Raw genomic sequence first — 142,151 nt, forward strand, 5'->3', positions numbered from 1 at the left:
ACACTCGTAGAGAGTACATGGTGCGTCGGGTGTATATTTATTCAGATTTGAAACCTCATTTAAGAGTGTCTCAAATCGATTAGCAAATAACTTGCATTGAAACTAATTATACCATATCGAGTTTCTTTGCTATTGATAACATGTTGCAGGTCAATTTTTAAGAAGGGGAGCAAATCTTGCTGCCTTGTATTTTTTTTGGGAGTTTCGGAATTATATTTGAAAGAACTTGAAAAGACTCCATTACTAAACAACACTCATAACGCCAAACCGAGGACGGTTTGCAGTCAAGAAGGGGAGAATGATGAGAATGTCACTAACATGGAGACGACCATATTAGTGCCTTTTTGCTCAAAGATGAATCAACTTTATATCGAGATTAAATTCGATACATTTGAACAATTAATGCTGCACTATGATTTCTGTGTATTCTCATTTTCAAAATTACTCGACTGAATAAAGCCGTGTGTGGAAGTTACATGGAAAACATGAAGGATCAAAGAAATTGATTGGGGACCAAGCCCAAGTCTTTCCAATGTTCTCCACCAGGCCACCACGTCACTTTGGTGCAACGAAAGAAAGAGTTCAAATCCAACACGTTTTGGATGTTGGATTCGGACTGCAGGATAGAATCAAGTTGTAACGGGTGCCACAACTTCATACGGACTCCGATTGTTGCATTCTTTGACTTCACAGAAAGGTTATAAAGTCTAATTTCAACGGATCCGGACTTATGTCCATATCTTCTCTGAGGTGGCCGCAATTGTTGATTTACTACAGAGATCTTTTCTGTCCACGGTGATGCATCACCTAATTTTGGCCCGATGGGCTATGTATCAATTGGGGCCCAATAGGGGCGCATCCTGATACCACTTGATAGGAGGTTGAGTCCCGATTTTCCGAGAGGTACGGTAAACTTGATTGGGGGAGAACTCGACGTTGATGATCCAAGGCTCCGAACAAACAGAACCCCGCAATCACTACACCACTGCTCCGTTGGTTATCACCCGTGTCACACGAATGATCTCGCCACAAAAGCTTATCCCTGCAAGCGCAATCAAGAACACAAGCAAGAATAGAAGATGCAATCAAACAGACTTGATTACAAGATGGGGTCTCACAAACCGATGAATGGCGACACTGTTTGATGACAGAATGAATCTAAGCAAAACCCCCAAACCCTAAGGTGGCGATGGCTACTGAATAAAAGGGAGTTAAGGGCATGCAAGTCCACTGAACGCAACCCTAACGGGCTTCAACACGGTACACGGGCCAATGGCCCAAAAGACGGTGACACAGCACCCTATCAGATTCTGAACGCCCACTTGTGTCGATGATTCCCGTCGACTTAGAAGGAATTTTGAGGTGGGACCGATGCCATTAGAAGCTCTATAAAATTCTGGTTCCAACCATATATAGAACGTCCAAATCCGACTCCGTATGTAGTCAGAGCGTCAGTTTTGGTGAAGTAAGATTCTGGAATCCGAAGTGGACTCGAATTTGATATTGTTTAGGACTCTAACTTGGGTTGGACGTTCCTTGCTGGTCCTCTCCCCCTCCGTGCCTATCTTTGAGTACTCCATCATCATCTCCATGATTTTTAATTATAATAATATTTTTAGGTAGCAATCTATTCTCAAAATAAGTAAACAAATAACATAGAAACAAGCTCACCTTGTCTTTAGCACGAATGGTTGTACATAAGCATATCACATACTCATCATCCATGTCTCTCCCCAAATATATTCTTATTATATTTGTATCAAGTGGTATCAGTTATCAGGTTGCCCGTGAGGTATTATCGTGTGACCTTTAGATTGATTTTTGTTCCTCGTCCTAAAGTCCATAAAAAATCCCTAAAAAGATTTGTTTCCCAATCCTACAACCATCGATTAGCCTTTGCACTTTCGTTTTCAGAGTCTGCATCGCTAAATTTGTGCCCTAGTTATAGTTCTTTTTGCTGGTTTGGGTCAAGTTTTTGGTTTAGTTTACGTTTTGCATGGAAGTATCTTGTCCGTTTCAATCTCGTCGTCGCGTCCAGATTAGATTTGTTTCTGTCCAGTTCGGTATTTTGATCATAACTCTGTCATACATACTCGGATTTGAGTCTTCTTATACTCTATGGAAAGCTTGAGAAAATATCTATAACTTTGTCAATAGTGAGATTGTCCAGCAAAATCGATATCAGGGAGTAATATGCATAGGAACAGAATCTATTTGTGACCCAGAAATTGTTGAGCAATCTGTATTTCGGGGCCCATATCTCTAGCTTTCTTATTTCAAAATAGGTGTTACATATACTGAAATTGAAGAGAAAAAGTTGATCTACAACTTTGGTATTATGTGTTTTTACATTTGAGGCTGTTAAGAAGGTCAGATAGTCCGTTGAACTTGAACCTGAAAATATGTGTTATACAGACGAGGATTTGGTGACTGTCTTCAATTGTATCTTGTTCTTGCGGCACTTTTGAGAAAACAAAGATATTAAAAAAAGGCAAGTGCAGAAAAAAGAGCCGCACAAAAAAAGAAGAAAAAAAATAAAAAATGCTTGCATCCTTTGTGTCCCTTGTTATTCAGTGTATGACCTGCTAGCTTAAACTATTCTAGAAATACGTTTAGGCCAGCAACTTTGATAAGTACTTGGGGCACTTATTCATTTTTGCTATCTGTTATCGAATTGTTCCACCTCACCACTATATTTGGCCTACAAAAGCTCCACATATATAATCTTCTCTCGACTAGAACAGGTACTCCTTTGCAATCACACCCACGCTCTACGTGTTATCACTCCTGCCACCGTTTACCACTTGTAGTGCTGGTAAGAACCTTGTAAGAGTGGGGTAAGACGCTTCATACTATATGATTTCACATCCACTCGCTTGAGTAGTCATAGGGGTCATATCATTGTTGTCTTCTTATATTTTCATTAAAATGATAGGAACATCCAGTCTGGAGCTCCGCGACATGATGAGAGCTCTGTGTGATGCATTCAACATGGGCACCGAAAAATTGAAGAGCGTTTCAGGACTTATTGAACGGGTAGACACGATAGCGACTCATCTACCACAGCCTACAACTTCTTCCGTAGATTATATACAGGATGTTGAGAGCGAGGATGCGAGAGACAACCCGTTGGAGAATAAAGAACTTGTAAGCAAAGGTAATGATATTGGTGCTACAACTCGAGGTGAGCATAATTTTAATGCGCTAGATTTTCCCACAATTCATGCTACTGTAGAGCAATCTATAGTGAAACATTTTCTTAATTTGTCTTTGCCATAAGATGGTTGTCTTGATATTCCTTGTGATAAAGAAAAGTTGTGTGATGATGCTTATGTTGTTTCGGTGCCACATCTTATAACACGGATTGATATTGTTGTTTCTAAAATAACCACATGTGCTGAAAATAATATTTTTATTCCTATAACTAGTGCGCATGATGAGCTTAAATTGTTATCTTCCTTAAATACTTTGGGTTATATTGAATTTGATATGTTGTGTAATCTGAATTGTTTGGAGGATACACTTTTTGCATGTTTTAAATTGACACGTTTGCATAATCATACATATCATTTTATTGGAAGGTATAATTATAATGGACAATATATGGTACATCGAGTTTATATTTGTTCAGATCTAAAAGCATCTTTTGTTGAACACCAACATGGTCATATAGAGAGCTATAGTAACACTAATCCTATAATATCAAGTTCCTCTAGTTTGGTTTTTAAGAAACAGGTTCACTTCCAAGAAGGAGAGCATTGTTGGCTATTAAATAGGACCTCTTCAACACCTGCACTCAAACCGAGGATAGTTTGCTTTCAAGAAGGGGAGAATGATGAGGACATGACTCGTATGGATACAAACATAATAAGAATATATTTGGGGAGAGACATGGATGATGAGTATGTGATATGCTTATGTACAACCAATCGTGCTAAAGACAAGGTGAGCTTGTTCCTATGTTATTTGTTTACTTATTTTGAGAATAGATTGCTACCTAAAAATATTATTATAATTAGGAATCATGGAGATGATAATGGAGTACTCAAAGATAGGCACGGAGGGGGAGAGGACCAGCAAGGAACGTCCAACCCAAGTTAGAGTCCTAAACAATATCAAATTCGAGTCCACTTCGGATTCCAGAATCTTACTTCACCAAAACTGACGCTCTGGCCACATACGGAGTTGGATTTGGACGTTCTATATATGGTTGGAACCAGAATTTTATAGAGCTTCTAATGGCATCAGTCCTACCTCAAAATTCCTTCTAAGTCGATAGGAATCGTTGACACAAGTGAGCGTCCAGAATCTGATAGGGTGCTGTGTCACCGTCTTTTGGGCCGTTGGCCCGTGTACCGTGTTGAAGCCCGTTAGGGTTGCGTTCAGGGGACTTGCACGCCCCTAACTCCCTTTTATTCAGTAGCCATCGCCACCTTAGGGTTTGGAGGTTTTGCTTAGATTCATTCTGTCATCAAACAATGTCGCCGTTCATCGGTTTGTGAGACCCCATCTCGTAATCAAGTCTGTTTGATTGCATCTCCTGTTCTTGCTTGTGTTCTTGATTGCGCTTGCAGGGATAAGCCTTCGTGGCGAGATCATTCGTGTGACACGGGTGATAACCAACGGAGCAGTGGTGCAGTGATTGCGGGGTTCTGTTCGTTCGGAGCCTTGGATCATCAACGTCGAGTTCTCCCCCAATCAAGTTTACCGTACCTCTCGGAAGATCGGGACTCAACTTCTTATCACATCCTAGGGTTTAGTGACGACCTCCGCCATATCCTGCTCATTCTCTACCCTCTCATATACCTCCATAGCTACCATAAAAAGATTAGATTTTGTTTAGATCAATTTTAACTCTCGCTACTTGCTGGTAAGCGCGCGTGCTGGATCAATCGCTCATCTTCCTATCTTCGGAACCCCACCTTATTGGAGATTGAGTTTGAAACCTTCATTTACATATGGTAATTCAGTACTTGTTCTACTTGTTCTTACTAGTTTTACGATTGCTTGTAGGACGAGTGCCCTAGTGGCCGGGGTATCGCGCTTCATGAGATCGCGGCAGCCATTGGAGATGGTGTATCGGTTCCTAAGGCGTAGCATCCTTGGAAGGCTGTAGCCGGGCCGTGAACATCGTCTCCTCCATCAATCAAGTTATCACACACCTATCATCAAAAGATCAGGAACAAACCCTAGCGGGTTCACATCAGAGTAAGTCCGGTACACTCTGAACTGTACATATTTGGGCTAGACCAGATTTCGGCCAAGATCAGCCCAAAAACTTGGGACTCGGAGGACCATTTCGGCAGCAGCCGCATCCATGCCAGCCATCAAACCAAATCATTCGTGCACGAACTAGAGGCCTCCTATCCCCTTTCAGCCCTTCTCCTCTTCCTCTGTTCTTCCTCCTCTCGTGCTGCCAATGACTCCCCACACCGCTACTGCCTCCTGCGCTGCCGAGGGGTCGGGTCTGGAGGAGCGGGCGGGAGGTGGAGGGAGCGGCCGTCAATAAGGGTGGTCGAGGTCGGTGGGCTAGGGTTTCTGGGTTTCCAGGGGTGGGGCTCCAATGGCCAGCGGCCATAGAAGAGGAGGAGGTCGGCGGCGGTGGCAGCCTGGTGGTGGTGGTGGTTTGGCCGGTGGCGGAGGCGTGCCCCGCGCCGTTGACTGGCCGGGGCTGGATATCCTGTGGCCGGTGGCCGGCGGTGGGGCGACAATGGCCACTAGGTTAGGAAGGGTGGGGAAGGCGGGTGGCAGCAGTTCGTGGGCGATCGGCGTGGCAGCCGCTGGCCGGGGTGGCGGCGGATGTGGAGCTCGTTGGAGAAGACGACGGGGAGAGGAAGATGGGCCGAATGGGCCCAATTTATCTACGCTATCTGGCTTGTAGAATCCACATAGGAGCCTCCGTAAGAACCTTCCAAGAAAAACTGTCCGCCAAACTATTACCGCTCGCTCCTCCTCCTCTAGCTTCTCGTACCTTCCAGAATATTCCATTCCTCCCCTCCCGCATGAATACTGGTAACACAGCAACACCCATGTCTCCCACCAAAACACCAACCCGTCGACAAGGACCCGACTAGTCCAACTATCACCTTCAGGCCTCTGCTGGATGGAGCGCCTCGCGGCCGTGGAGGTTGTCGGTGTTTTACCGCCACGCCCACCGAGGGATACCCCCGAGGTGGTGAGTTTGTAGGTAGGGTGTCGCCAAGATCAGGAACTTGAAGGTGCAAGGAACACAAGGTTTAGACAGGTTCGGGCCACCTAGAGCGTAATACCCTACGTCCTGTGTGGTTTGTATTGTCTTTGATGGTGATTATCCCTGAGGAGGTCCCTGTCCACCCTTATATAGTCTGGAGGGACAGGTTTACATAGAAGTCCTAGTCAGGTACAAGCCCAGGAGTCCTACCCGAGTACTTCTCGGGTAGTTTCCTACCATATCCGACTAGTTTCGCTACTGTATGAGTAGTCCTACTGCACTATTAGTAGTTACAACAGATGTAGGGTATGGACCATATCCCATCCCGTATCCTAAGAGAAGTACACCACATGGATTGCCCCGTGTGTCCAGGTCTGACAAGCTCCCGAGCTCTTCGTAGCTGAGTACTGCAGGCGTCGGAGTACTTCTGAAGGCGTCTTCGAGTTCTCCCAAATTTCGTTTGGAAGGTGTCCTCCGAGTACTTCCCTAGCTGCGTCGAGGCTGTGAGGTGCTCATGTCCCGAGTAATTGTCCAATCTTCTTTTATATGGGGTGCGATTAAACTCGCACTCCATATGGAGTAGCCCCCGAGCCTTAGGTTAACTCGTAAAATCAGGTTGAGGGTCAATTTAATCTTGAGTCTTCTGTTCTTATATTCCAGCATATTTAAAAAATAAATCGCTGATGACACGCGTCCTGCAACCCTCGAGCCTTGAATATAAATCCCTGAGGTTTGGAATTAAGGATCCAAAGAATAGTGGCATGCAATATCTACTGCCAGCCGAGCAGCCGCGGCGCCGACGCTGAAGCCCTGGCAGATGCTGCCGGCGTCTCAGGTTCCACCGTTCCCCACGAAGACATTCGAGCTGATGGAGGACCCGGAGACCGACGGTGTGGTCTCATGGGGCCCGCACGCCTTCACCACATCCCAAGCTCCCAGCTGCGAATATGTTGAAGTTGGCGCGCTTGAAGCGGCGCGGGAGGAGCTCTGGGGGGACGCGGATTTCCTACGCCATGGTGTAGCTACCCACCTTTATCCAACGGCGGTGGATGCAAGTAGTTCATTATTTTTGGATCTACCAATATTTAGTGCATGGTTCCATTTTGTAAAGCCTAATTAATGTTTCAGATTACACTATTTAGATTATTTGCCTACTTTTCGGATTTCTTTTTTAACAGGATCAATTGGAGCCTTACTTGGGAGATGCTGATTGTTGAATGTTACTGTACCTTTTCATGGTCTACTTTGTCAACTAGAAATTTTATGTCACCGTACTTTTCTTTTTGAAAAAGCAGTCCATATCTGATTTATATGGAGAACTAAGTTTACTTTGTAGCCATATAGAATGTCCATAATAATGCTTGTACATGATTGGAATGTATTGAGAACTAAGTTTGTTCAAGTACAATGAGAATTAATCTAAATACAGCATTCCTGAAGAATGTTTCGAAAGATGCAATTTTTGTGATGTTATTTTAAGTACACTTGCTATGTCTTTAGCAATATAATGAGTTTTGGCATGAATATATCTATCTATCTCATTATGTGGTTGCTGAGGTAGATGAGGAAGCTCCCTCCATGAAGATAAAGAGGCTGGATGAGGCTGGTATGCGACCATGCTGATGATACTCAAATGGCCTGTAGACATGAACATTCAAGTGTGCGACCAATTGAGCAAAAAACATGCTGCAGCCAGATTAAGGTGTCGTCAGGTGTTGGGTCTGTTCAGTCGCTCTAGGTCCTTGCTGTCCATGGGTTATGTGAAGAAGTCATTTAGGCTATATTGTAAGATTATTACCTCTTTTATCTGTTTGCCAAATGACGTTTACCCAAGGTGCTGGGGTTGGCTAGCCGGGATTGTTTGTGCTTCCATTTTCACCTAGTAAAAGCTTGTGGAGGGAACAAAAGAGTCTATGTTGTCCTAGTTACGGTTGAGATCGTACACATTCATAGTATCATGTCAAAACACATTCATATTATTCTGGTAATCCTCCAGCTAATCAATCGAAGAGGTACCATCCATTAGTAGAAAGAGATAAATTCTAATATATCACCGGAAACTTTTCATCCTCTAACGTTGTTAGGATAATCAATATTCATATTTGTCATCCTACCAGAGACCAACCAACCAATGCACCAAATTAATATGGGACCTGATTGGATGGTGGTGACTAATTAGTCACGCGTTTTAGTCTCTAGGGAGCCAAACATAGGGACTAAAAGAGGACTTTAGTCCTTTAGTTCCAAGGGGGTGACTAAAGGGGACTAAAGTGGCACTTTTCCACTTCGTGCTCCTCTCCAACCCTATCCGAGATTGCTAATTCTGTGCACTAAATAGAGGCAACATGGTTTTGTTTAATGATTTTTAGTCCCTCTATTCAAACACGATAGGGAGTAAATTTTAGTTCAAGGATTAAAGGATCCAAACACACCTTAAATACCCCGTGTGTTTACTCATGCAGCATGGAAGGTTTAATGATGCTAGGTAGTCACTTTTTTAATGTATGTTTATGCAACCAGTGGATTGTGCTCCAAAGGCGAACTTAATTCAAAGATTTGCGCTGGAAGTTCTCATTGCAATTTGACTTGAGATTTCCAGCGAGGGCCCTTGAAATATTTCCCATTTGTCGCAACGAGTAAAAGATGAGGACCTGAAGTCCTGAACTCGAGCGCAATGCAGCAGGAGCCCAACCATATAGATTGAATGCAATAAATTTCATCCTGGGCCCACCCGGGCTTAATGAGAACCTTCCCGTCAGCTGTCCGCATTCCGCTCCTACTTCCGCAGGACAGGGGGCCGGAGCCAACGCCAGGTGTCCTCGCGTTAACGCCGTCACCTCATCCACGAATGGACGGCCGCGCGCAGAGCAGTAACGGGCAGCATCCCCGCCACCAGGCCAACTAATAACGGCTCCGTTTCATCCGTCGATGCGGAACTGGACGATGTTTTTGATAGAGTGGGGTAGGTACACCATGGCGTAGCAAGAATTGCCTGTGCGGCACGTATAAAAAACAGTTATCTTCTTAAACTACATAGAAACAATGGGTGTAACTCAAATTTTCTCCAAAATTTGAATACAAACTCCACTTCAAATCCTTAATCAAACTTGTAACTGATACATAGAATTCAATTCTTGTATAACACTTCTAGACAAAAGATAAAAGATTTCAATGATCTAAGGCTCTGAATATCGGGTGATTTCACTTAATTTAGTGAAAAAGTTCAGAGTTTCAGAGATCATGCATTCAGTTAAATCCTTCAAACTTTAATTTGAGCTCAAACTTAAATATTCAGACCAACTCTTCTCTGGTCCACAATTGACCCATTTGACTCGCCAAAGATCCTACTTTGATCTTGGGGTGCTATTGTCCAAAGTTTGTTCACAAATTTCTTTGGATTTTGAACTCAAAGTAGCCCTTTTTCACTAACCTCCAGGACTCATGCAGATTTTAATCCAATTGAAATTCAATATCTGACCAACTTCGACCAGCTGTTTGACCTCCCAAAACTTCAATTTTTTTATCTGCACCAGTTCCATGTCAAATCTCATTAGCTCGCTAGTGTTGTTGTTCCCAAACCATGGCTTCCGTTTTCCTTGCAAGTGACATCACAACTGATGAATACGTCCACCTCAGTAAACTAGCCTCGTTTGTTTTGCGAGGAAAACTGGTAACGTTGCCCTTCCTTTAGATGCCGGTGTTCGTAGGATCCCAAATGCAACATGGCACCTGGGCAAATTGAACCTCGAAACCTTACTCTTGGGCTCGAGAAAATGTTTTGTGCAGCTGCATAACCTTTTGCGGTTGGGGTCACACACAAACACATCGCAGCGGTCGATCTCGACTCGATCGAGCGTCTAGCAGACGTGGAGAGCACGCCAGCTCCTATCCCCATCGGATTCCTATATCTGCCGGTGGATGAAGGTGCCAGTGCCATCGAATAATAGAGGAGGCAACTGGACCGAGACCTCTCTCGGCATAGCGCTATCGCGAGACCCTCACACCTTATCCCATCTTCTTCCTCCCCCGTGGAAATGAAAGTAGGAACGCGAAAATCGTGTATCGACACTAATATCATATTTACAGGATATTTCGAATCAAAACTAGAAAAAAATAGAAACATTCAGCAAAATCCAGGTCGGTAGGAATCGTTGGAAGGATTTCCCGACCGAATCCACAAATCCCGTTTATAATTAGAATATTTCTTTTTTTTTCCTCGGAAAATTCTTATTTTTAAGTAACGCTTGCAAAGGGTTACAGCAGCACCAGCGCATAATTTGGCGACGAGCGGTGGATGCGGAGGCTGTTTATATAAAGCGCACGTGCCTCGTTCCACCTACAAGTGCCGATGTGGGACTAAACAAGTAAAAGGCTGCGGGAGAGCGGCGGACATACATGTAAGTGACATAGCACCTAGGGTGTTGAATAACTATTTAACACGCAGGGTGTTGAACAACTATTCAACGCGGCCGCCTATTATGCTGGTCCGACCAAACCACGTGCCATCCATCCTGCAACCGGAAAATACGAGTTCTTTGACATGGAATTGATTACTTGAACCAGAAAATCACATGTGACCGGAAATATCATGGTTGGTAGCTTGACGCATGTTTGTGCGTGTACTATATATCGCATGACGGCGTGATAACACCGGCAGGCTTGTGCCCAACCACGCACGTTGGAGGCTTGGAGCCTTTGGAGCTATGGTGCATACTATTGATTCTTACAAACACCGGCGCATACATTACTATGTAGGTAAAAAAAGGATATTTTACTTCCTAAGCTGACTGGACGGTGATAAGGCGAACTAACATGGCGTGCCACGTCGGCGAATGGACGGAGTTGGACTGATTTAGATACTTGAGGGACTGAATTGGATATTTTCGTAGTTGAGGGATGCAATTAAACCAAACATGATAGTTTAGGAACGAATTCGGCTATTTTACTTTTGGCAACAAGTTCAAAGATATCAACCGGCTCCTGCTAGTTTTTTCAAGAACAGTCCCTTTCGTCGAAAAAGTTTTTCCAATCTTCTTCATGTGCAACTCTTTGTGCTTCTTGTGAGGCAAGCTCTCCTCCTTGGAGGCAATCATACAATAGCTGTTCCCGTTCTTCCTCCTTTTTTTTTGAGAAGGTTCTTCCTCCTATCAAGAAAGTGCAAACAACATATAAAAAGATGCACAGATTTGATGTCACCACATTCCGCTTGTGCATCATATCGGTCAGCTTTGGATGAGACATAATCCGTGAAGCCTGTCAACGGTCGTGCTCTATCTTGAGACCGGCAGGCGCGTCACCCAATGGCAGAGCTCGCCAAGGTCTCTAGGATTCAAATAGTTTCTGTTAACGGAACTTGACGTGTTCCTGCTCTGCGATTCTCCAGACGCACGAACTCTGCACACCTACCACGGGCTCGAGTGCTGGAGCGCGTCGCGCTCGCTGCGCCGTCCGCTCCGCCCAGGCGATACCGCGCCTGCACCTGCATTAGCTTAGAAAGTCAGTTAGACATCCACTCCATTATACATGTTTAAATACATTTGAAATTAATATAATGATCCTTGTTGGCTCTCTTTTCTGTTTTATGCACTGCTGGAAAACATCCAACGCGTTAGTATTGGACGTATTTTTCATTCCGTACTAACATGCGAAATTAGTACCGGGCAGAAATTTTCTATCCTCGAAGACCATTTAGTACGGTTCAATAAGACCAATCAGTACTAAATATCGTATTAAATGCCGTATTTTAGCACCGGGTGTGGTGTTTTTGCCCGGTACTAAAATGGCGCGGCTATTTAGTACCGGGCCATGACACCGGCCGGTACTAAATGTCACCATCTAGTACCGGGTAGTGTCTTGGTCCGGTACTAAATGGTTCTCGGTTACTTCAAAAGAAAAGCATCTTCTATCCGATCACATGTGATGCGTACGTAGGATGGTACGGAAGGTTCACACGAGCCTTGAGGTCGTGAATTTGAATCTCACAGACTGCGCACGCGTGAAATTCGTGTGACTTGTGATGCACGTGTGCGGGCCTCCCAGGGGTTCATCAATTTTTTTTCTTTATTTTTTGAGCGCAAAGCTATTTAGTACCGGTCCGTGTTACCATCCGGTACTAAATAAGCTATTTAATACTGGGTATTTTAGCCGGTACTAAATGACATCTCGTTTAGTACCGAGCAATTGGTACCGGCTCCCGGTACTAAATAAGAGTTCCCAACCGGTATATATACTCAATCCTCTAGTTGTGATGGTATCGGCTTGCACGCCCTGATCCTGTAGTGCCGCGCCCTCTCTTTCCTCTGCCTCCCTCGGTGCATGGATCTCAATCCCCCTCTTCGACTTCCAATTCGACCACTCCATTCACGACACCGTCCTCCGTCGCCACCGATGATGACACCACCACCAACCGCCGGCGCCTCTGTTGGCCACCAGGCCCTCAACGCACCGCCTGCTCTCACCCCTGCAGCACTCCAGACGGTCAACATCAACTCACATATCCACGTCGACCTTGACATGGTCGAGCCCTACTACCCCCAATGGTGCTGCTACATCGACGTCACCATCGGGAAGTTCGGCCCCGATCGCTGCGCCGTCCGCTCCGGTCACGTGACACTGCGCCTGCACCCGCGATAGCTTAGTTAGAAAGTTAGTTAGAGATTCACTCCATTGTACATGTATAAATACATTTGAGATGAATAAAATGATCCCCACATTGGCTCTCTATTCCGTTTCAGTTTCCTACTACTGTTTTCACTTTTGTAGATAGCTTGTGGAGCCATCTGTATTAAAGGTGTGTTTGGTTTAGCTGTGAGCTGTGAAAAAAATTGTTGTGAACTGTCTGCTATGTAAAAATCTGCTGTGAGCTGACAGCTGTGAAAAAGCTGAAAGTCGTTTGATTCACCCTGCTGTGAAAAAGCTGCTGTAATACCCTTGAAACCCTAATAGACTATATTTGAAGTTCAAATAAAATAACTAAAACATGAGACATACTTCTATGCTACTTTGACTAACCAAACCATCAGCTATCATCTCACGAATAGTGTTCATAGCAACCTCGTTATGTCCCTCTACCTCATCACCTTCTTGTGCTGCTGCTGTTGTTGCATCATGTGCCGCTCGAGGCATGTACTCCTCATTTGCATCACATCTATCAAACTTTTTATCACTCAATTGGCTATCAGAAATGAAATTGTGCAATGCAATACAAGCCATGATGAATTTTGCTTGTTTTCGAGTTGAGAAACTTGGCATAGCTTTTAATATACACCATTTTTGCTTTAGGACCCCAAATGATCGCTCAATAACATTACGAAGGGACGAGTGCAAGTAGTTGAATATCTCGTACTTTCCTTACTGTGGACGACCACGACGATGATGAAATTCCGGTAGATGGTATGTGCTCCCCTTGAAAGGAGCAAGATATCCAGTTTTGTTGAGATAGCCAGAGTCCATAAGATAATACTTATATGTGAAAAAATATAATTAGTATTAATGTAGAAAGTGTTATCTATAGAAAAAAATTGTCTCATATTTGTACCTTTTGGTAGGACAGGAAAGGAATCAAAAATTGACAATGCATGATTAAGGATTCTTGTGTCATATGCTGAACCCGGCCATCCGGCAACCGCAAATATGAATCTCATATCAAAGTCACATATTGCAAGTATGTTTCGTGATGTATATCCATATCAGCATGTGTGGTTAACCACCTCATCAGTGGGAACTACGATCTTGACATGAGAACCATCTATAGCACCAATAGCACCTTTGAAATGAGCCCAAAAATGATCTTCTCTAACCTTTTCATGTTCAGTGCTAAATGTTGGGTCCTTAGGTTTCATGTTTTCTTTCCCCAACTTGCACAAATATTTCAGAACCTCATTGAACTTCATATGAACTGTCCATGGTGATCGTACAAACCTGTTCTCAGCTTGTGAAAATGATTGGGGACCTCCAACAATCCATAGAAATATTGCTAATGACTCTATTGATGTAACATTGTGAGTGGATTTCAGATCATATGAAGAGACCAATAAATCATGAAGTGCCATAAAAACATCAGGGCTCATCCAAAATATCTTATAAAAATATCTTGGACGATTGAAGCACCTCATAACCTATTGATATCCAGTTTCTGGTGCATCTTTATCTCTGTATTTACCTTTCTGCAAATATCGCTCATGGTACAGACTGCCCAAATTTTCAAGAACTGCAGCATGATGTGATAGTTCAGATAGTTGAGATAGAAATAGTAGAGACTGCTGCCTTTTTTTCTAAATCTTCCATGCTTGCATCCATCTAAGCAGAAAGTGAAAAATACATAAGAGACATATATATTATTACACATCACATTGATGGTTCAAAGAAAATAATGGTTCAAGGCAAATAGTGGTACAGAACCTGATGGTTCAAATCAACTAATGGTTCAAAGCAAAGAATAGCTCACAACATAATTATTAAAAGAAAATAATAGTTCAGATGCCTTCATGCAGCCTTCTTCATCTCCTTCTCGTGCTCTCTCTCAATAAAATCATATCTGCCTTCATTACTTGAAAAGGATCTGCCTAAATTCTAGCTTCATGATCAACAAGGCAGCTGTGTGCATTATAGAAGTTTTTTTCTTGCACACCACACTCCTTGATCAACTTCATAGCATCTGCAATAGTAGGGACAGGGCTGGATGGAGGAGGAGGTGATGATGCTTCAACACTTGAGGTGATCTTGTCAGCTACACCATCAATTTTCAGTCACGTGTTCTTATACATTCTAAAAAATGAACTTTTCTCCTCCTTCTCTTCAGCTGCTCCGCACGTTTGTTTGCGCTTCTTTCCGGATGGTTTTAGTTTCTTCAAAGAAGACAGCTTGATTGCAGAACTATCATTATTTTTTGTGCAACTTCTAACACATCGTCACTTGAGGAATGTCAGACCCGGGGCTACCGGGCTGGGCATGTAGCGTAGTCTACGGAGGTTTAAGAGATTAAGTTCGTCTTATCTCTTATTCATTTTGTTTATCTTTTATTTATCTCGTTTAAATAGGAGATAGAGCTAACCAACGTGGAGAGGATCTATCCGAGACATGTTCTGGTAGGATCCCTCGGCAAAGGTTGGTTAGCATCTTTGTAACCCTGGCCTCTCGGATATATAAGGGAGGTCAGGGACCCCCTCGAAACAGGAGATCATTAGGTCATTCTATACAGAAGGCAATACGAGCCATACAGGACGTAGGGTGTTACGCTCCGTGCGGCCCGAACCTGTCTAAGTCTTGTGTTCCTTGCACCTTCGAGTTCCTGATCTCGGCGTCCCCTCACCCAAAACTTACCACCTTGGGTATATCCCACGGTGGGCAGCCGGTTAAACACCGACAGCTGGCGCGCCAGGTAGGGGAGCGCGTCGAAGATCCACCGGCGAGCTCGATGGCTTCGTTCAGATTCGTCAGGTCGGTTCCCTCTCAGGGCACGACGTTTGTTTTTGGTTCATGGGTCTGCATCGCAGATGGTGCGGGCAGTTTCCGGCGATTCCTCGTCGACATGAAGCCAAAGACCTCCGCTACGGATTTCCGCAGCGACCTCGACAAGTTTGTCGACGACCTCGACAACTTGCCGCTCCACGCTCCCGCAGCACAGGTCAAGGTGGAGTCCGCTTCAGCCTCGACTTCTTCTGGTGTTGCGGCAACTCTCCCTGGTTTGGACTTGTTCCAACCTAGGGATTTGCTTAGCCGATCTCAGCTCGGTTTGTGCGAATCAGCCACTGGTCTTCAGGAGGCCGACGCCTTTGGGTCCCTCTCCATGTTTGAGAAGGACCTAGACTTGTTACTCCAGATCAGAAAACTTGAAGCCACCGCGTGTCGGGGGGCTTCGGGTTGTTCCGGTACCGGTGATCTGGTGGTCACCTCCTTGCCGGGGGGGCACGTGGTGCACTGGAGGGGCGTAACGCTCCCCAAACCACTCGAGGCAGAGGGTCGACTCGTGGCTCACCTCGAGCCCTTGCCTTTTCAGGAAGGCAGGCCGTTGGCCACCGCGGCGGAGGGGATGACTGAACTAGTCGACGAAGGTTCTCATGAGCTTTCCTCCTGCCAGGTGCTGATGGCCGAAGAAGGCGAGGACGGTGGGGATTTTCTCATCGACAATTTTGAAGCGATCTCCGAGGATGAGATCACGGCCAATGTTGGTGACGAGAACGACGCCGATCGTGAAGCGCGGAGGGCCAGAAACAGGGCCCGCACAATCCGGCGGAGGAGGGCCAACGAGCGTAGGCAATCTATGCATCGCGAGCTTGATCCTGAGTTCGCCGCCGTCAGCGAACGGGGGTTTCGGACTCCGGTGGCCAACATCGCCAGGGTTACGGCCATCCTCGAGCGCAGCCATGACCCGGAGGTACGTCAAGCACTCTTGTACGCGCAGAGGGCTTGGATCCAGTTGGATCAACACAACCCGGCGCCTACCATCAGGGAGGAGCGCGTGGGCTAGAGTCGAAGTTAGACCCACAGCCGAACGGCTGGCGGCCGTCTTCGACGTCAACCAAGCAACGACAACGCTTGCGGGAGCCAGACCCTTGGCGGGAGGCAGCAGCCACCGCAAGGGGGTCAGCCACGACAAGCCCATCATCGACTCCCTCCGGAGGATCTGCGCCAACACATCAATGAAGGCCGCGATGCGCGCACCGTGATTTCTTCCAGGCGCAAGACCCGTGAAGAAGTCGAGAATGAAGGTACTGACTGTAGCGATCGATTTCCTGCTTTTTCTGCTCGTTTCAGCAGCTACAAGTACCCGGAGGGCTTCAAGCCGATCGGCATCACCAAGTACGACGGCAAGCAGGCTCCCCAGCAGTGGCTTCGTTGCTACTCCACGGCCATTGACGTTGCGGGGGGCTCAAATATCACCAAAGTTGTCTACTTTCCGATGGCTTTGGACCCTGCGCCGCTCACTTGGCTGGAGAGCCTCGGCAGCAACACAATCGACTCCTGGGAACGACTTAAGAAGGTCTTCATCGATAATTTCCAGGGAGCAATTACCCGTGCAGGTACTCGACACGATCTTGCCCAGTGCAAGCAGGAACGTAACGAGCTTCTACGGTCCTACACGCGTCGCTTCTTCGACGTCTGCGCCACCATCGCGAACATCTCGGAGGAGGACATCATCGACTGCTTTTACAACGGCACCACCGACCCGAGCATATACAGAGTTTTCGGGCGTAACAGGCTGAAGACCGTTGCGGGCCTTCATGATATGATGCACGATTGGTCCGAGCAGGAGGAGAAGATGCGGGAGCGGTTCCCGCGGTGCCATGACAGCAATCTGCGGCGCCCAAACGACAACCGCAGCGACAAAGGCCAGCGGGACTTTTCCGGGCCACCCCGGAAACGAAAGCCAGATGATGTCATCGCGGCTATCGATTGTCCTTCGCGGGGTAAGAAGTCGACGACGCAGGAGGAATTCGAGAAACTCCTGCAGAAGAAGTGCCCATGGCATCCGGGCGCCAGCCATGCCGCCATTGACTGCTACCACCTTCGGAGGACGTTCAGCAACACCGGTGGTGGAAAGAAGAATAAGAAGCCTGCTGACAAAGAACCCGAGGATGACGATCACGGTGACCAGGGGCGTAATCCGAAGTTTCAGGATGCCTCGAAGGTCGTCAACGTTATCTTCGGCGGTGATGAGGATTTCGGTTCCAGGAGGGACCAGAAGCTGCTTCTTCGGGAGATCTTGTCCGTCGAGCCGGCGGTACCACGGCCGCTCCGTTGGTCGGAGGTCCCCATCTCGTTCTCTCGCGACGATCAGTGGACGAGCTTCTCGGAGCCCGGTAAGTTCCCATTGGTCCTGGATCCTGTGGTGGCAGAGGTCAAGCTTACCAAGGTCCTCATCGATGGCGGAAGCGGGCTCAATCTCATCTTCGTCAGTACTCTGAAGAAGATGGGCCTGGATTTCAAGGATATGCTGGTGCCCAGCAAGTCTCCCTTTTACGGGATCGTCCCAGGTAATGCGGCGCATCCGCTTGGCACGGTGGTCCTCCCAGTCACCTTTGGCACGCGGGAGAACTATCGTACCGAGTTCATCAAGTTTGAGGTGGCTACTTTTGATTCCTCTTACCATGCAATATTGGGTCGTCCGGCACTAGCTAAGTTCATGGCAGTGCCACACTATGTTTATCTGCTTCTTAAGATGCCAGGACTCGGTGGAGTGCTCACCCTCCGTGGTGACTTGAAGAAGTCATACGACTGCAACCAGGAGGCGATCCAATATGCTTCGACTACTCGTGTGCCAGATGCTTCGGGAGAAGTACTCGCGGCCGCGCAGCAGCTTTCCCAGTCTGGGCTGGAAATTCCCTCCAAGAAGGCCAGCAAGTCGAGCATCCATTCGACTGATGGCGTGGTCCTCAAGTCGATCCAGCTCCAGGAGGGAGACCCATCTAAGACCGCCGTCATTGGCGTGGGCTTAGGCGACAAATAGGAACTCGCGCTCGTCAGCTTTCTTCGGGCTAACCGAGACATATTCGCATGGAAACCTGCGGACATGCCAGGGGTGCCCAGGGAGTTGATCGAGCATGCTTTGAATGTAGACCCGAAGGCCATGCCCAAAAAGCAACGCCTCCGGAGGTTTGCTCACGACAAGCGTGAGGCCATTAAACGAGAGATCGCTAAACTCCTCGCGGCTGGATTCATTAAAGAAGTAATTCATCCAGAGTGGGTAGCGAATCCCGTGCTTGTAAAGAAAAAGAACAATGAATGGAGAATGTGTGTCGACTACACCGATCTCAACAAGCATTGCCCAAAAGATCATTTTGGGCTACCGCGCATTGACCAAGTTGTCGATTCGACGGCTGGGTGTGTCCTTCTTTATTTTCATGATTGCTACTCAGGGTATCATCAGATTGCGCTCAAGGAGGAGGACCAAATCAAGACTGCATTCATCACCCCGTACGGGACTTATGCGTACAAAACAATGTCTTTTGGGTTGAAGAATGCAGGAGCAACATACCAACGCGCGATCCAGATGTGTTTCGCGGATCAGCTGCACCGGAATGTTGAGGCTTATGTGGATGATGTGGTCATCAAGACTAGGGATTCCGATAGCCTGATCGAAGATTTGGAAGAAACATTTAGTAGTCTACGCAGATATCGGTGGAAACTCAATCCCACCAAGTGCGTCTTTGGAGTACCTTCAAGCCACGCACTGCCATCAAGTCACAGGCTCTAGTCGACTTCATGGCTGAATGGAGGGAGAATCAAGTCCCAACCCCAGTGGACAAGCCAGAGCACTGGACCATGTATTTTGATGGGTCCCTCAAGCTCGACGGCGGAGGCGCTGGTGTCTTGCTCATCTCCCCACGAGGCGAACAATTGAAGTACGTCCTTCAGATCTTATGGAAGGTATCTAATAATGAAGCCGAGTATGAAGCCTTGCTTCACGGGCTTCGTTTGGCGATATCACTAGGGATCAAGCGATTACTTGTGTATGGTGATTCTCTTCTTGTCGTTCAGCAGGTCAATACGGAGTGGGACTGCAACAAGGAAACAATGGATGCATACGTCCAGGAAGTGCGCAAGCTGGAAGGCAAGTTTTCTGGCTTGGAGGTTCACCATGTGCTACGGGAGCACAACGTTGGCGCGGATATCCTGTCCAAGTTAGGGTCAACACGCGCTCAAGTCCCGCCGGGAGTCTTCGTCTAGGAGCTTGATCAGCCATCCATCAAGCCTTCTCCGCAAGTAACCATCGACTCGGGTTCCCAACAACCCGATCGAGAGGTTCTGATGCTGGGGGAGGACTGGCGAGCGGCTTTCATCGACTTCATTCAAGACCAACGGCTACCAGCGGGAATTGACGCTAAGAGTGTGGAAGCGGCGCGCGTCTTAAGAAGAAGCAAGGGCTTCGTCCTGGTCAACAGCAAGCTCTACAGGCGTGGCGCTCGGTCAGGAGTTCTTATGAAGTGCGTCACGAAGGAAGATGGGTACGACATACTACGAGAGATCCATGAAGGCGTCTGCGGCAACCATGCGGCGTCAAGAACGCTGGTTGGGAAAGCATACAGGGCCGGCTTCTGGTGGCCCACTGCAGTCACCGACGTGGAGGATCTCGTGCGCAGGTGTCAAAACTGCCAATTCTTCGACAAACAGACCCATGTTCCTGCTCATAGCCTCATCACTATACCACCATCGTGGCCTTTTGCTTGTTGGAGTCTCGACATGATCGGGCCCTTCACGACGGCGCCAGGCGGCTTTACTCATGTTCTGGTGGCTATCGACAAGTTTACGAAGTGGATTGAGTACAAGCCAATCGCCAAGCTCACGCCAGACCGGGTTGTTGACTTCATCTCAGATATTTTGCATCGGTTCGGCTTCCCCAACACTATCATCACGGACTTGGGGTCAAATTTCATGGCCAACCATTTCTGGGAATTCTGCGAGAACGCTTGCATCGAAGTCAAATATGTCTCAGTTGCACACCCGCGGGCCAACGGACAAGTCGAACGGGCGAACGGCTTGATAATCGACGGTCTCAAGAAGCGACTATACGATGAAAACAGCAAGAAGGGAGGCAAATGGCTACACGAGCTGCCGCATGTAGTCTGGGGGCTTCGGACTCAGCCGTCCAAAGCCACAGGCCAAACACCTTTCTTCCTTGTATATGGATCTGAAGCCATTTTACCAGCCGATATCATGTGGAAGTCCCCAAGGGTTGAAATGTACAATGAACGCGAGGCGGACGAAGCGAGGCAGTTAGAGCTCGATTCTGTGGAAGAAGCTCGTTGCACCGCCCTTGTCCAGTCAGCTAGGTACCTACAGGGGATCCGCCGATACCATGATCGCAACGTCAAGGAGCGGTCATTCAGCGTTGGCGACCTGGTTTTGCGTCGTATCCAGGACGAATCTGGCCTACACAAACTCAATTCAAGGTGGGCGGGTCCGTTCGTCGTCAAGCAGGTCACACGGCCAGGGTCGTATCGACTACAATGCCCCGAGGGCCAGGACATCCCAAATTCCTAGAACGTCCAACACCTGCGCAAGTTCTACCCATAAGCAAATACCTGGCGATATCCGAGTTCCTCAGGGGATTGGAAGATCTCCTTTCTTCGATGCATATTGGAGGCTATGAGCCACAATATTCGGGTTGAACATTCATCCTCCGGCGCACGACAGCCACGGCCACGAACCAACACTCGCGTAGACTGGCCGCTCGTCGTGAATAAAGTTGTGGCCACATTCACAACTTATCGACTTTACTTTTTGTCGAACCATCTGCTCCGGCTAAAACTCCTCGATATATCGAGTTCCGCCGCGACCTTGGGTGGTCGCACACGACCGAAGTCGCACTTTGTCCAACTCAGTTGATCCGCTCGACTGGCTCAAAAACAGCACGTTGGACAGGCTCGCATGAAGAGCTACATCGACTACATCCTGAGTGGCGGCACTCAGAACAGTCATGTTTTTGCCAAAAGAATGGCCAAAACGCAGCAACGACCGCACCTGCTCCTAACAAGCCCGATCCGTCCGCCCGGGTCTTACACAGCTTACGGAGCACGCTCATAAGCAGGAGCGATTTTCGACTACACTCAGAGTCGCCGCACTCGAGCTAGTCCTAACTTTTTGCCCTACGCACGGCAATCCCGCGACGATGCTCGCGTTCCTTCCTAACGAGTTTAGGCCTACAATTTCGGGTTGTGGGCCACTTGTTAGACGAGTTCCTACACGGAGCTACGGCTACCTTCAGGGACGTTGCACCCCGGGGTAGTGTCTACTACTTGCGCCTTGTAAGCCTGGACATTCGCTCAGCATAGACACACACACACAAGTAGAGACATCGACATAAACATATATACAAGAAAACGAGTACTTGTTCCTCATACCCTAATCCTGCAGTACACTGTGTACAATTTGTTCTGCTACAGGTTGGGCTTCACGCAGGTACTCTTCAAAACGCTCGTCCGAGCAGTCTGCCGCCATCCCTTGCGCAAAAATGCCTAACTGCGCATTGGGCATGAAGGACTTTACATATGCAAGGGCGTTGCTTACGCAAGCGACTGGAGCTTCGGATAAGAACTTGAGCATTTTCTTCGGGGCTTCGCGGAGCCGTCCCAGCAGGGGCCGCGGGCCTGCCTCGCCTTCTTCTGGCGGGTCCACCATGTCCACCAGTTCCTGGGCGGCTCCCTGGAGGTCCTCCAGCTCCTTGCGCCGCTGCTCGTCCCTCTCGCCCAGCGCTTTGACTTGCTGAAGGCAGTCGACGAACTGACGTTCAGTGTCGTCGATCACCTTCTGCAGCCTTTCGACTTCATCTGTACGACGATACAGCATATTCTTCACGTCAGTAAGCAGCTCCTCTTTGTTTTTTATTACTTTCCTAAGCTCTGTGGTGAAGATGTTTCAGCAAGCAAGTGAAATCACTAAGGAAAAGTACCCGAGGGACGCGGGGGCCTACCTTGGTGCGCCTTCTTTTCTGCCTTGAGCTGCTCCTGGTACTCTGCTTGTTGCTCCTTGACCCGTTGTTGGAGCTCGGAGTTGGCCTCTTCAAGGTTCTTCAGGTCATTCTTGAGCAGCCAGGTCTCTCGAGTCCTTTCCTGCTTCAGCATATCAAGCTCGCGCTGCAGATAGCAGTTCTTCGTCTTCTCCTCGGAGATGCGCTTGTGCAGAGCACCTAACTCCCGCGCGTCACTCACAACCGCGCGGAGTTTCTCCGACTTCTTCTGGGATTTGGTAATCACATGCTGCGCCAAAGGAGGAGAATGAGTACTAAACAACTCACCAATGCACACACCTGGAACTTTACGCGAGTACTACCATGGAGAAGTCGTATAACTCCTTAAAGGTGCTCTTGAAGGTCTTCAGGTTCTCGGCCGTTAGCAGAGATCATCCACCAGGTCGGTGGTGATGATATTCTGGTACCCTGGCCCGGTCCTCAGCACCTCACGAGGACTCTCCGAGGGCCCGGCGGCATCCCCGGACGGCGGCGGCTGGACACCTGCAAGCATATGAAGTAGTCACCACATTGTCCCCGGACCCTGGCATCAAGCCGCGGGCGGGTAAGCGCGTACCTGTACCACTGGTAGGAGCGGCACCAGGGGCCACGACTTGTTCCTCGCCACTGGGCCCGGCTCCCTCTTGCCAGGACCCGGGAGGCGGCAAGTCGGGGAGCCCCGCATCCGCTTCCGGGGCCACGACTTGTTCATCGCCACCGGGTCCGGCTCCTTCTTGTCGGGACTCAGGAGGCGGCAAGTCGGGGAGCTCCGCATCTGCTTCAGGGGCCACCTCTGCGGGTACAGGCCCCCCAGGCGCCGAGGGCTCGGGGGCTGCTGCAGTTGAGGCAGGCGCCGCAGCCCTGCCCGGTTCCAGCTGGAGTTGCACCGCACTTGCAGCCCTGGCGACATCGACAACATGGTTATCCACGCAGGCGCGGTCAAGCTTTTCAAGCGATTGAAGCAAAACTTACAGTGTCGACTTCTTCTTGGCAGCCTTCTTCACCCGCCAGGCCCACCGAGGAACGCTCGTCGCTGATGGCGACGCTTGGCCGGCCGATGGAGGGGTTTCCGCCACGGCAATTGTCACCGCCGCGACGTCGGAGGGGCCTGTCCCCACTCTTTCGGGTTCAGATCCGGGTGGTGGAGCAGGAAGACTGCAAGGGGGTGCTGTTAGTGTTCGGCATCATTGGAACTTGGTAACTGGCCAAAACAGCAACTCCGTACCTGGAGGACTCGACTTCTTCGGCCTTGCGTTTGCGCATCTGCCGCTGGCCCTTCGGCACCGGTGGCAAAGCGCCGGCCAACTCCAAGCTCTGGTCGGAAGAGCTCTCCTGGCGCGCTCCCCCCTCGGTTCCTTCACTCGCCGGCGAGTCCACGCACTCGGAGGACTCGCCGCTGCCTCGAACCGTAGCAGGGCGAGTTGTCTTGGTGGCAACGGCGGCGGCCGGGCGCGGTCCTTCTCCGGCTTCTTCCCCCGCCCGCGGCCTTGCGCATTCGGCGGACTCGTTGCGGCTTTGAGCCGCAACAAGGCGAGCCTTCTTGGCGGCTGCGGCCGCAGAGGGGAGGAGGTGATACGCTCGGGGGAGGTCCGGCTGCGGCGGGTAGCTGCAGTACAACTGCGAGTGCCCCTGCAGAAAAGTTTTTCAGTACACCATCGGCGCAGTAACAGATTTCTTCAGTAAAAGAAGTCGAACACTCACCGGTGGGGGCGGATTTTGCGCGGAGAACAGAGTGGGCACGTATGGCACAGCGTTCACGTCCAGCAGCACCCACTGAACTCGCTGGAGCGCGACTTCGTCGGGTACCTCTTCTGTGCACATACGAGAAGGGTCAGCGGGGCCGGTGTACTCGAAGCCCAGATACAGCGCTGCTGGATGGGTTGGACGCGGCGCTTGTAAAAGGAGAACATGACGGAGGCGCCGGTCACCCCCTCCTTCTTCAGTGCATCGATGGCCTCCAGCAGCTCCTTGACTTGAATCATTTCCATGCCGGAGGGTTCAAGGTTCCACTCCCCCCTCACCACGGGCGGTTTGCTCGACTTCGTCGGTAGGGGGGGAGCATGGTTCTCGATGTAAAACCATAGGTTTTTCCACCCAGGAAGGTTGGAAGGGAATCTATATGCAAGGTATTTCTCGCTGGCCTGCTGTCGCAGTTGGATGCCGGCGCCCCTACCACGGTGAGTTTTTTCGTGGTTGGCTGGGGTTTCACACGGAAGAGGAAGCGGAATAGATCCCAGTGGGGTTCAATTCCGAGAAATGCTTCACAAAAGTGGATGAAAATGGAGATGTGGCAGATGGAATTCGGGTTGAGGTGATGGAGCTCAAGCCCGTAGTAGTAAAGAAGGCCGCGGAAGAAAGAACAAGTGGGGAGGGCCAATCCCCGTTCGACAAAATGGAAGAATGTGACGATTTCGTCGACATTATCCATGGGGAAAGGTTCACGGAAAGAGGGGTGCCAGTTAACAAGGTTTTTCTCTTGGAGCAATCCCTCGGAAACCAGTTTGTTCAGATTGTTAAGGGAGCACTTACTGTGTGACCATTCCTCGGTTGATGGTTCTGCCGCTTTCTTCTTCCCCTCGATCTCCGACTTCTTAGGCGCCATCTCCAATGCACTACGCCACGAGATGCTCGGGGGCTGCAGGGAGAGGGGCGGGGAAGTTGGAGTAGGCGGATCTCCTTGGGCAGTGGCGGCGGCGTTCGGCTCAGATTGGGGTTTTGGTGGTTTTTGGCGAAATGCGGACTGAAAGCACAATTTTCCCTCCTATGGCCGTGGGGTTAAGTAACCTGCGGGATGGGGAAAAGTTACTGTTCCAAAGACCAAGAGTCGTTTTGTGGAATATTCCGAAGGTGAGGGGTCACTTGGTGGTCTGATTAGATTGAATATTTGATTAATCATTTTTTCAAGGCCAATTAGCCCGAAAGAAGGGGTTTTTCGAATCTTTGGTCTAATTGCATCATTTGTACCATCACTTTGGTCTCCCCTTACAGTGTCATCGTTTAGCCTGTATGCCACGATTTTTTGGACCCTTATCTCCAATTTCGTGGGATTTGGATTCAAGGCTCGGGGGCTGCGGGGTACGTGGCATCGACTACTTATTTTTCAAGTTTCTTTGAAGGATAAGGAGGATTACAAATTAATGGGACCCTCAGCCTGATTCTCCAATTCAACCTGAGGCTCGGGGGCTACTCCATATGGAGTGCGATTTTTCAATCGCACACCATAACAGAACTAAAATTCGGGGCATGAGCACCTCATAGCTTCGATGCGGCCAAGGAAGTACTCGAAGTAGGGTTTCAAGACGAAGCTTCAGAAGAAGTCGAAGACTGCTTTGAAAGTACTCGATAAGCCTGCCGTACTCAGCTACGAAGAGCTCGGGGGCTTGTCAGACCCGGGGCTACTGGGCTGGGCATGTAGCGTAGTCTACGGAGGTTTAAGAGATTAAGTTCGTCTTATCTCTTATTCATTTTGTTTATCTTTTATTTATCCCGTTTAAATAGGAGATAGAGCTAACCAACGTGGAGAGGATCTATCCGAGACATGTTCTGGTAGGATCCCTCGGCAAAGGTTGGTTAACATCTTTGTAACCCTGGCCTCTCGGATATATAAGGGAGGTCAGGGACCCCCTCGAAATAGGAGATCATTAGGTCATTCTATACAGAAGGCAATACGAGCCATACAGGACGTAGGGTGTTACGCTCCGTGCGGCCCGAACCTGTCTAAGTCTTGTGTTCCTTGCACCTTCGAGTTCCTGATCTCGGCGTCCCCTCACCCAAAACTTATCACCTTGGGTATATCCCACGGTGGGCAGCCGGTTAAACACCGACAAGGAATCACCTGAGGAAATATCTCCCGGACAGAACGCGGTAGCTCCAGTGACATGCACCTTATCAAACAAGAAATGCAAATCATCAAGGTATTTTAGACCACATTTCCGAAATCTCACATGATTGCACTTCACACCTTTCTCACTGTTGTTGCATCTCTGAAAAAAATGCAAGTTTCAGTCAAACATATTATGAGTGCATTTTGTATTATACTGAAATAATATCTTATCTCACCTCAAGGTGTTCATTCCACCATGTGTCCGAGCAATCAACGGTTTGATTTGCTTCATTCCATCCAAGCCCAGGGGCAGCATTCTTCAATTCCATGAACTGTGTGTAATCTTTTTTCAAATTATCGAATTTATTCTTCAATTGTGTCTTTACTAATTTTCACTCCACACCTTGCTAAAACTTTTCCTCCATATTCTTCCAACTATTTCTAGTGAAACAACCTCCAGGCCTATTCCCAGCTAAAATCTCCTCCTTACAGATATCAATCAAGTGCTTCGCATTTGCATTGTCCCAAACTGCCTTCTCAGCCATACTTTAGTAAATAAAAATAATAGTTGCATTAGAAGGTACAAATATTATTTTTCTAGCTTCATCAGCGCACTAAAAGATTCATTATCAACACAGAGAACCATTTGAGTTTGATTTGGGATGACATAGGGAAGATGTGATGCAAAAAATTTTGACTGAAGATCTGGGAAGGTACGTTGCCGGTGTGGAGTAGGGAAGCTGGTGAGGAGGGGCGGCGTCGGGGGGAGGGGCGGGGAGGTGCGGCGAGGAGGCGGCCCGAGTCACCGCCGGTCACGAGGTGCACCGTCCCCCATGGCCACGAGACCAATGTTCGGGTGCCCCTCGCCGTGCTTGTTGGAGGAGGCAGTCGCGGCCGCTCGTCGCACGGAGAGGAGGTGCACTGAAACGCCCCGGTCTAAACAACCGGAGCTAAACATGTATTTAAACACCAGGAAAACAGTCTCTGGTGAAAATACATTACATAAGTGGTGCCACAGTCATACATAGCTTTATTTAATACGTTCGATTACAATAATAATATAAACTAGGAATACAACAGTAGCCGTGATAAACGCAAGGGTAAACTCTTCATCTGACATGGTGGCTTCTACTGCAACGGCACCACTCCAGACTTGGGTATAGGGCACGAACTACTCGCCTTCCTCAGGCACGAAATCAGGATCCTCTGCAATAAGTCATAAACGGGTGAGTACAAAAGTACTCAGCAAGTTCCACCTCACCCTACGGGAGGGGAATGACATGCACGACGCACATTAAGCACAATGCATTAGTAATGCAACTTATGGTATGCAACTCTTCCCGACACAACCCACAGTAGGTAGCTCACTAGTTGTCAGGACCACACCATAGCCTGTCCATTCCGTGGACACGGACCATTCGAATGGATTCTACACTCTGCAGAGGTCGTACACTGTACCCACAAGCTCGACTGCCCGAACGGACAACCGACATAGCCGACACCCAGCCGTGGTCACGCCCCAGCCCGGCCGCACAAACCCTCGGGCCCTGACCCTAATGGTCTATACCCGTGAACCATCCCTGCTACCGTTAGGCTAACCAGTGGGATTAGGCTAAGTCCGGCCCATAACGGAACCTGTGGTCGTACTAAAGTAAGCTAGGTGAGATGTCAAAACAACTCGGTCCTTATGGTTCACCAAGGCAGCAACCATTCCTCAACTTGTCAACTCGAGCCTACCTCCACAGTAGCACTCACCTGCCAGTCTACCACCACGGTAGCGCCGGCTCCAGCATACCCAGCTGCCCTAGCCTCAGCCAAATCCCTTCATATCCTAGTCTCAACTCTGGATATGCATAACTACTCATATGCATGTATGAGCACACTCAATCACTCAAGCACCGATATGTGTAATCGATCCTAAACCAGGGCTATAACTAGACGTCCTCACATGGATGCAACCGCTCACGTAGGGGTTGATGAAACTTGCCTTCGCTTACGTACGCGTCGGCGGCGGCGGCTTCCTGCTCGCGGTACGGGTCTTCTCGCTCCGGCCCGCTGTACTGGCCTTCGTACTCCTTGGCCGGCTCCTCCTCGGTCACTCCATGATCTACGGGCGGAAACAGCACAACCAGCAAACGAACACAAGCAAGCTATAAAATAAGCTCAAATGGAGATGAAAATAGGAGGAATAGATAGTATATGATTTGAGGAGAGTTTAGGAAAAAGAGTTATGTGAAAAGGAGTTGATATGAAGGCGATATTGGGTTTACAGTATTGGTTGGTATTCAAATAGAATGATTTGGATTAGGTGCTCACGGCCTGGTGGGTGCTTTGGGCCTTTATTAGTATTGCGAAGGTAATGGTCGGGGAGCTGCTTGCCATCTCATCTTGGCGTGGAACAGCTCGAGGAAAAGGGTCAACTGTTGGAGCTTCGTCTCGTGAGTGAACTGAGCTCGGGAGAAGTGGTTCAACTAGCGAAGTGAAGCGGTTCGGTGTGCTTGGGCTGATGATGGAGTTCATCACGGCCTCGCTCCTTTTATAGGCGAGGAGAGCAGCAGCGGCGTCGCACAGGGACGGGCGACGGCGTGGGCTGCGGCAGCTCGCCATCAACTCAAACAGTGGCAGCGCTGAAGGCGCGAGCGTCGAGGCGGCAAAGCCGGCGAGGACGCTGCAGCGGCGTGGGCAAGGTGGGGACGCGGAGGTGAGCGGCACGGCGCGGTGCCGACGGTAGTGCGCGGTCCCGTCGTGGGGCCAGCGTGTCGCGCGTGCGCGAGCGAAAGCGAGCGCGGGTGGGGACGGTAGGGAGGGGCGTCGGCTTCCTTTATAAACGAGGTGAGGCGGTTCGCGCGGCGGAAAAATATCTCGGCCGGCACTGTGTGCGACGACCCCGATTTATGGCGAGGTGGAGCCTAGCAACGGATGAATCACAACCTATATACTAAGTACTCAAGTTTAACCAGAAGATTAACACTTACCTTATTGGAGCGACAAAGTCACGAAGGAACACACACCTTTAAGTGGCTACTCCAGCACTCACCCTCCTAGCCTTACCACAACTTATCTACCTTGTTCATGGGTGGATACCATGGCAAAGGGGGGCTCTATTTATAGGTCAAAGGAAGCCATGGTATTAGGACAAATGTCTCCTTTCTAAAGAATTCCAAAATATCCTAACATTTCCAAAATTTACTTATTACTAATTCTAGAGTATTCTATTGAAAATATCCCACTCTTGCTTAGTGGAGAAGGAACTAGAGGGTTGCCTTGAAAATATCCCACTCTTACTTAGTGGAGAAGGAACTAGAGGGTTGCCTTAAAAATATCCCACTCTTGCTTAGTGGAGAAGGAACTAGAGGGTTGCCTTAAAAATATCCCACTCTTGCTTAGTGGAGAAGGAACTAGAGGGTTGCCTTGAAAATATCTCTTTTGCTTAGAGGGTTGCCTTACATTCCTTTCAATAGGGATGAAAACTGGGATATTACAAACCTACCCCACTTAGGTTGAATCTCGTCCCCGAGATTCAGCTTCACCACTAAAGAGGCTGGGGAACTCGGCTCGGAGCGCGTCTTCTCTCTCCCAAGTTGCTTCTGCTTCCGAATGTCTATTCCACTGGACTCGATAAATTTTGACTGTTGAGTTGCAGGTTCTTCGCGTCACAGTATCTAGAATTTTTATTGGTACTTCTTGGTATCTGAGGTCATCCTGCAGGTCGATTGTTTCTGGAGCCACTTGTTCTTCTGGTACCCGCAGACACTTTCTGAGTTGGGACACGTGGAATACATCATGCACATCTGACATCTCTGCTGGCAACTGCAGCTTATAGGCTACCGCTCCCACTTTCTTGATAATTGGGAAAGATCCAATGTAACGTGGAGCCAACTTTCCTTGTACCTGGAATCTGCGCGTGCCATGGATTGGGGAAACTTTAATGTACACATAGTCCCCAACTTCGAAGCTGAGAGTATGCCTTCTTTTATCAGCATGACTTTTCTGGTGGGACTGAGCTGCCTTTTTATTCTCTCTGATTTCCGCTATCTTATCTTCTGCTTTCTTAATAAAATCTGGGCCCTCAATAATGCGGTCACCGACTTCAGTCCACATGAGAGGTGTGCGGCACTTCCTCCCGTAGAGGGCTTCAAATGGTGACATCTTCAAACTGGACTGATAGCTGTTGTTGTAAGAGAACTCCGCATATGGAAAACTGTCTTCCCAATTTTTGCCATAAGTAAGAACACAGGCTCTTAGCATGTCTTCAAGGATCTGATTAACTCTTTCGGTCTGGCCATCGGTCTGGGCATGATATGCTGAACTGAAGTCCAACTTTGTACCAAGTGCTTCATGTAACCTGCCCTAAAATCTCGAAGTGAACTGGGTGCCTCTATCTGACACAATCCTCTTAGGTACTCCATGCAACTTCACAATACGCTCAATATATAACTTGGCTAATTTATCCCCTCCATAGTTGGTACGTACTGGGATGAAGTGTGCCACCTTAGTAAGTCGATCGAATATTACCCAAACCGAGTCATGGCCGCTCTGGGTTCTCGGTAGACCGGTGATAAAATCCATACTAACTTCATCCCACTTCCATACTGGAATTGGCAACGGTTGGAGTAATCCACTGGGTTTCTGGTGCTCTGCCTTAACCCTTTTGCACACATCACAATGGTCCTGCGGAAATGACCTTTCTTAGGCACACATAATCTTTTCTTGAACCACAGGACTCCATCCTTATCTACCTGGAAATCTGGGGCTTTGCCTTCATTGTTGCGATCTTTAATCCATACCAATCTTTCATCCTCCATCTGAGCTTCCTTGATCTGGTCATCCAGGATGGGATGAACACTAACCGTGTGTTTGGTTGGGGGAACGAGGGGGAGCGGAGCGGAGCGGTTCCATTTTTGCACCTGTTTGGTTGGCGGACGGTGGAGTGGAGCGGAGCGGTAGCGCTCCCTCGTAGGAATATTCGCTCAAGATCCGGAACGAACTGGCTCCGTGAAAACGAGCGGACGCGAGCGCTCGGCTCCGACGCGCGCTGGAATCCTGCTGCCCGTCACCGCCCGCTCGTCTCCCACGCAGGTGAGCGCCGCCCCTGGAGCCCCCCACCCCCCCCCCCCGGGCACCGCCGCCGCCGCTGGAGGCCCCCCCCCCCCGACGCGCCCCGGTGGATCTGCCGCGCCCCTGGAGCCCCCGCGCACCGCCAGCCGGCCTGGAGCCCCCCCCCCGACGCGCGCCCGCGCGCTGGAGCCCCCCGCGCGCCGCCGGCCTGGAGCCCCCCCCCCCCCCCGCGCTGGAGCCCCTGCAGATCCCCCCCCCCCCCCGCGCCTGGAGCCCCTGCAGCGCCCCCCCCCCAGCGCCCTGTCCTGGTTGCTGGTCATACATGCTTGCTGATAGCTCGCTAATTCTGATTCAAAGCTTGATCTTTGTCTCTGATTTTGGCAGCTCGCAGGAGAAATTTGGAAGGCAGTGTGCACGCCTCGGAAGGTATCATATTATGTCTTACTGAATATATGCTTTGTGTGATTACTTTTTATGCCTTAAAAATTTATTGATTTTATCTTGTTTCTGTATAATTTAGATGGATAAGAAGCAGCAACTTTTCATTTACACAGCTGCTGCGTATACGTTAATTTCGATGATGGCCATGATTATTCAATCTAGAAAAAGAAAACGCCGTGAACCTGTAGAACCAATTACCTATGCTCCAATTGAGGAGAGGGATAGAATGAGAATTGAGTATCTGAATAATAAGATATGGAAGAATGATGTAACTTGTGTCAATATGCTTAGACTTAATAGAGCATCTTTTTTCCGATTTTGTAAGCTTTTTAGGGACCGGGGCCTTTTGCAAGACACCATACATTTGTGTGTTGAGCAGCAGGTTGCAATGTTTTTAAACACAGTAGGTCACAATATTCGAAATAGGTTAGTCGGCACCAATTTTGATAGGTCCGGTGAAACTGTTAGTCGGTATTTCAACAAAGTAATGCACGCTATTGGAGAGCTACGAAACGACTTCATTACACCACCGTCGACATCAACTCCAGCTAAAATTGCAGGAAACCCAAGATGGGATCCTTACTTTAAGGTGTGAGGCCTATCTCCCCTTCATTTTAAGGGTGGGGTTCAGATTGTAATTTCTGATATTATTTCCATTCTAATTGTATAATAGGATTGTATTGGAGCAATAGATGGTACACACGTGCGGGCCTCTGTTCCTAAACACAAGGAGGCTTCCTTTCGTGGTAGAAAGAGTTATCCTACTCAAAATGTTATGGCAGCTGTAGATTTTAATCTTCGATTCACATTTGTGTTGGCCGGTTGGGAGGGGACAGCCCATGACGCTCTAGTCTTACGGGATGCTTTAGAGAGGGAAAATGGTCTTCGTGTTCCACAAGGTAAAATAAAACTTGTGTAGCTCATTATTTTAGTTATGAAATTTAATACCTAGCATAGCTTACATACATATCCCTTGTATGCTAGGCAAGTTCTACCTAGTTGATGCCGGATATGGAGCCAAACCTGGATTTCTGCCCCCTTTTCGTGGTGTTCGGTACCACTTGAACGAGTGGGGCAACAATCCTGTGCAAAATGAGAAGGAATTATTCAATCATAGGCACTCATCGTTGAGAGTCACTGTTGAGCGGGCATTTGGTGCGTTGAAGAGGAGATTTAAAATTCTAGATGATGCCACACCATTCTTTCCCTTCTCTACACAAGTAGAAATTGTGGTTGCTTGTTGTATTATTCACAACTGGGTTATACAAGATGGAGGTGATGACTTTATCATTGAAGCGAGTGAGGACTCGACTACCATTAATCATCATACATCTTCTCATGGACAAGCAGCAGAGCATGCCTTTATGGTTAACTTCAGGCAGGAACTTGCCAATGCCATGTGGGCAGACTATCATGCAAACAATATATGATAGTTATGTATTTCTTTTAATGTGCCTTCACTTTTATGGACATGTATCTTTTATTCGTATGGACATGTATCTTTTATTCGTATGAACATGTATGTTTTATTCGTATGAACATGTATCTTTTAATGTGCCTTCACTTGTATGGACATGTACTTTGGCAAACTTGATGCAATATGGACAAGTGCTTTGGCAAACTATCTTTCTGAATTTAATGTATTTGATGTAATGATTTATAATGTAGGGGATGGACACGGAGGCAAGCGGTGCAAAAGCTGCTAGTGGACTGTGTCAATGGACTCCAACTCAGTCCACATTTGTGCTCACCTTTCTTACTAATATTGTAGCTGATGGCACAAAGACCTCTACCGGCTTCAAGAAAGTTCATCTCAACGCTTGTGCTAAGGCTCTCAACGATCATTTTAAACTCACAAGAACAGGTGATCAAGTTAGTAATCACTTGAAGACATGGAAAAAGAACTACGCTAGGATCAACTATCTTAAGAATTTGAGTGCTGCTCTTTGGGATGAAGACGAATTCATTGTCTCTCTAGATCATGACCACTACAAAGGACATATGGCGGTACGAATTTTCACTTGCATTTTCTATTTGATATCACTATATGCTGGATATTGTACTTAATTTGTGTTGCATTCGCTGTTAGGATCCAAAAAATAAAGCTGATGATGAATATTTGAACAAGCCTCTTCCATACAATGGTTTTCTAGCTACAATCTTTGGCAATAGCGTCGCTACCGGTCAGTATGCAAAGAGTTCCAATGACCCAATTGGGACCGATAGAAGTGAAGGTGTGAGCCATGGGGGTGATGCCACTGCAGAAAATGATGGGCTGAACCATGGTATTGATAAAAGTGTCATCAGTGATGATATATCTTCATCAGCTAGACCAGCTAAGAGAGCCAAGACTATTGATGATACCGGGAGAAAGACCGATGGCTTGGTTGAAGCATTTCACTGTGGCACCCAGACGCTAGCAAATGCAATAGCGCAAGCAAGCAGTGCTTTACCACATGGTTTGTTCGAAGCCGTGGACAGTCTCCCAGGTTTTGAGCTTCACCACAAGACTCGATACTATCAGTACTTGGTTAGGCATCCCAATGATGCTCATGCTTTTGTGAATCTACCATCCGATTGGAAGCTATCGTGGTTTTCGAGTTTCGTGGCTGAGAACTTCTAGCTTATGGGTCATTGTTTGTGTCATGGCGGCTGCTGCCCTTATGTTTGTTAGTTTAGTTATTTCGGTTGATTTGAACTCATGTATGCGTTATTTCGGATGATTTGAACTCATGTATGTGTAATTTCGGTTGATTTGAACTCATGTATGTTTTATTTCGGTTGATTTGAACTCATGCATGTGTTATTTCGATTGATTTGAAATCATGTATGTCATGATTTTTATTATGTTATGTTCAAACTCAGTCCATTATATTGCATATTATGTTACGTTGAAACTCAGTTAATTATATTACATATTATGTCATGTTGAAACTTAGTTTATATTCCATTTTTAGTGTATGGTGGTAACCTCACCCCCAATAAAGGAGGAGGTAACCTCACTCTCCCGACTCTCCAACCAAACACAGAATGGAACGGTTCTACTCTAGCGCACTCTCCAACCAAACAGAAAATGGAACGGCTCCGTTCTCCTTACCAAACGTAGAATGGAACGGCTCCATCCTCAGAAACTGGAATGGAACCGTTCCATTCAACGCGGCTCCCCAACCAAACGGACCCTAAGATTGTGGTTGCAGGAGCGGCGTATAAACCTTAGGTACATCTTCCTCATTTCTTCGCTCAGCTCTGGGGCTTGCGTAACTAGGTGATGACAATACGCTTTATGACTGAGCGCATCAGCCACCGCATTAGCTTTTCCAGGGTGGTAATGAATTTCCAAATCATAGTCTTTGATCAACTCCAACCATCTTCTCTGTCTAAGGTTGAGATCAGATTGGGTGAAAATGTACTTCAGGCTCTTATGATCCGTGTAGATCTCACACTTGTTCCCGATTAGATAATGTCTCCAAATTTTGAGGGAATGAACCACCGCGGCTAACTCTAAGTCATGGGTGGGGTAGTTCTGTTCATGTGTTCTCAACTGTCTCGAGGCATAAGCTACAACTCTTCCTTCTTGCATAAGCACACAACCCAATCCTTGTCGGGATGTGTCGCAATAAACGACAAAGCTCTTCTGATTATCTGGCAAGACTAGCACTGGGGCAGAAGTTAGTCGCCTTTTCAACTCTTGAAAACTCCTCTCGCAAGCTTCAGACCAGACAAACTTTGTGTCCTTCCGGAGTAACTCGGTCATAGACCGGGCTATCTTAGAGAAACCTTCTATGAATCTCCGGTAATAGCCGGCTAATCCCAAGAAACTCCAGATCTCCGAGGCTGAGGTTGGTTGCTTCCATTCTGATACTGCCTTGACCTTTTCTGGGTCCACTTCAACACCTTCAGCTGTTAAGACGTGACCCAGGAAACTGACTCTCTGCATCCAGAATTCACACTTACTAAACTTGGCATACAACTGGTGTTTTCTGAGCTTTCCCAGCACAACTCTAAGATGTTGTCCATGCTCCTCAGCACTCTTAGAGTAGACCAGTATGTCGTCTATGAATACCACGATAAACTGATCTAACTCCTCCATAAACACCTTATTCATGAGGGTCATGAAAAAGGCAGGGGCGTTAGTTAGACCAAAAGGCATCACTGTGAACTCATACTGGCCATAACGGGTCCTGAAGGCTGTCTTAGGGATGTCCTCTGGTCGCACTCTGAGCTGATGATAACCTGACCTCAGATCTATCTTGGAGAAGAACTTAGCTCCCTTCAGCTGATCAAACAGATCATCGATCCGAGGCAGAGGGTACTTGTTCTTGATGGTGACTGCATTCAGGCCACGGTAGTCCACACAAAGTCTCATGCTTCCATCTTTCTTCTTCACAAAGAGCACTGGGGCTCCCCATGGAGAAGCAGAAGGTCTAATAAATCCCTTTTGTTGAAGCTCTTCGAGCTGCTTCTTCAACTCGGCAAGCTCTGGGGCTGCTAACCGATAGGCATTCTTTGCTATAGGCTTGGTTCCAGGGACTAAGTCAATAGTGAACTCTACATCTCTTTCTGGAGGCATGCCGGGTAATTCATCTGGAAACACATCTGCAAATTCCTGAACTATTGGCATATCTTTTAGGGATTCTGCTTGAATGTGGTTCACCATGGAGTTTGATAGGCTAGACTGGATTAGGCATGTGATTGTTGACCCTTGGTGGTTGGTGACTGTCACTGCTCTCAGCACAGGCTATGTTTCCTCGGTGCTTGGTGAGCCAGTCCATACCGAGTATGACATCTATCCCTTTGGAAGCAAGGACTACTAGGTTGGCAAGAAATACTACCCCACTTACGTTTATAGGGATATCTAAGACGCCTAAGTGGCAAGGTATATGACATCCAGGTGAACGTGTCATTAGCAGCCTCTTAAGGGCTACAGTAGGGATATCATATTTTTCCACAAAGTGGGAGGATATAAAGGAATGCGATGCTCCAGAATCAAAGAGTACTGAGGCTAGAGTTGATTTGACCAGAAACTCACCGAAAATCACTCCTGGTGCATCCTCTGCCTCTTCAGCATGCACATGGTTCACCTTTGCCTTGCCAAAGGACTGTTGCTGGCTCCTCTGGCCTAAGTGAGCCGGATACTGAGTCTTCTGGAACTTCTCCATCTGCTGGGGTTTCTTGCTTTCAAACCGTCGTTTGCGCTCACTGAGTTCTGACTTCCTATTTCTCTCAGTGGTGATAGCCCTGTTGATCATGGCATTAAAGTCACTGTGGGTGGTGACTTCAACCAAGGTCCTGATTTCAGGGTTAAGCCCACCAAGAAAAGCTTCTTTCTTCTTTTCATCGTCATTGATATCCTCTGGTGCATAACAAGACAACTCCGTGAACTTATGAAGATACTCTGTCACATTCATTCCACCTTGACGAAGCTTTCTGAACTCATCCCTCTTGAGCTTCATGACACTGCTGGGAATGTGATGTTCTCTGAAAATCTTGACAAAGTTAGCCCATACCATCTCGTTAGTGTTTTCATTTATTTCCCGGTAACTCTGCCACCAAGCAAGGGCTGGTCCCCTTAACTGTTGTACTGCGAGCAAAACCTTGTCTCTGTCATCTGCATGGACCACTTCGAGCTTCATTTCAATCTCTCGCAGCCAATCATCTGCCTCAATAGGGTTATCAGATCCCCCAAACTTAGGTGGCTGCAAGCGGTTGAAATCTGCAATTCTGCTGCCATTGCCATGATGCATTGCAGGTCTATTGTTGCCAAGATTGCCTTGAGCTTGAGCTGTGAGAGTGGTCACAAGAACTTGAAGGAGTTGGTTCTATTGCTGCAGTATGGCTGCCAGATCAATGGGTGCTGGGGCACGGGGAGGTAGCGGCGGTAGGTGTCCATTTTCTGGCACTTCTGGGGCTACATTCAGAGGAGCCTGGTTTCTCGGGTTGACCTCGTCACCGTCTTCCTGAGCATGGAGTCCCTGGACTCGGCTCGAACGATGGGACATCTGCGGTCAAGGAGGGATAAGATTAGGTGGCTCTCCTAATTTATTACTAGGGTAGATTTGCATATATATGATAGCACACAACACAAACGAATCATTCAAGCACCACACAAGCATTCATTCAAACAAGCAGGGATACATGACACGAAGGATTACAATGACGCGGCTCGACTTTTAAGGGTCGGCCGGGATGACTCGAGTACTGGACCCTACAACACGGTCTTCGGGATCACTATTTCCGGGATCTCGGGGAGATGCGGGAGGCGTGGGCGGCACTGATTCGCAAATCCTCCTGCGCGGTTGGGACGAAGGGTACAGCGGGATCCCCTCCAAGATTGGCGACTCAGCGGCAGTCCTGGAATGGTGTCCCTTACGCTTGGCACGATCCACTAGGTAGACACCTCTAAGAATCTGGCTATGGTGGTCTGCCTGCTCCCTAAGGTTTTCTTCGGCCACGGTGTAACACCCTAAGGTAATTTTCCCTAATTTTAATGAATTTATTTGTGCTCAAATGAAATTTCTAGGGTTTTCCCTAATTCATCTTGCATTTAAAGTAATTTTATAGCACAAGAAAATAAAAATTTATCATAGGATTAAATTGTTTGTGCATTCATGCTGCAGCATTGTGTTATTTGTGTTGAGTTTATAGGTTTGAATTCAAATTGTATTTTGAATTCAATTAGATTTGTTTGAATTGGTTGAGTATAGAAAAGAAGAAGGAAAAGAAAAAGGAAAGGAGAAAAAGAAAGGCAGCCCAACCCAGCCCAAACTCTCCCTCTCTCCCCTCTCCTCTCCACGCAGCCCAGCAGCCAGCCCAGCCTGCCCGAGCGCCGCTCCCTCCTTTCTCTCTCTGACTTAGCGGCCCCACCTGCCAGCGCCATCCTCCCTTTTTCCTCTTCTTCCCCGGCGTGCAACGGCCCCCGATATCTCTGGCGACCTCCTCTCCTCCGGGCCCACACGCCAGGGTAGCGCCGCCGCCCTACAAAGGGGAACCCCTGCGCCCTAGTGCCCTAGAACCCTAACCCTCGCCGCCAATCAAACCTCCAGCACCGCCGCCCTTTCTTTCTCCGCTCCGATCACCTCGGTCTCACCGTGGTCAGGCCGCTCCGCCGCGGCCCAGGCCACCACAGCCCCCGCAGTAGCTCCGCCTCGCCGCCAGGAAGCTTCCCGAAGCTTCTGCCCTCGACCCCAAGCCCTGCCCGTGCCGGAATTGAACCCGAAGCTGCCGCCGGTGAGACGCTCCGCCCTCGTGATTCCTCGCCGCCGGTGATCCCCGAACCTCCCTGACCCCCGTAACACCTTCGCAGGAGCCCCACGCGTCGACCCGTGGAGCATAGGAGTCCGGAGAGCCCCTGCAGCAGCTTCCTCCGCGAGCGCCACCCGTCCCCACCGCTCGGACCTCGTCGCCGGCCATCCTGCGCCGCTTCTCCGGCCCGTTCAAGCCCTCGGTGAGCACCACATCATCCCTCTGGTCGTGTTGCGCTAGATCCCGTAGCATTTAGGCCTCCGCAGAGACCAGAACGCCGCACGCCGGCGATGCGCCGCCGTGCAGACCCGCCCCCGCCGTCGCACCCGCAGCTAGAGCGCCCCCTGAGCCCCGCCTTAGCCTCAGGTGGATCACGCATGTCGCGCTGATCACGCCCGACCCGAGCTCGAGTTGTTTTGACCCCCGGAGCGCCGTTTTACGGCGAGGTCCGACGAACCCCGAGCCGCGCCGCCGCGGATTTGGTCGCCGGCGCTGTAGCGCCGCCATTCCTGCGTGCCATTCAACCTGAGCCGCCCGATCCGTGTCCAACGCACAGGATTAGATCTAGAACGAGTAGGGGTCCGGACCGTTGGATCCAGATCCGACGGCCCGCATCTTTGGATACCTGTTCGCGAGTTAAGATAGGTCCGAGCCGTTAGATCCAGATCCAGTGGCCCAGATTAGAGGTTACTGCTTCAGCCGTGCAGTTTTGCTAAAGAGCCCCTGAGCTTTCCTGGAATCAACCCGCAGTCCACCCCGTAGTTCAAAAATAATTGCAAACAAGTCCTTTTCTTCCTGTTTCACCCCCCCTGAGCTTTCTAGAAATTATTTCTCAGCCCTAGTCTTGGAGCTTTTGCAGGCTAGCCCCTGTGTCTACCCTTTAATTAGGTTTTAGCCCTCAGTTTTTGCACAAAACCCCCTGGTTTTCCTGTTTTCTTACAGAAAAGCCCTGGACCTTGTTTTAGCCCTAGATTTCGCGTCTTAGCTCCGTTTTAGTTGATTCTTGCGCTCACGCGATCGTTGTAACGCGTAGAATAGTTCTAGGCCAGTTTTGTGTGCTGTTCTATGGTATTGGTGTGCTATTTTCTTATAGTTTGCTATTGTTTGTGCATGTGTGTATGTGTGGACCATGCTTGATGATCGTGAATAGACACGGAGCCTTTGGACGAGTACCCGGAGCAGCCATTTTCCGAGCAGTTCGAGCAGCAGCCGGGAGAGTACGAGGAAGGCAAGTATAACATGAACATCCTATCACTTTTAAATACAACTTCATACTGCATTTTAATTCTGTATGCCTATAAGGATTTCCTAGCCACCTTTATCCTTATATATATCCTGGGGTTGCATTGTGGTTAGTTTTGCTAGGTGCTGCGCTCTCACCTATGTTGGTCCTTTTTAATTAAACTTGATTAATGGATCTATGCAACTTAATTCTGAGAGTGGCCCTCTGTGCTGTGTGCTTGAGCAGCTCACGTCTCTTTAAAATATGTTTTTGATAGAAACATGGTTTAGGGGGCCAGCACGGTGCTTAGTGCTTGGTTGGCTACTCTCCATAAGGACCGGTTCATAGAGTGACAACCTGGGACAACCGCGCAACCACAAGACTGGAATGGGACGGTCTTGACTTACTAATTAGGTCGTGTTGGTTCGGGAGTAACTTACCTGCGTGGGCAAGAGGGGTGATAAGCTTCAATGGTCCCTGCTCCTCCGGCTTGGTCTGTGCTGTGTGTCTTGTACCCCCGGAGGTGGGCCCCATCGTCGCTGATCCAGAATCCTTAGCGGTTACACCTTACCAACGTGATCCTTTGTAACGGTCTCGTAGTGTGCTTGCTAGCCATCTCACCTAAGGAAGTGTGATGAACAACTAGCGTAGCTCACGACTTGTGGGTAAAGTTGTGCAACCTCTCGAGAGTGTAGAACTGATATATCAGCTGTGCTCACAGTCATGAGCGGCCCAGATCCTCCGTCTGATTAGTGGGTTGTACCTTTGGTGGTTTTGGCTTGGTTTTCAGTAGTCTCATGATTAATTTTGATTAATTATTATGTAACTTGGGTTATGGTAATTCATCCACTTGTAATAAATAGCTTTAATAAAATTTGCCAACATTAAAAGCTAATGCAGTTGAGTCAGCTAACCTTAGAGCCTCATACTCGTGTTATACTTGTTGAGTACAAGTTGTGTACTCACACTTGCCTCTTCCTCTCTTCTGTTCTCTTCGGGACATCTTCGACTGCTACTCAGTACCAGGCGACGTGGAGGACAACATCAGCGGACTCGACAATTTCTAGGCGTTGTCTCCCAGTTGACGTCCCTGTGGCGCCCCGCTCTTCATGTATTTATTTTACGCTTCCGCATTCCTTGAACTGATTCTTGATTCAGTTGTAATAAAGATATTCATTTTATAATTTATACGCTTTTATTCGTGACATGTGTTGTGATATCTTGATAATCTGTTGTATATATGCGTGACTTGATCCTGGCGCATATATGATTGCTCGATTTATGTTCTTATAAATCGGGTGTGACACACGGCGAGGCGGCTTTCAGCTTCAGCCGCTCGGGCTTCTGCCTGAGCTAAGGCCAGCTTAGCCTTATGCCAACGAGACTCCGCTCCCTCAGCACGCTGGATTAAATTTCTCACACGCTGATGCAGTTGGTCGCACAAATCGTCGAGGCTAAGCAAATAGCCCGACATAGCGACAACTGTGGGGTTCTTCTCTGTCCCTGCGGGACTTTCCAGGTTACGGATCCTCGCTGCCCAAGCAGGACGGCTACGATCCAACGGTGGGAAGTACTTCATGGGAGTGGAACCCAAGTGCCATTCGAACATCTGGCACAAGTACCGCAGTGCCTTGCGAGCTGCAAGTTGAATGGTGTCAGGCATACGGGCTCCAGTGGCGGTGACGCTCCAGGGTTGCATCTCTAAGTATTTATCACTGGCGCCAATATGGATGGTGACCTCACAGCTTTCGGTGCCATGTTCCATGAACTCGCGACCCACGTACTCCGGTCGTTCCGGAATACCTAGTCGCACCGTGGCAGCATAAAGCACCCTGGGGAATCCATCTTCATTGATACAGTAGGTGGTGGTCCAGTCATCCGCCATCTAACTTACAAAGGTAGGGTTAGCATAATAAGGATAAAGTTTTAAGAAGTAATAAGGTTTTAAGGATTGACCATCCTAGGGCCCCTACAGTCATCGTTACTACCGGTTCGTGTCCTACAGCCAAGCATGGCTCTGATACCACTTGAAACGCCCCGGTCTAAACAACCGGAGCTAAACATGTATTTAAACACCAGAAAAACAGTCTCTGGTGAAAATACATTACACAAGTGGTGCCACAGTCATACATAGCTTTATTTAATACGTTCGATTACAATAATAATATAAACTAGTAATACAACAGTAGCCGTGATAAACGCAAGGGTAAACTCTTCATCTGACATGGTGGCTTCTACTGCAACGGCACCACTCCAGACTTGGGTATAGGGCACGAACTACTCGCCTTCCTCAGGCACGAAATCAGGATCCTCTGCAATAAGTCATAAACGGGTGAGTACAAAAGTACTCAGCAAGTTCCACCTCACCCTACGGGAGGGGAATGACATGCACGACGCACATTAAGCACAATGCATTAGTAATGCAACTTATGGTATGCAACTCTTCCCGACACAACCCACAGTAGGTAGCTCACTAGTTGTCAGGACCACACCATAGCCTGTCCATTCCGTGGACACGGACCATTCGCATGGATTCTACACTCTGCAGAGGTTGTACACTGTACCCACAAGCTCGACTGCCCGAACGGACAACCGACATAGCCGACACCCAGCCGTGGTCACGCCCCAGCCCGGCCGCACAAACCCTCGGGCCCTGACCCCAATGGTCTATACCCGTGAACCATCCCTGCGACCGTTAGGCTAACCAGTGGGATTAGGCTAAGTCCGGCCCATAACGGAACCTGTGGTCGTACTAAAGTAAGCTAGGTGAGATGTCAAAACAACTCGGTCCTTATGGTTCACCAGGGCAGCAACCATCCCTCAACTTGTCAACTCGAGCCTACCTTCACAGTAGCACTCACCTGCCAGTCTACCACCACGGTAGCGTCGGCTCCAGCATACCCAGCTGCCCTAGCCTCAGCCAAATCCCTTCATATCCTAGTCTCAACTCTGGATATGCATAACTACTCATATGCATGTATGAGCACACTCAATCACTCAAGCACCGATATGTGTAATCGATCCTAAACCAGGGCTACAACTAGACGTCCTCACATGGATGCAACCGCTCACGTAGGGGTCGATGAAACTTGCCTTCGCTTACGTACGCGTCGGCGGCGGCGGCTTCCTACTAGCGGGCTGGAGCCAGAAGACCCGTACTGGATCTGAGATTGAGGAGGGCAGGGAGAGACATTAGAGGGAGCGGCGGGACACTGGAGGGAGGGGCCGCGCCGGGGAGGAGCATGGTTCCAACCCTAGCTAGCTCCTGGTCGTGCGTGAGGTGAGAAGGGGAAAAGAACGAAGGGGAGAAGAAAAGAAACGAATCGGTACTTCTAAAGAGTGGCAGTGGGTAATTTTTGCGACGTCCGTTTGCCCCAACGCAGCAAAAGCAGGCGCCTGGCTGCTGTGAGATTTCTACGGTGGAAAGCAGCCTGCGGTGAGAAAAGTAGCTCAAGTTTCGACCTCTTTGGTTTGGATTCTACTTTTTTACAGCAGAACCAGCCTATGGAAGCAGAACCAAACGCACCCTAATTACATCCCTCTCCTACTTCATCTTGCCTCGTTCATACACCAATCCTGCCAAGTTTTTGTCCTTTTCAGTGAACGCTGGGGACTACAGCAGGTTACAACATATCTTTGATCTTTCGATAATAGCCTCATGATGTATGTCTAATTGTCTACTGTAACTTTGAGAAAATGTGTGGGATCATCAACCACCATTTCCCCACAATGAAGTATCGGTGAATGTCTTAATTATATAAAAACCCTTGTTTATTTGAGAGACGACCAGCAACCGTTAGATCCATTTGTGAGCGATCATGCAGGCGTAAACGCACGAGCAGAGGCCACATGTACCTATACCAAACCTGCCAACACTTCCATTCTGGAAGCTAGCTACGCTCCCCCATTTCCCAAAGATGCCCGGCTGCTAATACTCCCTCCCTTGGGAAAAAAAAAAGAAGAGGTGAAAACGATGGCGACGGGGTGGAGTAGCGTATTAATTTTGGCCGTCGCTGTCGGGTAGCAGCCTACCTAGCAGGTGTGAACAGATTAGTGTGACAGGAATAATCCTCCTCGATTCTTCTCGTCCTCGCTTCCACCTGGACGCCTTTCTGAGCCGGTTGCGCTCATACGGATGGATGAGGAGAACCTGGACGGCAGATCCACCTGGAATTCTAGATTGTTCTAGAATCTCCGTCCTGACGCTTTTCGAGGCCGTCCGGCGGAGCCCGGCCCGGTGCGGGACGACGTTGCCTCCCCAGCCCCCCACCCATCACGCATCCCGACGGCGCCGGCCGCGCCACGTGTTCCGCCTACCTGGAGGGAGCCAGCCAATGGGCAACCACCACCGAGGCCAGCGCGCATCGACCTCCCGGGCTCCCTCCCGTAAACTCGCTCCTCGAGGGTTAGCATCACTGGCAACTGGGTCCCGGATACTTCCAGGCCCGCGTGGCAGTCGCTCGACCGAGCACAGAGGCCAGGGCGGGCGCCGCGGTTTGTTCCTCCTCCGTAGCACGGAGGGGTAAGTATATTTTATTAATCCCCACCCGCTCCCACTCGTCTCCTCCCTCCCCAAATCCTCGTTGTCCTCTGCAATCGCCAGGCCCGCCGCGCAGGCAGACTCGACTGACTGGTCACTGGTAGGCTGGTAGCTCTCGATCGATCGGAGGCAGGCATGGCGTCCGGGAAGCACTTCAAGTACGTCATCCTCGGCGGCGGCGTCGCGGCGGTGCGTGCCCGCGCTCCTCCCTTCCCTGCGTTACGCCTCCCTGTCTTCCGATTAGTTTCCGTCCTTCCTTCCCCACCTTTTGGGGGTTTTGTCTCGTCGATTCTTCATGAGACCGATGGTTTCGTTCGTACTCGAAATTCACTGAGATTTTGCCGGGCGTGCCTGCTGTCACGCTCGTTTGTAACAAGCGATTTTCCGATTCTTTTCTTGTTCCATCTGAATGGTCTCTAGATCTCGTGCGCGGACTCGGTTTTGCTCAGCTTCCGGCCAAATTTTGCAGGGGTACGCGGCCCGGGAGTTCGCCAAGCAGGGAGTTCAGCCAGGAGAGCTCGCCATCATCTCCAAGGAGGCGGTATGTGCTCTCTCTCTCTCCACGGTCCTTGCCCTAATCCATCTGCCACAGCTTTTTTTAGCTTTCCCATGAGATATTCCTATTGAATGAGCGAAGTGGGTTCACACCTGCAATTGTTAGAGAGCTGAATACCAAATGTGCTCCACAGATGCAGCTGAACTGGTACATGATAAGATATTATTGTAGCTATCCAGCTAGGCATGGTGCCCTGTGCTGAAGTATATTTAGTAGTTGTCCTCGTGCCTTTACTAAATCATCACTTTGCATGTGTTATTTCCATAATAGTTGCTACTTTAAGCCACAGAACTCGCACTTGTTAGTATTATTATTATTAGTCATGCATGGACTTATTGTAAAATGTTGAAACTTGAAACCAGCCTTTTGCCTTCAGGTATTCCTATGAATACCTTATTGCTTACTGAAGTGCCTAATGTAGTGAACTGAGTCAACTGACTAGGCAATACTGAGCATAAGCACATGGCAAACACATAGGAACAGGGATGTTGCAGGAGAGAGTGCAAAATTACCTTGTCTTCCTCAATCCTTGGCCACATTTTCACAAGCACTAGTGATCACCTGGCCTCTTCTAGTTCTTTGTAACTGTTCTTGTTCGTTAATGCATAAACAACGCATCTCTAACCACAATTTGTTTGGCAGGTGGCTCCATACGAGCGTCCTGCCCTCAGCAAGGGTTACCTCTTCCCTCAGAGTATGTTCTTCAAACAATGTTTTCTTGCCTTTAATATCTGATCTACTCCACCACATGGGCTCATGCAAAATTCTGTTGTGTCTTCCTGTGAATAGATGCTGCAAGGCTCCCAGGATTTCATGTGTGTGTCGGAAGTGGTGGAGAGAGGCTATTGCCTGAATGGTACTCGGAGAAAGGTACAATTCAAAAATTCTCTTGCAGTGTTAAATCACATTTAAATGCTTTTGTTGTGACCGTTGGAGTTGTATCCTTCATTTTACGCTGTCCATCTGAACTTAGCTGCTGCCTGCTGGGCAGTCCTTTAAGGAGCATGCTTGATGGAACTTCAAATTTTCCAACCTAGCTTGTAAAGCTATCACCCACATCTAGTTCACTGTGTTGGCACCATATGAGGGTGCCCTGCTGGTTTACTCTTACAAATTTCCAGTTCGCTGATGAGAAATGTTCGTTTTATAGTATGATATGTTTGTTTGGCTTAATGTTCGTTTTTATCTTAGCTGTGCAGTGATTTAATTTTGTTACTATTGAAAGTCCAACCATGAATAGAAAATATGCTGGCCAGTTCAAACGTACTGCATGTCCAGGATTTTTTTGGTGCTTCAAACGTACTGCTATGTACTATTTAGGATACTGATCATATATATTATTACATCTGTTGGCAGGTATTGAGTTGATCCTCAGCACAGAAATTGTCAAAGCTGATCTTTCCACCAAGACTCTGACTAGCGCAGCTGGAGCAGCCTTTACATATGAGATCTTGCTGATTGCAACTGGATCCTTGGTATGTCTTTACTTCCTGTCTGTTTCTCATACTTTTTTCTGGTTATCTGTGGATGAAGGCCCAAAACGTTGCTCTCAGAAACTATTAAATTTTGTTCACTGAATACTCATAGTTACTGCTATTTTTCAACATAGTGAACCACACCTAATTCCACTTGCTTTTCAGGTCATCAAGCTCACTGATTTTGGCACCCAAGGAGCTGATTCTAACAACATTCTATACCTAAGGGAAATTGATGATGCTGACAAGCTGGTTGCAGCTATCCAGGCAAAGAAGGGTGGGAAGGCAGTGGTTGTGGGGGGAGGCTATATTGGACTTGAACTTAGTGCTGCACTGAAGATGAATGACTATGATGTCACTATGGTGTTTCCTGAACCTTGGTGCAGTAAGTGTCATCATTCACATATTGCTACCAATACTTTTCTAATACTACTTATTATGCATTAGAGAAATGGATAACACTTTGCTCTTGCGATTATGCTGTTGAATGAAATTATAGTGGCAAAAATTTTGACACTATGATCTGCTATGTCATTTCTTGTAGTGCCCCGGCTCTTCACTGCCGACATTGCTGCTTTCTACGAGGCTTACTATACTAACAAAGGGGTAAAGATTTTGAAGGGCACATTAGCTATTGGTTTTGATGCCAATGCCAATGGTGATGTATGTATAATTTCCAAACCTAATTCAATTGTAAAGTTCTATTTATAGATGCAAATATTTATTTGCTTTACCCTGTTTCCTTCTTACAGGTCACTGCAGTTAAGCTAAAGGATGGCACAGTACTTGAAGCTGATATTGTTGTTGTCGGTGTTGGAGGCAGACCATTGACTACTCTCTTCAAAGGTCAAGTAGCTGAGGAGAAAGGTGGAATCAAGGTTAATTAGCTTCTAACTTACCATTTTAACTTAGAGCAGTCACTGCAAAAAGTTTTATGGATGCTTCAATAAAAAAATGTGCCTATGATGATACTATTTTATTTTTTATGTTTTCTTGTTAAAAACAGCAATTATGCATGTTCTATCTTGTAATCAACAGCATGTTCCACATTTATTCCATCTTGGTTGCACTCCTTGGGTTATCCCTTTGATTAGTCAAACTTGTTTCTGTTCTGCTCACACCTTAATATCTGATGTGTCTGAAAATTTCATGCAGACTGATGCTTTCTTTGAAACAAGTGTTCCTGGAGTATATGCCATTGGTGATGTCGCTACCTTCCCCTTGAAGATGTACAATGAGTTGAGGAGAGTGGAACATGTTGACCATGCTAGGAAGTCTGCAGAGCAGGCTGTAAAGGTGAGGCGCTCCCACTTTTTTTAATCTCTGACTCGTGCTCGTATAAGATTTGTTAGAACTCAAACTATAATATTAACACATAAATAGACACACAAACGCTGGCGGCTTTCAGAGTTTCAGACCAGCCTGGTAGAGTTTCATCTGTTTAAAATTCTCTCCATGCTGTGCTGTACTGTTGTTTATTAGTATTTGGTAATATTGAAATATGCAAGAATAATGTGAATCTAGTTGGAATTGTGTGAGCTGTGATAGGCAGAATTCAGTTATGTCAGTTTATCTCCATTTCCAAGTCACCAACAAAATAGTAGGAAAGGATGCAGTTGCATTAAGAATAATGTGAACTTGTTTGGTTTTGTGTGAAACCTTCTCACATGGTGGGAAATGCCTGAATGTGGAGTTCCCCAACAAGCGTCATTCAGGCTTTGATTTTATCCATTCAGCATCTGAGCTGCTTGTGATATTATTGCATCTTCTTTCAGGCAATCAAGGGAAAGGAGTCCGGGGAGTCAGTTCCAGAGTATGACTACTTGCCATACTTCTACTCCCGATCATTCGATCTGGCGTGGCAGTTCTATGGTGACAACGTCGGCGAGACCATCCTATTCGGCGACAGCGACCCCACCTCCAGCAAGCCCAAATTCGGGTCGTACTGGATCAAGGACGGCAAGGTCTTGGGCGCCTTCCTGGAAGGCGGGTCACCGGACGAGAACAAGGCCATCGCCAAGGTGGCGAAAACCCAACCGACCGTCGCCAGCGTCGAGGAGCTCAAGAAGGAGGGCCTCCAGTTTGCCAGCAAGATCTGAGACCGCTCCCTGTTTCAGTGTTCCATGTACATCTCGCGTCATCATTTAGGTTGTTCCTGTGTTCACGGTGTGTTCTACGACAGATGTTGCCATGCGTACTTGACCGCATGACATTCGGTTTCTGATTGTGATGTCTGAACTACACATACACGCACACTTGCTGTACCACTTGATATTTGAATAAAGCCTGCAGCCTCAGGGTTCAACGAGCACAGGTAGCCGCCCTCTTGTTATATTCTCTCGTCGCTCGCTCGCTCGCGTCCTGGCAGGCACTGAAATGGCCGCGGCGGCCACCAGCTGCCTCGTTCTGTCGGCCAGTCTGACGCCCGCGGCGAGATCGAGGCGGCGGTGCTGGCACCGGCGGCGTCAGGTGCCACGGTGCGCCGCGGCGGCGGCGGCAGACGGGAGGACGGCGACGGTGCAGAGCAAGGCCGGGGACGCGCTGGAGGTGTGCCGGGTGGTGAACGGCATGTGGCAGGTGAGCGGCGCGTCGTGGGGCCGCGCGGAGCCGGCGGCGGCCGTGGACGCCATGCTCCGGTACGCCGACGGCGGCCTCGCCACGTTCGACATGGCGGACATATGTAAGGGGATTGTTGTAAGCCCCCGCGTCTCCCGTTCTGGATATGGCTGTCTCGGCGCCACGTTCGCGCGCCTTTCGCATTCCGGATTTTGCATATGTTTTTTTACTTTTCATATTCTCTCTAGAGAAAACCAGTCAGTTGAGCAACGCTCAGCTCCAATGTCAGAGATGTGGTATGGTAACATGCTTCCCTTCTCTTACCACCAATCAATTAACAGTTTATATTTTTTTTCTTCAGTTTTGCTAATTTTCTAGTCCTTGAAATAATCTGTTTTTCAATTAGGCATTGTATACTTCCATAAAAAAAACCACTTCATCAAAACATTAGAACTCGCAAAGATCTGGTAATCTCCTTTTTTAAAAACAAAAATCAAAACATTAGCATTGTCTACCTTTGTATCAACATCCAACCACTTTGGCTGATCCAGAAGTGTGACTGAGAAAATAAACTTGAAGCACATGAAAATTAGTGGCATAAGATTTCTTTTTCCGTTTTTGAAGAAACCACTACCAAGATCTTTTTTTTTTCACGGGGAGATATGAGCAGCCCAAACCCAATGCGAGGCCCAAGGGCCAACTGCGCCTTATCCCTTCTCCTCCTCCGTGGCGCGCGCGCTCGCACGCACGCAAGACCCATGTCGTCCGCCGCCGCGCGCGCCGTCTCGCCGGCAGCCGCGGCGCCGCCTCCCCTCCCGCGCCGTCTGAGGCCCGTGAGGTGCACGGGCGGCGCCGCGGCGACGGAGACGGTCACCGCGGGGCCGGCGAGGGTGGCGACCGTCAGCAACAGCGGGGACTCCCTGGCGATATGCCGGGTGCTCAACGGCATGTGGCAGACCAGCGGAGGGTGGGGCCGCATCGACCGCGACGCCGCTGTAGACGCCATGCTCGCGTACGCCGACGCCGGACTTACCACCTTCGACATGGCGGACCACTGTACTGGCCCTTTCCCTTCCCTTCTCTCGCCAACTCTCTGCGCGCCCTCTGCTGGGCATTCGCACAAACACCTAGTGTGCATGTTTTTTACTCTCCTACTCTATGATAAAGCAATACTATATTTAGTGCTGTCACATGTTCTGATCCCGGTTGCTTGTTGCCCAAATGCTGCACGTAGCTGAAACTGTTAACGCAACAGTGAGAAATTATTTTGTTTGAACTAGAAGCTTGTACAGTTTGTTCATAGGTCCTGTTCATACGCCTCAGAAAATAGGCAACGTTTTATTTACTTCTTTGAGCTGCAATTTCATTAGGTATTGAATGGGAGCTGAACTACAGCGGCTCCAATTAGCCCTTTAGGCTGAATCATGCTTTTATGTTCTGACATATAATTTAGGAGCCCCCATGTTTTCAATTTGACACTGACATATAATTGTTGTCCTGGCAGATGGGCCAGCAGAGGATTTGTATGGCATGTTCATCAATAGAGTCAGGCGGGAGCGCCCACCTGAGTTGCTTGAAGAAATCAAGGGGTGAGTGAGTAATTCCTTATGGTCTCTATGCCACTTGGATGCATCCTAGGCTTCTTAGCTGTTTTTCTGTTATATCTAATTGTTTCTGACTTAATCACGCAGGCTTACAAAGTGGGTACCGCCTCCCGTTAAGATGACAAGAAGTTACGTTGAGGATAATATCAATAGATCTAGGAAGAGGATGGATGTTGCTGCATTGGACATGTTGCAGTTCCACTGGTATGTTTGTTGCTCATAAAGTTACCATAACTGTCATAACATTTGAGTGCCATTTTCTGAGCATGCCATCTTCCATGCTAGAAGCCACTGCTGAAATTTGAAAATGAGTTTGCAAGTGAATTTGTAGTGCAGTTTTTGCAGGCAATTTTGCAATGGTATATCATTCAAAAAAGATTATTCATTAATATGTGATGTAATTGGATTAGAGTTGTCTCTTTTTCCAATTGCCATTGCTCTTAGTTGTACTGCATGAGATATCAATTTGAAGGACATTTGGAAGTAATGTTGAGTATTGATAATTCAGTACATCTTTCTGAGGTAAATGTGCTTATTTGGTACTAGAAACCCAAAACTTCAGAGATGCCAAGTTGATTTGAACCTGTGATACTCTGATAGTGTGGGTACTCCTTGAGGGATGCGGACGAACTTTATAATTTCTATGATATAACTACTGTCACAGCTGGTAATTCTGCTGACCTTATATCCTAAAATAAAATAGGTGGGATGACTCAAATCCTGGATATTTGGATGCACTAAAGCACATCACAGACCTGAAGGAGGAAGGTAAAACTCTAAATTCTAAACTTAAACCAGACACTAGCTCTTATTATTTATGCTCTCATGCCTTTCCAGTACGAATGGATTCTCACATAACATGTTTTTGGTTCTGAAAATTCTGAAGGCAAGATAAAGACTGTAGCTCTGACAAACTTCGATACAGACAGACTGCAAATAATTCTAGAAAACGAAATCCCAGTTGTGAGCAACCAGGTATATTTCTCCACCTCTATAGTCTATACGAAGGATTTCTTTTCGTCTGTTATTGTATGGCCCTCAGATAAGTGGGAGATGGTTGCGATTGTCAGGTTCAACATTCCATCGTTGATATGCGCCCTCAGCAAAGAATGGCAGAGCTTTGCCAGTTAACTGGAGTTAAACTTATAACGTCTGCTCCCTGCCTTCATACCTCTCTGCCTCTCTCTAAGTAGAACATACATTCAAAGTTTGAACCCACAATCCTTTGATGCAGGTATGGCACAGTGATGGGTGGTCTTTTGTCTGAAAAGTTTCTTGACACCAACGTATCGATACCTTTTGCTGGACCTCCTCTAAATACCCCATCTTTGCAGAAGTATAAGAGGGTGAGCACCTTGTATTGTTGTAGTTTTGGTCCCCTTTCCGTTTCTCGTCATCCTCATTCTTGAGGCTGTGACAGATGGTCGATGCTTGGGGTGGCTGGAGCCTGTTCCAGACTTTGCTGCAAACTTTAAAGAAGGTGTCATTGAAACATGGTGTTCCTATCGCAACTATTGCTGTGCGATACATACTGAACCAGGTATCCATATTACATCAAGCTGGCTTGAAGATTTTTCATGTCTCAATCTGTAGTATTCAACAACTCATGGCTTCTGTTATTATGATCTTTTTTTTTTTTGGTTTGGAGCAGACATCTGTTGCTGGTTCCATGGTAGGTGTGAGATTGGGACTCTCTGAGCACATCAAAGACACCAACTCCATATTCTCACTTGAATTGGATGAAGAGGACATGAACAGCATCACCGAAGTATCAAAGAAGGGCAGAAATTTGATGGATATTATTGGGGATTGTGGCGACGAGTACAGAGCTTAGTTGTTCATGCTGCTGCTTGGCTGATATACTTGTGCCCAATTTTCATAGCTCTGAATTTTTGTCTACCTTAAGTCTAGCGGCTCAGCACGCAGTTGAGGCAAGCCTTCTGCACCTGAATGTCTATTATTCGAGTCCCAGCATGTAACCTCCATGGAGGAAACCCCACCTATTAAACTGTAAATACACAACGATGCAGATGGCTAATGTATTGATTTGTTCATAGTCCTGTTTAGCGAGTACTGATTAGACCTATACAATAATACAATTATCATATGTTTTTACCTTCTCAACTGGATCTGGACTAGTCAACTGCCTGTGATCTGGTTTGACCTTCCGGTGAAAGTGAAAGTGAAACTGCACTGCACGTCTGCACCCGACATGCTGCTCCAATCATGTGATGAATGAGTGGAGTTGAGAGGAAATCCCAGCATGTGATGCAGGTTTGTGTGCCCTGATGAAGATACCATCGAGACCCACTTTTAAACAGAAAAGGAGGCGCAACAATCTTGTGAAGGTTCCATAGCTGTGGAGGCAGAGAGACAGGAAGAATCATAGTCTCACCGTCACCGAAAGCGCCGTTGCGGCCACCAACGTGCAAAACATCTCCCGAGCAAGCATGCATATCCTCATCTCGAACAACTGTCAGATCACACACCATTTTCAATGGAGACTTGACACATTTTTGTTGAGCTGCGTAGAGATATTACTCGTAGAGAACACTGATGTGGTTCAATATTTTACAACAACGTTTCAACTGCAGTATAAAAATGTTTCGCTAGCATGTCATGGATCAAGTTTCTAAAAAAAAAAGATGCTACAACATAGAATGTAAAAGATGTTTCTCCTCGCTAAGATTTTTGAGCGAACATTGAAGAAAAATATAAATTTGCTTCCCTGACATGTCACATGATTTTACAAGCAAAGGTTTTACAATACACTCTAGACCACGGTAAAAAAGTTAATGTTTTGCTCACATTATGGCATGGTATTTTAGGGCAAACATAAAAGAATTCACTGGGATATCGTGGATTTTTTTTATGTATGGTATGTTTGGTTTTGGACTAGGCATGTTTGGTTCACAGCCTAAGGTTACCACGACTAACCTTAGCGCATTTCCAGCTGTTTCCAAATACCAGCTAATAGTTCTCTCATGATTATTGGGAACGAAGTTTTTCTTTCCAATTCCTTAATAATCTAGTCTCAATCCAACTGCCGTATTGGAAGAGTGAGTCCCCCAACCCCCTAGCCCTAGGTTTGGTGAGTTGGGTTTGATTATTGACTTGTCTCAATAATTATTGAAAAAAAGAGAAAGATAAAAGGATCTACTGAAGCACTATGTTTACTGTTCCAATACAATAATTGGACTGGGGAATGGGGATCTGCGAGAGACGCTCTTAGGGTCCATTTGGTTGGGGAGCCAAGTTGAATGGAACGGTTCCATTCCAATTTCTGAGGATGGAGCCGTTCCATTCTACGTTTGGTAAGGAGAACGGAGCCGTTCCATTTTTTGTTTGGTTGGAGAATGCGTTAGAGTAGAACTGTTCCATTCTGTGTTTGGTTGGAGAGTCAGGTGAGTGAGGTTACCTCCTCCTTTACTGGGGTGAGGTTACCACCATAACACAATATGGAATATAAACTGAGTTTCAACATGACATAATATGCAACATAATTAACTGAGTTTCAACGTGACATAATATGCAATATAATTAACTGAGTTTGAACATAACATAATAAAAATCATGACATACATGATTTCAAATCAATCGAAATAACACATACATGAGTTCAAATCAACCGAAATAAAACATACATGAGTTCAAATCAACCGAAATAACACATACATGAGTTCAAATCAACCGAAATAACGCATACATGAGTTCAAATCAACCGAAATAACTAAACTAACAAACATAAGGGCAGCAGCCGCCATGACACAAACCATGACCCATAAGCTAGAAGTTCTCAGTCACGAAACTCGAAAACCACAATAGCTTCCAATCGGACGGTAGATTCATAAAAGCATGGGCATCATTGGGATGCCTAACCAAGTACTAATAGTATCGAGTCTTGTGGTGAAGCTCAAAACCTGGGAGACTGTCCACGCTTCGAACAAACCATGTGGTAAAGCACTGCTTGCTTGCGCTATTGCATTTGCTAGCGTCTGGGTGCCACACTGAAATACTTCAACCAAGCTATCGGTCTTTCTCCCGGTATTATCAATAGTCTTGGCTCTCTTAGCTGGTCTAGCTGATGAAGATATATCATCATTGATGACACTTTTATCAATATCATGGTTCAGCCCATCATTTTCTGCAGTGGCATCACCCCCATGGCTCACACCTTCACTTCTATCGGTCCCAATTGGGTCATTGGAGCTCTTTGCATACTGACCGGTAGCGACGCTATTGCCAAAAATTGTAGCTAGAAAACCATAGTATGGAAGAGGCTTGTTCAAATATTCATCATCAGCTTTATTTTTTGGATCCTAACAGCGAATGCAACACAAATTAAGTACAATATCCAGCGTATAGTGATATCAAATAGAAAAGGCAAGTGAAATTCGCACCGCCATATGTCCTTTGTAGTGGTCATGATCTAGGGAGACAATGAATTCATCTTCATCCCAAAGAGCAGCACTCAAATTCTTAAGATAGTTGATCCTAGCGTACTTCTTTTTCCATGTCTTCAAGTGATTACTAACTTGATCACCTGTTCTTGTGAGTTTAAAATGATCGTTGAGAGCCTTAGCACAAGCGTTGAGATGAACTTTCTTGAAGCCGGTAGAGGTCTTAGTGCCATCAGCTACACTATTAGTAAGAAAGGTGAGCACAAATGTGGACTGAGTTGGAGTCCATTGACACAGTCCACTAGCAGCTTTTGCACCGCTTGCCTCCGTGTCCATCCCCTACATTATAAATCATGACATCAAATACATTAAATTCAGGAAGATAGTTTGCCAAAGCACATGTCCATATTGCATCAAGTTTGCCAAAGTACATGTCCATATTTCGACGTCTTACAAGTGTACATGTTCATACGAATAAAAGATACATGTTCATACGAATAAAAGATACATGTCCATACAAGTGAAGGCACATTAAAAGAAATACATAACTATCATATATTGTTTGCATGATAGTCTGCCCACATGGCATTGGCAAGTTCCTGCCTGAAGTTAACCATAAAGGCTTGCTCTGCTGCTTGTCCATGAGAAGATGTATGATGATTAATGGTAGCCAATTCCTCACTCGCATCAATGATAAAGTCATCACCTCCATCTTGTATAACCTAGTTGTGAATAATACAACAAGCAACCACAATTTCTACTTGTATAGAGAAGGGAAAGAATGGTGTGGCATCATCAAGAATTTTAAATCTCCTCTTCAACGAACCAAATGCTCGCTCAACAGTGACTCTCAACGATGAGTGCCTATGATTGAATAATTCCTTCTCATTTTGCACAGGATTGTTGCCCCACTCGTTCAAGTGGTACCGAACACCACGAAAAGGGGGCAGAAATCCAGGTTTGGCTCTATATCCGGCATCAACTAGGTAGAACTTGCCTAGCATACAAGGGATATATGTGTGTAAGCTATGCTAGGTATTAAATTTCATAACTAAAATAATGAGCTACACAAGTTTTATTTTACCTTATGGAACACAAAGACCATTTTCCCTCTCTAAAGCATCCCGTAAGACTAGAGCATCATGGGCTGTCCCCTCCCAACCGGCCAACACAAATGTGAATCGAAGATTAAAATCTACAGCTGCCATGACATTTTGAGTAGGATAACTCTTTCTACCACGAAAGGAAGCCTCCTTGTGTTTAGGAACAGAGGCCCGCACGTGTGTGCCATCTGTTGCTCCAATACAATCCTATTATACAATTAGAATGGAAATAATATCAGAAATTACAATCTGAACTCCACCCTTAAAATGAAGGGGAGATAGGCCTCACACCTTAAAGTAAGGATCCCATCTTGGGTTTCCTGCAATTTTAGCTGGAGTTGATGTCGACGGTGGTGTAATGAAGTCGTTTCGTAGCTCTCCAATAGCGTGCATTACTTTGTTGAAATACCGACTAACAGTTTCACCGGACCTATCAAAATTGGTGCCAACTAACCTATTTCGAACATTGTGACCTACTGTGTTTAAAAATATTGCAACCTGCTGCTCAACACATAAATGTATGGTGTCTTGCAAAAGGCCCCGGTCCCTAAAAAGCTTACAAAATTGGAAAAAAGATGCTCTATTAAGTCTAAGCATATTGACACAAGTTACATCATTCTTCCATATCTTATTATTCAGATAATTAATTCTCATTCTATCCCTCTCCTGAATTGGAGCATAGGTAATTGGTTCTACAGATTCACGGCGTTTTCTTTTTCTAGATTGAATAATCATGGCCATCATTGAAAGTAACGTATACGCTGCAGCTGTGTAAATGAAAAGTTGCTGCTTCTTATCCATCTAAATTATACAGAAACAAGATAAAATCAATAAATTTTTAAGGCGTACCAAGTAATCACACAAAGCATATATTCAGTAAGACGTAACCTTCTACCTTCCGAGGCGTGCACGCTGCCTTCGTTCCTCAAGCCAAATTGGTGCCAACATCTATGGCCAAGACAGGGCGTGGGGGCCGGGGGGGGGGGGAGGGGGCTCCAGGGGCGGCGCCGCTGCGGTTCCAGGGCTCGCGGGGGGAGGGGGTGCTCCAGGGGCGGCGCCGCTGCGGGGGGGGGGGGGGGGGGGCGGGCTCCAGGGGGCGGCGCCCGGGGGGGGGGCCTCCAGGCCGGCGGCAGATCCGCCCGGGGGGGGGGCGCACGGTGCGAGAGCGAGGGGGGGGGAGGGGGGCTCCAGGGGGCATCGCGGGGGGGGGGGGGGGCCTCCAGGCTGGCGGCAGATCCGCCCCGGGGGGGGGGGGTGCCGGGCAGGGGCTGGCGCGCCGCGCGGCGGAGGGAAGCGAGAGGCCGGTCGCTCACCTGCAGAGGGGAGAGGAGCGGGCGGTGATGGGCAGCGGGACTCGAGCGTGCATGGGAGGCGAGCGCTCGCGTCCGCTCGTTTTTACCGAGCGGGCTCGTTCCGGATCTACGGGGAATATTCCCCTGCGGGAGCGGTTCCGCTCCACGGTCCTTCAACCAAACGCGTGCACAAATGGAACCGCTCCGCTCCGTTCACCCTCATTCCGCCAACCAAACACACCCTTAGGCAACCATAATTTTTCTAGTCAGTGTTTGGTTCCTGTCACAACATAATATGTCTAATCTTTAATCAATTTTCTCACTTCCCATAACTAAATTATCTTGGGCATATACTAAATCATCTACAAATTTCTAGTCATTGTTTGTCATACACTAAATTGACTAGAAAAGTTGTGACTATCTAAGGTTAGTCGGAAAAAACCTAGGTATAAAAAGGCATTAAGAAGTGCCACTCATATCCTAAAGATGGCATTCTTTTTCAAAATGCCAAGTATTTTGGCACAGTATTGTTTAAGTGGTACATTTGGCTACTTTTAGGATAAACATTAAACTATAGCCTAAAAACAATTCTTTGGCATATGATGGAACAACTTTAAAAGGCAAACAATAAATTATGGAATAAAAAATTCTACTAGCATATAGCTGATTAAATATTTTAAGGCATCCTTTAAAGCACTACATAAAACTTTTTGCTGGAACATCGCGCTAATTTATTGTTCTTTTATGGCAAACTTTAAATCAAGGAACAAAAATATCTATTACAGATAAATAAACATCACGCTACATCACGAAAAACTCCCACTACCATTACAAACCTTATCTTTCACCGTAAATCATTAACTATAGGACAACTACACTTCACGAGTATAACGTAGGCGCGGTGATGCAAAAGAAGTTAGTCTAAACACAGAACCATCCAAAAACAAAATTCGCCAAATAGGGAAATCAGCCAACGGCTTTTTTTCCTTCCATGCTGTGGTAGCCGTACACGTGTACAGCTGCGTCGAACCGATGGCCCCCAAAAACTGCGACCCTGAAACAAAAAAGGAAAATTAGGAGAGGGAAAAAGGGGAAAGGAACCAGGAGAAGGAAAGCCCAAGCCACCAACGCAACGCGGCAGCAGGAAGGCAAGAGGAATCGAGGCCACCACCACCACCGCCGTGCAGGGGCGGCCGGGCTCGCCGTGGCCACACCTTGCGGCGCTCGCGAATCCAATCCTCCGCCCCCCACTCCTCACCGGCGCGCGCGTTTATAAATATAGATTCACCGGTCGCGATCGCCGCCCCGGATCGGATTCAACTCACCTACCCTCCCACCCCCTCAATCCCGAGCTCCGCCTGCTTCCTACGCTACCGCGGCCGACTCCGACCTCCCCGCTCCTCGAGCAAGCTGCCATGGCGGCCGCCGCGCTGAGGGAGCAGCTCAACGCCCTCCTCGCCTCCATGTTCGCCTCGGTGAGCCCTCTCCGCGCTCCCGTGCTGTTCGATCGGATTGGGCGTTCCGGAGCCGAAGGATTTAGTGAGTTTTTTTTTAAAGAAGTTCTTTTGTCCGTTGCGGTTGCGGTGCAGGGTCTGGTGGACGAGCAGTTCCAGCAGCTGCAGATGCTGCAGGACGACGGGAGCACCCCGGGATTCGTCGCCGAGGTCGTCACCCTCTTCTGCGACGACGCCGACAGGATCATCTCCGAGCTCGCCGCCCTGCTGTACGCCCTCTTCGCCCCTGATTGCTACTAGTATTGTTGCTGCTGCTGCTGGCAATTCCTTCGTCCCGTGCTATGGAGTATCGATTGATTGATCTGTCCTGGTCTGGGATTTGCGTCTGCGTGTAGGGAGCAACCCGTCGTGGACTTTGATAAGGTGGACGCCTACGTGCATCAGCTAAAAGGGAGCAGCGCCAGGTGATCACCCCACGCCTGATTTTGGTTTCAATTTCTGCGCACCTTTTCTGTTTTAGTGACGCTATTGGGGTGGGCTCACTCCGTGCTAGGTGTTGGTGATGTAGACTAGTAGGCATGTGGTTTTGACTCTGCCTGCCGTATTTAGGTGCTTAGAGTAGGCTTCCTGTTTTTATCGTCTGTGCCATCATAGGTCAATGGTTAGGAGGATCCTAGAACTGTATGCAACATTTTGCAGTGGAATTCTGAATATTCTTGACACTGCCCATATTACAGCTGTGCAAGTAAATGGTGATATCAAATTTGTCGTCTTGTGAGCTTTTCTGAAACTATTGTTTTGCTATGATAAGCTATAGAAATGGTAGTTTCACCAACTGAAATACGACGACAGTGACAATAGGATATCTTAAATATTGATTGCTTGTCGCGGTAGACCATTTCAATTTTTTTTGCCTTTTGGGAACTAGGAGTCTACTTGAATGTTGAGCTTTTGTTGTAGATTGGTTCACGGAGCACTGGATCATATCACAAACCTCCTGATATAAACTCTGTACTCTACTTATCAAGCCCAGAGCCTCATCTTCAGTGGTCATGTGCTTACCAGATGAACTAGCAGTAGTCGTTGATTGTCACATTTATGACATGCTTTAGACAAATGCTTATTGTGCTTGCCCAGAACTGTTGCCCATACTTATTAGTAATTGCCCTAGCACTGCTAACCATTGGTTACTACCCTACTAAGTTTGTCAAGATGTCATCATGCTGCAGAGTTGAACACTGAGGTTAAAACATATCTTTTTGTTATTCAGTGGTCGCTTCCAATGCTATAAATATGATGCTTTTCAGCATCCTTTTTAACTGAATCAGTTTGATGGTGTTTTGCTGATCTGTCCTTTTTTGGCCTATTTCAGTATTGGTGCTCAGAAAGTGAAGTTTACTTGCATGCAGTTCCGTCAGTTATGTCAGGACAAGAACAGAGACGGGTCAGTATTCAGTAATAGTAGATGTCATACCATGACTTTGGTCCCCATTTTATTTTTTAATTTTTCATATATTCAGTGACTAAATACTGAGATGGATTGAGTTTTTCTTTATCAAGTTAGAATAGAAACTTCTGATACATTTCAGTTAACTATTCAAGCTCTGCAATTTTACTGAATCTGGTGCGTTTGCATAATTTCAGGTGCATCATGGCATTAGCCGTTGTGAGAAATGAGTTCTATGATCTGCGCAACAAGTTCCAGACTATGCTTCAGGTAGTTCCATAGTGCTTACATGGCCTCTTGAATTTTGTATGGAAGAACTGTTTGGTTTCTGAAGCATTTACTTGTGTCTTTTGGTGGTCTCTTAAAATTATACCTGTCTAGTGAATGTTTCTGTGTTCATTTTCTATTCATGCTTACATGAATACATGGTAAAGTACCAAGTGGCAAGAAACCGTTTGATTTCTAGGTTTAAATTGAATTTGTGCTAGTTATCTCATCAATAAGATAATAGCAGCTAGTTTTCGCTCATGTTTGATTTGTGAAACTATGTAAGTTCATGCCCATAGACAGCTTTATCAGCACACCCTGTTTTAGCATTATTGACCTACTGTCATCTTTTGGTGCAGCTTGAGCAGCAAATCCAGGCTCAACAATAAATTGAAGAAGAAAGAGTGTAGTTGCATGTGATCTCTCATGATAAGTGTATCTCTGGAGATGTAGACCATGTTCATTGTTCGCTGGATTCCTGCAATGCGTGTGCAATCATTGACATTGAGGTCTTAATGCTTACAAAACTTTGGCTCACAAACCTGTAACTGTTAGCGGCAACAACGACTGCCTAGCGTTGTGCCTCTGTTGCTCTAGCCTGTTTGTGTTGGATTGCCATCGTATGCAAACTTTTACTGGGTGCCTGGTAACTCAGCTAGCGGATTTCTTGCTTTTGGAAATGGATGCCGGTGTATGATTCATCAGTACCGCAACATGCTATCTGAGTAACTGAAGTTGTGAAGTCTTTGCTGGTTGTGCTGTTATGAATAGGCTTGTGTGATGGATCTGCAATCTCGGGGATGCTGTTAGATTCACCAGAGTCACTTTGTTTTCATTTAGCTGGGATCCACTTAGCATGCAGAGAGGTTCTGAATCAGAGTTCCTAGCTGTTGTTTCTAGGGTATTATGGACGTTTTCAGTTTTTGCTGGGATACCCGTGTCAGTGAAGTGTGTTTTTCACTGAGCTGGACGCCCGCACCTTTGTTGGTTGTCCGATTTCAAGTAGTATTTCACCGGAATCAGATCCGTGAACAGTCAGCGCCTGTATGGGGATAGCACTGGTTCATTGTATGATGCTGCAATCAAAATGATATCTAGTCGAAGCCAATTTGACTGATACCATATGCATATATAATGATCAGAACTTCAGAAGCCATGTGCTGCCGGGAACTAATGGCGAGGAGACAGGTAATTGGTACGCAGAACCATAAGAGTTTTTTTTTAGATTAGAATCATAAGGATATTGTTATCTGGTAGATAGGAAAAACAACTAAATAATCGATTTGATCCATGCCAGCACGATGCTTGCAGCGCAGTTTGGTGGCCTATCTGGATGGGCCCACTAGTTGTTCCCGTTTCCTGCTTGAACATATAGCATCGTTGTCATTCTTGGGTTAGGTCTTCAGAGGTTCAGCTGGATTTTTTTATTGTTTTAAATCGCATTCCGTTGAAGGTCTTGCTGTGCATCAGCATTTGCTTATTTATTTATCTGTATAGTTTGTTGGATTTCCCTTATTAATTGGAAATTTGTTGCTCGCTCATGATCCCTACATTTCTTTTGGTAAAATAGACGTATTGATAATTCAACTTTGTCCTGAGATAAGTTGGGGGACAAAGGGCCTACTTGTTGGATGCTAAAATATTGGCATGCCAAAATGTGCGCATGCCAAATTTTTTTAGCAAAATCTTGGCAAGTTTGTAATAGCACTTGGTCAGATGGGTTGCTTCATGCCCTTCAACCAAATGAGTGCCAAAATTTATGAGTTTGCTCACACTTTAGCATGCCAACATTTTGAAAGCGAACCAATCAGACCCTAAATTAGCTTTTTTGAAAGTTGAGGACTAACTTAACCCTCGGACTAAAGTTAAGGGACCAATCATCTATTTTGCTATTTCTTTTCTACTTGTGCTTAGAGAGCCAGGTTACAGCACTACCATGCACGCGGTGTCAGCAGGTTGAAGGCACAAAACCGGGGCACAGTTGGGAAAGGAGAAGTACGCCATCAGGGATGCATAGTGTAAATTTATTGTTTTGCAAGAGATAGTGGGGCCCAGAGGGCGGCGGCAGACTCTAGAGCTGAGTCTTGCTTGTATCGGTAAGAACAAAAAAAAAAAACTATCGAGAAGAAGCTTCATCTTCTTTTCTTTAAGACTATGGCCATGTTTAGCAGAGCTCTACCACCAATGATTCTGTTGATATTTTTGAGCTGGATACTTGTAGCTTCAAGAAAAACTGGATCTGAAACTGGACGTAGATCGTGAGCATTTAGATAAGTCATTTTGTCTTTAATTTCAATTAAATGCATAAACACCTAAACCATTTTAATTTATGCTACAAACTATAGATCCAACCTAAATCTTGGAGCAGGAGTTATGCCCATCTCACTCGCTTGGATCTGTGAAAGATACTACTAATTCAGACTTGCCTACTGAAATATTGGATTTGTAGCTCCAAGAAACATTGAATCATGGAGGTGGACCTATGCCTCTCTCTTTCGCTTAGACATGTGGAAGATGCTGCTAATTCAGATTCGCCAACTGAAATAACACAGGTTCTACAGCAAAGATGTTTTCGGCGAGCCTGAAGCTTTGTCACTCCCATAAAACTCAACTGACACGAGAGATCATCTGGGCAGACATGGCAGCAGGTATACTAGAACAAACAATGAATACATTGTGGTTGACAGAAAAATACACATATAATTATAATTAGGTCATCGTTCATCAAGAGGAAGCGAAAGTTTCCCCGACGAGTTGGGCTTGCATCGAAGCCCATATTTATCACGCCCATAAATCGTCGGATACGGCCTGGACCGCGTCGTCGCTGCAAATGCGAGTCGGCGCGCCATGATCTCTCAACTCTCAGCTGGTCTCCTCCTGCAGTCCTGCTGGCTGGCAACTCCAACTGCATCCGCCGTGTAGCCGGGGACCCGGGGTCTCATCAGCTCCATGGATTGACGGAGGCGAGGTCTGGTCAGTGATCGCCGCCGACCCTTCGTTCACGCCACCGTGAGCCTGGGAAGCTGATGATGCACATGCCAGACACGCACAAGCATGTTGCCCGAGCTGACCTGCAAGCTCTGCGTTGGCATCTCGTTGGTTGGTCTAACATGACAGATGACTTGATGAAACTGTCTTACTGACTGACTGACGACAGACGGATTACGACTTCCTCCCATGCTCATCTACTCCTCATGACTCTCGAGGAGTCAAGAGCAATAGCGTGTGTTGTTTAGTACAGAGCGTGTGTTGTTTAGTACAGATCCTGTGGCTGATCTTGGTGCCACCTCCGTTTTTCCTTTCCCATGGACAAGCGATTGGACTGCGATTCACGGCTTGGCCTCTTTGTGATCCTTGAGGCAGACGATTCCTTGCATGTAGCATGGGATCTCTGCCTCTATTGGCCTGCACGCATCATCAGGATGTTCTTAGAGAGGAAAAGGCTTGAGGCAGACGAGTGAAGAACACTGTCTGTCTGAATGAGATATTCTCGTGTTTCAGCCTATATATATGTCAGGTACGTAAGGGATGAGCTATGCTTATAACGCTGTAGTGGCTCGTGCAATAACATGTTTCAGGAAGTGAGATCAAGACTGCAACTCACCAGCAAATCATATAGTTTGCGCTATGTATCTAGATATACATATATATCTAGATAAATGGCAAAAACTATACACCTAGAAATACCGAAACGATATGTAATTTGAAACGGAAAGAGTACATCAGATGATGCTACCTTAGTTGACAGAGTCCGCAGCGGTCTAAGGCCAGGGATGCCCACAACCGACCAAGCAAGGCGTCAAACCTAGTTCAACTCAGGACTAAATCGACGGGTGAGAATTGTTCACATCTTATAAGATAGCTTCTCCGACGCTCATTTCAGGTCTGTGACTAAACCCAACACACGATCCGTTCCATGCTCCCAAGGGAAGAGCGGAAAGGGACCACGCATGGTGCATTCAAAAGTTGCGGCGGCTAACTCGCTGTCAGCTCCATTATTCCAGCCACTTTATTAATCCATACTTGCCTGATTGTCTTTCTCTCCCCCAAAAAATATAAACAATAATCATACTTGGTATATAATATTAATGCGCTGTTATAGCAAGGAAATATACACAGATGCTCTTGGCCAGGGGAACAAATTGAATCAAAAAATTGTCTATATCTCTGGAAGTTTGGATCCTGAAAAAAAGAACCGAACCGGTTCCTCTGCAGAGGGACTCGCACTGACGGGCACGTCTGTCGGACGAGTTCCCTGCAGTACTGCAGAGTAGGCTTGTCCGAAAAAAGATACCAGCAGGCATCTTCCTCGCTCCCATTCATCTGGTAGATGCAGTTCTTGTTGAAGCAATGTTCTACTCCAAATATACGTTAATTTAAAGGGAACAAATATATACTAGGTGACCTACTTGCTCATGAATCACCAAGTCAATCCAAGCGTGTGGCGTGGTGTTCTAGTTGATGCCACTAGCTAGCTCACCCGGCCCATGCTCTAGCATGTATTAGCTTACCAAACATGTACCCTGGGGATTCTGCCTGTCAGAGTCCAGAACCCCTACGGATCACGCATCCTGAATTATTATCCACGTATGATAAAGAAGGGAAAGGAACGGAATGCAACGCAGTGGTTAGGATTTAGCTTCTGAAAGCTGTACTGGCTTGGCGTATAAGACAATAACGAGCAGACAAAAATACTGTCAAGGATTAGCAGAGAGGGCAGATGTTTGTCAACCAGTATCCAATCTACCCTTTTCTTTTCTCATTTATCTATTGGGAAACGTCCATCTTCTAGTCCTGTGTATCCTACCTCATGGTAGTCATGTCTCAGCTGATCACTAGCCTCTGTTACGTTACGAACAGCTTGTTCAGGTGTGTCAAAGCACTATGATCTCTTTCTTCAGTTGCCAAGCTTAACCTGACTATTAATGGTATCTTGATTTGTACAGTGAAGATTAATTTGCTTTCAAGTGCTTACTATTATCTTCTCCTGACTGACGGGGGTAATCCTCTGAGCCCAGTGCATTGTCGATCCCTTGCAGTAAAGTCCATGATGCCATTGCTATGCTAATTATAGATTACGTGCACTCAAACCCCCCAAAGACTCGCGCACCTTGGTGGCTGGCTTGTGTATAAATATCCACGCTCAGGAGCCTCTTTCGGTGTGGTGTGCCTCTCACACTTGAACCTTGTCTAGCACCAACTAGTCCTAGCTAGCTTTCTCCCTTCCTGCTTTCTCTCTCTGATCCCTCTCTCATACACAAAGCCAGAAATACACAACACAGACTGAAAAGATGGTTGGAACAATGGAGGAAGCAAGGATCCCCGGGTACTTCAAGAACAAGGGCATCCTCATCACTGGCTCAACGGGCTTCCTTGGAAAGAGTAAGCATGCTGCATGCCTCTCTTGTCTCGCTGAACGAACTAATGGAAACTTCGGCAGCTGTTGCATGCATTGTGCTCACCTTCACCTGATCTTCTTGTGCCTTGTCCTGCCTCGCTGCAGTACTGGTGGAGAAGATACTGAGGGTCCAGCCGGACGTCAAGAGGATCTACCTCCCGGTGCGAGCGCCGGACGCGGAATCGGCCAAGAAACGGGTGGAGACTGAGGTGAGTTCAATCACTTTTAGTAACAGCAGCATCTTCTGTTCTAGTACTAGTTGTTTTTTATTTTGGATTCTTTCACCTGATCTTCAAGTAAGTATTCGTTAAGAATCAGTGGCACGCATGGGCCTAATTAAGTAAGTTAATGTCGGAAAGAGCCTGAAACATTCTTCAGACAAAGTAGCAGACTTGCAAGTCCCTCCCTTTTTTGCTGTGCTCTACGGTTCGCTTATTTGTTTAACCCTCACACAAAGAAGGGAGGTATATCCTACAACATTCCCATTCACTGCGACAGTACTAAGGTACCATGGTACTTGGCGAAATGTAAAAGCTATTACTACAGACTGTCCCTAATCAAGACTCGGACCAGTTGCATGCCATAGGTGTAGGTTGATTACATTCTTTAAAAAGTGGTCTTCAGGATTTCAACTTGCGCCCTGATCTGTCCAGGGATCCTTGAACGGTTCATCCCGTTCTGATGACAACTATCGTTGTCTAAGTTCATCTCTCTATCTTTTTCCGGTGATTGAATTTTGATAGTCTGCTGCAACAACAATTACTAAAAATATAAAAAAGTAGTTATTGGTAATAGAAAGAGAGTATATTTTAGGTGTGAGGTACGAGTAATATGTCAGAGATGCTCGCTCCTCAACTCTGTAATCAAGCATGAAACAGGCAGGGTAGGGTGCCGGAAGAACGAAAAGATCTGCAGGCAAGGCAAGGGCCCCTGCAGCTTGCAGTAGCGAGTAGATCTGAATTCTGAAGCCTGCATGCTTCGGAGCCGAGAGGGCCTTTTGCAGGTGCAGGCCTGCAGCACGTTACACACCTCGTATTCGTGTTTAGGCTACCTGCTAGGAGTTATTGCGTAGCATGCGAATACGGCAGCTGCTGGTAGGTCTGGTCAGGAGCAAGGAGTAATTGCCATCGGCACTTGTACTGCCCGGCTCAGTATGCTGTGTGCAGCATCATGCCATGCCATGCCACTGGTCGCTGCTTGATGCATGCCGGGAAACGGTGTGCTGGGCTGGGTGAAGTCGTCCCCGGTTTTGCGTCGTCTCAGCATAATACAAGTCCCTAGAGGCCTGACTGAACATTGCAGTACCTACTGGCTACTGTTAATGGTCCTATATGAAAGGGATTCAGGCAGTGCCATTTGCCAAAGACACAATCTTGGTGTTAATTTTACTCCCTTTTTTTTAATGTTCAGGCAGCAACCTTGAACTTTCTATCCCCCATCATCTTTCTCTCCCCATCATCTTCCTCCTCCTTTTACTCCAAGGCTAACTATGTTCTACAGTAACCCGGAGCCATGAAAAAACAAGGCGGCCAAAAAAGAATGCCTACTGGAGGAACTGTTATTCTACTGTACAAAGAAGGACGACGATGGGGAGAGAAAGTTCATAGGGACCCTAGCGGCAAAAACTCCATGCTGGATCAGTAAGATGGCTCCAGCGTGGTCCATCAGATCTATCTCTGCACATAATCGTTGCACTGGCAATCTTCAGTTTTCACACACCTAGACCTACTAGCTCACCAAGAATCTCCTTTCTCCTACACACCAAGATGGCAAGATCGCCACAGAGAAGGGACCCATCTGCAGGACACGGCACCCACCCCTGCAGATCTCCCGGCACAGCCGCGCATTACTGGGCCTGAGCCGCACGCAATGCCGTGTGCAAGATCCATCTCTCCACCTAGGGGCCCATGGAAGTCCAAATGATCCACCCTATATGAGCTCGCCATCATCATCGAAGAATTTGGGTAGACAAGAATGAGACATGCGTTTAATCACCAGAGGCGTCATGCCATGGACCAGCGGAAACATGCCTTCTGCCGATGTGATGCGACCCACACATGTAATTAGGGGGACCTAACCATTTCATTGATAGGCTGAAACATTAGAAGTTCAACGAACTTTTATTAGAAAAAAAAATTTGCTGCTGCTGCTGAGGAAAAAAAATTGCTGAAATTGATTGGCATATGCGTTGGTTCATGGTTGATGCAGGTGATCGGGAAGGAGCTGTTTGGGCTCCTGCGGGAGACGCACGGCAAGGGGTTCCAGTCCTTCGTCGACGAGAAGGTCGTCCCGCTGGCCGGCGACATCATCCACGAGAACTTCGGCGTGGAGGGAGCCCAGCTGGCGCAGATGACCCAGGAGATCAACGCCATCGTCAACGGAGCCGCCACCACCAACTTCTACGAGAGGTCGGCCGGCTGGCCATCGGTTCTCTTCTTCTGAAAATTAGCACACTGAAAATGGCGTCTGAACTCTGCAATGTGTGCAGGTACGACGTGGCCCTGGACGTGAACGTGATGGGAGTGAAGCACATGTGCCAGCTGGCCAGGCAGTGCCCCAACCTCGAGGTCATCCTCCATGTCTCCACTGGTAAAGAAGTTCCTGATTCTTAGCAATTGTTAATATAAGCATTAAGCTGTAAGTACATTTCTGTGTTTAGTTACTGACTGAAACTGCAATGCATGGCAGCTTACGTTGTTGGGGAGAGGCAAGGCGTGATCCAGGAGCTGCCGTTCAAGCACGGCGAGACCCTGCGTGAGGACGACGCCGAGCTGCGGCTGGACGTCGACGCCGAGCTCCGGCTGGCCAGGGACTACCAGCGGCAGCTCGCCGGCGACGACGCGGAGCAGAAGAACGAGAGGAAGGCCATGAAGGAGCTCGGCCTCGCCAGGTAATTAACTAATCTTTGATTTCGAATTTAAACTGTGTGTGAATACAATCTGAATGGGGATCAATTGATGTGCAAATCAAATTGAAAAAAAAATGTGCTGCAGGGCCCGGGAGTTCGGGTGGCCCAACACGTACGTGTTCACCAAGGCGCTGGGGGAGATGACGCTGGCGCAGGAGCTCGCCGGCGGCGGCGTGCCCGTGGCGATCGTGCGGCCCAGCATCATCACCAGCATCCAGAAGGACCCGCTGCCGGGGTGGATCGAGGGGACCAGGACCATCGACGCCATCCTCATCGGCTACGCCAAGCAGAACCTCTCCTGCTTCCTCGCCGACCTCGACCTCACCATGGACGTCGTAAGCCTACTTCAAGCTCCTAACTGCTCATCACCCACCTTGCTACACTAGCTAGCAGTAGACAGCTACTGCTAGGAGCATGCCCTAGTAGTCTTGCTTGCTCTAGGTAGGACGGTGTAGGTCGACGACGCGTCAGTGCGTCACGCATCTCAACACTTGCGATCGATCGAGCACATTGAAGCCACTGCACCAACCAACCACACCCACCAGTTTGGTGATCTAAATGCTTCGCCGATTAAGTGCGCCGCCGGCTTTCATGACATGGGTTGCTGGCATGCAAATCGGAGTAGTACGTTAAGTACAAACAGTATACGAAAGCAACATTGGACAAGTTCTGATCGAATATGAATCTGAATTTCAGTTAATTTTCGTACGAAAAATACTCTATAAAGAATTTCCTGCAATGTGTGTGACGCAGATCCCCGGGGACATGGTGGTGAACGCGATGATGGCCGCGGTGGCGGCGCACGCCTCGCCGCCGGCGAGCCAGCGGCGGCCGGCGCCGGCGCATCCGGCGGTGTACCACGCGACGTCGTCCCTCCGGAACCCGGCGCCGTACGCGGTGCTGTACCGGACGGGGATCCGCTACTTCAGCGCGCACCCGCGGGTGGGCGCCGACGGGCGGCCCGTGCGCGCCCGGTCGGTGCACTTCTTCGCGACGGTGGCCGGCTTCACGGCGTACATGGTGGTACGGTACCGGCTGCCGCTGGAGCTGCTGGGGCTGCTGAACCTGCTGCTGTGCGGCCTCCTCTCGAGGCTCTGCGACGAGCTCCGCCGCAAGTACGCCTTCGTGATGCGCCTCGTCGACCTCTACGGGCCCTTCGCGCTCTTCCGGGGCGTCTTCGACGACGCTAACGTGGAGAAGCTCAGGCTGGCAATGGCGCCCGCCGACCGCGCCGCCTTCAACTTCGACCCAAAGACCGTCGACTGGGACGACTACTTCTACAGGATCCACATCCCCGGCGTCATGAAGTACGTGCTCAAGTGAATTGACGCCAAGCCAAGCAATGAAGGAGACGAGTTGGAATCGTGTGAGCTTGTACATCCCATTCATCGAGTCCCATGCCATTCAGCGAAGAAGAAATGATCGGTGATCTTGCATGGACGATGAGGGAGACATTGATGGAAATGCATCCAGTCAGCAGCTAGCTTGGACTTCTAATTATGATTTAGCTGGTTATTATTATATTTGATATATAATAGACAATGGTGTCCGGTACTACTAGTAGGCATCCTGCCCTCATCTCGGTTATTTGTTGGTTAATTATAATTAAGCGGGCTGGATTACTATTGCAGACCTTCATAAGCTATAACATTCTTGTATGTTTCTTGGCAATCAGGTCAGATCTACCACCGGCCTCGTCTTATGAAATACTTCTTTCATCCCAAATCAAATTATCAGTCGTTTTAATTTTTCTAACTATGCATCTAGATATGTATTATATCTAGATACATAACAAAATTAATGTATCTAGAAAAGCTAAAATAAAAATAATAATTTAGGATGGAGGGAATATGTGCAATACTACCATAGCTCGACAAACTAAGCATATACACCGTTAAATGTGTGTAAACACTTTTCCGGAATATGGAAGCCACACCACAAAAGTATCTTTCTAAATTCATAGTTGCCACAATTTATCCTGAACGTAGTATATTTATAAGTGTGGTATAGTATATATAGCAGTTGATGTTGTATTCATCTTCTTACATCATCAGTTAGCGCACTGATCAAGTGCCCGAATTTGCAAGAGGCCCAGCCCAGTGCAGACATTAAGATAAATTTAGCCCTTGGGCACATGCTTTGATGTTAGTAACCATAAGATCTGCTTTTAGATTATCCATGAAGATCAGGAGAGAAACACACAAAGTTCGGTAATTTCATGCAGTGCACGAAATCTCGGAGCACACTCGGTGATCAGAATCATGTGGAAGCTAGGATCATTGGTCAATTTTGTTAGGCTTGGGCCGCATGCATTTTTACAGACCTGATTGAAATAGGCCAGGCCTGGCCCGGCCCGGCCCAGTACAGCCCTCCCATGAGCACACCGCCATCGCCCTGTCCTCTGTCACTGTGTCACTTTTGCCGTCCTCCGATTATCAGCTAGCTTATGCCTCATCCGCTGGGATGAATTCATCCCACAAATTTGTTTTTGTGTTTTTCGTGTCGCCAGAACAAAAAATCTAGGGCCGGCAATTTACTGTCCCCTCACAGAAGAAGCAGAACAAACAAAAGAGGGATGGACCAGGTCAGTCAGGCTGTCTCTCTGCAATGTGAGCAACCAGTTGCTGTTGCAGTACAAAACAAAAAAAAAGAGAGATCTAGCAATTGCAGATTCTATGCATTGGTAATTTTCTTGACAGTTTCAGTTGCAATTTGCAAATGCTGAATTCAAACGTTGGTCTGGATAACAAACATGCCAACTTTTTTTCTCTGGATTATGAATAAACCAACTTGATTTGGCTGTGAAAAGGTAGCAGAACAGTACCGAATTTTGCAGATGCGGTTACAGTCATCACCGGATCGGATGTACCCTATGCAAAGTACTAATATCAAAGCATGGCACTTGATACACACATGGACACATGGTATGGTATTCGATAGGAGACCTAGAAGAAGGAAAAAGGCCAAAAGGTGAAATTAAATTCCTGACACGTCTTTGCCTTTACTTTACGCTTTTCGTTTGAGTTCAATTTTTCACTCGAATTCGTTTTCGTGTTTTTGTTTGTTTTTGTTTTTTTCCCCTTTCTCATCGTCACACGAACAGGACGAACACCGCCGCCGTGTTCTTCGCCACCGCCGCCGCCGCCGCCGGTTCTCGCCCGAACCATTACTCCTCCGAGCTTCTCTACTATACGGCCTGCCCGATTCGCCCCCTCGCGTCCCGATACCAGTCGTCCCCCGGCTAGGGTTTTCGCCGAGGATTTCTAGGGTTTTGAGCATGGCCTCGTCGATTTGGGGCTGCGACGGGCGGTGAGTGTAGTCTTGTCTGCCTGGGGGGTGGGAGGAGATGATTACCGAGAAACCAAGCTGGATTCGGCACGAGGGCCTGCAGATCTTCTCCATCGACATCCAGCCCGGCGGCCTCCGCTTCGCCACCGGCGGCGGCGACCAGAAGGTGTGCTTGTTTTTTTTCTTCAGTTAATTGGAGCTCACAACTGTAAATTTTCCCTTGCTCTTTTGTCAATTTGCAAAAAAAAAATATTCCGTTAACTTGCCTTGGTTAGCCTTTTTTTGCTTGCTAACTGTGTGTGGGTAACCTTTTTTTTGCTTCGGTGATGTTCCCAAGTTGAAACTATTATTTGGAGGTGAAGTATAGCTAATAGCTTATGATCATTTTTGTGTTCTTGGGTCCAGCTTGTTTGGTTAAGGGTATTATTGTGGGTGAATTGACTAGCTATTGGAAGGTATTTGAGATAACCTTAGAATTTGTGATGTAGTATCAGGATTTTCGGCTGGCACTTGTTGTACAGCCACAAATTTTAATCCCATAAGACCAATTTGAGTCGTTTATGTTGATTTTAGTCCAGCTTGTTAGGATGGGCGGAGTGTTCATCAAAGTCAAGGTTCGCTAGTGATGTGAGTCTTTACTGGGAATGATGGTAGCTTTGTTGTTGAGTGATAATTGGAAATTTTAATATTGCCTTTTGTGATCCTGTTGAGACATATTTGATGGTAACTTATTGTTTATACGATACTGAGGTATAACTACTCTTTCATATTTTGCTTCTCTTTCCTGGGTGACCTTCTCTTTACTAAATCCCTTTTATTTGCTTGTTGGATTAGGTTCGAATATGGAGCATGAAATCTGTGGACAAGGACAATGCCAACAATGATTCAAGCCAAAGGTTGCTAGCTACAATGCGTGACCATTTTGGATCAGTAAACTGTGTGAGATGGGCCAGGCATGGACGCTATCTGGCTTCAGGATCAGATGATCAGGTTATCCTAATTCATGAGAGAAAAGCTGGTTCCGGAACAGCTGAGTTTGGTAGTGGAGAACCTGCAGATCTAGAAAATTGGAAGGTGGTTATGACCTTAAGAGGGCATACTGCTGACGTGGTAATTATCTTCTGAAACTGCACCCGTGCTGTATATCTGCACTACTTTTTCCTTAAAAAACCATGTTTACAGTTTATGCTGTTACTCTTGAGCTCTTATTACCACCTTTAGTTATTGTTACTGTCTAAGTGTTGAACACCTCCTTTTCCTATGCCTAAAGTAGGTAGACCTTAATTGGTCCCCTGATGATTCAACATTGGCTAGCGGCAGCTTGGATAATACGGTTCACATATGGAACATGACCAACGGCATGTGCACTGCCGTCTTGCGAGGGCATTCCAGCTTGGTCAAAGGGGTTACTTGGGATCCTATTGGTTCTTTCCTTGCAAGCCAATCAGATGATAAGACTGTTGTAATATGGCGTACAAGTGACTGGAGTCTTGCTCACAAGACAGAAGGCCATTGGACAAAATCTGTATGTTATGTTTCCTAACTTTTATCGTTTACTGTAATCTTATGCCCTTGTTGCTGAAAGCCTTTCTCATTTTCCATCTTCCTGCAGCTTGGTTCAACATTTTTTAGGCGACTTTCATGGTCACCTTGTGGACACTTCATTACTACGACTCATGGCTTCCAGAAACCTAGGCATTCAGCCCCTGTGCTTGAGAGAGGCGAGTGGTCTGCAACTTTTGACTTTCTAGGGCATAATGCACCTATTGTGGTGGTTAAGTTTAATAACTCAATGTTCCGCAAGAATTGCTCAAATGGGCAAGACACAAATGCTGTGTCAGCTGGATGGGCCAATGGAGCATCAAAGACATCAACAAAAGAACAGCAACCGTATAACATTATTGCTATTGGAAGTCAAGACAGAACTATTACTGTTTGGACGACAGCAAGTGCCCGGCCATTGTTTGTTGCTAAGCATTTTTTCTCTCAAAGTGTGGTTGATTTATCTTGGTAAGACATTTCAAACATTCCTCTATAGTTAGTATTACCCATATACCCAAAGCTTACAGTGATGCTGTGCTTTTCACCTGACAGGAGCCCTGATGGTTATTCACTTTTTGCATGCTCCTTGGATGGATCGGTTGCCAACTTTCACTTTGAAGCGAAGGAGCTTGGATACAGGTTAAGTGATTCTGAACTAGATGAATTAAAGAGGAGTAGATATGGTGATGTCAGAGGACGGCAATCGAATCTGGCTGAAAGCCCAGCACAGTTACTGCTTGAAGAAGCATCAGCAAAGCAATCAGCTAGCAAAAAAGGGACTTCCGTTGTTCAGCAATTTCAAGCACCCCCAAAAGTTCCTGTGGATGTGCCTAACTCAGCTCCAGTTGTGCAAAGTCAGAAAGCTCCTGAAGCTTTACCCGAAGATGGGAAGAAAATATCAAGTCCTGCTGCTGGTGATACAAACAAAGTTACTCGGTTGTCTAGTCCAGTGAAGCAGAGAGAATACCGGCGTCCTGATGGCCGGAAAAGAATAATCCCAGAGGCTGTTGGATTTCCTTCCAATCAGGATGACATACCCAACCATTCTCAGAATCAGGTTGTGGATTTTTCATCCTTAGATCAGCGAATGAACGGAATAAGACCATCTTATGGCAGTAGCGGTAACTGTAATAACTGTGGAGTTAAGGACCGCTCTGGTGTCACAGCCAGGGCGAACATTACTGAGAGTCTTGTTATTCAAAAAGCTTCAACCGGTGCAGGAAATGATGGACGGCTCAGTGTAGAGCACACTGGATCGGTTTTTCCAGGCTCCTTGACCTGCTCTGTGCTTTCTGTCCATGTATCAAATAAGAAAGATGAGGAGTCTTTGCCAGTCTGCCTTGAAGCAAAGCCTGTAGAACGCGCTGCAGCTGATATGATTGGTGTCGGTGGTGCCTTTTCAACAAAAGAAACTGAGATAAGGTGTACCAGAGGAACGGAAACTCTTTGGTTGGATCGTATCTCTGGAAAGGTTACTGTCTTGGCAGGCAATGCAAATTTCTGGGCTGTTGGCTGTGAAGATGGTTGCCTGCAGGTGAACATTAATCCTTATCAGAATTTCTTATCCATTGATTCTGTTTTTCAATATGGATTTTCTTTTCGTAAAGCGCATATGCAACCAAAGATTCAATATTTGATTAACCATTACTCTAAGAATTTGTAGGTTGTACCATACAAATATAATACCGTTGGATTCATATTTCAAAGCACTTTCATATGATGTCAATTTCATGGTCTAAACATTATAATATGTAAGATATTAAAAATAAAAGTGTGGTGTTGTAGACTGCACCGGGTCAAACTGGGCCTTACATTTTGAAAAGGAGTACTATGTAACCCCTGTCAATTATTGCTGGAATAGGCTTTTATTTCCTCACAATTGGTTCTTCTGAATTAACTAGGTTTACACGAACTGTGGAAGACGAGCGATGCCTGCGATGATGATGGGATCTGCAGCCGTTTTTATAGATTGTGACGACTGCTGGAAATTGCTTCTTGTCACAAGAAGAGGTCTAATGTACATATGGGACCTCTATAACAGGACCTGCATTTTGCAGGACTCTTTGGCTTCATTGGTTGCATCTCCAGATGAGCCGTCAGGAAATCATGCTGGTACCTACTTGTACATCCAGTATTTAGTTGTCATGTTCAGCCTGAGATGGCTAGTCTGAACTTCACTGCATCTTAATGTTTGCTGAAACAGTTGGTGGCTTGGTGCTTAGTAATTGTCTTTGCCTTGTTGACAGGTGCAGTAAAGGTTATATCTGCTAAATTCTCTAGATGTGGTTCACCCTTAGTTGTCCTTGCCAGCCGCCATGCTTTTCTTTATGACATGAGCATGAGGTGCTGGCTAAGGATTGCCGATGATTGTTTTCCAGCATCAAATTTTGCTAGCTCATTTAGTTACCCTCAAGGTGGAGAGCTAGGCAAGTTGCAGATTGATATAGGCAAGTTCATGGCTAGAAAGCCTATTTGGAGCAGGTCAGCATGCACCTTTGATTGCTTTAGTATTATGATCACTTGAAACATATCAGAGTTTGCTCTAAACCTACTGATATGGGAATTTCTGTTTCAGGGTTACAGATGATGGTTTGCAGACACGTGCCCATTTGGAGACCCAGCTGGCAGCTTCTTTAGCTTTGAAGTCACCACAGGAGTACCGCCAATGCCTACTGTCCTACATACGGTTTTTGGCAAGGTTAGTCGTCTATACTTAATTTAGTTTCCATGTCTCTGGATTATCCTGAACTTGTAGCATTGCTTCTGTGAGCCTCAGCTCTATCCACTGAATTGATTGAAAAAATATGTGAATTTTTTTGTCTGATGAAAATTATTTGTTGACACTTTAGGTTTTAATGAAGTCTCTTTCATGTTTTTTCTTCATTATATGCAGAGAAGCCGATGAATCTCGTCTACGTGAGGTTTGTGAGAGCTTTCTAGGTCCTCCGATGGGCATGCTTGTCTCTGCATCATCTATGGATCCCAAAAACCCAGCATGGGATCCTGATGTTCTCGTAAGTCTGCATACTACACTCATCCTCTGCATTTATGTCCACAGAAGATGGACCATTTCTTTTCCATATAACCACGAGGGTTCATTAACTCTAAATCAGTCTGTATACTAATTGATGGCAATTGTGCAGGGAATGAAGAAGCACAAACTCCTTAGGGAAGACATACTTCCTTCGATGGCATCCAACCGGAAAGTCCAGCGATTGCTCAACGAGTTCATGGATCTCCTGTCAGAGTATGAAGCAGCCGAGGCCAAAGCTGACCTAATGGATGTCACACCAACACCGCCACCGGCAATAACAGAAGCCAAAGCTGACCGGATGGATGTCGCACCAACACCTCAACAGGCAATAACAGAAGCCAGTGACAAAGTGATCATCTCGTAGGTGGCCCTGGCATGCCCCAGTCCGGTTGCTGGAGACTTACTGACCCCCCTCGGTAAGTATGATAGGATAGTCTTGTTTTGAGAAGTGCTTAAATGAACCAATCAATTAGTTGTGCATGTAGCTGGTACATTGTTTAGCAAGGGAGGCGACCTCGGGCGAACACTGATTTTTGAACCCCGTTAGCTGTAACGCTGAGTGTAACAGTAGAAAAGGAAGCGCGAGGTCGCCTGGTGATTAATGTGTAACAGTAAAAATCTGTAGAAGGCAGGGTAAACTCATGTCCTTTCTGGTTAATCTTGATGGTTTTAGTGTGCAGAGCTGGCCGTGTGCATCTTGCTTTTACCGAGAATATTGTAGCAGCTTGTTTTTGCATGGTAAAAAGTGTAACTCGTGTCCTTTTTGCTTCCAGAGAAACTGACTCTGGAATTTTTAGAGGAACAGAAACTATAAAATTTCACTAATATGATTTTGTTAGCTTTGGGCGATTCTTTGCGCATTTTTTTTATCCCCGCGGAAGAAAAATAGTCGAAATTCAATGTAGGTCGTCAGGTGGAGAGGAACTCGCGGATCTTGGGCCTGAAAGCCTCTGCGACGGCGGCCCAGGCGGCCTGCGTGGGGTGCGCGTCGTCCCAGTAGAAGTGCTTGGTGGGGTCGTCGCACAGCGTGTACATCCTCTTGCCGTCGTCGTCCTGCTGGCCGCAGTAGCCGCCGGCGTCGAGGGTCTCGCAGCACGGCCGCCTCGGCTCCGCGAACCTCCCCGGCGCCGCCGCGGGCGCGTCGACGAGGGCGGCGAAGGGCGCGTTGAGGTCGAGGAGGAGGAAGGTGCGGTTGGTCGGGTCGAGCCCGGCGAGCACGGACCGGAGCGCGGCGTTGTGCTGCGCGGCGCCGGCGTTGGCGAGCGGGTCGCAGCCGCTGTAGTTGAGAGCCCTGGTGAAGAGCGGCGTGCACCCCAGGGGGTGCAGGCTGGTGACCACCACCCTGCGCATCCCGGCCTCGTCGCGTAGCCGCCGCAGCTGCTCCCGGAGCTGCCGCACCACCGTCGGGATGTACGCGATCGCCGCCTGCCGCCGCCATTGTTGCAAGCGTCGTGTTAGTTAGGGCCTCAGCCTCTTCAGCCTTGACTTGAGGTGTATGGTTAATGGTGACTCACGCTCGTGCCGTTGTCCTTGTCGGCGGCGTAGGAGTAGTCGTTGCCGGAGACGACGACGAGCGCGACGCCGGCGTCGCAGCCGCGGGCGCCTCCTCCGGCAGCAGGGCGCTGCGCCTGGAACAGGTCGATCTGGGCGCTGATGTTGCGCTGGAAGTTGCCGGTGTCGAGCACGCCGGCGCCGCCGACGGCGAAGTTCATGCCGCGCGCGAGGAGCCCGGGGCCGGCGCCCCTGCGCAGCTTGTACGCCACCGGCGTCGGCATCCCCATGGCCGAAGCTGCACGCCGCATCGTTCCAAACAGCATACCGACACATAGTTAATTGCTATTAGAGCAGGAAACAAAAGCTTGGCCAGCAGTACTAGTACTAAATAAACTGTAGCTGTACTGCTGGAAAAGGAAAGGTTAAGGTTAGGTTGGAGCATCCCAGCATGGGGATCGAATATCTACTTGTTACTGCCGAGTGCTGCCGATTAAGATTGTTACTGCCGAGTGCTGCCGATTAAGAGTTTCAGATGCACGCCTGCATGCGCCGCCGGGGGGCTTAACTAGCGAGGTAAGAGCATCTCCAAGACTATTTTTAAAATCTACTCTCTAAATTATCATTTAGAGAGTTATTTAAGTAAAATTATTTTCTATACCTTTATAATCTTCTAATAGCTTTTATATATCTTGTGCGCAGTCTAAAGAGCAATTCTCGCTCTCCATCTTTGGCCAGCGAGAAATTCGGAATAGAGCAGATCTATATTTAGATATCCAATTGAAGAGTCTTTAGACCGTTAATTTTTAATAAATTTCTATATATTTCTAAAGATACAAAGAGTCTCGATCTGCCATCTAGCAGACTCATATAGCCTTTTTCAAACTCTTGTTTTTGTTTACTGGAAATAAAGGTGGCCACACGCATGGTAAATACGGCCATTCTAGCAGTGAGATGCGGCATATGGTCGTGCAGTTGCAGGTCAGGAATGGTATGTCCCTATATTTTTCTTTTCTTTTTTTGTTTTCTCTTCTTTTCCCTAGGACTTGATGAGTTGATGGTGATGCGCCGCCACGTGGCTAGTAAGCTAGATACGCGAATATTTGCCGATCGAGAAAGATGTTTCGGACGCATCTTGACATGAAATCCCAACATGTAGACACCAGCGGCCGTCCACGGGTTAAGCTTGGCTGCATGTGTTGCTGTGGCATTGTACTACTTTTGATGGAGCATCGCGTCATGCGCCGCCTAGCTAGTTCACCGGGAGCAACTACCTGCCCTAGTTCAGTAGCACGTGACAGGCATGGCGCCGGCAGGCAGCTGCACTGCATGCCTCCGTCGCCCGTCGGCTGGGACAGCTAAGCTCAGAGAGAGTCGAACTGGTCAAGATGAATCGACATGGCACATGCACACGCATGCTGCCTGCATGGGCCATTGGAGATGGAGCGGTGGTGCGTGGATTCGGCGGGCTGCGGCTAGCAAATGAATTGAGGTTGAAGCCATCCCTAGTGAGGCAGGCAGGCAGGGCTGCTGCCGCTGCAGCGTCTGCAGCGCAACAAGCAAGGGTCGTCGGATCGTATTGAATGGAAGCCTGGAACCCCAACCAACAAGGGGGAGCGCGCCATCAATGCGAGGGCACTCACTACTGTGATCGATCCGCAATGCACTGCACGCCCCCGAGCTCGAGCTGGCCTGGCAGTTGCCGGGTAAGGTAGGGGCCGGGGGGCCATTGGGCCAGCCAGCGGCATGTGCTTCGTTTGCCTACTAGATAGGAGGCTGCGATTGATTATGAACAGAAGAGCAGCAGGCAGGTACCTATGAAGTCGGTGAGGACGCGGCCGTCGGAGAAGCGGCCGGTGGGGCGGCCGGGGAAGGTGTCGCCGTAGGGGTCGTACCACGCGTGCGTCAGCTCCCGCCCGAGGTCGCCCAGGTTGCCGGTGTCCGCGTACGAGTCACCGAACACCCACAGCCGCGGGGCCGTGCTGTTGCTGCAGCTGCCGCCGGTGCCGCCGCTAGGAGCGCCGTCGTCCCTGTGCCCGCGCGCAGCCTCCGCCGCGGGCCGGAGCAAGGCGGACGGCACGACCACCAGGCCTTCATCCACACGAGCGAGGAGCGAGGAAGGAATGATCAATGATGAAACCATCGCATCGAAAGGGGGAAACTGATTGACAGAGAGACGCTAGCTGCAAGGTAGTCGGAGATGTGTCATATCTTAGCCTTACAGAGGAGGAGGAGCGCCGGCATGGCGGCAGGCAGAGCCGGAGGGAGGCCACGAGCACCCATCTCGCGCCGCTGCGCTGGTGGGGAAGGGCTACCGGAAGCTGGAAGGGATGGCCTGCTGCTCGGATGGGCGCGGCGAGGACCTCCCATATATAGGCAGGCGTACGCCGCCGTCGGCGTGGCTGCGCCTCATCCCCGTCATCTCCTCTATGGCGCTCGTAGCATCTGGCTAGTGGGCACTCTCTCCTCTCGGTCTCTCGGCGGCAGGCCGGGCGGGCAGGTGCAGTCACGGTCGCACACCTCACCGGCTCACCCGCACGCAGCCACACCGCCCGGTCGTAGTCGTAGCTCCTTTTGCCGGCTCGCAGCGCACACCTCGTCTGTTCTTTCGGACAAATAATTGGTCGATCGATTTCGCGCGTCCAGCTCATGGTTGCTTCCTTGCTGCCTTGCCTCCTCGCTCCCCTTCTCGCGCAATTAACGCCCCGTCGCCCCCGGTTCGATTCAGACTCGAGTCGACGGGTAACCGCCACCAACCAACTCCAGGCGGCTGCGGCCGCATTTAACGCCGCGCCACTCCGCGCCGTCCGAGACGCAGCATGCCGCTACTGCGTCTCCGCATCGCTGGCTGAAAATGCAGCAGTGCTCTGCTGAGCCTGATCGGGATGGACTGCTTATGAACAGAGATGCATGCTAGAGCACCGCACCATCCATGTCGGGAGAGGGATCATGGAGCAGACCTGCTCAACGGCTCGTGTTAATGTGATCGTGACGCTCCCTCCGATCCCCTGTGTACAACGAAGGTTGCATGCGTTCCAGCTGAAAACAAAAAAGCAGCGGTCGCAGCTTCAGCATGCAGCCGGCGTGGTCTTCCACGGAACCCGTGGTACAGTAAACAAACGCTAATAATAGATTAATTAGGTTTAATAAATTTATTTTGTGAATTAATCTCCATTTATTTATAATTAGATTATGTTTAAATTTTTCAATTGATATTCAAACATCCGATGTAACGGTGCTGAAGTTTAATCACCCGAATCAAAAAGCCCCTTGGTGTGATGCAGTGATCTATTCTCTGCAGTCAGCAGTTTGTAACAGGTTCCTGACACGGGAGGCAATGGCCCAGTCCAGATTCAGCACTTGCGTAGAAAACATCAGTTCACTTGTTTGCGAACAAAATAGGCACACGTGGAACTCTCCAGGTTTATTTACAGTCATTTTTGTAGCGCTGGTGCCTGAACTGCATTTGTTCCCAAGACTGTAACTCTAAATAAGACCCATGCATGTGACTAGTGCTTCATAAGAGTACAATAGGACAATTAAGCCGCGTGGTGGTTGCTCTGAATGTCTGATTGACTACTGCCTAATCTCTGTGTCTGTGTGGCTGCAAATGCAGCAGGCAGGCAGGCGTGCCAACTTGACTGACAAATATACTCTCCCTCTGCTAAAGCCAAGGAAGACAAGCTTCGAAGCTCTGTTAATGCCGGCGCTGGCTAATTGCTTGCTACTAGTGTATAATGACAATAAACAGGGGTGGCATAATCTTGGCGTCCAGGAATGCATGCCAAGCATATACTCTGATCATATGTTCAGAACCTCTCAGGCTTCTTGTGCCATTGCTCATGCAACCTGGTTGCGTTTTACTCGCGTCTGTCAGACTGTGTGTCACTCGCTTGGTGCAATACAGTGATCCCCGTGGTCTGCAATTTGTAAATCGTAACAGCTTCCTGACATGGGAGGCAATATGGCCCAGCCCAGATTCAGCACTCTTGCCGTAAGGAACATCAGTTTACTAGTTTTGCAAACAGTCACATGTGGAACGTTCAAATTTTAATCTACAGTATTTTTTCTTTTTCTAAAAGGTGTTGCGCAAAAATCGGACGGTGAATCTTGTGGAGCACAACATGCTAAGGTCTAGGAGTTTTGCTTATCTCCAGTGCAGGTTCTGCGAATTAGGTTCGGGGCGTGCCAGTCAATTTGACCTGCAATTGACAAAGAAAAAAGAAATTTAATCAGTAAAACAATGAGGAATATATCGGCTGGGATTCCGAATAGTTCCAACAGATGCATCGGCTGGGATGCTTGAAGCACAAAACCAAGCATCGGCTATGAAGCCGATTTCGATGAGGTAGTATTAAGAATAAAAACCTCATAACTAAAATATATGTTTAATTAAGCTAAATTGTTACGTTAGTTGGATCGGACCTAACCGAGACAATGCTAACAATAAGACAACAAATTTAGCATCAAATTTAGCATAATTAACCGACGCATCTAGTTATATCAGAATTCACGCTTATGGTTGAATACAAAATCGGCCAGGGGAGCCGATTGATACTACCGGATCATCACCATCATGCCATCATTGGCCAGCGGACAGATCTAGCTGATAAGACCTGATCCAGCATCGTTACTTAAGGATCGGACCAAACCGAGACATCCTGAGGTAACAATGATAAGACAAGCGAATTGACCGATTGGATCACATGCAATGAAGGTCAAGATTGCAGATAGCTTGTGACGGGTCTAGGGACCCGGGGTCCCCAGCAGGCTCACCTCTCATTAACCAGTCCAAGGGTGCGTCTGGAACAAGCACCCGTCCGTATAGGGCAGCAACTTCATTTGGGCCGTCTCGGCCCACAACCTCAATTGACAACTCGGTCGGGATGAGCAAGGCCCATATCCTCGACTCTGGGAACGGTCAGAGGCTGGGTTCGTACCAAGGCGCCGACCGTGGACTCCGACTAAGCTCCGCCTTACACGTGCCGGCCTGCTGGTCGGGAGGCCAGGCCCGGCTTACAAGCAGGCCCCAGGAGTAGGTTCGAAGGATAAGGATGGGCCTCGGGGTCAACCTGTCATACACGGCCAACCACTCCCTCCATGGGGGTTACAGTCCTCTCTGCTGCGGTAGCAGGGCGCCACTATTCTACCTGCCCGTCCTCGCGAAAGGACAGGGCGAAACGTCATCATAATACGGCCGGAACGCCCCCCGTCATGATGGAGTGTTCGGGCAAGGTGCCAAGGATGGGGCGAGATAGCCGTACCGTACCTATCGATGCCCCTGCGACCGCTGACCAACAGAGCATGACGCGCATGGACAATACAAGACGCTTGCCCCACGAAGCAGGACTTGGATGATGATCACCGAAAGACTACGACTGACGGGATGGGAAGACCCGACTGACGAAGCTGACGACCCCGACTGGCGGGGTCGGGAGTCCTTTCTTTCTATCCTCACACTCTTAGCTCCCCTGTGATGGAGCGTCCCTTGGACTATAAAAGGGAGGATCTTCCACCTAGGGAGAAGAAGAGAGACAACTCATCAAATCCGATCTCTCGATAGACCTAAACTATAGACTCTCGAATCTCATAGCTTCTGCTCGAAAGCTTGTAACTCCCCAACTCTCACGAGCACCTGGGCTCAAGTAATACATCCGACTGACCCCTGACTGGACGTAGGGCACGATTGCCTGAACCAGTATAGATCTTGAGTCATTGTGTGCTACGCCGTATCCGATCACGACATGTGATACACACTTCGAGTAGGTTTAGCTGCCAGCTATTTTCGAAACCGACAGTTTGGCGCTGTCCGTGGGGAGGACATCCTGCGTCCACCGTCCCGGTGATCGGACGGCCTCCATCTTCGGCACCTCCGACCTTGAGAGCCTAGGTGGTACGATCCACTTTGGCTCGCTGAGTTTCCCGCGGCCCCGCGCATTGGAATGTGGGAACCTCCCGTCTTCGCTCCCTTCCAGGACTTCCGCTTCGGAAGCCTGGACTCCATTACCGATCGTCTCGGCATGCTTCATCTCCACGAGGAGCCCACTCCTTTGACATTGCTCGAGGGAGACACCCCCTCGAACGGGCTGCTGGCCGACCTCAACACCGAGGCGCTGGCGCGGCGCATCAAGCTCATGCTCGGTGCCGACCCCTCAGCGAGTGACCTGGACCTGGTCCTGTTCTCGCAGCACAACTTCTTCTGCCAATTTTACGGGGGGACCCCGCTGTCCCCGCCGCGCTCACCGCGCAGCCAGTTCTTGTTCGACCTCACGAACACTGCAGGCGTACACGCCAGGGAACTCCCGAGAACCATGCCGCTACCTTTGCTCGCAATCAAGCTCGTGGGCATGAGGGGTACGGCTCCGCCTCGTTCCACGATCTCCTCTCCGACGATGACCTTCTTACTGAGGGCTCAAGCGTCAGGGATGTGTCATCCCTCGGCTGTCCCGTGTTACGGGAATGCATCATGGCGGATGTGCAGGGGCCACAGCCAATCGCGGTGGAAACCAAGGACACGCACATCCCGCCAGAACCCCACGTGCAAGCCTTGTGATATGAACGGGGGTGCCCGATCTTCTGTCAGGTGAAGGATAACTTGTTTTGGTCGGAATGCGACACACCGATCCGGCTTCAAGTCAGCAACTCGAACCCCGCAATCTTAGCAGCACAACTCCTCTGGTTATCAACCGTAGTCACAATACGGTTGACCTCACCGAGAAGGCTAATCCCTGCCTGCGAAACGAAGAACACAGGCAAGAACTCGAAAAAAACGCAGCACTCCAATTGAAGTGACAACTGCAGATGAATGATTAAGCTCGAAAGTTGGGGTTCTACAAACCGAAAGACGGCGACTGTTCAAACACAGATTGATCTAAAGCAAAACCCGAACCCTAATGAGGACGGCGGCTACTGAGATATAGGGAATAGGGGCGTGGCTTTCCCCTGGACGCGCCCCTAATGGGCTCAACGAAGATACACGGCCCAAAGGCCAAATTACGCTGTCGCAGCACCGGGACAGATTCTGGATGCCAACTTTCTCGGACAATTCCCGACGACTCAGAATGGGTTTGGGCCTGAAACCAACGCCGATAGAAGGTCCATGAAATTAGCTTTCTGTCCATACATGGATTGTCGAATTCGGACTTCGGATGTGGCCTGGGCGTCCAATTTACATCAAACTGCTCCTGGACTCCGAGGTGGACTCGAAGTTAAATTGGATTGGGCCTCCATGTGGCTTGGTGGCCCTTGCTGTTCCTCCACACCTCCATGCTCCTCTCCATGTGTTCCTTGGACCTCTCCTTTGTTCCTAATCATATTGTAAAAATTAGGCAGCAAACCATTCTCACAATTATTAATAGAAACATTTAGGAGCGAGCTCAGCTCTAAATTTAATTGTCGCGTGCAAGCTCTTGTGATTGGACCTTGAATGGTTTGAATATCCAGCGGAGGAACCTCTTGTATATCCATAGGAGTGATGTCCTCATCATCCTCCCCCTCTTGAATCGGAGTCGTCCTCGACTCAAGCACATCCTCTTCTCCCAAGTAAGGTTTCAAATCTGAAATGTTAAAGGTGGGACTAACCCCGAACTCGGGAGGCAACTCAAGTTTGTATGCATTATCATTAATTTTATCAAGTATTTTGAATGGACCATCAGCTCTTGGCATTAACTTAGACTTCCTCAAATCTGGAAAATATTCTTTTCTCAAGTGCAACCATGCTAGATCACCCGCTTCAAGCTTTAATTCTTTCTTACCTTTGCTACCAGCAACTCTATATTTTTCAGTCATCTTTTCAATATTTTGCTTAGTTGTTTCATGTATTTTCAATATAAATTCAGCATGTTCTTTAGCCTCACTATGAATTCGCTCACTAGTAGGCAAAGGTAAAATATCAATAGGAGCGCGGGGGTTAAAACCATGCACTACCTGAAAAGGACTTACCTTGGTGGTAGAATATGTTGCCCGATTGTATGCAAACTCCACATGAGGCAAACATTCTTCCCACATCTTCAAATTCGTCTTTAAAACAGCCCTCAACATGGTCCCCAAGGTACGGTTCACCACCCCCGTTTGTCCATCAGTTTGCGGATGACAAGTGGTAGAAAATAATAATTTTGTACCCAACTTGTTCCACAAAGTACGCCAGAAGTGACTCAAGAACTTCGCATCACGATCTGAAACAATAGTAGAAGGCATACCATGCAAGTGTACAATCTCTTGGAAAAAGAGTTCGTCAATATGAACAGCATCATCACTTTTATGATATGGTATAAAATGTGCCATTTTAGAAAACCGATCCACCACAACAAAAATGCTATCTCTCCCCCTCTTAGTCCTAGGAAATCCTAACACAAAATCCATAGAAATATCCGCCCAAGGAATAGAAGGAACAGGAAGAGGCATATACAAACCATGTGGATTCAAGTGTGACTTAACCTTTTGACATGTAGTGCAGCGACTCACGAACCTTTGAACATCTCGCCTCATCTGTGGTCAAAAGAAATGGTTGGCCAACACATCCAACATCTTTGTGGCCCCAAAGTGGCCCATCAAACCTCCACCATGTGCTTCCTGCAACAAGAGAAGACGAACGGATCCAACTGGAATGCATAGGTGGTTAGCTATAAACAAATACCCATCATTCAGCACATATTTATTCAAAGCATGACCCTCTTTACAATTCAGGATCACATATTTAAAAGCAGCATCAAGTTCATACTGTCCCTTAATCGACTCAAGTCCAAAAATGCGACAATCAAGTTGAGACAACATGGTGTAACGATGAGACAAGGCATCAGCAATAACATTATCTTTCCCTTTCTTGTGTTTAATGATGTATGGAAAAGATTCAATAAATTCAACCCACTTGGCATGTCTACGGTTCAGTTTATTTTGCATGCGAAGGTACTTAAGTGATTCATGATCAGAATGAATAATGAATTCCTTAGGCCATAAATAATGTTGCCACGTCTCTAGAGAACGAACAAGTGCATAAAATTCTTTATCATACGTGGAATAATTCAGAGTAGGCCCATTCAATTTCTCACTAAAATAAGCAACAGGTTTACCTCCTTGCATCAACAAGCCACCAATGCCAACGCCACTGGCATCACATTCAAGCTCAAAAGTCTTACCAAAGTCAGGAAGTTGCAGCAAAGGCGCCGAAGTAAGCCGCGCTTTCAAAGTATCAAAAGCTTGATCTTGTGCTGGGCCCCAATGGAAAGAAACACCTTTCTTCGTCAACTCATGTAGTGGGGCGGCAATGGTGCTGAAATCTCTCACAAAATGCCGATAGAACCCTGCAAGACCAAGAAAGCTTCGCACCTGTGTAATAGTCTGAGGAGTAGGCCAGCTCCTAATGGCATCAATCTTTGCACCATCCACTTCAATGCCCTGAGGAGTCACAACATAGCCAAGAAAAGCAACTCGATCGGTGCAAAAAATGCACTTCTCAAGGTTAGCATACAAGCTCGCCGCTCTCAAGGCGTCAAAAACAGCACGTAGATGATCCAAATGTTCCTCATGTGACTTGCTATATATCAAGATATCATCAAAATAAGCCACTACAAATTTACCAATGAAAGCACGTAAAACCTCATTCATCAAACACATGGAAGTGCTAGGTGCATTAGTTAAACCAAAATGCATCACTAACCACTCATATAAACCAAAATTTGCCTTAAAAGCAGTTTTCTATTCATCACCTAACTTCATGCGAATCTGGTGATATCCACTACGCAAATCAATCTTTGTAAAAATTATAGCACCACTTAACTCATCAAGCATATCATCTAACCGAGGTATAGGATGACGGTATCGAATAGCTATGTTGTTAATGGCTCTACAATCTACACACATGCGCCATGTACCATCTTTCTTAGGAACCAAAAGCACAGGTACAGAACAAGGACTAAGTCTCTCACGCACATACCCGCGGTCCAAAAGCTCTTGGACTTGTCGCCGAATCTCTTTAGTCTCCTCGGGATTGGTCCTGTATGCTGCTCGGTTGGGCAAAGACGCTCCCGGAATCAAATCAATTTGATGCTCAATACCTCTCAAAGGTGGCAACCCCGGTGGGAGCTCATTTGGAAACACATCCTCATACGCCTGCAAAATGTCAGCGACCGCAGGAGGCAAAGTGCTAGCTATATCACGAATAGGAAATAAAGCATCCTTACATATCAAAGCATAGCACACAGTAGAAACATCCATATCATATAGATCATATTTGGTTACAAGCATATTATGATTTTTCAATTTAATAGCGGCCTGGGTTGCAACTAGGGCAGCAACAGCAGGTGAAGCAAGTCATTCTTTATCAGCTTGTACAATTTCAGCAGGGGTCATTGGGTGCAAAGTGATTTTCTGGCCCTTATACATAAGTGCGTATGTGTTACTTCTACCATGGTGGACAGCATTATTATCAAATTCCCATGGATGACCCAACAAAAGCGAACATGCGTCCATGGGTACCACATCACAATCTGCATAATCAGAATATGGACCAAGAGAAAAATGCACCCGTGTAGTTTGATTTACCTTAACCTTACCTGAGTCGTTTAGCCACTGAACATGGTAAGGATGTTTATGAGGACGTGTGGCTAAACCCAACTTCTGGACCAAACCAGCACTAACTAGGTTGTTGAAGTTGCCTCCATCAATGATGACACGTGCTGATCGTGGATCACAAATAAAATCTGGAACAAATTATGGCGTTGCATCTTGTCTGCTTGTCCCAATTGTTTACTGAGGACACGGTGGACAATACAAATCCGCTGAGAGCCCGCATCACCCGCACTCAATGAAAGACCCTCATTAGAAGGTGGGTCATCCTTAGTGTCGTCCTCAGCATCCGAAGTACTGATGTAGCCACCATCATCAGTGGCAATGTATGTCCGCTTGCTTGGGCATTCTCGAATCATATGGCCAAAGCCCTGACAACGATGGCACTGAATGCCAGAGGAAGAGCGTGCTGCTGGTGAGGCACTCTTGGTCGGTTCCTGCACACGAGACTTACCATCGGCGGGCGTGGTTGCTGGAGCTGGTGACACCACCGTGGAAGCACCTTTGGGAGTAAAAGACTTGGGCATGTAGGATCTGTTGGAGGTGCTCCTACTCTGAGGTGGTTGCTGCTGTTGTTGTCGTCCCTGCAATTCTTTTTCTGCAAGCATAGTAAGCTGGAACAACTGGTTGGTGGTAGTAAAAGATTTATAGTCAACAATATCCTGAATTTCACGTTTCAAACCACCATAAAAATGACACACTTTATCCTCAGCATCCTCAACTACACCACATCGAACCATGCCCTTTTGAAGCTCTGCATAATACTCCTGAACAGACATATCACCCTGATCTAAACGTTGTAATTTCTTATGCATATCACGCTTATAAGATGCAGGAACAAAATAATCACGCATTGCTATCTTAAGCGCATCCCATGAATCAGGTTGTATATTTAATTGAGCACATTCTTGCCACCAGATTATAGCAAAATCTTTAAATTCACTAGTGGCTTGTCTAACCCTATGTTGGTCAGGAATAAGATGGGAAGCAAATTTTTGTTCAACAGTCATCTCCCAATCTAACTATTCCTCTGCATCATAACGACCATGGAAAAAAGGTATGGTAAATTTGACTTTGGCAGAAGGATCGTCATTACCTATAGTGCGCTGATGTTTGGTTCCTCCCATACCTGTTTTATTCTTGCGAAGACGTTGACGACGGACCTTCTCCGCATGAGTCTTTGCCATATCAGGCTCGCCATCAGACCCAAAAATGATTTCATCATCGTCCTCTAGCTAGTCATCATCGTCGTCTTTATTCTTGGAAGGGTTGACTTCAAGACGTTGAACCCTGTCGGTCAGTGTAGAGAGGCGTTTGTTCACACCCTCAATCGTATGATTGGCCCCTTGGACGTCTTGCGCCACCTTGTTTATCTCCTTAGCGAAAAACTCCTTGAGTTCGTCCTTCATGGCCTGCAATTTACTAGACAAAATAGGCTTGTCGTCCGGCATGGTTAGTGAAACAAAAAGACCCTATGAAATAGGTGGGTTTGTTGGTGGAATCACACCCTCACACGCATCTTACCAAGTTCTTACCAACACAAGCAGTGGGATGGTACAACCGGTGGATGGTGAAAACATGTGAGAAGAGGGTACCAAGATTGCAAGGGTCCTTCGCTGCATTGAGATGAAGTGTATGTATGTGGAGCTGTAGGACAGGCACAATATGTATGTGTATGTGGAACAAAATTGAGTGCAGATGAGCAAAGTTCAATAACTATCCAAAGTACAAGTCACAATTGCTGGCTAAGATGTGTCCTAGGCGTAGCACAACAAGATGGAACAAAGAAAAATGGAAAAAACTCACAGAACAATCAGAATGGCAGTACCGTAAATATTGTACTAGCAATGCCAAAAAGGCAATAGAGCAAAACCTAGTTGATTTTAATTTTCTTTTTGCAATGATTTTTTTGATATTTTTCTCAGTACAAGTAACACCAGAATAGGAACCACATCAATTTTCACCTAAAATAGAGAGCAGATGTGGTCTACAGAAAATGAAACAGGTATGCCGAAAAGCGTGCTAGACAGAAACTGAATTTTTAATTATCTTCATGATTTTTTTTGAATTTTTTGAGATCGGCCTGACCGGCAAAGTCCGGTGAATCGTATGTGCAACTTTTCATTGCTAAGCTCCTGTAAAAATTTTAGCCAAAATGGAGAAACGAGCGAAAAGTTATCCTATTTTATGGAAGGTATCTCAAGTTATGTTTTTTTTTCGAAGGCACAACTCGGCAGATCGATCGGCAGCGGCTAGGTCACAAATTCTCCCTGGTATGCACAATGGGTAATCGCCAGATGGATCCAAGGGGGGCTGCAGGGCAAGGTGGAGGGCACAAGGTGGCTCGCAGCCTATCTAGGGTTGGCACGGCAAGCGTTCACACAAGGCGGCTAGCGAGGGCAAGTTGATTAATGGGGTGGATCGACTTGGGATCTGGGTAATGGTGGATGGGATAGCGGCGGAAACAAAAACACAGCGACGGTGCGGTTGAACTATGATGAAGACAAACCCTAAACAAGCAACACGACTTGACCACGGACACAAACTGAACAAAGCGAGTCTGAAAACGAAATTGCAAAGGCTAAACAAGGGTTCTAGGACAACGGAATTTTTTTTGTATGGCAATTTTCTGGAGTTATAGGATGATGGAACAAACTAAACTAGGGTAAGCCTGACGGTAATACCCGAGTCTCTGATTACCACTTGATATGAATGGGGGTGCCCGATCTTCCGTCAGGTGAAGGATAACTCATTTTAGTCGGAATGCGACACACCAATCCAGCTTCAAGTCAGCAACTCGAACTCCGCAATCTTAGCACCACAACTCCTCTGGTTATCAACCGTAGTCACAATCCGGTTGACCTCATCGAGAACGCTAATCCCTGCCTGCGAAACAAAGAACACAAGCAAGAACTCGAAAGAAATGCAGCACTCAAATTGAAGTGACAACTGCAGATGAATGATTAAGCTCGAAAGTTGGGGTTCTACAAACCGAAAGACAACGACTGTTCAAAGACATATTAATCTAAAGCAAAATCCGAACCCTAATGAGGGCAGTGGCTACTGAGATATAGGGAATAGGAGTGTGGCTTCCCCCTGGACGCACCCCTAATGGGCTCAACGAAGATACACGGCCCAAAGGCCAAATTACGCTGTCGCAGCACCGGGACAGATTCTGGATGCCAACTTCCTCAAACAATTCTTGACGACTCAGAACGATTTTGGGCATTACACCAACGCCAATAGAAGCTCCATGAAATTAGTTTTCCGTCCATATGTGGATCATCGAATTCGGACTTCGGATGTGGCCTGGGCGTCCAATTTACGTCAGGCTGCTCCTGGACTCCGAGGTGGACTCGAAGTTAAATTGGATTGGGCCTCCATGTGGCTTGGCGGCCCTTGCTGTTCCTCCACACCTCCATGCTCCTCTCCATGTATTCCCTAGACCTCTCCTTGGTTCCTAATTACATTGTAAAAATTAGGTAGCAAACCATTCTCACAATTATTAATAGAAACGCTTAGGAGCGAGCTCACCTCTAAATTTAATTGTCGGACCCAGACCTTCTGTGAGTACGACCATAGGAGTGATGTCCTCACCACCTTGGCAAATGCCCAGGCGCACGGTGAGGACCTACACCAGCGGTGAGAGCACCAGCCGCCGCCTACGTCGATACACCCCCGACGCAACTCTGAGCCTAATGCTCGTGACATGGCGGGCAGCGCGCGGGCGCGCGCCTGTCAAGTTCAGCAGGCCATCATCGTGGACGCCAACGGTCACCCGTAGTTTGCGCTGGCCGTGCAGAATATGGCCACCATGGCGATGCTCCTACACAACCTGCCTGAGCCTGCAGACCCTTAACAGCAGGAGCTCCATCGCAACATCCGGATGTTGGTGGAGCGTGCCGCCATACAACTGGCAGAAAGCTCCGCATCACGCCACCGGCACTCGGCCTCCTGCCTAGTCGGAGGCGTAGGCTTACAACAGCCAAACCCCTTAGTTCATCAGCGGCAAGGGCTTCCACCCTAGGTGGGTCGCGACACCACGGCTGCACAACGTCTTGAAGTGGCGCCCACCGCACGACACCCCCTGGAGCGCGGCCGGCTTGGGGCCAACTATGACGCACGCAACATCATCCACTCGCGATAGCTGGCCCGCCGTTGTGCCGATGTTGATTAGGCTGCCGTGGATGTAGCCGCGGCTCACCAGCCTGACGGGGAGCACGAGGAGGCACCTTCCAGGTGACGTGGCCGACCGTGCGATCGGGACGGCGACCGGAGCCCTAGTCCGGACAGCTTGGGCCCACGGGCCTTCGGACGATGCATCCAGAAAATGCCATTCCCTCCGCGCTTCCAACCACCCACCAAAATTACCAAGTACATAGGGGAAACGAACCCTGTTGTATGGCTGGAAGACTTCCGACTCGCCTGCCAAGCTCGAGGGGTGGATCATGACAACTTCATCATCCAGAACCTTCCCATCTGTGTTGGGGAGCACGTTCGAGCATGGCTCGAATTTCTGCCGCCCAACAACATTCGTAGTTGGCGGAGCTCAAGCAGCTCTTCGTCGGAACTTCCAAGGGCCGTACGTGCGCCCTGAAAACTCTCGGCACCTCAAGGGCTGCAAGTACATGCCTAGCGAGTTCCTGCAGGACTACATCCGCAGGTTCTCCAGGTAGTGCAATTCTCTACGTGACATCATCGATGCAGATGTCGTCAACGCGTTCCTCACTGGAACCACCTGCAAGTCCCTCGATCACAAGCTCTATGGTTGAAAGCCGCGCACCACCCGCGAGCTCTTGGACATCGCCACGAACCATGCTTCCAGCAAGGAGGTGGTCGGGGCGGTCTTCACCGATGGCCGGATCATGGAAAATGCCAAGCTTGCGGAGTAGGATGAGGGCCCCTCCATAGCGCAGGAGAAGAATAGGAGGAGGGACCAATGTCACCCCAATGCCAATATGGTCGCAGCGCCTAAGCGAACGGGCAAGCGACAACGACCATTTTGAGTAGGTCCTGGAGAAGCCGTGTACCAATCACAGCTACCCCGTCAAGCACAAGCTCAAGGATTGCGAGCTCCTCAAGCGGATGCTGGGTCAGCCCAGCAGGCGCAAGGGCGGAGACCGTGACAAGGAGGCGCCCAAGGTCCAGGGAGCGCCTCCCAAGGACAGGAACACCTTCCCCGACCCGGACGACTGCCTCATGATCTTTGGAGGTCCTAAGAACGACTGCACCAAGCGCCAACACAAGGTCCGCCTCTGGGGTATGCGCCGCCAAGAGCTCTGTTCCCAAGTTTCTCTGTTGGTCGAGCAGTTCGATCACCTTTCGACCTGGGTAACCACCCTCCCAACATTCCCCAACCAGGGAGCTACCCTCTCCTTGTCGACCCCATCGTCGGCAACAAGCGCCTGACCAAGGTGCTGATGGACGGGGGTAGCAGCCTCACCATCCTATATGTTGAGACCTTCGACACCATGGGCCTCTCGCGGTCCAAGCTCTGCACTTCCATCTTCCCCTTCCTTGGGATCATCCTGGGAATGAGGGCGTACCCCTTGGGGAATATAGAGCTGCCGATCACGTTCGGCGACCGCAGCAACTTCCGCACCGAGACCCTGATCTTTAAGGTAGTGGATTTTGAGGGATCGTACCACACCATTATCGGGTGTCCGTGCTATGCCAAATTCATGGCGGTCCCCTACTACACCTACCTCAAGCTGAAGATGAACGGCATCATCATGGTCAGCGGCTCTTTCGAGCAGGCGTACGCCTGCGGTTGTGAGCACATCGAGCTCGCCACTACCATCACCAACTCCGCTGAGCTCCAGAAGCTTCGCCAGATGGTGGCGGACGGCGCCCCCAACTCCAACAAGCTGACTTCATCCAGCACCTTCTGCCCGACAGAGGACACCAAGGCGATCGGCGTTGATCCCAACGACCTGACCAAGACCATGCGGATCAGGGCCCAGCTTCCGGCCAAATAGGAATGTGCGCTTGTCGATTTCCTACGTGCCAATCGTGATGCCTTTGCATGGAAGCCCTCTAACATGCCAGGCATTCTGAGGGAGGTTGCCGAGCACGAGCTTCGCATCAAGCTGGGTTCCAAACCCATGCACCAACACCTGCGCCGCTTTGATGACGAGAGGCGCCAGGCCATAGGCGAGGAGATCGCCAAGCTCGTGGCAACCGGTTTCATCAAGGAAGTGTACCACTCCGACTGGCTTGCCAATTCCGTCCTTGTAAAAAAGAAGAATGGGAAATGGAGAATGTGTGTTGACTATACTAGTCTTAACAAGGCATATCCCAAGGATCCTTTTCCTTTGCAGTGTATAGACCAAATACTCGATTCCAAGTCAGGATGCAAAATCCTCTCTTTTTTGGATGCCTACTCGGGCTATCACCAGATTGCTATGAAAGAGTTCGACCAGCTCGCGACCTCTTTCATCACCCCGTTTGGCACGTACTGCTACCTCACCATGCCGTTCAGTCTGAAAAATGCTGGCGCCACCTACCAGCGTTGCATGCAGAAGTGTTTTGCTGATCAAATCGAGCTGCCCTGGCAGCCCAACCAGCTCGAGCCACCGAAGCCCACGGTTGCTGTCTACGTGGATGACATAGTGGTGAAGGCACCTCGCACGGGAGATCTGATCGCGACCCTAGATGCCACGTTCCTAACCTCCAAAGGTTTAGTGAAAAATTGAATCCCGAAAAATGCACTTTCGGGGTTCCAAAGGGGAAGCTACTTGGGTACATAGTGTCCGAGCGCGGGATCGAGGCCAACCTTGAAAAGATCACGGCTATCACCCGGATGGGCCCCATCCGCAACATGAAAGGCGTGAAGCGGCTCACCGGCTGTTTGGCCACCCTGAGTTGGTTCATCTTCCGACTGGGCGAGTGGGGAATGCCCCTGTATAAACTTCTCAAGAAGTTGGACATGTTCATCTGGATGGAGAAGGCCCAGTAGGCTTTGGACAACCTCAAGACCTTACTATCCTCGGCTCCAGTCCTCGTCGCTCCTAAGCGACGAGAGCCCCTCCTACTCTACCTTGCAGCGACCACCCACGTGGTCAATGCCGCTCTTGTGGTCGAAAGGGAGGAGCCGGGCCATGTGCTAAAGGTCCAACGGCCGGTGTACTTCGTTAGCGAAGTACGCACCGAGACCAAAGCCCGCTACACACAGGTGCAGAAGCTCTTATACACCATGCTCATGGCAACTAAGAAGCTGCAGCACTATTTCACCGATCACAAGGTCACCGTTTTCACCTCGTTCCCACTCGGCAGGGTCATCCGTAGCTGTGATGCTATGGGACACATCACCAAATCGGCGCTCGAGCTCATGGGCTATGATATCAAGTACGCCCCTGACACTGCTATCAAGTCACAGGCCCTAGTTGACTTCATCGCCAAGTGAAACGAGGTCCAAAACCTGGCTCCGAACATCACCCATGAGTACTGGACCCTGTACTTCGACGAGTCAGTTATGGGACCCAGCTCGGGGGCCGGCGTGGTGCTGATCTCGCCTGAGGGGATCATGCTCCGCTATGCCATCCGCCTCCACTTCCCAGCATCAAACAACGTAGCTGAATACGAGGGTCTCATCAATGGCCTCCGCATAGCTATCGAGCTCGGGCGACGCTAAGCTGTTAGTGGACCTAGTCATGAAGGAGTCCAACTGCGAGAGGTCCCTCATGAACGCATACTGCCTAGAGGTGCGCAGACTGGAGGACAAGTTCTAAGGAATCAAGTTGCATCATGTCCCGTGGAAGGACAACAATGATGATGATGCACTCGCTAAGATGGCAGCCCAGCGGGAACCTGCCCCTAGTGGAGTCTTCATCAACGACCTCCATGCACCTTCGATCTGCATTAAGCCGTCCGACCCTGTACCCGAGGGCCCCAGCCGAGTCGCCCCTGATGTGACACCCTAGGTGTCTAAAAGACTAAGCAAAGATCCACCACGTGAAATCAATCACAAAAGAGCAAGAGAAGTATGAAACAACCTATCAAATCTACCTTTCAAGCGAATGAATATGTGTAGTTGTGCATAAACATTTGAACTCTTGCAAACAAACACTTGTAAATTTCAAAGTTGATCACAACTGACTCTAAAAATTTAATGGCACATCTATCATATCAAGAGCAACAAAAGTCTAGTTGAACTAAAAGGCTACCAGTGCAAAAATTCACATTAAATGACGTGTCATTTAAATACTTGTTTTCAGAATTTCAAAATAACTTTTTATACATTGCTCAAATGAATATAGTTATAGAAGAGAAAATGTTTTTCTTGAAAAGTTGAAAAAAATTGGTATTCAAATATTTTTGATTTGACCTTGAGAAGAATGAGTTTTAGCTTCTTTTATACCCAGGCGCCCGCTATTTTTGTTTCCTGCACATAAGTCCCATCATCTTCTCCCTCCTCTCTCCTCCCCTGCCCTGTCTCATCGCTGGCAGGCCAGCTGGCCGGCGCTCCATGGTGCAGCTGAGGTCGCCCAGCCAAGTGGGCCTGCCAGCGCACTGGACATCTTCCACGGACCCACAAAATCTAGCGCTAGCCCCTCGAGAAGCCTCCACACGGCGGCACTCCTCTGTCGTGGGCGCCAGCGAGGCTGCTGCACCCCCGGTTTGCCCCTGGTCTCGCTTTCCCCAGCAGCCTGAGCCCAGGCCACCATCCCTCCCCTCGCGCCTATAAAAGCCCCACAAGAGGCGCCTGAGCTCGTCGCTCCCAACACCAACTCCGGCGAGTGACCACATGCGCGTGGACACACCACTCCGCCCCCAAATTGTCCAAACCAACCTTTCCACCACCTTCTTCATCTCACCCCGAGGCTGCACAGCCGTTCCCCGTGCCATCTTCCTCACCGGACCATTGCCACCACCATCCGCACCCGTCACCGGCTCTATGCCACCGTCAGCAAGCCGCCTTGGTCCACCCTTCCCCACCAAAGACCTCAAACAGGTACGGTTTGTTCCCCTCTTGCCTTTCCCACTTTCACCCCTCACCACCGGCAACTTTAGTCTCTGAATTTTGGCCGGCAGCCATCGTTCCCCTATGCAAAGAATCCATTTGTTTCGATTTCAATCTTTCCGAGAAGCTTTCTATAAAATCTCAGGGACCCATCTGTAAACCAGGAACAAGAACTTTGAAAACCAATCTATTAACTTTGAAGATGCAAAACAACTCATAGAGAAATCCTAAAAATGCAAGCTAAGATGTTCTGGACTCCTTAAGTTAAGATCTACAACTTTGTAAAAGTATCTTGGACTGTTTCCGCATAATTTAGTTGTAGATTTAAATAAAGTTCAAATTTCTTTTAGTTGTTCCAAGAGTTTCAGGAAAGTTCTGCTCATGAATTTTTGATGGTAGCTTCAGTGCTAGGAGTAAAGTCTTTCACAATTTTTTTTTGCTCTGAATCCAAGCCCAACTAGTTGTTTCGAGTACTTTTGTTATAGGCCAGATCCTTTTAAACTAAAATGTTAGCCTCTGCTTCTTGCATAAGAAAAATCTGCAAAATTTTCAGTAAACTACTCATGCGAGTAGGTTTGTTCAGTAAAAAGTTGAGCATCAATTCTTGTATAGTTTGTTCTGTGCAAATAGATCTTGATCCTAGCAGTAGCCGTTTAATAAACTTTTCATGTTTAACCTGCTGAATAAAAAAATAGCTAAAACTTTTACAGTGAGTTTGTACTTAAGTAACGAGTTCTAGATAAAAATCTCAACCCAGAAACTACCTCCACGAGTAGTTTTGAAACCCAGAAACTACCTCTACGAGTAGTTTTGAAACCCAGAGACTACCTCTACGAGTAGTTTTAGTTAATCAATGCTTCCTAGTAAAAATAACAGTTTACAACAAGCAAAACCACTCGCTCACTTAATGAAGTCAGTTAATCCAGATAAGTACTCGATAAATGACTGCCTAGGGAAAAGAAAATAAAGTGCTCAACTACTTAACTTAAGTTTTGACTACTTTATGGTGAAATAGTTGTCTATCTTGTACCTCAAAACCACTCATACATATGCATTCATATAGACTTGACTACTCTCGCTGACGGAACCTACAATCTGGTGCCCGAGTTCGAGAGTGAGCAGCGTGAAGCTCAAGGGAATCTAACAGAAGTCGCTGAAGATCCGGACCAACGTTCCGAAGAACCCCCGACTAGTTTTGCTCAAGAAGGCAAGCCCCAGTGCATGATCCCAGTATTTAATTTATTCAACTGTTGTTCTTTTTTACGTGTGCATTTAAGTTCATAGGAGTTGATTGGAACCGTAGCTACATGATCCTAGGCACCAATGTATTGAATACTAGAACAGAAAGTTCGAGTAGTTGCTCTACTAATAGGTACGATAAAAGTCGAGTGGTTTCTGGCTACTCGCGAGAATTATAGGAGTTGAACGTTTTACCGCATACTGCAACTATAAGGTCGACAGGCGAGGCTGTGGTAAAGTACTCATGGTTGAGGCCCCATCTAAGTAGTGAAAAATGCTAAGGCCGCAGTGTGTGGTAGTGGTGGTTAAACGTTTGAACGTACTAACCACAAGCCGAGAATATGGTAATCGGTAAGCTTAAGTATCCGATTCAACCAGTGCGTGGATAGATTCCACCATCTTGACATTGTTGCCATGGGCCCAATGGTGAGTGCAAGAACAGTCATGGCCCGGCGTCTTCATGGTTCGTGGACCTCTTGTACTTGAGGACGGTGGCCCTGATCTATTAAACGGGAATATGTAACATCCTAATTTTCAAATTAGGAATCTTAATAAATTTTGCTAGACTCTTTTCAGGATCCATAAGGTTTTTATTAAAATTATTTTGATTTTAGAGCATTTGCTATGAATTAACAGTAATTTACTTAACCATAAAAGGAAATATAAGAAAATATAGGTCTTGTGTATTTCATACCGCATTGCATTGTTTTATTGCTTATCTTCCATTTGTATTTAAATTTTAAATTTAAATTCAAATGCATTTAAATGTATTTCTTTTTCTCCCTCTCTTTCTCTTTTGGCCCGGCCCACTCTCTTTTTCTTTTTCCCTCCCTCCTTTTCTTCCGACAAGGCCCAACCCAGCAGCCTTTTCTTTTTTTTCTCTTCACCGCGCGGCCCAGCCTGCTTCGCCCACCTCCCCCGCCCCAACGGCCCACCCGACGCCCCCTCTCTCCTCTCCCTTCTCTCTCTCGCTGTCAGGTGGGCCCCGCCTGCCGGGCTCGTCTCCTACCTCGAGCCAGACTCGAGTTCAAACCCATGTCCGACCGAGGCACGACGCGCCGCGCCGTCCTAGGCCCGCATGCCTGTGGCAGAACCAACCTGAATTATACCGGCTTAAGTACGCAAGTCCACTCCAGAGGGCTCCAATGTACTTCAAACGGTATAATCCCTTGGCCTGTCGGGTAGCGTTCCGATAAACCACCGATACAGGATCAAATAAGGTTACCTCACACGAAGGTGAGTCCAGAGATACAGTCACCATCATATTTTACATCACAGGGAATTACATTACAGGAGTTTCCAAAAGCAGTACAAAGTTCCAAATTTAGAAAAGTTATTACAAACTGTTAAAGTTATGGTTTTTGGCAGCAGAAAACAAACGCGACAATTTATAACTCGTCGTTAAGATGGATGTCCTGCTAAGCCCGGGCACGACATCACTCGGTATCATCAATGTTGGCCGGGTCGGATCCCATTCCACGGACCAACCATCTGGAAGAGCATCGGGCCAAGACAGGGGAAGAGAAGGGTCTTCAAAGATGTTTCCTGAAAAACATATAACTAGCAAGGCTGAGTATACTAATACTCAGCAAGGCTTACCCGGAATTGGGTATACTTTAGCCCGTAACTAAACTCATGAAGGCATTTCAAGGGTTCTGGGTTTAATTTCAGCTGAAAAGCAACAAAGAGTATGATCTACTTTCAACTTTTAGTTTTCAGGTTCTAGTTGATTATCCATTCTAGATTAGCACCTACGCTAAGCAAGCAAGGTAGAGATTATCATTCAGCATGATTATTCCATCAGTGGTTACACTTCTTACTCTATGTGGCAAAAGGGATAAGCAGTCTCAATCTCTGCGAGAAACGGACGATTCCTGAATCGAATTTCAACCTTGCAAGGTAAACCTAACACACACGCTTGGAACATCCAAGGATCATTCCGAAGCAACCGTTACATCAAAAGAAATGCATCGGCTGACAGCTATTACACAGAAACATCATAGACTCAAAGGAAACGGATGCTTAGCAGCTGAGCTAATAGCCGATGCTGAAGCATAGCTACAGAGATGTATTAGCTAAGCAACAGATGCACATGAACTAACAAGGATTCTTATATGAAAAGGACCTTAGGGAAAAGGCAATCAAAACAAGGACAAAGTCTTGATGGCAAGGATATGAGCACTCGTGTGATAGGATTAACTAAATATCACACATCTCCACTTGAGACATACATCCTATGATTTACCTTTCAGCTACAACACATGCATATCACATAAGGTACAAATAAAGCACTCATTCCCTAATACATAACCTAGCCACAAATCGAAGACTTTCAGCTCAAGATCACAACATAAAACTTGTAGATTTTGACCTAAGGATTCAAACAAAACTGATTTTGTATTTTTATGAATTTCTTACGAATTTCTATGGAATGTAGAAGTTCACTGATTTGAAATAAAGAAGGCTCTGGAAGTTTTACAAAGAACACCCTAGAACTTTCTAAATCGAAGCAATTAAGTCCTTGATCGGGAAAAATAGAGGATAGGAAGAAGACGACGATGTTCCGGCAAAGGGGTCGCCGGCATTTGGAAGATTCAGTGGGTCAGGGCAAACCTTGGGGTAGCTTTGGTGGTGGAGAAGAACGGGCGGAAAGTGAATTCCTGCGATGAACAGGATCGGCGGTGAGAAAAGCTCGACAGTGGCAAGGTTCCGTGGGTGACGAAAAAGCTTGCCAGGGGATTGTAGTGGGTGGAGGATGGCCGGAGGGGTATTCCTCACGGTGACCTGTGGTGGCGGTAGTCGGCGTTGCCACGGCGATGATGTTCCGGCATACAGGGATCGAAGAGGCTCGATGGGGGTCCAGGAGTTTCTTCGAGATGTTGTGGTCTTGCTCGGGCGATTGACGAGGGGTAGGAGCTGCTGGAAGTCGTGGACTTATGGGAGAAGATGATGGAGCCGGATTGGTTCGCTATGCCGACTCCTCCGCGAACCTTAGGGTTTTCCTGCTCACGGGCTGAGCCTCCTCTGCTCACGCACATGTGTTGCTGAAACACGGTCGGCACACCCGCGTAGCCTCCTGCAGGACCGCCACGCTTGGTCGCATCTCCTACGCGCTGTTCCTGTACTGCTCTCACACCACTGGCCCTTAACCTGCTCGCGCGTGGCCTGTTGCCTTGCACGCGCACTCGCCTGCGGAATCGAGCCGAGCCGGCCGCCGGCAGAACGCTCCCGCTCACACCCGCGGACGCGCCGGTCCAATTCCGCTCGGATCTTCGGGTCCTGCAACTCCGCCGCCCTTTCCACCTGCTGTGACGCCATCAGGGCCGGCCTACCACCGCTTCCGGTCTTGCGCTGCGCGTCGAACCCGCGCCGCGTTGCTCCTGTCCCAACCTCCGCATGGGTGAAGAAAGTTCGCCGTATCTGGCTGCACCGTGGCTCCTCCGAGCTCATCGCGCCCAGTCGCCGCCTTCGTTTCGCCTCCTCTCCTTCCGATTCGCCGTGCCATAATCACTCCTCCGCCTCCGTGAGGGCCGTGGTCTGCCTGCATTAGGGCCGTGCCTTCCGCTGCCTCCTCCTCGACGTTCTCCATGCGCGGCTCCACTGCTCCCGTGCGGATCCGCCTGCAGCCGCTGCACTGCAGCTCCTCTCGCACAGCACGTGACCGCCCTGCACACCGTCGTCCTGCACGCCGTCGCCCTGCGCAGCTACTCCTCCTCCTCCTGTTGCCGGACCCGCGCTCGCTCCAGCCTTGTCGCGCCGCACCTGCACATGCCCGAGCCGCGTGCGCCTCAGCTCCACGCCTACCGCGCCACCACGCGCGCCTGCGCCACCCACTCCAGCGCCGCCTGGTCTCGGGCTCCACTCCTTCTCCTGCGCCACGCCTCTAGCTCCCGCACCAGACCTAGCGCCTACCGCGCCACCACGCGCTCGGGGCCTCTAGCTCCAACGCCGCCTGGCCCGCGTGCCGCTCACGCGTTTGCTCCACGCCTCCCGCACGCCCGCTCGCGCACCTGGCCGCCAGCCACCTGCCTCCGCCCGAGCCCGGCGCCGTCCGCGCCGCACGCCCCGCTTTGGCACCACCCGCGCCGCTCGCCCGCGCAGCGCCCGCTTGGCGCTACCCGCGCGCCCGTGCGCTCGCTCTGGCGCCGCCCGCGCCTCCCGAGCCGCGTGGAGGAGAGAGAGAGGGGGGGCCAGGGTGGAGATAAGGATGGGGCCAGAGAGAGAGAGATGCCGCCGCCAGTGGAAGGAGGAGGAAGCCAAATAGAAGAAGAACAGAGAGAGAAGAAGGGGAAATAGGATTTCCCAAGGACTTAAGCGCAAATCTAGAAAATTGCAGGGACCTTTTGTAAAGCATAATTTCTCATTAATCTAAAACCCTAATGAAGAAATGCCCAAAGCGAAAGTTGGAGAGTTTTTCAAATTCTACAACATTGCTTTAGGGCTCAAGTTATAAAACTCAAAGCTTATATCTTTACACGTTAAATTTTGAACAAAGGTTGGATTTGAATTACTTTTGTCGTAAAGAGTGTAACTTCATAACATTTAGGACCTAAATGCAAGCATTTATGACACGTCATGATGACGGCATAGACACGTCATAATGATTGGATAGACATGTCATGATGACTTGCACCTTTTACACTTTAGTCCTGAGTAACTTTGAGAATTACTTTTGTAAATCAACTACTTGCACAAAAGGACTTATACTTTTATAAAATTACATAAATACCCTTATTTTCACCACTTTACCCAAACTTTTACACAATTCAACACATACATTTCTAATGCAACTTTTAGATAAATATATATTTTTTTTACAGGGGATAAAGTAAGAAAAATATGTTTGCAAAACCACTCTTCACTTATTTTGAAATTACCTCCTATCCAATTACATTTTGCAAAAACAACCCTAATTTTTCCATAATTACAAAAATACCCTTTTTACTTGCACTTTAAATTTTCAAAAGCTTCACATAAACACACACAAGCTTTACACTAACAAGCACATACTTCACACTAAAAAATAATGTGCCTAGTTTACAATTACTTGAACTGTCACAACGCCGAGGCCCCTCAGCCGCCCTATAAAGCCGCCGCCCCGCGCCCTTGCTCCCGTCAACCCCGCAGCCGCCGCCTCGCCTCGCGAACCATAGTCGCACAAGGCACCGCCGCCGCACCTCGGCCGCCTTCGCCGTCGCCGCCTCGCTGCTTCTCTGTTGCGCGAGCAGCCGCCGGAGTTCTGCCTTGGGGTAAGGGTCCTCATAGGCCTGCTTTCCTTCTTCCTCTCCCCTTCCCGCTACAACGCTTGCTCGCTGTCGCCACCGTGCCGCGCCTCATCGCCATCCGCCTTCCCCGGTCCCTGGCGCCTCTTTCCAAGCCCCTAAACGCGTTCCCCTCATCGCTCTCTTTCTCCCAGGGCAAACCCAAGCCGAAATCATGGACGAAATCGCGTTTACATGATTCCCCGATGAGCCCCGCCGCCGACGCCATCGCACGGCTCGCTGCCGGCGTCTAGCGCCGCCACCCGTGCCGCCCCAGCCCCGCTCAGTCGTCCGATCCAGATCCGACAGTCTAGATTAGATCTAGACTGGGGTCAAATAACCCGATACCGGTGAATTCTAGGATCTTTTGCACTTTAGCCCCTGAGTTCTATCGAAATCAACCCGTAGTCGACGGCAGTTCAAAAGTATTCACGAGTAGATCCTTTTTCTTTTGTTTAAGCCCCTATCTTTTTCTAAAATAGAACTCACTGTCCCTAGCCCCTTTGTTTTTCAATCTAAACCCTAGATTAAAGGTTTCTTTGTTCAGAGCCCTTCTAGTTTCAATTCTTTTACAAATAAGCCCCTAGAATCATGTTTTAGCCATAACTTCTCCGTTTAACTCCGTTTTTATCAATTCTCACGCTCACGCGACCCTTGCGACAACAGTAGCTTTGTAACATTGTTTTGCTCTGTTTATATTTTTTGGTGTACTGTTTCTTAGTTATTGTACTTGTCTATTTTTATGTACATGTGTGTTGCGATAGACGGTGCGCAGTTCGAGTGTCCGCATGCACAAGGCTTTGAAGACGTTCCTGAGTAGCAGTAGTACTTTGACGAAGGTAGGTGGTCCTTGATCATATTCCAGTTCTAGTAACTTTCTAAATACACACATTTACTTTATATGCAAGCATGTGTCTATAATATGATGGATCCCAAACTAAGATGTGCCTAATTTCCTTTGAACTTCCTTGATTAAACCTGGGTTGTTATATTTATGTTGTAGCTACGCTAGTTGCTTTTACTTAGACTTTAGTTGGATAACCTGAAAATCACGCTACACCGGTTTTACTCATGTTCTGGAATCCCTTTATGGTGATAATTAAGATCATTGCATTAATTGAAATATGGAGAACGACCTAGGAAAATAGTGCAACCACAGTACTACATGGCTCTGGTCTTGACTAATTAATTAGAAAATTTATCTTATGATAATCTTACCGAAAGGGCAATAGGGGTTGCATCGTCGGGGTATAGCTCGGTCCTCTTGAGGCTTTATGATATGTGGTCCTTGGCTAAGGCACTTCCTCATTAGGGAGGGTTATGACCGCTTTGACTTTAAACCTTAGCGGATTGTCATAAGTTAGGAAATATTTGTAAAGGTCTCGTAGTGAATCCCTGCCACTCACCTCGAAAGTGTTTAAGGGCCTTGCAAACCCGGGCATCAAGGGAAACACGAGTTGTGGGTAAAGTGTACAATCTCTGCAGAGTGAAAATTGATATATCAGTCGTGCTCATGGTTAAGAGCAGCTTGGACTCTCACATGATTTATAATGAAATTTAAAGATGATCTAAATCGATGTTCTTTATTTATGTCATTGATACTTATCTCTTTTACTTATTCAAGGGTTGGTATATACTTACACTTAGTTAATGCTTGCTAAATAAAACTTGGTCAACTAAAAATACTTATCGCAGTCAAATCATGTCAACTTTTTCTTGATTTTGGCCTTGCATGTCATATAATTTACTCCACTTGCTGAGTACCAACCATAAGTGTACTCACTCTTGCTTTATTAAAACCAATGTTGCTCAGAATAAGATAATTGTCCGGAGTTCCCTGAAGATTTTAAGGAGTTCTAGGCGTATATCTCCCAGTCATCTGCCTGTGAAGTTGAAGTCCGCTGCTAGTTATAAACGTTTATTTATTCACTTAAGATTAAGACTTTCGATTATGTAATAAAGTACTATAATACTCTCTTTCGTTATGACATTGTTTTGGGTACACGCTTGTATTGTCTACCATATGTCTAAAATATGAAATTAAGGACTTACTCTTTGTTGCTTTTCAGCAAAAAGAAACCCTAGAACCTTAGAGCCATGCATGCTTAGTAGTCGGTATTTACATACCACTAGTCGGGTAAGCTTGCTGACTATTAATATACTCGGCCTTGCTTGTGGCAATATTTTCAGGTGTGTCTTTTTGAAGAGATGATAGCTGGTTTGAGTTGGCCGTGTACTTTACCGACTGGTTGGTCAGTGGAATGGGATCCATCCTCGGCCAACAATAATTCTGCCGAGTGATGCCATGTATGGGCTTTATCATGGTATCCAGATCGACGCTAGATGATCGTGTTTTTCTTTCCGCAGCTTTTAAGCTCTAAATAAATTTTTATGTTGAACTTTAAAAGTACTCGTGTGGTGAACTCGACTTGTAATAATTGATGTCCGACTCATGAAGATAAAATCTGTGGAATGTTGTAATATCTGGACTTGCCTTCATGCGAGTTACGTGTATGCTTTGTTTCCATCGAAATCTTAAGTGCTCGCTTGGGATTTACCCGACAGACTATCGGATTACTCTGTTTGAAGTGCATGGTAGCCGATTCATCTTTATGGATGATGGTTAGTGCACTTGAGCCAGGTTAATTCAGGCAGTTCTGCCATAGCTAGTATTAGAACAAAAAGCGTACGTCAGAGTATGAAACAAACCTTAAAAATAAGTTTTCTAAAACTTGACCACAAAACTCCTATTTGAAACATGCGTTGGACTTGTTATGGATTATAACTAGTTCGTAAAGCCCTACGGGAATATGAGAATATGTCTAGATGGCAATATTTATTAGGATATCTATGTGAGTTTTCTACACTAACCACGAGTACCGCAAGTATAATAGGTTAAGAATGAAGAGAGCTGGACTAGTTATTATAAGGAGAGCCGTACTAAATTAAGCCACCCAATTAACTCCGTAAGGCTAAGTTAATGGCCATCGTGAAGTTGTGAGGACGGAAAGGTCGTGCATGCTGCATATCTTTAAATTCAAATAAAGAAATTGAGTTATGGATGAACCGTACAAAAATCCACCCCAAAATAGCTAAATCACTACACGAAGTTCAACTACATTTATGTTGTTTTCAGTCCAATCTAAGGATATAGTTATCTTGGACTATGATCTAACCTTGGGTTTGACCAGGAAAGTTGTGCACGAGTACTTTAGGAATGCTCTGGTAACTTTTGCGACTTGTTGCATATCACCTACAGAAGTTATGCTCAGTTTTGTGCACTGTCCAGACGAGGTCCTCCCACTGACAGAATCGAGGCGCGAAGGATCGTCCGACGCACCAAGATGTTTGTCGCCATCGACGGCGAGCTATACAAGCGGAGCCCATGGCCTGTAGGGATGCTCATGAACTGCATCCCGACCCAACAAGGCAAGGAACTCCTCTAGGAGATCCACGCTGGCATCTGTGGGCACCATGCAGCCCCGCGGTCCCTGATTAGCAAGGCCCTTCACCAGGATTTTTACTGGCCGACTGCACTACGCGACGCGGAAGAACTCATCCGCACATGCAAGGAGTGCCAGTTCTATGCCCGGCAAACCCACCTGCCAGCGCAGGCGCTCCAAACCATCTCCTGAAGCATCCCCTCATCCGAGGTGACTAAATGTGATACAAATATCAGTCCCAGGAGGCTAATAACACATTTATTACATCAGATGGTTCATTACCGTACAAACCGTCAAGGTAGCGGGCACTGAAGCGCCACTATCAAGAGGGACAACATAAGGACTACAAGCCAAACTAAAGTGCCAATGAAATCTAAGATAACACCAAAGTCTTGCGCCATGGTAAGCTTCCTGTGGAGACCCTGAACCACAGGCAAGGTTGGGTGCAGGAAGCGACCTACTCGACGTCTTCAAGAACGAAGTTCGGATCCTCCTCTATAAAAATTAGGCAAGAGTGAGTACATACGTACTCAACAAATCCAACCACACCCACGGGGGGGGGGGGATAATAAAGATCATGCACAGGATATATCAAGGGTAAGGCTAGGCTTCATTTGCGATAAAGCGAGGTTTTATACATGCAAAGGTTCATTTAATAAAAGAGTTTTCTCAAAACATTTCTGTAGTATTCGAATAATAAGTGGGATTGATCCTACATAAAGGATCCAAGTTTTAATGCTATCGGACTCCACGTCCACAGTAGCTCACGGCACAACTGCCGGACACTTTCAAAACAACTCACGCCACAAAACCAACCATCCCAAGATGTCTATTGAAGTGACCATGCTGTAACTCATCCAATACCGTGGACACGGCTATTCGAATAGATTTTACACTCTGCAGAGGTTGTACACATTACCCACAAATAGGATACTGCACTACGAACACCTTAGTGTCGCTGTGGATCCTAACAAAGCCATTACCCACCTTAGCTGAATCTAACTAGCCAACACGGAAGCAACCATGGGTTAATGATCTATCAACAAAGTCATAACCGGGACATAACTCACACAGATTGTATTTCTTTTCCATGTTCTCCCGTTGCTCACCAGCTCTCCTTTTGGCTAGCAGAACAACTAGTGGGGTTTATGCTAAGCCGTTGCCCACACAACGGTCGAGTGGTTGTACGATAAGTGGGTTAGGCAAGACGACACCTCAGTTCATCCTTACATTGACAAGACGGACATCTCCCAACCATGCTCAACCACAAAGGTACAAGCTCACCCGTGGCATTTCACACAGGAAATACCATCCATCTCATCAAATTATATCCTTCTTTTATTTTCCCAAAATCCCATTTTACCTTTTATAACACTCACACCTTTATTTTTGATAAAGTGCGTTGTGGTCATGATTAAAATATAATAAAGGGAATAAAAGGTCCTAAGCATCTCTAGCAGTAGTTAACATCCAGCAGAGCAAACCCTATATAGACATTAATCTAGGTCATCAAGGAATCGTCATAGCAATCAAGGGGTGGCTATCCAACCATGTCTTGCAACAATGCATTTTATAAAACAGGCCAATAGGTTGTGTTTATAAAACTGGGATAAATATTCATCAAAGGATGGGATTGGACTTACCGTCCTCAAAGCCTTCCGGAAGCTCCTCCTCGAGGTACGGGTCTTCGAGCTCCGGCTCGCGGTCCTGCTCCTCCTCGGTCACACCATCGGCTACAACACACAAACAATCACACAATAAAAACAAAGTTCGCCGACGAGCTAAAAAAAAGAGGGAAATAGAGATCTTCGATTAAAAAAAGATAGAGAAGACTATTATATTTGTCGGATGTGGATCCTGAGACTTGGAGAGAATATTTGATGTGTGGTGGAGTTTGGAATCGATTCGGAGCATAATGTCACATGAAATGGAGGGCTGCGGACTGCATAAGGAGGAAAGGTGGAGGGGGTTATGCACAAGTCTGCCTTTCTTCTTCCTTGAGACAGAACAGGAGGGGGGGAACGGTAGGAGGGGGGGCGGCCAGGCCATGGGCGCCGGCCCCCCCTGGTGCATGGCAACGCCCGGGGAGGAGGAGAAAATGGAGAGGAGGCCGAGGGGGTCCGATTCCGGCCCTCACCTCGTGCGGAGACGGTCTACGGAGGGCTGTCCACGGAAATGGGTGGTGGCCGGCAATGGTGAGCGGCGGCGGCGAGCTGCAGCGTGAGGTAGAGGAGGGGAGGTGCTGGGGCTATGTGGGCGGAGTGAGGGGCGGCTTGGGGTATGATTTATAGGTCGAGAGGAAGAGGGGAGATGGCCGGCATGGGAGGGTCACGAGCAGTACAGGAGCCTCGCCATTAATGGCGGCCGGGATGCTCGGGAACAAGGTGCAAGCTGCGAGGGCGAGGGGACGGGACGGAAACGGGCCGGCGCAGCAGCGGGCCGCACGCCGGCTTGGCGTACACGGGCAGCAGGCACGCAGTGGCACAGTGAGTAGCAGCGGCCGCGGAGGCCGTGGCATGACGCGGGTGGCGTGATGGGCGTGCACAGCCAGCAACGGGGGCAGCGGCGGGTCGTGCGCTGGCCCGCGCGTGCGCGCAAGGAGCGGGCTACAGCTCTAGCAGGCAGTAGCCAGCACAGGGGGGAAAAATGTAGAAGAAAGAAATAAAATGGATTTGAACAAAATATGAGAAAAGAAAAGAGGGGACACGCGCGCGGCACCGACGATCACGGCCGGGCAGGCGCACGCGGCCGACCGCGACACGATGGTGATGTGACGGGACAGCGGGGCCAGTGGAAAAGGAAAAGGGACGGGCGGCTCCAAGGAAAAAGAGGAAGAGACTGCGCGATGTCGGGACGGCGAAAAATCGGGAGGTGGGTTTTGGGAGCTCAAGCGGCGGAAAAGGTTTAAAAGATTTTTAAGCGAGTGATTGGTAATGTAATTTAAATAAGATAAAAATGTGGGCGTTACAAACCTACCCCACTTAAAATGAATCTCGTCCTCGAGATTCAGCTGACTCCTAAATAGATGGGCAAACTCTTTCTTAAGGGCATCTTCACGTTCCCATGTAGCTTCTTCCACTCCATGTCTGCTCCAGTGAACTCTGCAAATCTATACTTCGGAGTTTCTTGTCCTTTTTGTGACAGTGTCCAGAATCTTGACAGGTACTTTCTCGTACCGAAGATCCGTCTGTAAAGCTATTTCATCTTCCGGCACATGCTCTTTCTCGGGTACCCTCAGACATCTTCTCAGTTGGGATACATGGAATACTGGGTGTATGTCAGCCATTCTTTCTGGTAACTCTAGACGGTATGCTACGGCTCTAATTTTCTTCTGTACTTGATACGGTCCAATGTACCGAGGGGCTAGTTTCCCATGTACCTGAAATCTTCGAGTCCCTCGAATAGGTAAAACCTTGAGATAGACGAAGTCTCCTGGATTGAAGCTTACTTCTCGTCTCTTCTTGTCTGAGTAACTCTTCTGTCGAGATTGGGCTGCCTTCAGTTTTTCTCTAATTTCAGCCACTCCTTTTCGCTTCCTTTATGAGCGCGGGTCCAACTAGGGCACGCTCTCAAACTTCTGACCACATTAGGGGGGTGACATGCCCAAGCTTGCTTGATAACTGTTGTTGTACGAAAACTCAGCATAGGGTAAACTTTGTTCCCAATCCTTGCCATAAGTAAGGACACATGCTCTTAGCATATCTTCCATAATCTGGTTCACCCTTTCTGTTTGCCCATCGGTCTGCGGGTGATAAGCCGAACTGAAATCCAACTTGGTGCCCATGGCCTTATGCAAACTTTTCCAAAACCTAGAGGTGAATTGGGTTCCTCTATCCGAAACAATTCTACTAGGCACACCATGCAGCTTCACTATGTTATCCACATAGAGCCGGGCTAGCTTTTCTCCACCATAATTGGTCCGCACGGGTAGGAAGTGAGCGACTTTTGTGAGCCGGTCCACTATCACCCATATGGAGTCATGTCCTTTCTGTGTCCTGGGTAAACCCACTATAAAATCCATTCCTATCTCATCCCATTTCCAAACTGGGACGGGTAAGGGTTGCAGCAATCCTGCTGGCTTCTGATGTTCGGCCTTGATTCTTTGACAAGTATCACAATGGGCGACGAACCGTGCAATGTCCACCTTCATTCCACTCCACCAATACTTTTGTCTTATATCCACATACATCTTGGTGGATCCTGGGTGGATGGAATATGCCGAGTTGTGAGCCTCATCCATAATAGTCTGCCGGAAGTCTCCTTCCTTGGGTACGCAAATTCTATCTTTGTACCATAAGGTTCCTTTGTCATCCACTCTAAAACAACTCACGCCACAAAACCAACCATCCCAAAATGTCTATTGAAGTGACCATGCTGTAACTCGTCCAATACCGTGGACACGGCTATTCGAATAGATTTTACACTCTGCAGAGGTTGTACACTTTACCCACAAGTAGGATACCGCACTACAAACACCTTAGTGTCGTTGTGGATCCTAACAAAGCCATTACCCACCTTAGCTGAATCTAACTAGCCAACACGGAAACAACCATGGGGTTGATGACCTATCAACAAAGTCATAACCGGGACATAACTCACATAGATCGTATTCCTTTTCCATGTTCTCCCGTTGCTCACCAGCTCTCCTTTTGGCTAGCAGAACAACTAGTGGGGTTTATGCTAAGCCGTTGTCCACACAACGGGCGAGTGGTTGTACGATAAGTGGGTTAGGCAAGATGACACCTCAGTTCATCCTTACATTGACAAGACGGCCATCTCCCAACCATGCTCACCCACAAAAGTACAAGCTCACCCGTGGCATTTCACACAGGAAACACCATCCATCTCATCAAATTATATCCTTCTTTTATTTTCCCAAAATCCCATTTTACCTTTTATAACACTCATACCTTTATTTTTGATAAAGCGCGTTGTGGTCATGATTAAAATATAATAAAGGGAATAAAAGGTCCTAAGCATCTCTAGCAGTAGTTAACGTCCAGCAGAGCAAACCCTATATAGACATTAATCTAGATCATCAAGGAATCGTCATAGCAATCAAGGGGTGGCTATCCAACCATGTCTTGCAACAATGCATTTTATAAAACAGGCCAATAGGTTGTGTTTATAAAACTAGGATAAATATGCATCAAAGGATGGGATTGGACTTGCCGTCCTCAAAGCCTTCCGGAAGCTCCTCCTCGAGGTACGGGTCTTCGGGCTCCGGCTCGCGGTCCTGCTCCTCCTCGGTCACACCGTCGGCTACAACACACAAACAGTCACACAATAAAAACAAAGTTCACCGACGAGCTAAAAAAAGAGGGAAATAGAGATCTTCGATTAAAAAAAGATAGAGAAGACTATTATATTTGTCGGATGTGGATCCTAAGACTTGGAGAGAATATTTGATGCGTGGTGGAGTTTGGAATCGATTCGGAGCATAATGTCACATGAAATGGAGGGCTGCGGACTGCATAAGGAGGAAAGGTGGAGGGGGTTATGCACAAGTCTGCCTTTCTTCTTCCTTGAGACAGAACAGGAGGGGGGAACGGTAGGAGGGGGGGCGGCCAGGCCATGGGCGCCGGCCCCCCCTGGTGCATGTCAACACCCGGGGAGGAGGAGAAAACGGAGAGGAGGCCGAGGGGGTCCGATTCTAGCCCTCACCTCGTGCGGAGACGGTCTATGGAGGGCTGTCCATGGAGATGGGTGGTGGCCGGCAATGGTGAGCGGCGGCGGCGAGCTGCAGCGTGAGGTAGAGGAGGGGAGGTGCTGGGGCGGTGTGGGCGGAGTGAGGGGCGGCTTGGGGTCTGATTTATAGGCTGAGAGGAAGAGGGGAGATGGCCGGCATGGGAGGGTCACGGGCAGTACAGGAGCCTCGCCATTAATGGCGGCTGGGATGCTCGGGAACAAGGCGCAAGCTGCGAGGGCAAGGGGACGGGACGGAGATGGGCCGGTGCAGCAGTGGGCCGCACGCCGGCTTGGCATGCACGGGCAGCAGGCACACAGTGGCACAGCGAGTAGCAGCGGCCGCGGCGGCCGTGGCGTGACGCGGGCGGCGTGATGCGCATGCACAGCCAGCAATAGGGGCAGCTGCGGGTCGTGCGCTGGCCCTCGCGTGCACGTAAGGAGCGGGCTACAGCTTGAGCAGGCAGTAGGCAGCACAGGGGAAAAAAAACAAAAGAGGAAGCCAAACAAAAAAAAGAGTCTGGGAAAAAATTTAGAAGAGAGAAATAAAATGGATTTGAATAAAATATGGAAAAAGAAAAGAGGGGACACGCGCGCGGCACCAACGATCGCGGCCGGGCAGGCGCACGCGGCCGACCGCGACACGATGGTGATGTGATAGGACGGCGGGGCCAGTGGAAAAGGAAAAGGGACAGGCGGCTCCACGAAAAAAGAGGAAGAGACTGCGCGATGTCGGAACGGCGGAAAATCGGGAGGTGGGCTTCGGGAGCTCAAGCGGCGGAAAAGGTTTAGAAGATTTTTAAGCGAGTGATTGGTAATGTAATTTAAATAAGATAAAAACGTGGGCATTACATCCCCCTCACATTGCCGTTCGCGGTCTGGGGTCTCGACATGGTTGGACCTCTCAAGAAAGCTCCTGGCGGCTTCACCCGCCTGCTCATCACAGTGGACAAGTTCACCAAATGGATTGAGGCAAAACCGATCGTCAAGCCCAGCTCTCAAGAAGCTGTCAAGTTTTTTCTTGACATCATCTACCAGTTTGGTGTGCCCAACACCATCATCATGACAATGGGACCAACTTCACTGGCAAGAAGTTCTTGGATTTTGCTGACAGATACGGGATCAAGATCGTCTAGACGTCAGTCGGACACCCTCGCACTAATGGGCAGGTCGAAAGGGCGAATGGCATTGTCCTCCAGGGACTCAAGCCTCGCATCTTCGACCAGCTCAACAAGTTTGCTGGCCGGTGGGTTTAGGAGCTCCCAGCTGTCTTCTGGAGCCTGAGGACAACCCTCAATCGGTCCACAGGATTCACCGTGTTCTTCCTAAATTACGGGGCGGAAGCCGTGCTACCCTCCGACTTAGACCATGGTACCCCAAGGGTCAAGGCCTTTGTCCCCGACCAAGTTGTGGAGGCTCAGCAGGACCTGGTCGACTTATTGGATGAAGCCTGGGAGAGGGCTCTGGTCCACTCAACAAGCTACCTGCAGACCCTTCACAGGTACCACGAGAGAAAGATCCGGGGAAGAACCCTCGAAGTCGACCAAGAACAAGCATAAGCTCACTCTGCCTAGGGAAGGACTGTACAAGATCGTGGAGGTGGTCCAGCAAGGAACCTACCAACTGAAGGATAGCGACGGCAACATCCTCACCAACAATTGGAACATTGAGCGGTTACGTCACTTCTTCTCCTAAATTTGGTCCTTCCATACACTTTTGTTCAAAGATGACTACTACAGCGCCCCGGCCCAAGCACTCTCAGCCCGAGTTGCTCGGGAGCCCCATGGGGGTACACTGCCACGCGCGCACCGTTACCCCCTCTTTCCTTCTAAAACTCACATACAGAATGGCAACCTCTTTTCACCCGAATGAAGGGCGACACGTTCCTCCAGCACTAACTAAGTGATTTCTTTTGGGCCACCTAACCTACCGAGCCCTCGTCACAACCTACGGCGAACTAGCAGTTGACGCCACTCGAGCCAGCCCTAGCCTACACGGTTCAGCCTACGATTAGCGAGCAGGTTCGAATGGGAAAGTGCGAAGGCAAAAAAATCATTCTAGGAAACAAAGGGATATGGGTGGGACACGCTTCCCAAACATCATTGAAACAAACATCAGCTAAAGTAACTGCAAACACTTAAGGATGTTCACTCGAGGGCTCCTTTAAGCCTCCCACACCAAGTTTCTAAAAACAAAAGCTAATCATAAAACTTTCTACTGCGGCGTCTCATCCGCGTTGGATGACGATGCGGATGAGAGGAGCTGCGTTGCAGGGTTGACTGGAGGATTTCCTTGATCTAGAGCTGGCTCAACTTGGATAGTGCTCGACCCGGCTTCTGTAGATTGGACGCCGCCTAAGCCACGAATCGCTTCCCTCTCCATGCATCGAGCCTCCTTCACCCACTCCACGGTGGTCGTCTCTATTATCGCCGTCGCGACTGGCACCAAGCTCTGTCCGAGTTCACAGAGCTGGTCGGCGAACAACCCGACGGCGTAGCCCCTCCCGACTACCCCAAAGTCCAGGGTCGGGTAGTGCGACGCCACCGACGTCAACCCCCCCGAGGTGCCGTGGAAGACTCCATCACTGATGAGCCCCGCCACCTCACCCAGGATTTGTGAGAGATCAGCGACGAGCCCGCTCGACCCCGAACGAGGCCTGAGCACCTCCGTGACCACCGATCGCACTGCACCTTGTAGCTAGCTGAGCTGTTCTTCGAGGACCTTGTTCCTCTCCAATGAATCTGCCAGCGCCTGCGCATTCTATGCCATCGATTCTCTGGCGCTGGCTAGATCGGATTCGGCGGCACGGCAAGCATCTTCTGTCCTCTACAGCACGCTCTTCAGGAGACCGTTCCTTGTTTCCAGCTCTAAACATGAACAAAGCAAAGGTCAGAGGCCACATAATGCGGAATAGAACCAAGAGGATGGGAGGAAAGAACCACTCACCAGTCACGGCCGCCTCCAATATCTTGAGCCCCTCTTCCCTTTGGGGTAGTGTCACCTCCAACTCAGTGATACACTGTCTCCTGGACTGAGCCTACCCTTCAGCAAAGGCTCGGGCCACCCGCTTCGCTCCCAGTGCCGCCTGCTCTGCTCCCAAAGCTGATCGGGACATGGCAAGTTCCTGTTCGGCGGCAACCGTGTTGCCACGCTCGTGGAGCACCGATGCCCGAGCAGCCTCTAATTCGTGGGTCAGCTCCACGATCCGTCGCTGCGCCGCCGCCTTCTGCCCAAGCCAAGCGTGCTCCTCCCGGAGGAACCGGGATTTGTTCAACGTAATCCTCTCCAAGTTCTTCAAAACAAGAAGTCAAAAACATCAAGTCAGGATACCCACCAAAAACTAGGAAGGGGCCCTTAAGACTCACTCGAGAAATACTTAGCAGTTCGCCGGACATGGTCCACCGAGCGACCTTGACCCTGCGAAGCGCTTCCTCGAGCCCCGATTCCGCGATGTTGAGCTCATCACAGGCCGACTACCCACTTTGCTCGAGTAGATCCCAATGTTTCACCTCCCGCTCATCGTGTAGGAAAAATTCAGCCTCACTCTTCTTGCTAGGGTCGGGCCACACCCACACTCCGACCGACCCGCTCGTTGAGCTGGACGGACTGGAGATAGGGACCATTGCCCACTACTGACCTTCCCCCAGCGCTACCTGCTCTATCGGGGGACCGCTTTATTGGCCGAGGCGCTTGTCCGCCTGACCCTAAGCCTCCTCGCCCTCGGTCTCAGTGACCATGTTCGCGGATGACGGCGTAGCCCCTTCATCCTCCTCCAACTCAGACCACGCGGGCGAACCATATGCTCCTCCACCTAGGGACTCGGGGGGCCGCGATCTCATTCTCCTTTACTCCACCTGACGGGGGAGGCGCTGCCACGGTCACTTCCACACCGGACTGTAAGGGCATCGCCTCCATCACTAGTGGCCTGCCTGTGGAAACTAGTTCCTGACCCCCTCCTCGGGTCGGAGCAAACCGTGCCAGGCTGGGTCTCCATGGCACATGCTCAATATCAGCCCCAAGGGTGATCGTCGTCAAGTCGCTGCAAAGAAAAGTGGAGTAAACAAAAAACATCCTGAAATGAGAGCCGAAACCACAAAAGCGGTCCTCTTACTTCGACGCCTGTCCAATTGGAGCAAGTCCAAGCTTCTTGAACCTTCGGATGGGCGGCGGGGACCGTAAACCATGACCCATTGCGTGGCTCAAGCCCGGGGCCAACACTGCCGACTCCCGAGGCATGGCGTTTTGCAGGTCGCGAGGCGTGTCGGTCACGTTCGTCATCGTAGGGCACGCTTCTGGATCGATGCGCTGCCCCGACTCATCCTCTCGAGAAATGCAACGAGCCCCTTCTCTGAGGTTGGGGCCCCCCATGTCCAGTTGTTTTGCTTCACTGGACGCGCCCCCGTGAATGCCAGGAATGGTGCCTCCACTGGGTTTACTGATGTAGAACCATTCTTCAGCCACCTCTAGTTCGAATCCGTGGGGGTGTACGCTGGGTAATCCCCCGACGAGCGAGGCCTCTTTTGCAAATCGAAGCCCCCGACCGGCACGTGTAGAGGGTCCCCCTTCACTGTCAGACCTCGCCCGTGGAAGAAGGCTCGAAATATATTCACATGTAGATCTATCATGAGGAAGCCCTCGCAGAGTGTGACGAAGCCTGTGATGTGCAGCACCCCATTCGGATTGAGGTGCTGCAGCTCCACCCCAAACTCGTTCAGTAGGCCAAGTAGGAACGGGTGCACCGTGTGCCCCAGGCCATGCTCGTGGAACATGATAAAGCTCTCGATCTCACCGGGATTGGTATGCGGCTCCTTGTACTCCACCGGGAGAGCCCTCCTGTGCGCCCCCGCCTTTGGCAGCAGCAATCCTTTCACCGCGAGATCTTCCAGCTATGACTCCTCCACGGTCGACGGCCTCCAGTACAACATCATTATTGGGAAAGAGGAGGCGGAACGGCTTCTCTCCTCTCGCTCTCTCTCGCTCTCTCTCTCTCTCTCTCTCTCTTGTCCCCTCTCCCTCTTCCTCCTTAGGCACGATGGAGGTGGAGAAGGGGTGGGGCAATCACGATTGGAAAATTGGGGAAATGAAGGCTAGCGGCGGTGATTGGATTAAGGCAAATGGAAAGATAAGGAAGACAACGACCCCCGGTCCTCCCTCTTTAAAGGGAGCCACCCTGCGGAAGCCCAACCTATAGGCCACACTGCGCGGCGTGGAGGCCCACCACAACCATGCGTGGGCGCAAAAAGCGGGGCGACGCTCCAACTTTCATAGTAAGTCCCCCTTGGCCACGCGCCGGAACGGCATTTAACAGTAGGTGGGATGAATCCCTTAAACATCATCAAACTAAAAAAATGATTAATTTTAGTCGTCCACTCGGGGGTACTTCAAGTCCCCCGCACACATTGTCCCAAGCATATACATGAAAAGGCCCAAGGTCGATGCAACCACCGCTACTTCAACCGCAAGAGCCACCTAGGTGCCGTCCTGGCCCGGGTCAGCGCCCCTCATGAGGATGTCATCGATGTCAACGTCCACGGCGATGACGGCAGCGGCTCCGAAGAACACGCTCACGAGCGCCCTCTGTGTGGCAGAACCGCCTGAATTATTCCGGCTCAAGCGCGCTAGTCATCGCTATACAGGCAATCCTAACTCAACGCACTTCAAACGGAACAACCCATTGGTCTATCGGGTCACCGCCCGATACAACCACGGTTCAACAGGATTGAAGCAGGTTTACCTCGCATGAAGGCGAGTTTACAATTGCACAACAGCTCACCAACTTTTAATTCACAGAATATTAAATATTATTACAAACCATTTTAAACTTAAGTATACTTATACAAACATTGTTTAAAAACCACAAGCTATGCAAGCTTGGGTAGAGTCACAGCGGAAGAAATTAACATGCGACTACACACGTCGCGAAGGTTGACTCCAAGTTCAGGGCAAAACCTGGTGTCATTCCGGAGGGTCACTGCCAGCCGGGGACGGATCCCATTCCACGGACCAGCCAAACAAAACATAGATTGGCCATGATGGACCATCCGTGGGGTTCTCAAAGGTCATACCTGAAAAGTAGACTAGCAAGACTGAGTATACAAATACTCAGCAAGACTTAACCGGAATCGGGTATACTTAGCCCATAACTAGACCATTAAGAATTTGAGAGGCTCTGAATTTCTTTTGCTGAAAAGCAACAAAGAGTATGATCTAATTTTCATATTTTAGCTTTCAAATTCTAGTTTCATTAACCATTCCAGGTAAGCACCTATACTAGACAAACAAGGTAGAGATTACATCCATCAAGATTTTTCCAACAACGTTTATTGTTCTTACTCTATGTGGCAGAAGGAATAAGCAAACTCAATCTCCGCGAGAAACGGACGATTCTGAATCGAATTTCCAAATCTTGCAAGGGTAAACCTAACTCACACGCTTGGAACATCAAACGATCGTTCCGAAGCAACCGTTTGCCTTTCATTCCGACTCGTGGAACAGGGCCACCACAAAGCGACTGTAGGACTGTACGCACATCCAATATGCAGGACATACATCTGTAGCGCGACTACATGACCGTACTCCTATCCGCTATGCGGAACGTACTCCCGCACGTCGGTGCCTGAGAAAAACCAAATTACGAGTGGTGGGAGGTATGTCCACTCCTCGGGCCGATTGGTTACTAGGCTTACCGCTTTCCATATTTCACAGCATGTGGCTAGTACTTTCAAATGCTTAGCCACCACTACCACACACTACGACCTTATCAACTTTTATCAACACAGACGGGGTATCCTTTCAAGTCATGATACTGTACATGACCCCGTCCATCATCCTTATAGTGATTGCAGAATAGTAAACATTAAACTCCTATATCGCGCGAGTGACAGGAAATCACTCGACTTCTGCCGATCCTATTAGCAAAACATCTATTCGATAGGGACTCAGGCTCAATACATAGGTTCCTAGTATTCATGCATCTAGGGTTCCATTTCAACTCCTAGACTTAATGCAAGATAAAATATATCAGCATAAAATTGTATAAATGTAATAATTTGAAATACTGGGTTATGCACCGAGGCTTGCCTTCTTGAGCGGGGCTAGGGGCAGGGATGTCAAGGTCTTCCGAACTTTGGTTCGGGGCTTCAGTTAAAGTCTCGACGACGTTCACAGGATCTTCAGAAATCCTTTGCTCGGTTTCCAGGACTAGCTCGTAGTCTCCGTCGTCGAGTGTCGCTGACTCTACATGATATGCAATAATTTTGACTTAGATGGTTCTTGAGTTAAGTATTTTATTTCATGATAAAGTTGCAATCCAAGCGATTGATAAATATAACTGCATAAAATAGGAGATTTAAATTCAAATTCACAAAGTATACTTTAATTCAATATCAAATTACTTGATTTAATAGAATTAAGTCAACAAGTTTGATTTTCATTTTGAAATCCAATCTTCTAGTGGATGAGCTTACTGTGAATTTTTCATAATTTTCTGAAAACATACACTAAAGCATTTGAATTTAGTTCAAACGTCCAGTTTAAATTCAAATCTTAGGTAAAACAGTTTGGCAATTTTTGGATTTTTCTACAATTTCCTATGAATTTTACAAGTTGGCTGATTTGAATAGGGCGGTACTGATTTCCTACAGAAAGGCCCTTGGAAAGTTTTGAATCTTTGCAATTGGGTCCCTGGACGGGCTACACAGGAAAGTCGATCGATGCCGATCAAATTCCGACGAGGGGGCTCACCGGCAGCGAGGGGCAAGTGAGGGGAAAGGTTCAGGAGCTCACAGCAGTCACGGGGGTGGCTGGTGCTAGGGAAGAGAAGGACCGAGGCGGCGTATCAACGGCGAACAGGGGCGGGTGGCGGAGCTCCGAGGGGCATCGACGGTGTTCCGGTGGCTGGAGGGCAGGAGAGCGGCGGAGAAGTGGCTAGAAAGCTTCCCCGGGATGATGTGGTGCTGACGGTGTGCTTGGCCGGGGCTAGGAGGCTGTGGATCGCCGGGACGACGGCGAGGCCGAGCGGCGGCGGAAGCTCGAGCTCACCGGAGTAGTGGTCCGGTCATTCTGGTGCAAGAGAGCGAAATTGGGCAGGCTGGGGAGCACCAGTGGGTGGCAAGGGTGCTTCTAGAGCACTGGATCGGGGATGGGAGGTGGTGGAGGCGGCTGTCGACGACGAGCAGGAGCTACGGCACATGGCCGGCGAGGGCGGCGAGGTCGGGCAGAGAAGAAGACAGAGGAGGACTGGAGGTAGACGAAGGGGGACTTAGTTACAAATTACCAAAAGTACAGGGACTTCACTGTAAAGCCTAGTTAACTTCCAAACGATAGCTCAAATGGAAATGTGCCCAAAAGCAAAAGTGTAGAGTTCAACAAGATCTACAACTTTTCTTCAAGGTTCATCTTCAAAAGAGTTAAGAATTTGAAACTAACATCAAACTTAGCAAAGTTTTTAAACTTTAAAGAAATCCTATTTAAAATCTACACTACACTTGCATCCTTTGGGTAGTTTCACCTCTATTTGCGGTTTAAAAGTAAGTTCTTGACTTTTTGCAAAACAACCTTCATATGTTTTGATTTTACCTCCCATTCTCACCCATTTTGCACTAAAAGACCTAAATTTTCCAGAATTACACAAATACCTTTTTCCCTTTGCATTCAAGTTTTAACACACATACAAAAAATCAAACATACACTTTATACTAGAATCTAGTGGGTCTAAACCCTAAATACCTGAATGTCACACTCCGCTCCAGGGGGCCGGTCGCTGCAAGGAACCCGGGCTCCAGCCGGGCCAGATCCCAGCCAGAACAAACCCGGGCTGAGGCCAGCGCGCTAGCGGCTCCCCAACAAACGCCTAACACCACCGCGTCCCTAACCTGGCACGGTAGGGACCGGAGATGGTTGGGCAACATGTGCCCCTCAGCTCTCACCACCCTCACCGCGTCAAGGGCCGTGTGGGCAAGGGTCTTGCAGCGGTCTTCCAGGTCGTTCAGGCGGTAGCGTAGCTCACCTGCCTCAACATGAGAAGCGGCCACCTCCTCCTCCAAACCTAAAATGCGGGGGGTTAAGAATGCTACAACCACTTCGGAAATAAAAACAAATGGAAGCCCTCGCTATAAGAAATGCACCTGTTGCCCGCGCATGGGCGTCCACGGCCTCGGCCAGGGCCGACGCCGTCTCCTCCTCCGAAGCGTGGAGGACGGCTTTCAAGGCAGTGAGATCAGCCTCCAGCCTGCCCACCTCCCGCATCGCGTCTCAATACCGGCCCCTAGCCTCAGACACCTCACGATCGAGGTCCCATAGCTCCCTGTGCCGGCTCACGTCGAACTCGGATGAGGAGGACGACACCAACGCTGCGGCAGCAGAGGGTCCCCCAACCGCTATGCGCGCGGCGTTGAAGCCTAGAGGACCCGTTTAGATAGCGCAACACGAACACAGAATCAAAACATCACCAGCCGCAATGAAGGAGCGCAACGGCAGGGTGAGCAATGCTTACCCCTGATGGCGCAGAGTCTCCCGGAGGGGCAGCAGCCCTTGAGGCGGAGCGCTAGAGCATTCATCCGCCGGGCGCTTCTCTCCCACCTTCTCGCCAAAGGGCAAGGAAGATGGGAGGACCAATCCTTTTCTTCTGAACGGAAAAACAAGCTCTTGCAGGTGAGAATGTTTGGCCGAGATTGTAGAGTTTTATAATGGGGTTCTGGCACCACGCAACTCACGACCCCTCGGTCTCCATAAGAAGAAGAAAAGGTACCTGTCGCCCCTCCCATTCAAATTAAATTGTGACAGGAATAGGCGGCAGGTGTAGTTACACTCCACCTATCTCGGAAATCAAGGCAGAGCGGGCACCCCATTATCTTTCGTGATGCGGTAGGCTCGCTTCCGACGTGCACCCACAAAAAAACTGCACTAGTACTACAACTCCCCGGGTAAGACTAGTAGGCCACACTCTCATTCGATATATGTGTTTGATTGCTCAGTTTTCAAAATACTTAAAAACCCAAAAGCACGCCGTCGGGGACCAACTCGGGAATCCGACTAACCGAGATTTGAAGGCCGATCCGCGAAGCACTCAAGGCTGCCTCGCGTCAAAAAGAGCCATGGGAGAAAATGTAGATGAGCCCCAGCGGCCCTCACCTGGTCTGCTCAGGCAACAATCCGGGTCATCTCAACCTTCTCATCCGATCCGGACCTCGAGCCATGCCCATAGAATCTCCATCGAGGAGAGGCCAGTAGGCCACCTGAGTCGGTCGGATGACTCGGGCATCTACTGAGAGGTGGGTCATGGAGCAGTGGAATGCCACCTGCGGGCTATGCCAACCCCGTCATGAACGACGAACTCGGATTCCACTCGGACGTCCGGAATTTTTACCTGAGCACACCCGTTTGGAGCTCACCGAGCACGTCACTCGGGCCATCGAGGCAAGTGACGCCGACTCAACCCCTCCGGTCGCAGAGACCATGAACGGGATCACCTCTATGCATGCATACTCATGACATCACCGACCCGATCGCCCTCCTTCATGACAAGGACTACGGTGTGTCGGGGTACCACGTTTTCCACTCGGGAAGAATGGCAAAATGCCAGCCCCCAACCGGACTCCTGGTCGGGCGTAACAAGTACAAAATGCTCCAGAATAAACGCATTTTATTACTGGCTGAAGCGTCCCCTCATCCGAGGTGACTTAAATGTGATATAAATATCAGTCCCAGGAGGCTGATACACATTTATTACATCAGATGGTACATTACCGTACAAACCTCTGAGGAGGCGGGCACTCGATACAAACGATAACTAGTATTAAAATAGCTACGGTAATACACCAAAGCATGACCCACATGGGATCCAGCTTAGGCTCAGAGTAACACGCTAGCAGAAGCATCTTGCGGAGGGCCAACACCACAGGCAAAGTTGGGCACGGACACAACCCCTATTCGACATCTTCGATCACGTAGTCCGGGTCTTCCTCTGAGAAAACCACAATATATATAGGGTGAGTACAAGGGTACTCAACAAGTCCAACCACACCCGCGGAGGGGGAATAACAGAGATCATGCACGGTTATATCAAGGGTGGAGTTAGGGTTTATTTACGATAAAGCAAGGTTTTACACATGCAAGGGTTCTTTTATCAAAAGCACTTTCTCGAAACATTTTTATAGTAATCGAATCATAAGTAGAGTTGATCCTACACAAAGGATCCAAGTTTTAGTGCCACCGGACTCTACGTCCACAGTAGCTTACTGCACAACTGCCGAGTACTCTCAAAACAACTCGCGCCACAAAACCAATCATCCTGAAACATCTATTGAAGTGACCATGCCGTAACGCGCCCAATACCGTGGACACGGCTATTCGAATAGATTTTTACACTCTGCAGAGGTTGTACACTTTACCCACAAGTAGGGTACCGCGCTACGAACACCTTAATGTCGCGGCGGATCCTAACAAAGCCATTACCCACCTTAGCTGAATCTAACTAGCCAACACGGAAGCTACCATGGGGTTAATGACCCATCAACAAGGTCATAACCGGAACATAACTCACACAGATCGTATTCCTTCTCCATGGTCTCCCGTTGCTCACCCGCTCTCCTTTTGGCTAGCAGAACAACTAGTGGGGTTTATGCTAAGCCGTTGCCCACACAACGGTCGAGTGGTTGTACGATAAATGGGTTAGGCAAGATGACACCTCAGTTCATCCTTATACTGACCAGACGGACATCTCCCGACCATGCTCAACCACAAAGGTACAAGCACACTAGTGGCATTTCACACAGAAAATGCCGTCCATCTCGCCAGATTAAGCCTTTCTTTTATTTCCTCAAAATCCCATTTTATTTTCTAAAACACTCGTACCCTTGTTTTTAGTAAAGCACTTATGATCATGGTTTAAAATATAATGAGAGGAATAACAGGTAACAAGTATCTCTAGCATGTAGTTTACGCCTAACCGAGCAAGTCCTAGGTCATCAGGGGAGGGTTATAGCAATCAAGGGGTGGCTATCCAACCAGGTCTTGCAATAAAACGATGCATTTTACAAACAGGCCAATAGGTTGTATTTATAAATCTAGGAATAAATATGCATCAAAGGATGGGATTGGACTTGCCATTCACAAAGCCTTCCGAGAAGTCCTGATCGAGGTACTGTCCTTCAGGTTCGGGCTCACGGCACTGGTTCTCGGACTCTTGCTCGCGGTACTGCTCGTCGACGGGTTCTCCCTCGGTCACTTCGTGGTCTACGGCGCACACAAACAACCATACAATAAAGAAAAGAATTAAAGGTTTTATCTTCGAGCCCGAATCAAGAATAACTTAAGAAATAATGGTAGACAGAATATTTTTGGGAGATTTCTTGATGGCATGGCCGACATTATGTTAGAAATGGCGTGGTAAAGTTTTGGGGCAAACGGAAGGTTTTTGGCGCATGAAATGATAGGCCGAACGGGGTTTAGGGAATGAATAAGGGTCTAAGGGCCTATTTGTAATTATTGTTGGGAGGGGAGGGCTTGATTAGAATTTCCGGGAATACCTAGGGTACTCTAAAAAGGGTTAGGGGCTTATCCGTAGTTATTTTGTGTAGTGGAAGGGTTCCTTTCCTAAATAGAGCAAACATGGGGGGTCTATTTGGAAAGAGGGAGTAAAGAGAGGGGGAGGAATAGGCAGGAGAGCAGGGGGCTCTGGGCAAAACCGCCCTTCTTCCTCCTCCCGTTACCAGGAACAGAGGAGGGAAGAGGAGCCGGCGGCGCCACTGATTCCGGCAGCTCCGGGGCACGGCGGCGGCCGGGGGCAGGGGCAAAACAGAGAGGGGAGCACGGGGAACCTATTCCTCTACTCACCACGGGTCGGGGTGGCGCGTGGCGGTCTGCCCACGAGGGCCAGGGGCGGCGGGCGGAGGGCCTGGCGGCGGCGGCAGTGCAGGGCCGGGGAGGAGGCTAGGGCTGCGGGGGAAGGTTGTGGTGGTGGCGGGGCGCGTCGTGGGGGTATTTATAGGCCAGCGAGGGCGGGGAGGAGGAGGGCGCGGTGGAGGCCGGTGAGCTCGGGGGCGGCCAGTAATGGCGGTGGGGGCGGCGGTGGCGCTTGGTCGTCGCTGCGCAGGGGTGGTCGGTGGCGCGTAGCGGGGAGGGGCGTCTTGGGGATGTGCTGCGCAGGGGAGGGCGGCCCGTGGCGAGGCGTCGCGCGGCGGCCGGCACTGCTCTGCCGCGGCACGCCGGGGCAAGCACGAGCGCCGAGGCAGCAAGGGGGGGTACGGCGCGCGCAGAGGAGGGCCAAGTTAGGCAGCTTCCTGTGGAGGCGTCATTGGGCGGGGGCGGTGGTGGCCGGGCGCCCGGCGTCGAGCCCTGCTCGGTGTCGTGCTGCGCGTGCAGGGGAACGAGGGAAGGAGCAGGAAAGGAGAAAAGAGAAAGGGAAAAAGAAGGAGGGGGGAAAAAGAGGAACAGGGGAGAAAGGAAAGGAGAGGGGGGCTGCGTCGGCGAGATTTGCGGCGACGGTCGCGAGAGTGCGGCGCGACGCGCGAAGGGGGTGCTGCGTCGGCGGGATTCGCGGCGACGGTCACGAGCGTGCGGCGCGACGCGCGAGGTTGAGCACGCGGCACGGCGCGGGGGTCGAGAAAGGATGGCGGTTAATTTCGGATGTCAGACGGCGAACGGTCGGAAATGTTTTGGGCGATTAGGAGTTCGGACGGTAAGGGTTTAAGAGCAATCTGAGCGTGACAAAAGAATTTTTCTAGCGAGCGATTTGTGCTGTAATTTAAATAGGGTAAAAACGCGGGCGTTACACTGGTAAATGAGGGTTACAAAGTATAGTCGGCCCATGGCCGTTGCAAATTACAAAAATGAGTTACCACCACAAGGATGGTAACGCTGGAACCTCGTCGAGGGTTGCTACAAGTGCGGGAAGCTTGGCAGGAACATATTGCTCGCAAGCCTTCTTCTTGCACCCCCTTCCCCGAGGACAACCGGGCAGAGGATAATAGCGAGAAGTCCATCTGCCGCTGCCACTGGCCAAACTCCTTCGTCATCTTAAACGACAGCGAGGAGCTATATCCAAGCCTCAGCCGTCTAGGAAGAACGAGCCTTCCGACGATGCGAGCTGAGGCTGAGGCACATGAGGAAGCCAAACCCACTTGGGACCCATGCAGTTCTCGTGGGCATGCTCTGCGCCAGGAAGGGTCAAGGAGTTCCTCCCCGTGCCCGTACCCGGCTGGTGGAATTACTGACACATCCTCCGTTGGGAGCCGACGTCTCCCCTTTGGTCGCCCAAGGTGCCTGGGGAAGCCGTGCTACCTGCCTGAAGAACACGGTGCCCTACCTGCACACCCACTTAGACCGATCACCCGAGCAGAATGCTTGGAGGATCAAGCTTGCAAAAAGCCCGGGTGGATGGCGTCGCCTGCGTGCTATCCCTTTCTGCTCGCAAGCATTCTTCTCGCACCGGATGCTGAAGGAACCACCGACTCCATCAGGCGGATGCACACAGGCTAAAAGCAACTCCATTATTTGAGGCAGGGCTCGCTCACTACTCAGGATGGGACAAGTTCAAAACGAGGCTCTAGAGGCCTCCATTTATAGCCACTCAGGTACCCTCCTATCCGGCACACACACGGCTCCGCGTCAAAAGAACGGAAACCTTCACAAGAGGAGCAGGGGGAGCACCACCGTAGCGAGCCGACATGACGGGTCACGCAGCCCTCGATATTCCTCACTGGAGATGCGCAGCTGCGGCGCACTTATTACACGGATTGAATGTGGCAACCCAGTTGACTCACGGTCACAAGAGGGGATCCCCGAAACGTTGCGTCTCTCTGCAGAACAGACAAAGCGATGCGATTCCTCACCCCGGGTGAAGGTACACTGTAGCAAGAAATAATGCCTTCATGATTAAACAAATCATGATGCCGCTCGGGGGCCTCTGACGGGTCCTAGGACCCGGGGTCCCCAGCGGGCTCACCTCTCGTTGACCAATTCAAGGCCGCGCATGGAACAAGCACCTATCCGTATAGGGCAACAACTTCATCTGGGTCGTCTCGACCAACAACCCCCACCGACAACTCGGTCAGGATGACCAAGGCCCATATCCTCGAATGTGGGAACGATCGGAGGCTGGGTCCGTACCAAGGCATCGACCGGGGACTCCGACTGGGCTCCGCCTTACACGTGCCCACCTCCCCAACCGGTAGACTGGTCGGGAAGCCAGGCCTAACTTACCTGCGGGCCCAGGAGTAGGTACAAAGGATAAGGATGGGCCTCAGGGTCAACATGTCGTACACGTCCAACCATTCCCTCCACGGGGGTTACAGTCCCCTTTGCTGTGGCAGCAGGGCGCCACTATTCTACCTGCCTCTCCTCGTGAAAGGATGGGGCAAAACGTCATCATAATATGGCCTGAACGTGCCAGACCCAGGGCCACAGGACTGCACACATAGTGTATATATTCTAGGATAAGGGATGGGATATTGCCCATACCCTACACCAATTGTAACTACTCGTACCGTAGTAGAACTAGTCGGAACAGAAGGAAACTACCCGAAAAGTGCTAGGGTAGGACTCCTGAGGTCATATCCGGCTAGGGTTTCCACGTAACCCTGTCCCCCTAAACTATATAAGGGCGGGTAGGGACCCCCTCCAAACAGATCAACCAGATCAACACTTAAGGCAATACAAACTAACACACAGGACGTAGGATATTACACTCTCGGTGGCCTAAACCTATCTAAACTTTGTGTTCCTTGAACCTTCGAGTTTCTGATCTCGGCGACACCCTACCTACAACTCACCACTCGGGGGGTATCCCTCGACGAGCTTGGTGGTAAAACACTGACAGGGGTGTTCATCAAGTATCCACCAAAGAACTCGATGGCACCTTTCAGCTTCACCAGCACCATGCTCGATGAGGGCACAACGTTCGTTTTCGGATCCAGGATCTGCATCGCCAACGGCTCGGGTGGTTTCAACGGCCACCTAGCTGACTCCAGGAAGCTGAAGGCCTCTGCAGCGAATCAATGCAGCGACCTCGACGAGTTCATCGATAACCTCGACGAGTTACTGCTCCCCGAGGAGATCGAGAGGATGTCCATTTTCAATGCGACTTCAACTCGTGCTGCACCAAGACCTCTCAGATCGAACTCAAACCGATGTGAGGAGGCATGTACTCTATTCCCATTCGGGTTACGCAATGCCACTTCGGTCAACGAGGAGGCTACACGGTCTGAGTCCCTCTCTGACTTGGAGGAGGACTTAGATCGTCTGATCAAGCTCGAGGACGAGGGAGCCACCGCCTGTTGTAACACCCTAATTTTCAAACTAGGAGTTTAAAATAAACATTGTTAGGTCTTGTTTAAAATTCTTAAGGTTTCATTCAAATTCTCTTGAATTTAGAACTTTTACTTCACTTAATAGTATCTATTTTATCTATAAAAATAAATATAAGGAAACATTAGGGTTTGTGCATCTCATGCCTCATTGCATTGTTTCATTGATTGCTTTTCATTTGAATTTAAACTTCAATTTCAAATTCAAATGCATTTGGATAGCATTTAAATTCCCTCTCTTTTTCCTATTTTGGGCCGACCCACTTTCCTTTCTCCCTTCTTCTCTTTCTTTCCTCCCCTTACAGCCCAGCCCACGGCCTCCCTCTCCCCTTCTCTCCCTTCCCTCCCGCACGTGGCCCACCAGCCGTTCGCCTTGGCCCACCAGTCCGCGCGCGCGCCCCTCCCTCTTTCTTTCTCTCGCACTGATAGGCGGGGCCCACCTATCAAGCCCTTCTTCTTTCCCCCGCACTGGACCCGGACTCACCCGAGTCCGGCTCGCCCCCACGCCGTCTCCTCCGCACTCCACCTCGGGCCCACATGCCCAGGAGCCGCCGCTGCCCCTATTTAAAGTGCGGACCTGAGCCCTAGCCGCCCCAACCCGCAGCCGCCATCTCCGCAGCCCTAAACCCTAGCCCCGAGAGCTCATGCCACCGCCGCCTTTGCCGCACCTCGGGAGCTCGCCGCGCCGCCGCACCGCTGCTCCCCGCCGTCGAACAACCCCGGCACGAGCACCATACTGGGGTCAGGGAGCTTCCTGGCTGGTCAAACCCTCTCTCCCTGCTTTTCCCGTGCGCTCGCACGCTCGCCGTCGCTCCGAGCCACCGCTCGCCGCCGACCGCCGCCTACGGCCCCCGAAGCCCCTTCTTAACCCCTCAATTAGGTTCAACATCCCACGCACTACCTCCTGGACCAGGTCCGAGCCAAAACCGAGGCCGGAATAGCGATATCGCGCATCTCCGGCGAAGCTCCGCCACGCGCTGCCGCCTGAGTCGCCGCCGGCGTTTCCCCCGCCGCTGCTCCGCGCCGTCCCCCGCGTCCCTGCCCTTAGATCCAGATCCAACGGTCCGGACCCATTTCAACCCGAGTCAAACAGATCTAATACCGGTCAACCCATGGTCTTTTTGCAGTTTAGACCTTAAGTTTTCTAGAAATTAACCCGCAATCCATGTTAGTTCAAAAGTATTCACGAGTAAATCCTTTTTCTTTTTGTTAGGCCCGTGACTTTTTCAAATATAAAACCCGTAGTCCTAGATCTTTCTATTTTGCAATCTAACCCCTATGTCTATGGTTTAATTATGATCTGGCCCTCGGTTTTTCTGTTAGAGCCCTTCTACTTTCAAACCTTTCACAAATAAGCCCCTGGAATCATGTTTTAACCCTAATTTCTCCATTTTAACTCCGTTTTCATCGATTCTTGCGCTCACGCGATCCTTACGACATGTGCAGTAGCTTTATTATATTATTTTGTTCTATTTATATTGATTGGTGTACTATTTCTTATTATTTGTACTTGTTCGCTTGTATGTATGTGTGTGCTACGATAAACGATACGCAGTTCGAGGGTCCGCAAGAGCCGAACATTGAAGAAGTTCCTAAGCAGTAGCAGTTTGCTAACGAAGGCAAGTGGTCCTTGATCATAGTTCAGTCCTATAACATTACACTTATACAATTTTTCTTTATATACATGCATGTGTCTAGAATATGATGGATCCCAAGTTAAGGATATGCCTAGTTTCATTTGAACTTCCTTGAATTAATCTGGGTTATTTATATTTATGTTGTAGTTACGCTAGTTGCTTTTACTTAGACTTTGGTTGGATAACCTGGATATCATGATATTGGATTGCTCATGTTCTGGAATATTGTTGGGTGATAAATAAGATTATTGGATTAAATTGGATATGGAGACCCACCCAGGAAAACAGTACAACCATAATACTACATGGCTCTGGTCTTGGCTAATTAATTAGAAATTTTAGCTTATGATGATCTTACCGAAAGGGCAAGAGGGGTTGCATTGTTGGGGTATAGCTCGGTCCTCTTGAGGCATATGGCTATATGTGGTCCTTGGCTAAGGCGTTTCCTCATTAGGGAGAGTTATAACCGCTTTGGTTTGAAACCTTAGCGGATTGTCATAAGTTAAGGGATCTTTGTAAAGGCCTCGTAGTGAATCCCTACCGCTCACCTTGGAAGTGTTTAAGGGTCTTGCAAATAAGGGCATCAAGGGAAACATAAGTTGTGGGTAAAGTGTATAACCTCTACAGAGTGAAAACTGATATATCAGCCGTGCTCACGGTTAAGAGCGGCTTGGACACTCACATGATAATTAAACTCAAAGATGATCTAAATTGAGGGTTCTTGTTTATCTATATATGATTTGTGTTGTGGATTGATTCACCTCAGATAGTTTGTTTAAAGGGCGGGTATATACTTACACTTAGCTAAAGCTTGCTTAATTAAAACTTGATCAACTAAAATGCTTATTGCAGTCAAACCATGTCAGCTTATCCTTGATCATAGCCTTCATGTCATATAATTTATTTCTTTTGCTGATTACCAAATATAAGTGTACTCACACTTGCTTTATTAAAAATAATGCTGCTCAGAACAAGATAACTGTCCGGCGTTCCCCGAAGATTTCAAAGAATACTAGGCGTATGTCTCCTAGTCATCTGCCTGTGAAGTTGGAAGTCCGCTGCTATTTATCGATGCTTATTATTCGTTTAAGATTAAGATTGTCGGTCATATAATAAATTACAACTATACTCTATTCCATTAATGCATTGTTTCAGATAATCGCTTGTGATGTCTACTGTATGTGCGGAACTTGATCCTGACGCACATATAGGATGCATTCGGTTACCTTTTCTAAACCAGGTGTGACACCTGTCGGGGGGGGGCCGTTTTCAATAACTACTCGGACTTAGACGAGAAGTACTCATTGATGAGAAGTTCCCAAGGACGAAAAGTACCCAAGGACGAAAAGTACTCGTTGATGAAAAGTACTCGCTGACTAGTACTAGACCATCAAGATGGAGTCCGGGAGAACTTGATGGTGAGGAGCCTCCGCCTGTCAGGGGGGCCCCGTTGTTGACAACCACTCGGACTCAGATGATGACCCCAAATCCTTTTCACGTAGTCACCTGGGTCAAACCATAACGTCTACACCGCAAGGCCAGTTCATGTACTGGAAGGGCTTAAAGCCCTCTGAGTTACTCAAATACGACTCCCGCCTTATGGCCTTCACGCAGGAACTGCCTTTTCAGGAAGGCAAACCCCTATCTCGCATCTCTGAAGAGGGAGAGGGCAGCAGAGAGCTAGTCGAGAACAGCCACATGGCTGAGAGCTCACCGGATCGTCAAGTCTACATGGCTTCCCTTCGCAATGTGGATGACGATGAGAAAAATTCTGAGTACGACGCCGAACTACTCACGGACGTATCTGCTGATGAACGTATGGCGGACGCCCCTCAGGGCGAGAACGAGAAGTACAGAAGGATCCGATGGTTGAAGAACGCCTAGCGTGCCAAGCGCAGTCGGAACACAGAAAAACACGTACGCAACCCACTGTACTAGAGGAACCTCAACAACGCTTTCGTAGCAGCTGAAGATCGGGAGTATCGCACCCCGATTGGCGCCATTGCAGAAGCAGCGCTCCTGGCTCAACAACTACCACCAAACCCCCAGATACAAAGGACGTAATATCTAACCCAGCACGCGCTCGTGCAACTCGATGGGCAACACCCAATATCCTCAACTCGGAACATGCTCTCGAGATCTGAGTGCCATGGCAAGTCTGCGCAGTTTAGTGGCACCCCTAGAGGACGTTTCGGATATCAGGGGAACGAAAATTGTCAGCACAACCAGGACAATCGAGTAGGCCATGGCAATCCCCGGGACCAGCAGTCCGCACGTGGCAACGTCGATCAAAAAGTGCAACAATTGATGCGCCCACCCCGCAACCAGCATGATGCAAGGCCTCAAGGTGAAGCTCCAACCGAGGCCAGCCTTCAGAACGCTCCCACAATTGATCTAAGGCAGAAGATCAATGACGGTCGCGACACGCGACGCATCATTGAGGCAAGGAGAAGGGACCGACCCGACAGATATCACAACGCCGATGATAGAGACCGCTTCCCTGCGTTCACCTCCAGCATCACCGACCAGTCCTACCCCAAGGATTTCAAACCAGTCGGCATCCCCAAGTATGAAAGCAAGCAAGACCCACACTAGTGGATTCGTTGCTACTCTGTCGCCATCGAGGTATCTAGCGGATCCAACGACACCAAGGCACTCTACTTCCCAATAGCCTTTGAATCTGCATCCCTCACTTGGCTCGAAAGCCTTAAACCAAACTCCATCGACTCCTGGGAGGATCTCAAGAGGGTCTTCATTGACAACTTTCAGGGATCCATGATCCGAACAGGTACTCGTCAAGATGTGTCCCAGGCGTTTCTTCAAGATGCGAGCCACCATCGCTAACATTACCGACGAGGATGTCATCCGCTATTTCTAGAACGGCCTCTTCTTGAAGCACACCTACCATGACTTCGGACGCAACCATTCGACTACTATCGTGGAGCTGCACGACATGATGGCATGGTGGACTGACCAGGAGGATGAGGAGAACGATCGCTTCCCTAAGTGCAACAATGACAAGTAGGGAAACTTCGACAAAAGTTAGCACAACAACTCAGGGAATCCACAAAAATGCAAGTCTGACCAAGAAGTCACAACTGTTGAGCGCAATCCGTGGGGCAAGAAGTAAGGAAACAATCAAGCACAATTTGAGAAAGTCCTACACAAACAATGTCCGATGCACTCAAAGTCACAGCACACGCTCTTCGAGTGTGTCATCCTTCGCAAGTCACTCAACGCTCAACTCCTTCCTCAAGATGGAAAGCGGAAGGATCAGGGGGACAACAACGAGGGTGACAAGTTGGGGGCTCAATACTTCCAAGAACTGAATAAAGTCATCAACATCATCTTCGGTGGAGACAGTGGCTTCCCCTCGAAGCGCGCGTAGAAGCTGACCCTGCGTGAAATTCTCTCTATCGAACTAGCCAATACAGAAACCTCTAAGATACAGCGAGGTCCCAATCTCCTTCTCTAGGGATGACCAATGGACTAGCTTCCGAGCTGGGAAAATTCCCGCTCGTCCTAGATCCTGTCGTGGCGGGCTCACAATTGACTCGAGTACTCATTGACGGCGGGATCGGCCTCAACCTGCTCTTTGCGAGTACATTGAAGAAGATGGGGCTAAACATCTCCAAGATGCTTACCCCTAGTACAGCTCCGTTCGATGGCGTCGTCCTGGGAAACGCGGCTACACCACTCAGTTCAGTGGTCTAGCCAGTCACCTTTGGGACAAAAGACAACTGCCGCACGCAGTACATCAAGTTTGAGGTGGCTGACTTCGAGTCGTCATACCACGCCATCCTCAGCAGACCAACTTTGGCCAAGTTCATGGACATGCCTCACTACGTCTACTTACTACTCAACAAGCCAGGCAAGATAGATCTACTCACGTTTTGTGGTGACTTAAAGAAGTCATACGACTACGACCAAGAACGATCGAGTACGCCATGACATCACACGTACCAGAACCTTCGGCGGAAGTCTTCGTGACCACGCAAAAGCTCACCAACACACAGATGGAGATCCCCAATAAGAGGCCTAGCCAGTCTAGGGTAAAATCCAACCCCAGCGACGTCGGCATCAATGCCATCCAGCTGCAAGAAGGCGACTCGTCCAAGACTGCTTTGACTAGAGGCGGCTCGAACGACAAATAAGAAAGCACGTTCATCAGCTTCCCTCAGGCCAACTGTGACATATTCGCGTGAAAACCAGCGGATATGCCGGGCGTGCCCAAGGAGTTGATTGAGCATTGCCTAAACCCAAATCCACTCCGAAGAAGCAGCGACTACGGTGCTTCACCCAGACAAGAGGGAGGTCATTAATAAGGAGTTAGCAAAACTAATCTCAGCTGGTTTCATTAAAGAAGTTTACCACCCCGAGTGCTTAGCCAACCCTATACTAGTTCTGAAAAAGAATAATAATGAATGGAGGATGTGTGTGGACAACACCGATCTCAACAAATACTGCCCGAAGGATCCCATCGCACTCCCATGCATCGACCAAGTCATCGACTCTACAGCTGGCTACGTCCTGCTCTCTTTCCTTGATTACTACTCGAGTTACCATCAGATTGCTCTCAAGGAAGAAGACCAAATCAACACAGCATTCATCACCCCCTTTGGAGCATATGCCTACACAACTATGTCCCTCGGGTTGAAGAACGCAGGAGCCACCTATCAGTGGGCTATCCAATTATGCCTTGCTAATTAGCTACATTGCAATATTGAAGCCTACATGGATCACATGCTCATCAAGACCAGAGTCCATGACGAGTTTATCCATGATCTCGAGGAAACCTTTAACAGCTTACGCAAGTTTTGGTGGAAGCTCAACCCAACCAAATGCGTCTTCTGTGTACCACAAGGGAAACTACTCGGTTTCATCGTTAGTCACCGAGGAATTGAAGCGAACCCGGAGAAGATCACCAACATTACAGACATGGATGCCCCACGGAAAATCAAGGATGTCCAGAAGCTCACAGGCTGTATGGCGGCTCTGAATAGATTTATCTCGCGACTTGGAGAACGGGGATCACCCTTCTTATAATTGCTCAAACAACACGACAAGTTGCAGTGGACCTAGGAGGTGAAGCAGGCGCTGGAAAATCTCAAGCATCATCTGCAATCGCCCCCCATCTTGACGGCTCCACAACCAGGTGAGAACCTGTTACTCTACATTGCCGCGACTACTCACATCATCAGCACGACAATCATGGTGGAACGCTAGGAGGAAGGCCATGCCTTCGCTGTGCAGCGGCCAGTCTACTTTGTCAGCGAAGTTCTTTCTCAATCCAAGGTTTGTTACTCGACAATTCAGAAACTACTCTACGCCATACTAATCACCTCCAGGAAGCTTCGCCACTATTTCGACGCACACAACATCTCGGTGGTCACTGATTTCCCATTGGCGGATATTCTCCACAACCAGCACACCACTGGGCGCATCTCCAAGTGGGCAATGGAACTGAGGGCTCTTATTCTCGACTTCAAGCCTCGAACTACCATCAAGTCGCAGGCACTAGTTGACTTTATGGCAGAATAGCGAGAAAACCAAGTGGAAGCCCCAGCCAACCTGCCAAAGCATTGGGTGGTGTACTTCGATGGCTCACTCAAGCTCAGAGGCGGTGGCGCGGGAGTACTCTTCATCAGTCCAACAGGGGAACAACTCAAATATGTATTCCATATACTATTTGAGGTCCCGAACAACGAAGCCGAGTATGAGGCACTACTGCATGGGCTACGCCTGGCAGTCTCTCTAGGCATCAACCGACTACTTGTTTATGGCGACTCCCTACTGATGATCCAACAAGTCAAGAAAGAGTGGGATATCAACAATGACACCATGGACGCGTATGTCGTAGAAATACGCAAGCTCGAGAACAAGTTCTCGGGTCTGGAAATTCATCATGTGATTCGCGATACTAACGTGGGAGCGGATGTGCTCTCGAAACTGGGTTCTGATCGAGCTAATGTCCCATCGGGAGTTTTCATCCACGAGTTGCATCACCCATCCATCAAGACACCAGATCAAAGCACCATCGCTCAGGGTCCAATAGAACCTGAATGAGAGGTCTTGATGATCGAGGTCGACTGCCGAGTGACCTTTCTCGACTTCATCATGGAGCACAAACTACCGCCCGGCGTTAACCAAAAAAGCACTGAGGCTGCACGTGTCCTAAGGCATAGCAAAGGGTACATTCTAGTCGGGGACAACTTATACAAGCGTGGATCAGCATCAGGCATACTCATAAAGTGTGTTCGCACGGAGGAAGGAAGAGAAATACTCCAGGAGATCCACGAAGGTGCATGCGGAAACCATGCCGCTTCTCGCACGCTGGTCGGGAAAGCCTTCATATACGGGTTCTACTAGCCGACTACTTTGGCAGACGCCGAAGCACTCGTTCGCCGGTGTACAAACTGCCAGTTCTTCATCAAGCAGCCCTATGTCCCAGCTCACAACCTTATTACCATACCACCTTCATGGTCGTTTGCATGTTGGGGTCTGGACATGATAGGGCCCTTGACAACTGCGCTAGGAGGTTTTACTCACGTGTTGGTAGCCATCGACAAGTTCTCAAACTGGATCGAGCACAAACCAATTACAAAGCTCTCTGCAGATCGAGTGGTTAGCTTCATCTGTGACATCTTGCACCGATTCGGCTTCCCCAATACTATCATCACGGATCTGGGATCCAATTTTCACTCGCATCAATTATGGGATTTCTACGAGTGCAGTGCCATCGAGGTAAAGTATGTTTCAGTAGTTCACCCGCGGGCCAACGGTCAGGTTGAGCGCGCTAACGGCATGATCCTGGATGGTCTGAAGAAAAGACTCTATGATGAGAATAGCAAAAAGGAAGGCATGATCCGTTTACTAGTTCTCGACTAGTACTACGTGTAGTTTACTGAAAGGGCCTCGCTCCCAGACTTCCAGTACTACTCTGTTTACTAGTCCTCAACTAGTACAATGTGTAGTTTACTGAAGGGGCCTCGCTCCCATACTTCCAGTACTACTCAGTTTACTAGTTTTCAACTAGTACTACGTATAGTTTACTGAAAGGGCATCGCTCCCACACTTCCAGTACTTCTCCGTTTACTAGTTCTCGACTAGTACTATGTGTAGTTTACTGAAGGAGACTCGCTCCCATACTTCTAGTACTACTCCGTTTACTAGTTCTCGACTAGTAATACGTGTAGTTTACTAAAGGAGATTCGCTCCCACACTTCCAGCACTACTCCGTTTACTAGTTCTCGACTATTACTACGTGTAGTTTACTGAAGGGGACTCGCTCTCATACTTCCAGTACTACTCCGTTTACTAGTTCTTGACTAGTACTACGTGTAGTTTACTAAAAGCGACTCGCTCCCACACTTCCAGCACTACTCCGTTTACTGGTTCTCGACTAGATTACGTGTAGTTTACTGAAAGGGACTCACTCCCATATTTCCGGTACTACTCCGTTTACTAGTTCTCGACTAGTACTACGTGTAGTTTACTAAAGGGGACTCGCTCCCATACTTTCAGTACTACTCTATTTACTAGTTCTCGACTAGTACTACGCGTAGTTTACTGAAGAGACTTCGCTCCTATACTACCAGTAACACTCTGTTTACTAGTTCTTGAGTAGTACTATGCATAGTTTACTAAAACGGTCTCGCTCCTGTAACACTGAGTTTACCAGTTCCCGACTAGTTTTACGCACCGTCAGCAACCTCGACTCCTCTAGCTCCCATGCTTAGGGACTGGGCTCGACAGGGCACTCAGCATGCTTTCGGTGGATCGCTTAAGCTCTCACGTTTGGAAGCTGGACGCTGCAAAACTATTCGGAAGATTCATAGAAGAACCTAATTTAAGAGGCTTTTGAAGATTTATCTCTAGAAGATAATTATTTAACCATTATTTCAGGAATTCTAACCAGAGGTCTTATCTAGCCATTGACTCAGGGAAAAAGGTTTGATTGGAGAGGTAATTTAGGGCGCTTTTGCACAAGTTATTTGTTTAACCATTTTTTCAGGGAATTCATTCCGAAAAAAGCAGTTTTCGAATTTCTGAACCAATTTTCCCATCTTAACCAAATTCTTACAGTCATATATTGCATGCCACGATTCTTTGGATCTTTTTTTAAAATCTTGGGGGTTTGGATTCAAAACTCGGAGGCTGCAGGACACGTGTTATCAGTGACTTATTTTTCAAATCTTTTGGAAGATAAGGATAGAAGATTCAAGACTAATTTGACCATCAGCCTGATTATTCGATTTAACCTAATGCTCGGGGGCTATTCCATATGGAGTGCGAGTTTAATCGCATCTCGTATAAAAGAAGACTTGACAACTACTCGGGACACGAGCACCTCACAGTCTCGATGCAGTCAAGGAAGTACTCAGAAGACACCTTCAAGATGGGGTTCGGGAGAACTCGAAGACGCCTTCAGAAGTACTCGGAAGCCTGCAGTACTCGACTATGAAGAGCTCAGGGGCTTGTCAGACCCAAGACCACGGGACTGCGCACATAGCGTACATATCTAGGATAAGGGATGGGACATGCCCCACACCACACACCAATTGTAACTACTTGTACCGTAGTAGAACTAGTCGGAACAGAAGAAAACTACTAGAAAAATACTCGGTTAGGACTCCTAAGCTTATATCCGGCTAGGATTTTCAAGTAACCTTGTCCCCCCAAACTATATAAGGGTGGCAGGGACCCTCTCCAAACAGATCAACCAGATCAACACCTAAGGCAATACAAACCACCACATAGGACGTAAGGTATTACGCTCTCGGCGACCCGAACCTGTCTAATCTTTGTGTTCCTTGCACCTTCAAGTTTCTGATCTCGGTGACACCCTACCTACAACTCACCACCTCGGGGGTATCCCTCAGTGGGCTTGGCAGTAAAACACCGACAAAACCCCCCCTCCCCCGGGTCATGACGGAGTGGTCGGGCATGGTGCAAGGGATGGGATGTGATAGTCCTACCGTACCTATCGACGCCCCATGACCGTTGACCGACAGAGCACGACGTGCAGGTACAAGATAAGACGCTTGCCCCACGACGCAGGACTTGGAAGGTGCTCACTGGAAGACTCCGACTGACGGGATGGGAAGACCCGCCTGACAAAGCTGACGACCCCGACCGGCGGGGTCGGGAGTCCTTTCTTTCTATCCTCACACTCTTAGCTCCCCTGTAACAGAGCCTCCTTTGAACTATAAAAGGGAGGTTCTTCCACCTAGGAAGAAGAAGAGAGACAACTCATCAAATCTGATCTCTCGATAGACCTAAACCATAGACTCTCGAATCTCATAGCTTTCGCTCGAAAGCTTGTAACTCCCCAACTCTCGCTAGCACCTAGGCTCAAGTAGTACATGTGACTGACCCCCGACTGGACGTAGGGCACGATTGCCTGAACCAGTATAGATCTTGAGTCATTATGTGCTAGGTTATATCCGATCACGACACGCGATACATACTTTGAGTAGGTTTAGCTGCCGGCCATTTCCAGAACCGACAGATTGGCAGTAGAAGCGATAATCAGAGAGTGAATCGGCTATCAAGTTGTTGCATGAAACGATTAAATAAAGCCGATAACTCAATGACTACCGCTTGATAAATTGTGAAATCTATTAAGAACGAGCAAGAGATCGAACGATGCAGCCTTACAAGAACTTGATAGAAATCGATAACTTGTAGATTAAAGTAGATGAAACTACAGCGATACACCGTAGTTAAGCCTAGAGAATCTGATAAAAATGAACTTACCAACAAGCTAGAGATCGATCCAATGCAGCCCTACTTGCTCAAGAATTTGCCGAAATCTATTCTACTCCTACTCCTGGCGAAGTGCCGAGAAAAAATTGTATTGATCGATGATTATCCTTTACAAAACCCAAACTACTATTATTTATAGCCCAAAGCTAGACTCCTTATCGATCACGAGTCATTACAAACTTGACTTAAACTGAAAAATTACCATATCTATAAGATAATACGAAAGGAAACGGACTAAAAGATCTTCTGCGTAACCTCCAAATCCGATTTGAACTGCTCTTAGCTGCGCCTCTGATGAGTCCACGTTGCCCTTGCCCTGCTGGCAACAGCTTTTGACCAGCATCTTAAGCCGAACAGCCATCGGCTTCCTCAAAATTCTCGCTCTTACCAAAATTATACTCTCAAATCTACGTTCTTTTTTGTCAAGACTGTAGCTTGAATTAGACCCATGCATGTGACTGGTGCTTGATAAGAGTATAATAGTACAACTAAGCAGCGTGGTGGTTGGTCT

The 142,151-nt window shown here is 48.4% G+C and overlaps 7 protein-coding genes and 2 pseudogenes across 9 annotated transcripts; 6 read left to right on the plus strand and 3 right to left on the minus strand.

Moving 5' to 3' along the window:
• Nucleotides 1-14,307: 14,307 nt before the first annotated feature.
• Nucleotides 14,308-27,005, minus strand: LOC112880885 (annotated as a pseudogene).
• Nucleotides 27,006-31,514: 4,509 nt separating this feature from the next.
• LOC112880886 lies at nt 31,515-34,582 on the plus strand. Its single transcript, XM_025945616.1, has 7 exons — nt 31,515-31,539; nt 31,903-31,944; nt 32,410-32,548; nt 32,633-32,858; nt 32,944-33,374; nt 33,628-33,966; nt 34,049-34,582. Exons 3-7 carry the CDS (start codon nt 32,447-32,449, stop codon nt 34,580-34,582), a joined length of 1,632 nt encoding a protein of 543 aa, XP_025801401.1. The 5' UTR covers nt 31,515-31,539; nt 31,903-31,944; nt 32,410-32,446.
• Nucleotides 34,583-44,967: 10,385 nt separating this feature from the next.
• Nucleotides 44,968-49,302, plus strand: LOC112880086 (monodehydroascorbate reductase 3, cytosolic). Its single transcript, XM_025944566.1, has 10 exons — nt 44,968-45,152; nt 45,433-45,504; nt 46,162-46,213; nt 46,309-46,389; nt 46,876-46,994; nt 47,160-47,379; nt 47,539-47,657; nt 47,747-47,872; nt 48,150-48,290; nt 48,770-49,302. The coding sequence occupies exons 1-10, from the start codon at nt 45,099-45,101 to the stop codon at nt 49,091-49,093; spliced, it is 1,308 nt and encodes a 435-aa protein (XP_025800351.1). The 5' UTR covers nt 44,968-45,098; the 3' UTR covers nt 49,094-49,302.
• A 38-nt stretch (nt 49,303-49,340) lies between these two features.
• On the plus strand, nt 49,341-53,214 carry LOC112880087 (L-glyceraldehyde 3-phosphate reductase). 2 transcript variants are annotated; one of them, XM_025944568.1, is made up of 9 exons: nt 49,341-49,674; nt 51,055-51,139; nt 51,242-51,358; nt 51,858-51,922; nt 52,041-52,129; nt 52,225-52,304; nt 52,389-52,500; nt 52,575-52,694; nt 52,806-53,214. In XM_025944568.1, exons 1-9 carry the CDS (start codon nt 49,371-49,373, stop codon nt 52,986-52,988), a joined length of 1,155 nt encoding a protein of 384 aa, XP_025800353.1. In that variant the 5' UTR covers nt 49,341-49,370; the 3' UTR covers nt 52,989-53,214. The 2 variants fall into 2 exon arrangements, with proteins under 2 accessions (XP_025800353.1, XP_025800352.1); XM_025944567.1 differs by lacking the exon at nt 49,341-49,674 and adding an exon at nt 50,198-50,606.
• A 2,891-nt stretch (nt 53,215-56,105) lies between these two features.
• LOC112880887 lies at nt 56,106-57,115 on the minus strand (annotated as a pseudogene).
• A 1,939-nt stretch (nt 57,116-59,054) lies between these two features.
• Nucleotides 59,055-61,902, plus strand: LOC112882647 (histidine-containing phosphotransfer protein 2). Its single transcript, XM_025947743.1, has 6 exons — nt 59,055-59,424; nt 59,539-59,672; nt 59,799-59,867; nt 60,776-60,847; nt 61,048-61,120; nt 61,477-61,902. Exons 1-6 carry the CDS (start codon nt 59,365-59,367, stop codon nt 61,504-61,506), a joined length of 438 nt encoding a protein of 145 aa, XP_025803528.1. The 5' UTR covers nt 59,055-59,364; the 3' UTR covers nt 61,507-61,902.
• Nucleotides 61,903-66,260: 4,358 nt separating this feature from the next.
• LOC112879548 (fatty acyl-CoA reductase 1-like) lies at nt 66,261-71,148 on the plus strand. Its single transcript, XM_025943822.1, has 7 exons — nt 66,261-66,499; nt 66,621-66,724; nt 68,724-68,923; nt 69,004-69,104; nt 69,204-69,405; nt 69,509-69,758; nt 70,177-71,148. The coding sequence occupies exons 1-7, from the start codon at nt 66,409-66,411 to the stop codon at nt 70,744-70,746; spliced, it is 1,518 nt and encodes a 505-aa protein (XP_025799607.1). The 5' UTR covers nt 66,261-66,408; the 3' UTR covers nt 70,747-71,148.
• Nucleotides 71,149-72,260: 1,112 nt separating this feature from the next.
• On the plus strand, nt 72,261-77,966 carry LOC112880395 (protein HIRA-like). 2 transcript variants are annotated; one of them, XM_025944988.1, is made up of 11 exons: nt 72,261-72,393; nt 72,527-72,877; nt 73,546-73,821; nt 73,985-74,236; nt 74,324-74,721; nt 74,806-75,787; nt 76,155-76,365; nt 76,500-76,734; nt 76,829-76,951; nt 77,147-77,267; nt 77,397-77,966. In XM_025944988.1, exons 2-11 carry the CDS (start codon nt 72,770-72,772, stop codon nt 77,649-77,651), a joined length of 2,961 nt encoding a protein of 986 aa, XP_025800773.1. In that variant the 5' UTR covers nt 72,261-72,393; nt 72,527-72,769; the 3' UTR covers nt 77,652-77,966. The 2 variants fall into 2 exon arrangements, with proteins under 2 accessions (XP_025800773.1, XP_025800774.1); XM_025944989.1 differs by lacking the exon at nt 72,261-72,393 and having other exon boundaries at nt 72,469-72,877.
• A 46-nt stretch (nt 77,967-78,012) lies between these two features.
• Nucleotides 78,013-81,357, minus strand: LOC112880396 (GDSL esterase/lipase At5g03610-like). Its single transcript, XM_025944990.1, has 4 exons — nt 81,001-81,357; nt 80,594-80,869; nt 78,802-79,076; nt 78,013-78,712 (listed from the first exon to the last, which is right to left on the minus strand). Exons 1-4 carry the CDS (start codon nt 81,146-81,148, stop codon nt 78,197-78,199), a joined length of 1,215 nt encoding a protein of 404 aa, XP_025800775.1. The 5' UTR covers nt 81,149-81,357; the 3' UTR covers nt 78,013-78,196.
• Between the last annotated feature and the right edge of the window lie 60,794 nt (nt 81,358-142,151).

This window comes from Panicum hallii, chromosome 2 (assembly GCF_002211085.1).
Source record: "Panicum hallii strain FIL2 chromosome 2, PHallii_v3.1, whole genome shotgun sequence".
Lineage (NCBI taxonomy): Eukaryota > Viridiplantae > Streptophyta > Magnoliopsida > Poales > Poaceae > Panicum > Panicum hallii.

Bases quoted from the DNA above. Each gene is read 5' to 3' on its own strand.
- LOC112880886 (XM_025945616.1), top strand. From the start codon at position 32,447: ATGCACGCTATTGGAGAGCTACGAAACGACTTCATTACACCACCGTCG. The intron at 32,859-32,943 runs GTAAAATAAAAC...CTTGTATGCTAG, and splicing joins TGGTCTTCGTGTTCCACAAG to GCAAGTTCTACCTAGTTGAT. The intron at 33,967-34,048 runs GTACGAATTTTC...ATTCGCTGTTAG, and splicing joins ACTACAAAGGACATATGGCG to GATCCAAAAAATAAAGCTGA.
- LOC112880086 (XM_025944566.1), top strand. From the start codon at position 45,099: ATGGCGTCCGGGAAGCACTTCAAGTACGTCATCCTCGGCGGCGGCGTC. The intron at 46,214-46,308 runs GTATGTTCTTCA...TCCTGTGAATAG, and splicing joins GGGTTACCTCTTCCCTCAGA to ATGCTGCAAGGCTCCCAGGA. The intron at 48,291-48,769 runs GTGAGGCGCTCC...ATCTTCTTTCAG, and splicing joins CTGCAGAGCAGGCTGTAAAG to GCAATCAAGGGAAAGGAGTC.
- LOC112880087 (XM_025944567.1), top strand. From the start codon at position 50,213: ATGAGCAGCCCAAACCCAATGCGAGGCCCAAGGGCCAACTGCGCCTTA. The intron at 51,140-51,241 runs GTGAGTGAGTAA...TTAATCACGCAG, and splicing joins TTGCTTGAAGAAATCAAGGG to GCTTACAAAGTGGGTACCGC. The intron at 52,695-52,805 runs GTATCCATATTA...GGTTTGGAGCAG, and splicing joins TGCGATACATACTGAACCAG to ACATCTGTTGCTGGTTCCAT.
- LOC112882647 (XM_025947743.1), top strand. From the start codon at position 59,365: ATGGCGGCCGCCGCGCTGAGGGAGCAGCTCAACGCCCTCCTCGCCTCC. The intron at 59,673-59,798 runs GTACGCCCTCTT...GTCTGCGTGTAG, and splicing joins TCCGAGCTCGCCGCCCTGCT to GGAGCAACCCGTCGTGGACT. The intron at 60,848-61,047 runs GTCAGTATTCAG...GCATAATTTCAG, and splicing joins CAGGACAAGAACAGAGACGG to GTGCATCATGGCATTAGCCG.
- LOC112879548 (XM_025943822.1), top strand. From the start codon at position 66,409: ATGGTTGGAACAATGGAGGAAGCAAGGATCCCCGGGTACTTCAAGAAC. The intron at 66,725-68,723 runs GTGAGTTCAATC...TGGTTGATGCAG, and splicing joins AGAAACGGGTGGAGACTGAG to GTGATCGGGAAGGAGCTGTT. The intron at 69,406-69,508 runs GTAATTAACTAA...AATGTGCTGCAG, and splicing joins AAGGAGCTCGGCCTCGCCAG to GGCCCGGGAGTTCGGGTGGC.
- LOC112880395 (XM_025944988.1), top strand. From the start codon at position 72,770: ATGATTACCGAGAAACCAAGCTGGATTCGGCACGAGGGCCTGCAGATC. The intron at 76,735-76,828 runs GTCAGCATGCAC...TTTCTGTTTCAG, and splicing joins AGAAAGCCTATTTGGAGCAG to GGTTACAGATGATGGTTTGC. The intron at 77,268-77,396 runs GTAAGTCTGCAT...GCAATTGTGCAG, and splicing joins CATGGGATCCTGATGTTCTC to GGAATGAAGAAGCACAAACT.
- LOC112880396 (XM_025944990.1), bottom strand. From the start codon at position 81,148: ATGGGAGGTCCTCGCCGCGCCCATCCGAGCAGCAGGCCATCCCTTCCA. The intron at 80,870-81,000 runs GTAAGGCTAAGA...GTGTGGATGAAG, and splicing joins GCCGGCGCTCCTCCTCCTCT to GCCTGGTGGTCGTGCCGTCC. The intron at 79,077-80,593 runs GTACCTGCCTGC...TGCGGCGTGCAG, and splicing joins CGTCCTCACCGACTTCATAG to CTTCGGCCATGGGGATGCCG.